The sequence below is a fragment of the Brassica rapa genome, chromosome A09 (assembly GCF_000309985.2).
Source record: "Brassica rapa cultivar Chiifu-401-42 chromosome A09, CAAS_Brap_v3.01, whole genome shotgun sequence".
Taxonomy (NCBI): Eukaryota; Viridiplantae; Streptophyta; class Magnoliopsida; order Brassicales; family Brassicaceae; genus Brassica; species Brassica rapa.
The window spans coordinates 8,645,589-8,788,209 of record NC_024803.2 but is presented as its reverse complement, the minus strand read 5'-3'; the positions used below and the strand labels follow the sequence as shown (position 1 = coordinate 8,788,209).

At 34.9% G+C, this 142,621-nt stretch overlaps 14 protein-coding genes, 1 long non-coding RNA gene, 2 other non-coding genes and 7 pseudogenes across 19 annotated transcripts in view; 8 read left to right on the top strand and 16 right to left on the bottom strand.

Moving 5' to 3' along the window:
* Positions 1-964, top strand: part of LOC103838101 (protein BRANCHLESS TRICHOME) — a 1,271-nt gene extending 307 nt beyond the window's left edge. The window contains exon 2 of the mRNA XM_009114526.3: positions 6-964. Coding sequence (XP_009112774.1) covers positions 19-819 — 801 coding nt within the window. The 5' untranslated portion in view covers positions 6-18 and the 3' untranslated portion in view covers positions 820-964. The remainder of the gene's footprint in view (positions 1-5) is intronic.
* Positions 965-5,438: 4,474 nt separating this feature from the next.
* Positions 5,439-6,391, bottom strand: LOC103838103 (E3 ubiquitin-protein ligase RHA1B). The gene has a single exon (XM_009114529.3). It carries the CDS (start codon positions 6,150-6,152, stop codon positions 5,646-5,648), a length of 507 nt encoding a protein of 168 aa, XP_009112777.1. The 5' UTR covers positions 6,153-6,391; the 3' UTR covers positions 5,439-5,645.
* Positions 6,392-13,790: 7,399 nt separating this feature from the next.
* Positions 13,791-16,123, top strand: LOC103838104 (BTB/POZ domain-containing protein At1g63850). Its single transcript, XM_009114530.3, has 2 exons — positions 13,791-14,773; positions 14,842-16,123. Exons 1-2 carry the CDS (start codon positions 14,102-14,104, stop codon positions 15,772-15,774), a joined length of 1,605 nt encoding a protein of 534 aa, XP_009112778.1. The 5' UTR covers positions 13,791-14,101; the 3' UTR covers positions 15,775-16,123.
* A 926-nt stretch (positions 16,124-17,049) lies between these two features.
* Positions 17,050-23,424, top strand: LOC103838105 (annotated as a pseudogene).
* Positions 18,436-18,539, top strand: LOC117128738. The gene has a single exon (XR_004452131.1). It is a non-coding gene; the product is annotated as a small nucleolar RNA Z279/snoR105/snoR108 (small nucleolar RNA).
* A 325-nt stretch (positions 23,425-23,749) lies between the features above and the next one.
* On the bottom strand, positions 23,750-28,865 carry LOC103838106 (disease resistance protein RML1B-like). The gene is made up of 4 exons (XM_033279427.1): positions 27,228-28,865; positions 26,049-27,144; positions 25,662-25,958; positions 23,750-25,466 (listed from the first exon to the last, which is right to left on the bottom strand). The coding sequence occupies exons 1-4, from the start codon at positions 27,698-27,700 to the stop codon at positions 24,156-24,158; spliced, it is 3,177 nt and encodes a 1,058-aa protein (XP_033135318.1). The 5' UTR covers positions 27,701-28,865; the 3' UTR covers positions 23,750-24,155.
* Positions 28,151-38,343, bottom strand: LOC103838107 (disease resistance protein RML1B-like). Its single transcript, XM_009114534.3, has 4 exons — positions 34,995-38,343; positions 33,688-34,810; positions 33,279-33,575; positions 28,151-31,405 (listed from the first exon to the last, which is right to left on the bottom strand). Exons 1-4 carry the CDS (start codon positions 35,468-35,470, stop codon positions 30,107-30,109), a joined length of 3,195 nt encoding a protein of 1,064 aa, XP_009112782.1. The 5' UTR covers positions 35,471-38,343; the 3' UTR covers positions 28,151-30,106.
* On the bottom strand, positions 36,590-38,051 carry LOC117128513 (annotated as a pseudogene).
* A 7,669-nt stretch (positions 38,344-46,012) lies between the features above and the next one.
* LOC117128815 lies at positions 46,013-46,119 on the bottom strand. Its single transcript, XR_004452206.1, has one exon. It is a non-coding gene; the product is annotated as a small nucleolar RNA R71 (small nucleolar RNA).
* Positions 46,120-51,984: 5,865 nt separating this feature from the next.
* LOC103838108 (disease resistance protein RML1B-like) lies at positions 51,985-63,409 on the bottom strand. The gene is made up of 5 exons (XM_033279449.1): positions 61,921-63,409; positions 60,414-61,512; positions 59,989-60,285; positions 58,721-59,887; positions 51,985-53,752 (listed from the first exon to the last, which is right to left on the bottom strand). The coding sequence occupies exons 1-5, from the start codon at positions 62,391-62,393 to the stop codon at positions 53,678-53,680; spliced, it is 3,111 nt and encodes a 1,036-aa protein (XP_033135340.1). The 5' UTR covers positions 62,394-63,409; the 3' UTR covers positions 51,985-53,677.
* A 5,445-nt stretch (positions 63,410-68,854) lies between these two features.
* LOC117128036 lies at positions 68,855-69,737 on the bottom strand (annotated as a pseudogene).
* On the bottom strand, positions 68,869-72,056 carry LOC117128033 (annotated as a pseudogene).
* Positions 72,057-79,451: 7,395 nt separating this feature from the next.
* Positions 79,452-82,439, bottom strand: LOC103838111 (disease resistance protein RML1A). Its single transcript, XM_033279430.1, has 4 exons — positions 81,909-82,439; positions 80,372-81,467; positions 79,979-80,275; positions 79,452-79,892 (listed from the first exon to the last, which is right to left on the bottom strand). Exons 1-4 carry the CDS (start codon positions 82,376-82,378, stop codon positions 79,482-79,484), a joined length of 2,274 nt encoding a protein of 757 aa, XP_033135321.1. The 5' UTR covers positions 82,379-82,439; the 3' UTR covers positions 79,452-79,481.
* Positions 82,440-84,107: 1,668 nt separating this feature from the next.
* On the top strand, positions 84,108-93,721 carry LOC117128512 (annotated as a pseudogene).
* Positions 93,722-94,149: 428 nt separating this feature from the next.
* On the bottom strand, positions 94,150-95,063 carry LOC117128035 (annotated as a pseudogene).
* LOC117128749 lies at positions 94,605-94,682 on the top strand (annotated as a pseudogene).
* A 1,126-nt stretch (positions 95,064-96,189) lies between the features above and the next one.
* LOC103838114 (transcription factor MYB86-like) lies at positions 96,190-98,165 on the bottom strand. The gene is made up of 3 exons (XM_009114539.3): positions 97,945-98,165; positions 97,693-97,822; positions 96,190-97,074 (listed from the first exon to the last, which is right to left on the bottom strand). The coding sequence occupies exons 1-3, from the start codon at positions 98,075-98,077 to the stop codon at positions 96,237-96,239; spliced, it is 1,101 nt and encodes a 366-aa protein (XP_009112787.1). The 5' UTR covers positions 98,078-98,165; the 3' UTR covers positions 96,190-96,236.
* Positions 98,166-104,797: 6,632 nt separating this feature from the next.
* Positions 104,798-141,731, bottom strand: LOC117128056. Its single transcript, XR_004451196.1, has 2 exons — positions 140,334-141,731; positions 104,798-110,618 (listed from the first exon to the last, which is right to left on the bottom strand). It is a non-coding gene; the product is annotated as an uncharacterized LOC117128056 (long non-coding RNA).
* On the bottom strand, positions 113,727-115,148 carry LOC103838115 (2-C-methyl-D-erythritol 2,4-cyclodiphosphate synthase, chloroplastic). Its single transcript, XM_009114540.3, has 3 exons — positions 114,768-115,148; positions 114,566-114,696; positions 113,727-114,092 (listed from the first exon to the last, which is right to left on the bottom strand). The coding sequence occupies exons 1-3, from the start codon at positions 115,102-115,104 to the stop codon at positions 113,859-113,861; spliced, it is 702 nt and encodes a 233-aa protein (XP_009112788.2). The 5' UTR covers positions 115,105-115,148; the 3' UTR covers positions 113,727-113,858.
* LOC103838116 (nucleolin) lies at positions 115,231-117,909 on the top strand. Of its 2 annotated transcripts, XM_009114543.3 has the most exons (12): positions 115,231-115,463; positions 115,530-115,614; positions 115,707-115,783; positions 115,862-115,889; positions 115,981-116,071; positions 116,163-116,229; positions 116,404-116,503; positions 116,598-116,761; positions 116,839-117,006; positions 117,079-117,180; positions 117,256-117,378; positions 117,594-117,909. In XM_009114543.3, exons 1-12 carry the CDS (start codon positions 115,386-115,388, stop codon positions 117,657-117,659), a joined length of 1,149 nt encoding a protein of 382 aa, XP_009112791.1. In that variant the 5' UTR covers positions 115,231-115,385; the 3' UTR covers positions 117,660-117,909. The 2 variants fall into 2 exon arrangements, with proteins under 2 accessions (XP_009112791.1, XP_009112789.1); XM_009114541.3 differs by having other exon boundaries at positions 116,839-117,180.
* Positions 118,150-122,711, top strand: LOC103838117 (probable WRKY transcription factor 56). The gene is made up of 2 exons (XM_009114544.2): positions 118,150-121,817; positions 122,300-122,711. Exons 1-2 carry the CDS (start codon positions 121,441-121,443, stop codon positions 122,484-122,486), a joined length of 564 nt encoding a protein of 187 aa, XP_009112792.1. The 5' UTR covers positions 118,150-121,440; the 3' UTR covers positions 122,487-122,711.
* Positions 123,700-126,078, bottom strand: LOC103838118 (serpin-Z2-like). Of its 2 annotated transcripts, none has more exons than XM_033279466.1 (2): positions 124,740-126,078; positions 123,700-124,596 (listed from the first exon to the last, which is right to left on the bottom strand). In XM_033279466.1, exons 1-2 carry the CDS (start codon positions 125,265-125,267, stop codon positions 123,802-123,804), a joined length of 1,323 nt encoding a protein of 440 aa, XP_033135357.1. In that variant the 5' UTR covers positions 125,268-126,078; the 3' UTR covers positions 123,700-123,801. The 2 variants fall into 2 exon arrangements, with proteins under 2 accessions (XP_033135357.1, XP_009112793.1); XM_009114545.3 differs by having other exon boundaries at positions 123,700-124,515; positions 124,740-125,694.
* LOC117128037 (serpin-Z2) lies at positions 128,457-132,484 on the bottom strand. The gene is given in 2 exon segments (XM_033279503.1): positions 128,457-130,787; positions 132,185-132,484. Coding segments are annotated over 2 exon segments (339 nt in total). The 5' UTR covers positions 132,435-132,484; the 3' UTR covers positions 128,457-130,698.
* LOC103838119 (probable non-inhibitory serpin-Z5) lies at positions 135,962-138,110 on the bottom strand. The gene is made up of 2 exons (XM_009114546.3): positions 137,593-138,110; positions 135,962-137,477 (listed from the first exon to the last, which is right to left on the bottom strand). Exons 1-2 carry the CDS (start codon positions 138,076-138,078, stop codon positions 136,794-136,796), a joined length of 1,170 nt encoding a protein of 389 aa, XP_009112794.2. The 5' UTR covers positions 138,079-138,110; the 3' UTR covers positions 135,962-136,793.
* Positions 141,732-142,621: the final 890 nt, after the last annotated feature.

Genomic DNA, 142,621 nt, shown 5'->3' with positions numbered 1-142,621 from the left:
TACAGCTAAAGCTTAGATATGAAGATGGAGAGGAGTCATGAAACGATGATGACCAGAATCCCCACTTCAGATCCTCACAATACCACTTCAGATATAATGGACTCAGTCTGGAAACTTTATGACAACCCTTACTACTGTTGTTCACAGTCTCAAGAGCATCAACACCAACGCAAGTCTTTTATTTGGGATCTAAATTTCATAAGAGTCTTCATGGAATCTGAACTAGAGAAAGCTAGAGCCGAGATCAAGGGGTTGAAGGCAGAGCTGAACTACGAGAGAAAAGCTCGAAGACGGGCAGAGCTGATGAACATGAGGCTGGCCAAAGATGTGGAGGATGAGAGAAAGGGTAGAGAAGCTGAGGAGATGCAATACAAGCGGCTCTTAAAGGAGAGATCATCTGAGAAAGCAGAGATGGTTAGGATGAGACAAGAAGTTGAGGAAGAGAGACAGATGCATAGGTTGGCAGATGTTCTGAGGGAAGAGAGAGTTCAGATGAAACTGTCGGATGCAAGGCTTTTCTTGGAGGAGAAGCTATCTGAGTTAGAGGAGTCTAATAAAGAAAGAGACAAGGAGAGGAACATGATCATGAAAACAAAGATACTGGATAGAGCGAGTAGTACACCTGCGAGTGGGAGGTGTGAGAATCCGCACATAAAGAGAGGGATCAAAGGGTTTGTGGAGTTCCCTAGAGTTATGAGAGCAATAAGATCAAAAAGTGAGAAATGGGGTTCGAAGATCGAGTGCCAGAAGGTTCAGCTCAAGACTCTTCTCAGACAAAAGACCACTCCAAGATGTGCTTCTATTCACTCATCTGCTTGATACTGTAAAAGCTTATATTCCCTCTCATTTGTATCTGAATAATCAACATCTAAGCTGGAAGCTGTACTGTTAAGGACACTCTTTGTTTGTACTAATATTCAGTGGATTTTGCAACATGAAGCTAACTAGACTTTGATTTTTTTTCTTTCATTTCCTCCATCATTCATTTAACTTCAAATATTGATACTTACCATTTGAAATGTAAAGCATATATTTATAGACTAATTAGCTTCATGTTGGGAATCAATTTAACAAATACTGAATAAATTTGAACTTGCTTCAGTGGTTTTGGTATTGAATGATGCAGTGAATTAGAGACACAATTGTTCTCCTTCAAAAGTAAACCAATGAGATTTCTAATCTGATCTTGTAGAGAACCAACGAATGAATAAACAAATGCATTTCTTGATCCTTCTTATATGAATGATTCTTGTTGTTTCTCTGTATGTTTTGTTGATACATACATCTGAAATGTTATTTGCCTATTCAGGGCGGGTCATGAGATTTTAAGTCATAAACAATTTAGTGCTGGATATATGGAGAAAGCAAATGCCCTCAACTTCTGCAGGTACACATATCACTGGATTAGATCTCTTGTTTTGGTGAACAAATGAAATGGGAGTGAGAAGACGAAACTGTTTATCAAGTGAATGAATGATAATACTTAGGTTTCTTCACACTTTGTGAACCAATGAAGCGATCCTTCTACATATTCATATACAGAGAGAGCTCATCAAGTAATCTCACAAGGGGATGCAGGAGTGACGACATACCTCCAAGCGTTGGTGCTATAATCGAAAACTTCACACGTAGTTGTAACATCGTCAAACTCTTGAGAGTTATATAGCCAAACTGGTTTGTAGGTGCCGTTGAATCGATCTTTACAGAATCCATGCAAAGATAATGGGTATATACCCAATCTAGTCAAAGAAAATTGGTAGGACGAGGGAGACATACCTTGTTAAAATTTGGATAGGGGGAGAGTTCAATGCCATCTAGTAGTTGGATTGATCACAATACACCAGAAGGACATATCCGAGATTTTGGGGGCATAACTATTTAGTAGGAACTTTAATATTTTTTACAGACATTTAGAGATTTATATATCTATATAAACTAGATAAGGAACCCATGCAATATCGCACGGAACCTATTTTATAAAAATAAAGATGTCATAATTTATAAGGTAACATTTAACAAAATCAGTATATATTTAAAATAATAATAATAATAATAAGAAACCATTGCAAACTTATGTTTATGACAATATATTATTTCATAAATTCGTCATTCAAGATGCAAATATTTTTTTTAAACATGTTATAGTTTTCACAAATTCATGCGAAAACTCATTTTATATAAATAAATATTATACACTATACTTATATTTATATATATATATATATGTATATATATATACTTCTTAATTTTACTTTTATTTTGAAGATTAACTTCTTTACTTTATTTCGAAAAACAATTCATGTCAAAATGTAGAAAATTTAAAGATCTATATCAATATAAAATTACCTCTTAAAACATTGGGGGCCAGGATCGGCACATCCCAGTGATGGAAGACAGGAAGAGGCATACTAGATCATCACAACTACTGGATCAATCTTCAGCCTCCTCATTAGCAGATTTCTACGACAGTTCAACTGTCTTTCTTGGAAATTCTTGGATTGTATTGTGGATCTCCATTGATTGAATACTTGCTTGAATCTAATGAGACATTTCACTGGAGCCCTCTCATGCTGAAGCCATATGAGGAATATGAGACGTGTGCTAATATACATATATACAAATAAATAATAATATGGATTAAAGCAGAGTTTCAAGGCTTAAATGCTTCCAAAGATTAGTCTGAATTTCTTGTTTGTCAAAATTTCTGGAGCAGCCTGAGTAAAATACATGTTAAATCAAATCATTCCTAGTAAACAGAATTACTATTGGTATAATATGTACATTTTTCTTAAAACAAAAAGATATATAAATATGATAGTTAGATTTACTATGAATTAGAATCGTATTTATTTATTTATTTGAGCTCTTCTAATCAATATTATAGTATATAATAAAAACACTAGAAATAACGTAAACAAATTTTAACATGGCAGCCTGAGTAGTATGTTCTGTTTGTCCAGGACATGATTGTTCTTTACATATTTAACCAAACATCTTATGCTCAATGTAACTTATTTATCGATTCTTTATAATTCAACTGGCGCACGAGGGTGGACGTGGAACCATGACGATGGGCTAAATTGCTTGGAAAGATTTGTTAGGTCTTATAAAAAGTCGAAATACAAATATATTAAAAAAGCTAAACAATGATTCATTCATACTTTTTTTACTGCACTTACGCTTTCTAGTCAAAGTGGGTCAACCCCAGCAAGTATTCAAAGACATCTACATTAATTAAACAACTTCTCCCACTTTACTTAGAAAATTCAGTGTATTCGTTAAAAAGTGTAAGAAAAGCTATCTCATACATATACAGGTAATATGTACAAATTATCATATTAAATTTTATCAAGTTGTAAAACTATCATCAATTGTAACATATATTTTTAAACAACATATTTAGAATAAATAATCAAGGGCTATGCTAGAAAGCTTCATATCACCACGCAAAGTTTAGTTGAAAAAAAAAAGTTTAGTTGAAATATCTTCATAATGGGAATGGTGGAGAAGAATACATGATCTAAAATTTAATTAGTAGTATATCTTTTCAAATAGCATGTTAAGTGTGCCTTTTCCAATTTAGTGACAGAAAGTTGGTATTGTTGTAACTTAAAATTATAGTTAAACTTTACTACTCATTCCGTTTCAATTCATTCCGTTTCAATGTAGATGATGTTTTAGGTGATTGTTTTTGTTTCACAATAGATGATGTTTCACATATTTATATAATTTTAATTTTATCAAAAATTGTATAGCTTTATGTTTTTATTATTTTTGTTTATAATTAAGTAGATTAGTTTTTTGAATATTTTTTTGTTTAAAAAAACTAATTTTTTAATATGTGTGTAAAGAACCAAAACTTCATCTATACGAAAAGAAAGAGTATTTATTTGTTATTATTTCATATTTTTTTCAAGAGATTGTTTTTATTTTTGTGGTAAACCGAAAGCAAGAAATGATTAGAAGCGTGTGGGCTCGTATAAGTAAGAAATAAATAAGCACACGCATAGACAATGCCACGTGGCGACAGCATAAGAGATTCCAAAGTTTCCAACACATGGGAAGCTTCTCCTCGTTACGCTCTCTGCTCTATTATTAAAAACTCTTTGGAGGAAATTCTTCAAAGTCTATTTAAAAAACACAAAATTTTAAAACGTCTATAAGAGCTCCGTGAATTTTTGAGTGAAGAGCATATAGCCTCCATTGTTTGATTATTTACAAATCTCTGATCTAATCACCTGATCTCATGGCTTATGGCTTTCGGAAGGAGATAGCTTCATGGGTCTTTTAATTGTGAATGGTTATGCAAACTTAAGGATTAGCTTCTTGATACATTTAAAATTCTTTTTTTTAAACAAAATGTTACATTTGATTCAGAAAAAATATATACAGTTTTACATTGAATCTAACATGAGATCTTAACTATTTTTGTTTTGGCATCAGAGGCCTAAAGAAACTCAATGTGACAGAGGAGAAGGTTGTATTGCTCCCAGCCACTTCTGGGAACAGTATGACATCTTTGATTTCTCTGTTGGTAGATTGACAGGAGACGATTGCGAACAAGTCTGTTAATAATCCGGTAAAGAGTCATAGGTGAACGTGGTCTTTCCCCATGCTTGAACGCATTTCTTTCTTTCCAAATCCTGTAAACAAATGCCTAAAAACATATCGGATCGGAAAGAAACGGATCGTGGGCAGTTTAGTATCAGATACGCAGTCTACAAATTTCCCCCACTCTGGAGTATACTCTCCTTCCATTAGAATAGCCATCAACTTGTGCCACACTTCTGAGGAGCAGAGGCATGAGAAGAAGAGGTGTCGCATATAAAATTTTAGTGTCTCATTTAAATCTTGTAGTGGGAAATGGCTTAGCATCTCTCTTTTTCTTTATTAATAAAGACCTAACAAATAAACCATACACTCTCAAAAAAATTATTCTCTTGTAAAAAACTAGGAAATTCTTACAAATCATAAAAAAAGGTTTCTAAAAGAAAAACAATTGTCCGGTAACACGGCATCGTAACTACGGTTTTGTACCTTGGAAGTTTTTTGAATTTGTGTGACAAGTTTGAATAAAATAGGAAATATTTTTAAATAACACATTTATTAATCTGTTAACAAAATCCGGTTTTGTTTTGATCAAGACTATCAATAAAAGTTACTTCTCTGTTTCCGAAAATAATATTTTCTAAAGTGTTAACGCTTATTAAAAATTCAATAAATGTTTATAATTTAATTTTTCTTTTATTTTATTATAAACTTTTCAATAACTTTTCACCAATAAAATTTAATCAATTTAAATATTTTCATTTAATGTTTCTTAAAATTATTAAAAAGTATCTTAAACATATAAAAAATCTATCTTTGCGAAATAAGTAAAAAATCTAAAAAATCTTACTTTCGGGAAGGAGTAGATGACAAAAAATTATTAATGAGTAAATATATTTTCACTCAATAACAGGAAAAAATTCTACACATTGATATTAATTCAAAATTTTAATTTCCTTTTTTCCGGATAGATGATACAAATTTCGTCTTCTTCTTTCACTAGCCTGTAAATAGTAATCACTATCTTTTTATATACATCCATCAAACAAATACTAAAAAATTATATTACAATTTAAAGATATAGAAAAGGAACTGTCCTAAAATGATTCAACAAGAAGTTCAGAAACTTCACTAGATTCAGCCCAAAGCTTATGATTAAACGCCACTTGAAGATCATCAGGTATAAACTGTGTACGACACAGTGGACATGTTATCTGATTATAATCCATCATCCAACGGTCCAAACATCCTTTATGGAATATATGCCTGCAATTCGTCAGCCGTCGGATCTCATCGTGGTTCTCGAAGTCGTAGAGACACACTGCACAACATTCGGACTCGGGTAGGTTTAGATCCGAGAATCTTACAACGGGCAAGATATCTCCAGCTAGAAGCGCTGCTGAAAACAAGTGAGAGTCTTGGTGGCTTGAGGTTGGTGGGGGCTCGGGCCATGAAGATGAAACCGGTTCGGGTTCTAGGAAATCGGGTAAACCAATGAGCCAGAAAATAGTGGAGATTAGTTTTCGGATCAGACCTAAGAAAGAGAGTAAATGAAGGAAGATTCTTGGGAGAAGGAGCTCGGAGTAGCCCACCGGAAAACCCATCGACTCGTCGTTAGAGAGAAAAATGGTAACAAGTAAGATAATATACAGGAGAGAGAGAGAGAGAGAGTTTTGGATTGTGAGTAAAAGATCAAGAGAGTGGGGTTTATATATAGTTGAGTGTGTATATATGTATATATTAATATTAGAAGTGCTTAGTTAATTAATTATTACTTTGTTAATTTAGTAGTCAATAATGTGCTTTTATTTTGCGTGTTGTTCTTTTTTATTTAATTATATATTTTGCTTGATGAAGGATATAACGAGGAATGTGGTGATGATGTTTCTTTAGGTTATAAACTAATAATAGATGACTAATTATTGACTTGTGTTTTGCTCATATTTATAGTAACAGTTCTTTTCTTCTACATGCCATATATTATACTCCCTCCGTTTTTTAATATAAGTCGTTTTACAGCTATGCACGTAGATTAAAAAAACCATTAATTTCTTATATTTTCTAAACAAAAACATCATTAATTATTTACCTAACCACAATTCAACCAATAGAAAAATAGAAGATATATTACTATTGGTCATACAACATTAATTATTAATAAATTTTACATAGAAAACCGAAAACGACATATAATTTGGAACAAAAAAGTTTCTCTAAAACGACTTATAATAAAAAACGGAGGGAGTATAAGTTTTTTGATGGGCATTCTTTTATCACCGATTCACCGGTTTCATATTGAACCGGTTTCATCTTCATGGCCCGAGCCACCACCAACCTCACGCGGCATGCTCCTCCATTACTTTTAGATTTCAATATATCAGGTTTATAAGGCTTAAAAAAATTTCATAACCATTTAATTCTATTCCATAAATTTGTTAAATGGGTTTGTTATGTTAATCACGTAACAAATTTATGGAATAGAATTAAATGGTTATGAAATTTTTTTTAAGCCTTATAAACCTGATATATTGAAATCTAAAAATAATGGAGGAGCATGCCGCGTGACTACTGAAATTTGGCTATTTTCAATGTTCTTCTCAGAGAACTATTAAAGTATTTAATGTAAATCCGGAAACATGCCAGATAATTGAGGTAAAGGCAGATTAAGAATATGTTTTTGGTTACCATCAAATTAAGTTTTTTTTATTGTAGGAATATAGCTTCATTCGAAAAAGTATCAATGAAAATAGGGTCTTCTCACACCATTGAAATTGCAAAACATAATGAATCAACATTACAATGTATTCTATATATAAAGTTGTACCAGAAAATCTGATTTATTGGATAGCACAATGATAATATACAATTCTTTATGACCTTTGAATTAAAAACCAAATCAGTATATTTATTTATTTTCACATGACTAGTTGAGATATCATCAATCCACATATTTGTCATTTCCTGTTTGAATCTTCACTTATTGACTTCTAATAGGTATTATTATGACATAAAATTAACTACGTAGAAAGACTTTTGTAGCTCCTCAAGTTTGATTTTGATTCCGTTTGATATACGTCTAGAATACAATATTGATTACCAACCAAGAATATTTGGGGATCTATTTTAGAGAGGGGGTCATATGGGTATCTGACTAATATGTACGAAAGAGCCAAAGCAGCACTGACCCACCTCACACCCTCTCCATCTTCTCCTCCAACATTTCACATTCCCCTATTTAACACTTTTTGTTGCAACTATATATACATTAACATGTATATAACTTTACCAATATTTAACTGGATAAATTTTCCCAATTAATTAAGCTTGTATGTTTAGTCAACATTTTAAAAATGTACTTTGGAAAATTTGAGTTCACCACATGTTTAAAGGTATGAGAGTACAAAAATCATCAGACTCTTTGTCTCCCACATACATTTAAGCAGATCAAGATTACAACACATTCATGTGAATATTATATAGAAAGATGAGTTTATAGAATAATTAAAAAGTGTCTACTATATTAATTTCACTAACTGTCAGTTCTTGGCGTTATTAGATATATATTAACAGAAAGGCCAGCTGAACCCAGCAAAGATTAATTCCCTCTGTCTGGACAATTAATTTAACAACCAAATTCGTTTAAGAATGTTAAGGGGAAAATAACCTCTCTTAAGTTATTAAAGAGAGAAACATTCTAATTTGAATTATTTATGTAATTTGGTTAATGTTACAAAAGAGTTTTGTTCAAAAAGTTAAGATAATTACATATTTACATCCAAGGTTCTGTTTGGATTTAGTTTGTCAAACCGTTCAGATGTCTATAAAGATTTAACGATCTTTGATAAATCTTTGATGCGTGGGCGTGTGAAAGTTTGACCCATTTTAAGCATACTAATACGTTTCTTTTGTTTACCTCTTCTTTTTTCAATTTACATGGAAATATCAAAACTTTAAATTTGGGAAAGTAGATAAATTACAACGTAGTTTTACGTTCAAACTTGTTGGAATTAAGCTTCGGGCCCTTTATAGATCGGACTATGATCAAAACCCTAAGTGCAAATTTCAAACTTTGAGCCAGAGAGTTTTTTTTTTGAAACCCTTAACGAGCGTGCTACTGGCTAGTGATATATACTCTTTATATATATTGGATTATGATCAAAACCCTAAGTTTCTCTCGTATGTATGTTACGTAAGTTCATAATAATCAATTAAAATATGATTTTAAAACATCAGTTACAGTATAATATTTGCAATAATCAGCCTTGGCTTGAACAAATGGAGTGGTTCGTAAAATGTTAAAGATATGATATGCACTGTCGTAGTATCTATATGTAAAACATAAAAGTTTACTATACATATAGAGACTTGCTGTATTGGTAATGTACGGAGATTACTGTAGAGGCAACATGCTTTGCAGAACTTAAACTATTATAAGAAAGGGGGGACAGTAAACAAATATTAAAAGAATTTTGCTTTTAAGTTTTAAAAGTAGAGTTAAACATCTTTAACTCGAAACTTGTCTGCTAATTCAATGGATAGCTACAAAGTTCATTCCAGTTTTGCATGTCAGACACTGTCGTTTTGTCAGTAAGCGACCAACTAATCACACTATGTTAATGATTCCATATTTAACCGGTTAAAACTCATTTGATTTTAGTTCAATTTTATACTTGCGCAGGTATATTGTTGGTTTAGTAATAGTAAACACACCTGATTTTTGCTTGCTTTTTAAGATTTTTGAGTTCTTCCTAGAATGAAAATAAAAAATAAAATGGAGCTCTTTGTTGTTATTTTTGGGGAAAACGTGCTATTTCTCCACGAGAAGTATTGTATCCTCCCATATGTCTCCTAAACTATGACTTCATCCTATATGTCTCCGAAATAAAAGTTCGAAAGCTATTTATCCATGAAAGTATATCATAACTCTTATATATCTCCGAAATAAAAGTTCGAAAGCCATAATCCCATAAAATTAAATTACTCGGTTTAAACCAATAAACTAAAACCGTTTTAGTTAATTAAAACAGTTTTAGATCAATAAAAACCCGGTTAAGATCAGATTAAATCAATCAAACCACAAATTATAAACCATGATCAGATCAATTAACCAAAACAGTTTCAGTTTATAGGTGTAGTCTGATCTTAACGAGGTCTTTATTGATCTAAAACTGGTTTAATTAACCAAAATGGTTTTAGTTTATTGGTTTAAACCGAGTAATTTAATTTTATGGGGTTATGGCTTTCGAACTTTTATTTCAGGGATATATAAGAGTTATGATATACTTTCATGGATAAATAGATTTCGAACTTTTATTTCAGAGACATCTGGAATGAGGTCATAATTTGAGAGACATATGGGAGGATACGATACTTCTCGTGGAGAAATAGCATGTTTTCCCTTATTTTTGTTACTTCTGTATTTAGTTCTCAAATGTGAACAAGTCACACTATGTTAATGATTGGTCATGTAGACTGACTGACTTGGACCACGCTTTTTCTTTTTGAAAGCCTACTCTTTTCCTTTTCGCTAGGAAGAAAATGAAAAAAATTAATTTCCTTTTTTTATTGGCAGTCACATTTATACATAATAATTTATCATCCGTATTTGTCAGACCATACCTTTGCCTCTGTGAATACGCAAATCATGTATGGCGAGGGACACTTAATACATCTACTATTAGTAACTGCATAACGAATATGTAGGTAAAATTTGTTTCTGTTAATTGAGATATAACATACTGGGTTGTATCAAAATCATAGGGGATTAATTATACAAAGAAACAATGCAACAAACTGTACTGAAAATGGTCCTTTCTCAAAGAAACAAACATAACTGTAAACTGTAACATGTAATAACTTAAGTTTTTAAAAACATGTAATAACTATTAAATGCTAACTAATTTTATGCAGTTATATAATACTTCGTGTTGATAAAATAACTAATACACTACCATTTTTCGAACTTATAATAGCAAAAGGTGTGAATTCAAAGGTAAACGGAAAGCTAATTTTCTATATAATAGCAAGTTAGGGAGATCAATACAAAACCACTAAAAATTATGATATATATTTGCTGTAGTCTGTAGATGCATTTATCCAACCACGACAAGCACAGCCACCAATTAAATTTGAAATTCACAATGGATTATATTTATATTTATCTTATTTTTTATCAAACCATTATATATATATATATATATATATATATATATATTATCGAGTAAACTGGTATATATAGTAACACTTTTAATAACAAATAGTTGAAAATATAAAAGAGTTATTACCGAAATAGTACAAAGACAGCTAGCTAATACAAGACCTGAAGCAGCGAATCTATTGTCTCTCCTTGTACCAGGCAAACTAACGTGCTCTCCATTCACGTTACTCTTTGTAGTTTGTACCTTTTCCCCAAACTAATGTCTTCTTGTTTTCTTTGTTTGTTTTAATATGGATTTTTAGTAATAAAATTTTCCAATTAAAAATAAATCGTAAAAACAAAACTCTCCGTCAAAGAACCTTTAACTAACTTTAATTTTTCTAATATCTGTCATCTTCCGTCATGATATTTTAGACGGAGGCTATCGAAAAACACTAACAGAATTAAAATTGAAGATTTTTTTCATCAAATTTTTAGTTGAAAGGTTATTTTCGATCCATTTTTAGTTGAGGGGTTTTACTACTAAATCTCCTTATAATATTAGGTAAAATACTATAGATATATGCATGCATATATTTAGCTGTATAGTAGATCTGCTATACTAGTATAAATGTTTAAAAATTAAATTCAAAATGAATTTGTGTCGTTTAATAGAAGTTTTCTAGTGTAATACTTTTTTCCTGTCAAGTGTCAACTACATCACTATAAGATTTAGCACAAAAAAACTACATAACTATAAGATAGTATATACTATACAGTATATAATATTTTAGTTTGTTTTGAAACTACATATGGTTAATATAGCCTCCAGTGGGATCGATTATCTTAACCGGCTATGTCTACGCAAAGTGACAAATTACTTTTTCATTAAACCATATTTTTATCCCACCAAACATGTAAATTTTAAAATATGACCTGATGATATAGTTTTAAATCTGTAATGTTGGTTGTTAATTTCACCTGTGTCCTTAAGAAAAAGAAAAAAAAGCTCCATTTCTTGTCTTTTTGATTTTCATCACATGATCTTTGTCTATTATTATTTTTTTTTTTAATATTCTTCAAAATCAAATTCTTACATTGTTTATATATAAAACTGATTAATTACTTCATTTTGGTTCGATGATTAGTCTTCTTTGAATTAATTAATTGAACTCACGGACCTTCGTGGATGCATCGACCTTGGAATATATATTGATGCCACGGTGGAAATGCAGTGTAGACTTATCGTTGTCGCAGCCATTGCATGGAGAAGCTGGTATTAGTGAAAAGGAAATTATGCATCTGAGAATGCACACGCATTCTAAGGATATTAAAATTTGGAGAGGAGAGGGTGATAATTTCAAACCAAGTTTTAAAACAGGTCAGACATGGCAGATGACGAGACTCATATCGCCTGAAGTTTACTAGCACAAATGCATATGGTTTCCTAGTGATACTCCAAAGTTCTATGTCCTGTCTTGGATAGTGATGCATAACAGGCTGGCTGTACTGGTGATCGTGTTCTGAAATAGAATGCGCAGGCAGACACAATATGCATACTTTGTTCCCATCCACTTAAAACGCTAGAACATTTGTTTTTTGCTGCCCTTTCTCGGAAGAAAAATGGAGTAATCTCTCCAGGAGTATTCTTCGAACAAGCTATTCATGTTCTTGGTACATAATTATGAAAGCTCTGGTTAATGGAGTAAGAGATAAGACACATATGTTTCTGTTACGATATGTGTTTCAAGCAGCTGTACATTTGATACGGAGGGAGAGAATTAGACGCAGCATGGCAAAAATCATCAGTCTGCGACAGTGCGACTATGATCTTTGGTTTCATCTACAAACTGGTTCGAAAAGGATCCGTCACTCATCAGAGGAAGACGAACCCGCTTTGATAAGGTTATGATAGCTTGGTTTGCTTCCCGACAGTCCTAGCAAACTACTTTAGGCTCAACCTTTTCTCATTTCTATTCATACTAGAACAATGACAACCATACCACACATGATGTAATTTTTTTTTTATTTGAATAAATTTTACATTCGTAAAAAAAAAACTAATTAATTCAGCTAAATATACACCTATGACATAATTAAATTGGGTCACATGTTAGAAGAGCCCACTAGTCATAGTAGGAATACAATACAACCATAATATATGGGATTTAATGCTTGATTACACTCGCCTTACGAGGGTATGAATATCCAAATTTCTGAACCCATAACAAGTCTAAAATCAATCTTCGTAAGCCTCAATTCAAGAAACAATTCATATAAATACATTCACAAGTCACAACCATATTCTAAAGTTATGAAATTTTCTGCCAAGTTATTTAACTATATTGATTACAAGATGATCAAATGTAGCAGAATCATACATCAGAGTATACTATAACAGAACAACATATTTACAAACGTTTTTCAGAAAAACCATAAGGAAAGTTAAATACGTAAGTGAGTTAAAAACTGTAATGTTATCACTATCCCTATATTGTAGATGTTAGTGTTACATCCCTTTCTTTGATTTATACATTGATTAGTTAATGATCCAGAAACTTTTTAAATCAAACTATCTAATGATTAGTAAACATAAAATATGATTAAATCTTAGAAAAGGGCTACTGAAATGGAATGAAACAAAAAAAGATTGATGATAGTGTAGTGAATGATGGTCTCCACACATTGTACCTTGCAACCTCCAAAATAAAAGTCGCCATCACAGTGTCGTGGCTCATGAGTCCTTTGGGCTTTGGCCCACACTACAAACAAAATGTCGTTGAAAAAATTTAATCGCTTCTCGACAAGCAAAACAATTTACTTTTCGAGTTTTATCAATAAATTACATCGTTTTCTTCTTTTAAGAAAGTAACAAATTAAGAAAACAATAATAAAACATTTCAGATTTTAACGGGATAATGATAAATTCGAGAAAAAACGAGCATCTTTGTTAATACCAAAGGCCAATAATATCGACAGTGATGACGATAAACCCATCGATAAAAACCACAGAGAAGTAAATATAATAATTGTAAAATAAAAAAATCAGCACTAAAATCTAAGCGATGCGCATTTATTAACTTCTGGCACTGTCGACACCTCATGGCATCAATTACATTCACGAGACTCGAGCAACTACCTCCAAAATCTCCGGTCAGGGTCCGTTAAAACCCGGTTTAACCCGAAAACCCGAAAACCCGACCCGGTTTCCGTCTTTATCCTCCTTCTGCAGTGATAGCATCGCCACTCTCTCGTTTGAGCCCGAGATTTTGACCCGACCCGATAACCCGACCCGATAACCCGACCCGGGTTCAGTCTTTTATGCTCCTTCCGCAGTGATACCATCGCCAGTGTCTCTCTAGTTTGAACCTGAGATTTTGACCCGACCCGACCCGACCCGGTTTTAAATCCTAACCTATGGACTTCTCTACAACGACGACGACTACTTCCACGGCGGCGAACGGTTACAGCTCGCCGCGAGACTCATCAATCCCCTCGAGCTTCACGAAGTTCAACTCCGCTTTAACGGCGGGCCTTCTCAATCCGATGTCTCCTCCTCCTCCTCCTCCGGCGATGCTCGACAAGTCATCACGAGCGAGCCCGACGCTATTCGAGATGATGTCCAGCGAAGCCGGATCTCCGGTTCAGATCCAGAACCTCGCGCTTCCGTCTTCCTCGAGGACGAGGACGACGAACGGGAGCCACCTCGTCATCTCGGCTCAGGACAAGCAGGCGCTCGCAATGCAGCGGATATCGAATCTTTTAATGACTCGGAGCCCCGGGAACCAGTTCAACGACCCGGCTTCGAGCGACGTGAAGCTCACTCTGTCCTCTAAAGACGGGATTAGCATCACGATGTGCGTGCATAGGCAGATTCTCGTTGCTCACAGTAGGTTCTTCGCTGTGAAGTTATCTGATCGATGGTCCAAGCAGCAGCAGATGGCGCCGTCGTCGTCTCCCTACATTGTCGAGATCTCGGATTGTGATGACGTGGAGGTTTATATAGAGACGTTGATGTTAATGTACTGTAGGGACCTAAGGAAGAAGATGATGAGGCAGGACGTGTCTAGAGTTCTTGGTATCTTGAAGGTATTTGTTAAAAACTATTTAATGAAAAGATTGGAATCTTGAAATCTCAGAGTGTTGTTTCTGTTCAGGTTTCGGCTGCTATTGGGTTTGATGCTGGAGTGCTGTCGTGTCTGGAGTATTTGGAAGCAGCACCGTGGTCGGAAGATGAAGAGTGCAGGATTGCTTCTTTGTTGTCTGAGCTTCACCTTGAGAACGTAGGAGCAACAGAAGTTTTGAGAAGGGTTTCTGTAGAAGCTAGTCACAACAATGGCAGCAACGATGAGGTGCTTCTGAATCTTTTGCATATAGTTCTCGAGGGGAAAGACGAGAAGGCGAGGCGTGATATGAAGACCCTTGTTTCGAAAATGCTTAGAGAGAACTCGTCTGGTAATGATCTTAGGAAAGAGTCTTTGTATTTGGCTTGTGACGGGTGTTTGCATAAGCTCAAGCGTCAGTTTCTACAAGCGGCGGAGTCTGATTTGGAGAATGTGGATCAGATAGCGAGACAAGCGGATAACCTGCATTGGATTTTGGATATTTTGATCGATAGACAGATAGCAGAGGATTTTCTTGTGATGTGGGCTTCTCTCTCTGAGCTGTCTGACGTGCACGGTAAGGTTCCCGTTGTTCATAGGTTTGAGATTAGCAGAGTGACGGCGAGGATCTTTGTTGGGATTGGAAAGGGGCAGATTCTGACACCGAAGGAAGTGAGGTGTTTGTTGCTGAGGAACTGGTTGACACCTTTCTATGACGATTTCGCGTGGATGAAGAGGGCGTCGAAAGGGCTGGATCGGTATTTAGTGGAGGATGGTTTGAGCAATACCATTCTCACTCTTCCTCTTGCTTGGCAGCAAGAGTTTTTCTTGGCGTGGTTTGATCGGTTCTTGAACTCGAACGACTGTCCTAATATCCAGAGAGGCTTTGAAGTTTGGTGGAGACGGGCGTTCTGGAGAAGGAAAGAACAGAGTCAGGAGGAGCCTGCTCGGCTAAGAATCATAGCTTCAGCCACTGATAACTCTTGAGAGATATGTTAAACCATGTGTTTATTCCACGTCTACCTTTGCCTTGTTTCTTAAGGATCAGACAATGGGGAAGAAGATGAATCCAAATCCAAAAGAGAAGGTAATCTGAGGTCTTGAACTCGGGATTGGGGAATGATGAATGGAGGGAGGTGTGCAAGCTTTATCGGCTTAATACATCGATCACGATTAGAATTAGTTTTTGCATGAACATGATCGTTGGAATTAATTTTCATTTTGATTCAAGCAGAGCTCGTTTTTGTACATCTCTCTCTTAAGTTTTCTTAATCTCCAATGTATCTGAAAAGTAACTTCGAAGTCGAACCCTTCTCTATGCTTTCTCTGCTTTTGTTACGGTTTTAATTCTGATTATAATCTTGGTCAATTTATCACGCATCTAGATGAGGTTCTTTGTCTTCTTGTTTCGTACTACTAAAATGATGTTGAAAATCACCATTTGAGGACATTTTTAAGTTTGTAGTAAGTACATAAACAAAGACTCGAAGGTATCATGCCATAACAGAAAGAACATTAGCAAATGTTTTCAATCTCAAGTATGGTCTTGAAGCTAATATCTTCATTAACAACGTTATGCCTGATATGGACATCAAAAACAGTGACTACCTGAAGAAACAAAGGGTATACTACAGATGTGTATATACAAGAAAATGTACGCCCTGTTCGTTTGTACATCTGGAAGGAAGACAGATGGTCTATCTAGATATCTTATCGAGATGTTTCATCTGGGTGTTGTTCGTTTCTTCATTTCGTCCATGTATCCAGATGAATCATCTGAATGCAGTGTTCATTTTTTTTTTTTAACTTGTATCTCCATCCAGGTGAACTTGTTAATAAAATGACTAAAATATATTTTTTTATGTCCCGGCGAAAAAATAGCATTTTTACGGTTTTGGCGGAAAATACGTTTTTATGGGTTTGGTGGAAAATACGTTTTTCTGGTTTTGGCGGGAAAATACGTATTTCGATTTTGGTGGGAAAATACATTTTCCGGTTTTGGCGGGAAAATATTTTTTTCGGTTTTGGCGGGAAAATGCGTTTTTCCAGTTTTGGCGGGAAAATTGCGTTTTTTCGGTTTTGGCTGGAACATGTGGTTTTCCAGTTTTGACGGGTAAATGTATTTTTCCGGTTTTCATGGGAAAATGCGTTTTTCAGGTTTTGGGGAGAAAATGCATTTTTCCGATTTTCGCGGGAAAATTGTATTTTTTGGGTTTCGGCGAGAAAATGTTTTTTTGGGTTTTGGCCGGAAAATGCTTTTTGGGGGGTTTGGCGGGAACATGCGTTTCTGGGTTTTGGCGGGAAAATGCATTATTTCGGTTTTGGCGGGAAAAAGTGTTTTCCGGTTTTGGCCGAAAAGTGTGATTTTACTGCTTTGCCTGAAAAGTGGGTTTTTATGGAAAATGCGTTTTGCGGTTTTCGAGGAAAAAAATGCATTTTCCGGTTTTGGCAGGAAAGTGTGTTTTTCAGTTTTTGCGGAAAAATGTATTTTTTGGTTCTAGCGGAACATGTATTTGCAAAAAAAAATAGAATTTACGGTTTGAAAATAATATTTTGATTTAAAAAAGTTATTTTTGTCATTTATCATTTTGGACTGAACTAGATGCACCTGCATCCAGATACATCATCAAGACTCACCTTTATTTGGGTCAAAATTTGAGATGAGTTTTTAAAAATTCAGCTGGATAATTCATCTGGATGTAACATTATAATGTACAAAACGAACATTGATTTGCAGCTTCACGTAGATGGATCATCTGGGTGAGCAAATGAACAGCACCGTAAAATTCAAAAAGCTCTTGGTTGATCTTCGGGATAGACATGTTTGACTTTAAGCAAAGAGTTAACACAGTATATCTTATATTGTAGCAATGTTAATACCTCATGAAGATGGTAGTCCAAACCCCATAAAACAAATATCTTGGAGACAAACAAACGTATACGCATAATAACGTAGATAACAAATATTTATCTGGCAGTTGTTAAGTTGACGAAAGTGAAAAATGGTATAAGATTACACTACAGTTGAGCTTGTTAAGTTTACAAACGCTTTTCACATCTCCAAAACTTGCACATTAATAAACGCATGAACTCAATGGGAAAAGGTATTTATCAATACATTTTTCATACCTCTGCTTTACCAGATTCATTGGTAAGGGTGCCATTAGCTCCGATCTTAGCAGCTATTAAGCAGGGAAAGGAAGTGCCAGCTCTCCTAGCTGCAAATTCCATGACACAAGTGTAAGAGAAAGTAGATAGTCAAAACATGTACCCAAAAGACAGTTTTTTGTAATCAGAAAAACTAGAGTGGTTCAAAAGACAGTTTTATAGTCAAGGTGGTTTGCTTCAAGGATGAACACTTAGAGCATTTATTTCATTCTTTCTTAGATTCCTTTTACATTCTTTAAACTATAGAAATTTCTCAAAAAAGAAGCAATAGATGTAACAAAAGTCTTGTTTGAATAATTTCACATTCATTCGGAAAAAAAAAATTGAAAGTTGTCCCACATCAGGAAATTAGTTTGATAAAGAAGAAAGAAACTGAGAGTTGTTCCACATCAACTAGTTGGGGAAATGAGGGAATGATTAGTTGGGTATAAAAGGATTAGAGTTGAATTAGTTTTAAAGCATGATCCTTGCAAGTTAAAAGGGAAGTGATGAGTGGTTAATAACTCGCTAATAATGCGAGAAGAGTGTTTCGCTCAGCCTGTTACGACAATTGAGCGCTCTCCATGGTCGTACCATCTGATCCCTCTTCTGAAATAATAACCTTTTTTTTTATAACGGTGGTGTAATCCTAAAAGTTTTTTAGGTCTAAGGACTAATCACCAGAAACCCGCATGATCCACGTTTTCTTATCACTTAAGATGCCCCGAGTGGTCAAGGAAAATCGAATCTACGGCGATACTTACAGCTGTGAGCCCTTAACATTAGGCCAAAACCACTTAGTCCTGAATTAATAACTTTTGTCTTTTAAATTTTTGTATTTTAAATCTGTTTTCTTTGAGTTTAACATTTTTAATGCTGATGCCTATTTCCCCTTGAAAATAGTTTTTGTAAGTGATTATTAGTCAATAAATTTCACAATATTTATAATAATTTTATGATTTCTATTTAAATAGAAAAAATTGTTAAATTAAAAAACAAAATACAAGGATCTATATTATATTTTTTTTTTGGCTCTCTAGAATATAAGAAAATGATCCATTTTTCTATTCACTTTGTTTAAACGTCAAGGTTGACTAAGAAACATGATGGTTGTCGTAGTTTCTTGAAATTTGATAATACAGTTTCGTGATGTTAAAAAAGAAAAAGAGAATATAATCTCTTTTGAAATTTCTCCTTTCATCATGCGTTCTGCGTCATTGCACACATTATCATAGGGACCGAAAGTCTTCAAAAACCAATAATCTCTTTTGAAATTCCTACCCTCATTGTATTGTATTGTGTACTCATTTTCTTCAACCTTTCTTTACTCTCATATCTCTAGTCTCTCATGGCTCTTTCATCTTCGCGTAGCTGGAGATATAACGTATTCTTAAGCTTCCACGGGCCTGACGTCCGCAGTTCATATCTCAGTCACTTACGCAAACAGTTCGAACGCAATGGAATCATAACGTTCAATGATCAAGAGATCGAGAGAAGCCAGACCATCAAACCCGAGCTCACTCGGGCAATACAAGAATCAAGAATCTCGATTGTGGTGCTCTCCCAGAACTATGCTTCTTCGAGTTGGTGCTTGAACGAGCTGGTGGAGATTTTGGATTGCAAGGCAACCGGACAGATAGTGATGACGGTTTTCTACAAAGTGAACCCATCTGATGTGAGGAAGCAAATCGGAGGATTTGGGAAGGCTTTCAAGGAAACTTGCCAAGGGAAAACGGAGACGGAGATACAGAGTTGGAGTAAAGCTTTGACATATGTAGCCAACATAGAAGGAGAACACTCCTTGAACTGGTCGGCTGTTATGCTACAAAACTCGGCTTAAAGTTTACACTTAGCCATATAGACATGATGGATATAATGATTTTTTTTTTCTCATTTTTAGGGTAAATGAAGCGGATATGATTGAGAAAATTGCCACCGATGTTTCGAACAAACTAAATGCGTCATTGTCAAGGGATTTTGATGGCATGGTGGGACTTGAAGATCATTTGGGGAAAATGAAGTCTTTGTTACATTTAGAAAACAATGAAGCGATGATTGTTGGAATCTCTGGTCCGGCAGGCATTGGTAAGACTACCATTGCGAGAGCTTTATTCAATCAACTCTCTTTTTCTTTTCCGCTTAGATATTTTATGGGAAATGTCAAGGGGAGTTATAGGAGAACTGATTGTGATGAGCATGGCTTGAAGCTGCGTTTACAAGAACAACTACTTAGGAAAATTTTGAACCAAAAAAGAATCAAGATAAGTCACTTAAATGTAATATACGAAAGGCTAGGCAACCAAAAGGTTCTTATCATTCTCGATGATGTGGATCATCTTGCGCAGTTGGATGCACTGGCTAGAGATATTTCTTGGTTCGGTGATGGAAGTAGGATTATTGTGACAACTGAAGATAAAGAGCTTTTGCAGCAACATGGTATCAACAATGTATACAATGTGGCTTTTCCATCTAGTGAAGAAGCTCTTGGGATCTTTTGTCTATCTGCTTTCAAACAAATTTCTCCACCTGATGGTTTTGGGACGCTTGCGGAACGAGCAGCAGAGCTTTGCAGTAATCTTCCCTTGGGTCTCTGCGTTGTGGGTTCATCTTTGCGCAAGACGAAGGAGGACGAGTGGGAAGTTGTCCTGCATAGACTAGAAACTAGTCTTGATCGAGATATCGAGAGAATACTTAAGGTCGGGTATGATGGCTTAAATGAGAAAGATCGAGCTCTGTTTCTATACATTGCAGTCTTCTTCAACTATACAAAGTGTGACCATTTGAGTGCCATGCTTGCTGACTTAGATGAAAGACACGGGTTGAAAACCCTAGTTGATAAATCTCTCATATGTATATCTACCAACGGGGATATATAGATGCACAAGTTACTACAACAAGTGGGTACACAAGAAATTAAAAGACAAGAGCCTTGGAAACGACACATCTTAATCGACCCTTATGAGATTTGTGATGTCCTTCAATCTAACACAGTAAGATCTTCATTAATTTACTTTTTAAACATAAACTTATACTCCATCCATTTCGATTTAATTGTCGTTGTAGGAAAAACTTTCGTTTCAAAATAAATGTCATTTTATAGTTTCAAACTTTCAATGCAAAATTTATTAATAGGATTCTCCACTTTATTTTTCTATTGGTTGAAATATGGTTAGATGTATAGGTAATTGTGTTTTTATTTTGGAAATTTACAAATCATATGTTTTCTTAATTTGTGTGCATAAACCTAGAACAACAATTAAAATAAAACGGAGGGAAATATTATTCTGCATACTATATTTTCTTGTTAAGCTTACTTAGTTTAAACAAAGTCATTTTGTAAGGATAACAAAATCTCACATGTTGTGCTAACAATACTGGGGAAAATTTCTAGGGTACTGGTACTGTGATGGGTATATCTTTTGATATAACTGAAATCAGCAAAGTGTCTATAAGCAAGAAAACCTTTAGAAGAATGTGTAATCTCCGATTCCTCAGAGTCTACAAAAGAAGAATTGATAAAAATGTTGAAGTGCACATACCAGAAGAAATGGAGTTTCCACATGGACTGAGGTTACTACATTGGAAGGCATACCCAAGCAAGTGTCTCCCTCCTACGTTTCACCCTGAATATCTTGTGGAACTCAATATGCAGCATAGCCAGCTAGAAAAGCTTTGGGAAGGAACCCAGGTTAGTCTTTTATATATTTGTCCAAAATTACACTCTTTGTCTTTGTCAAGTTCCTTCACTTATCTGGTGTGTAAATTCTTCAACTTTCAGCCGCTTACAAATCTCACGAAGATGAATTTGTCAGGGTCAGGGAATTTGAAAGAGGTTCCAGATCTTTCAAATGCCAAGAACCTCGAGTTATTGGATCTGAGCGGCTGCATGAGTTTGGTAGAGATTCCATCCTCTATTTCAAATCTTCATAAACTACAGGAACTGATGATGATGTTCTGCATAAACCTAGAAGTAATTCCAGAGGGGTTGAACTTGATGTCTATTGAAACAGTCAATATGGTGGGATGCTTACGATTAAGAACCTTTACCCCAAGTTTCATGTCTTTCAACCTAAGACATATTTTTCTTACCAGATGCGAGAAACTCCAATCACTGCCAGACATCGTTTCTACTGAACTCATAACACTAAATGCGAACGGTTGCCAGTCACTCCAAAGAGTACCCAACTGTTTTCACTCTACAAAAGTGGCACTCAATTTCACCAAGTGCTTCAATCTGAGCCAAGAAGCAAGAAAATCGATAATCCAAAGATCATTTCTAGACGGCCGAAAATATGTGGGGACTCGGTCTAGTAATGGGTGGGCGAGGTTACCTGAGTGGGCATGCTTACCTGGAAACGAAGTACCTGCAGAGTTCAATCACAGAGCCAAAGGAAATTCTCTGACCATTCTTCCTGAGAGTAGTGACAAGCCTCTTTACGCTTCAGCAATTTTCAAGATTTGCGTCGTGATTTCTCCGAAGAACAAGGTAGGATCTAACCTTCCAAAAATAATATGTCTTCGCATGAACAAATTCGTCTGCTCCTGCCCATGTTACGACTTCCAAGTCTACAACAAAATCTCAATATCTTCAGTTTTCGCTCACCTTTCAATGAGCATCTGTTCGTATTTCTCTATGTTTTGGACCAAAAAGACCATTCACTTGGCGTCCTCAGCGAGATACTGTTCAAAATGGATAGCGGACCGAACTTCGAGATTACTGAATGTGGCGCGCAGATGTGGACGGAAGAAACCCCTGCCTTAGAGACTATTGAATGTGGTGCAGAAGAAACTGAAAACGTTAACGAGGGAAAATCGCGTAGAAGTTTCTGGAGTTGTCTCCTACTCTGCTGCTTCATCATCTGCTGCATTGTGATCTTGGCTTGGAGGAAGAAGACAATAGATTTTTAATTTTTAGTGTAGAGAGGATTTCGTGGTCGCATATAAGACTGTATACGTAAGCCGAATTAGCCAGCATGAGAGGATTTCATAGTCCTAACTAACTGCAAGCGGTTGCGATTCATTCCAAAGAGTACCTAGCTAGCTGTTTCGGGTCTACACAAGTGGAGCTCAATTTTTCTAACTGCTTCAAACTGAGCCAATGAGCAAGAAGATATGGAGATGGAGCAGATATGAGCTCAATTTTTTCTTTTAGTTTAACATTTTTAAATCTGATGCCTTTTTCTCCCTTGAAAAGTGTTTTTGTAAGTGATTTTTAGTCAATAACTTTCACAATAAGGGTTTTTAGTATTTAAACCCTTCAACTAAAGATGAATCGTTAAAAAATCTCAACTAAAAATCCTATGAAATTAACCCTCAACTTTAATTCCGTTAACATATGTTACCATTTCTTCTAAAAAACCGTGACGGAGAGTGACATACATTAACGATTTATAAGTTGAGGGTTTATAATGTTGAAAACTTAATTGATGGGTTTTTTTACGATTCAAAAATAGTTGAGAGGCTTTATCACTAAAAGTTATTAAATATTTTAAAATATTTATTATCATTTATACACTGTTTTAGATTGAATTATAACATTTAAAACTAATTTATAAATTTTAATATATTAATTTATAAATTAGAAACAAAAAGGGCAAGAAATTTATAAATTAGTTTTAAATATTTATAAATCAATCTTAAACAATATATAAATGACAATAAAGATTTTAAAAAATTTAATTATTTTTAGTGAAAAAAAACCTCAACTATTTTGAATCATTTTCAACATTATAAACCCTCAACTTATAAACTGTTAGCATATGTCACCCTCCGTCACGGTTTATTAAACGAGGATAACATATGTTAACTGAATTAAAGTTGAAGGTTAATTTCACAGAATTTTTAGTTGAGGTTTTTTTTTACGATTCATCTTTAGTTGAGTGATTTAATTACTAAAAACTCTATTTTTAATAATCTTATTTTTGAAACATTATTAAGTGAAACGTATTTGAGTTTGGCTTGCTGTGATTAGTATTTAAGTCCATAACAATTTTTTAACGATTAGTCTTACAAGACGCTGTTTAAAGAGATTCAAAACAGACCAAGTTCAAAGAGATATTTATTTTGAATATTTTGAACATGACAGGACATGGCCAATACATGCAAGAAAAGCATGACAAAAATATATCTATATATAACAGAAATTTACAGTTCATAGGTTTTTTTGGAATGTAAATGTTATCATCAATTTTCACAGCTATTTTCGTCTATCATCCCTATTATTAGTATCGAGAATATACAGAACTGACTAGGGAGGAGATATTGCGGCAACAACTAGTTGTGTGTTGGTTATCCACATTCACTATGAATAGTTGGACCGTAGCTCTTTCATCGCTCTGTTCGGCCATCATGGACTCATATCTCATCAATGATGCTATTATTGGCGTTGGATCCACATTCATAGCTCCCATGAACGAGGCTATTGTCGTCGCTGCTTGGTCTGATTCAGATTCATAGCTGTTTTCGTCTGTCAAGAACTTGGCACCACATTCAACAACGTCGAAGTCGTTGTATTTGCTGCTGAACTCGAACACTATCTCTCTGTGAACTTGAGGAAGGCCTTCTTCTTCTTCAAACAAGCCAGAGGGAAATATAAAAAGATGTTCCGCTCGACAACTGGATATGTTGAAGTAGAACGACTTGTCATCAGAGTTCGCCACGTCGCCGTTGACTACGCGACGACATAACAGTTGTGAAGATCTATCTTCCTTGATTTTATTGTTTGGTAAGAGCACGAGGCAAACCTTAAATCTGGTGAAAGCAGACTGAGGAAGTGTTAAGGAACATCCTCTAGCTCGGTGATCGAACTCTGGAGGTACTTGTCTTCCTGGCAAGAAAGCAGACCCGAGACAGAACCATTGTTGGATAATTGCTTGTTGTCGCAATCTGAAGCAGTTGGTGAAAGACATATTCGCATTCGGGTTGTGAAATGGGGAAGCAACTTCCTCGAGTGACTCACAGTCGTTTGCAAATAGGAGCATGAGCTGAGAAGGGAGCTCTGGCAATGACGTTAGTTTTCTGCATCCAGAGATCTTTAGCTTAAGTAGTAGACGAAGATCTTTGATGCAATCTGGAATCTTTTCAACAGAAGATTTTCTTAGGTCTAGTTCAGTTACATATAGAGGGAGATGTGTTATTTCCTTAAGCCTTTGGCAGCCGATCATGGAGTAAATCATAGGACGAGCGCAAATGCTGGTTGACGCAGGCACATCTTCAACCGCCGTCTCTGATATATCCATCTGCCTAATGTTGGTTGACATAAATGGAATATGTCTCAGTCTTGAGCATCCTTTCATACTGACGCGTTTAAGAGATGCCAATTTCATGTGAGCTGGAATGACTTGTAGGTTTGTGCAGTGATCCATCCACAAATCCTTTAGTTTATCAAGACTTGAACAAGAGGGTGGAAACTCTACCAAGCTCTGGCAATAACTTAGATACATTCCTTTAAGATTTGTAGCATTTGAGAGATCAGGGAGCTCTTTCAAATGAAAAGACCTCTGCAAATCTATCTCCTTGAGATTTGTAAGCGGCTGAACATCATATAACATGAACAGAAAAACTAATGTTAAATAAATCGTTAGGTGGTGTTTAGGCGGGCGTCTAGTTAAGCCAAAACCAACTTTCTAAAAAAATCATTCCGTTCACATCCGATTTGCTGACTAGTGCCGCAATTTTTAAAACACAGGAAAGAACATATATCTTCAGGATGAAAATGCAACACTAACCTGGGTTCCTTGCCAGAGGTACTCTAGCTGGCTACCTTGCATATCAAGTTTCACAAGATATTCAGGATGAAAGGTAGGAGGAAGATACTTGTTTGGGTATGCCTTCCACTCTAGTAATCTTAGACGACACGGAAACTCCATCTCCTCAGGTACATGAATTACATCATTCCCACCTTCTTTGCTTTCGTAAACTCTGAGGAATCGAAGTTTTGGCATTCTTTTAAAAGCTATTGGGCTTATAGATACTTCATCGACATCAGATATATCAAATGATATACCGGAGACAAATCTAGTTCCCTACACCATTATCATTCCAAAATGATAACATATCGTTAGCAATAAAGTTCCAATGGACAAAGAATATAACACACAAGAGAAATGACTTACTTTGGCGAGTTCAAGAACATCACATATCTCCGGAGCATCTATCAGGATCCGACGTTTCCAAGGCTCTTGTTTATGGATGGCTTTTATACCCACTTGTTGTAGTAATCTGTGCATATTTATTGTTTCTTTCTTGTTATATAACTCTATTAGAGATCTGTTTTCAAGGACTTTTAACCCGTATTTGACATCCAAGTCACTGTCAGCGAACATGGTTTTCACATGATTACCGTTTTCATAGTTGAAGAATACTGCAATGTGGAGAAATAGCGTTTGCTCATTATCATCTAAACTTTCATAGCCCACTCTTAGTACCTCCTCAATATCTCGATCAAGAACAGATTCCAACCTCTTCATTACATCTTCCCATTCGTCTTCTTTCTTCCAACGTAAAGATGAACCCACCACACATAGACCCAGCGGAAGGTTACCACAAAGGTCAGTTACTTTTAATGCAAGCTCTTGAAAACCATCATGTGGATAGCTATTCCTAAAAGCATATCTACACAGGATCTCAAGAGCTTCTCCTGTAGATGGAAACCGCACATGGTAGGTATTGTTGATACCATGTTGATGCAGAAGATCTTTGTTTTCTGTGGTAACCACAACCCTACTTCCAGGACCAAACCAAGAAATATCTCCAGCCAACGCCTCCAATTGTTTTATATTGTTCACATCATCAAGAATGACGAGAACTCTCTGGTCGTGTAGCCTTTCTTCTATCACACCTAAATGGCATATCCTAATACCATCTTGTTTCAAAATATTTGAAAGAAACTCTTCTTGTAAATGCAACTTCAAACCATACTCATCAAAACTGATGGGATGGCTTACCCTAAGGTTGTCAACAAAACAAGTAAGTTGGAACCTATAAGAGTGCAAGCTATGTACTGCTCTAGCAATGGTAGTTTTACCAATGCCTGCAGGACCAGAGATTGCGACCACCTTAACTCCATCATCATCAAAATCTAACAAAGACTCCATTTCTCTCAGATGAGGTTCAAGTCCAACCATGCCATCAAAATCCCTAGACGGTGTAGCATTCAGTTTATCTGAAACATCTCTGGCAATTTTCTTGATCACTTTTGCTTCATTTGACCTGAGAAAATAGAATGAAAAGAAAAGTTAAAATTAACACTTCAAAGACTAAGAAGTAATAAAGTAAAATTAAGAAAGACCTACCATCTTAAGAAGTCTTCTCCAGCAATGTTACCCACTTCGTTCAAAGCTTGTCTCCATCTTTGCTTCTCCTCCTTTGTTTTACTTGCACAAGTTTCATTGAAAGCTATCCCGAATTCCCCGGTTTGTTTCCGTACATCGGAAGGATCCACTCCGTAGAAGATTGTCATGACTATATGCCCCATAGCTTTCTTGCACTCCAATATCTCCACCATTTCATTTAAACACCAGCTTGACGAAGCATAGTTCTTGGAGAGAATCACAATCGAGATCCTCGATTCTCTTATAGCTTCTGTGAGAGAAGGGGCGATGGTTGCGCTTCTGACAATCTCCTGATCATCAAACATAGTGATCCCGCTGCGGGTAAACTGTTCACGTATGTGACTGAGAAGTGTTTTACGGACGTCAGGACCGTGGAAGCTCGCAAAGACATTGTAGCTGTAGTTGCGAGACGTAGATGAGGAAGAAGAAGCCATGAGAGACGAGCTAAGAGATAGGGAAATGTGTAATGAGTAGTCTTGAGATAAATAAAATCAGCTATGTTGAAATTAAATGTGTAATGGAAAGCTATATAAAAACAAAAATTAAACGGGATGCTTCTGTGTTACAAGAAAAAAAAGAAGGATGCTTCTTTGTATTTACGGAGTTGTTAATCTTAGTTGTTACGTGGTGGTCGTTTAAAGTTTAAAATGTCAGAAAATGATTGTGGCATGACTAATAATCTTCGCTATCGTTCATTTTTAAGCATCTGTGCATAATTCACAAAAGACCTTTGAAAAGTAAGATATGGTTCCCTAAAAAGACTTCGAGTAAGAATCTTACTGGAAACTACCAATTAATTGCTACCTGGAAATTTCACAATTGGAAATTTTCATTATTCGTACAAAGGAAAAACAATCTAGGATATTTTGGACCCTAATTATTTGTATTCTTTTATTATCGATATAAGAAAGAGATTTTCAGAGAAAAATAAAATAAATAATGAGTCATGATCAGATATGAATTTTAAATTGTTTATACTATCTTGTATTCATCTGGCTTTTATGGCCGAAGTCCAGACTAATTTCTAGGAAGTTGGTCCACCGGCGACAGGCAAACCTTGTTGTTCTACGTGGTGGAAGTTAAAAATCCATGCCGCTTAGTCACAAAGATGAGTATCTAGGGGTTTCAAACTTAGGAGGCTTTCAGCCTTTCCAATCGACCATAGTTATATATGAAAAAGTTGACAGAAAAATAATGAAAGAATGGTATCTCCTACTTCCTACACTGAGGCAACTCCAGCAAACATGTTAGTTATTACTTATGACATGTCTTTCTTCAAGTCGCATAAGAACCATGAGTACCTTATCTTACTTCAAACTGCTTGCGCAAGTGACTTAGAAATGTTTTTTCAATGACAAGAAAATACTGGATCTTTAAGTCTATACATCGATCCCTTATGGCAAAGCTTATACTTTCCATCTTTTAATTTTCTTTTGGAGAGCAGACTTTCTCACCGCATGATTGAACCTATAATTCTTAGATCCTTACTAAGTAATTTAAAAGTTTTACCAGATCAATTTTTGGTTGGTGACTAGAAATGCTTTCATACGTACTCCCCTCAGAACCTTGGAAAGACGTTGATTTTGTAGTTGCGAGACGTAAAAGAAGTAGAAGCCATTAGAGACAAGCTGAGAGAGATGAAATAAAAGAGTTAAAAGGTTAAGTTATATCAACTGTTTCAAAGTAATGTATTTTTGGAAAGCTGTATAAAAGTAAAATAAAAAGGGAACCTTCTGTGTATTGAGGCAACATCTTGACTTATGAGAGAGGAGTCTTGAACTTAAAAGAGAGGAAGATTGATTTGTTCTCTACCTCAAGACTTTAAGCTATGTACACAAACTACAACCACATATGTGTACTTCTTAAGTTGGGGTCCTCAACATAAGCTTGGAAAAAAAATATGTACACAAGACTTTAATATATGCATTTGTTCCACATAAATATGTTTCAAAAAGAGAAGACCACTCACTATTTATTAAAGTAGTAAAGACTTTGAAAAACAAAGTTCGGTTCCAAGTCTACGAGTAACTAGAAACAACGAATCTTGTGTTATGGGCCTATGGCCCTTTCACATTAATATTATTCAAGCTTTGCTTAAATGTGTTTGGAACGGTCTCCAGTTCATCTACGTGGAACTTTGAAGTGTTTAGTTCGTCAAATTACAAAAAAAAAAGGAAATTTAACAGTTTACATAAGCGATTTCTCAGCGCCATCAAAGCCATTTACACTAGTAGGAAAATAGAGATCTCCTAAGTTACCCATAATATGTAGAAGTATCAATATAAGTACGATAGATGTGAATTGGATGGTTGGTATGGACCTAGCGAATTAGTAAAAAGCAGGAACTAATCGGGGATTAATTATAAGCAGTTTTTTTCTATTTTCGGATAAAAAAACACACACAAACAAAGCAAGAAGAGATTTGTTGTGCACAAACACGAATCAAACAAGAACAACTTGCAAAAAAAACACGATTGAGGCATATAATCCGTTTTAGGATTTATATAAATTACGTGAATAAGTAATTTACAACTCCTTAAACCAATATTTATACAGCATCAAAACGCGATATTCAATTTCTCTTTAAAAACCTTCCTTATTTATTAAAAGTGGCTTCTCAATCTTGATAAATGATAACTAATCAATCTTTGTCTGGTAAAGAATATGAACTTTTACGGTGGAATGAAATTTAAACCACTTCCCGAATTAACAAAATCTATAATATCTTCAGTCTAACTACAATAACCTCCAACGACAATAACCTCAGCATCGCATAGCTTTAGACATGGTCTTTAGGAAATCGCACAGCTTTAGACATCTGCCCTAGTTATGTCCAGATTTTATCGTCTTCTTCCCGAAACAAATCTAGTCAAATGGGAGAGACCGAAGCAGAGAAAGAGCCAACTCCAACAATCAGTACGTTTTCCACCGTCCACTTCTTCCGAGTAACAGACTACTTCATTTGTATGTTCGATGCTATCTTCAAAGGCTTCCCTGGATTCAAGCTCAGTTTCTTCTTCTAACACTTGGTCGTTTAAGCCACATTCATTGCTCCCATTCTCGTCGGTCAAGATCCTGGCACCACAGTCAATAATATCGAAATCGTTGGAGTTGCTGCTCAGTTCGAGTACTATCTCTCTGCTCATATCAGATGGGTAGAACTCTAGAAACCGAGAGTCGAATACAAATAGATGCTCCCTTCGGAACTTGTGGACTTCGCCCACGTAGACCAACATTTCAACTGGATAGAAGTCATCTTGAGCTACGCCTATGCGACGACACTTTAGCTGGGAAAAACTAAACTCTTGCTGCTTAGGGGAAATCACGACGCAAACCACAAAGCCGCTGTAAGGGTTACCGTCAGGACGAATAGTCAATGAGGTTCCTCTGCCTCGGTGATCGAACTCTGCTGGTACTTCTCTTCCTGGTAAGAGTGCCACTCCTATAAAGAAAGCTTGTTTAAAAATTGCTCTTCTTGCTTGTTGACTCAGTTTGAAGCAGTTGATGAAATTGAGCCGCGCGTTTGGAGTGTTCAAAGAGCTAGATACGGTCTCCAGTGACTCACAGTCTTCCGCTATTATGGTTTTGACCGAGCCAGGGAGCTTTGGTAGTGACGCGAGTCTTGTGCAGCCAGCTAGATTAAGGTTCCGTAGCTGATGAAGGGCTTTGATACTATCTGAAATCTTTTGAATATCGGAATAGCTTAGGTCTAGATCTGTGACATTCTTGGGGAGATATGTTAATCTCTTGAGCTTTCCACCTTTGTTTATACTGAGAGACGTAAGACGTGTCAACAGCTTAGTTGATGCAGGCACATCTTCAACAGCTGTCTCCGATATACACAGTTTTCTGATGTTCGTTGACATGACTGGAATGTTTTTCAACCTTGAGCATCCTCTCATGAATACTTCATCAAGGGATGCCAAGTTCATGCGAGCTGGAATTACTTGTAGGTTTATGCATCCACTCACCCACAACTTCTGTAGTTTGTGAAGATTTGAACAAGAGGATGGAATCTCTACCAAGCTCTCGCAGCCTATTAGATCCAACTTCTCAAGATTTGTTGCATTTGAAAGATCGGGAAGTTCCTTCAAATGAACAGATCCTGAAAAATCCACCTTCTGGAGATTTGCAAGCGGCTGAACGTAGACACAAAAAGAAAGAAAATCATATAACATGAAGATAAAATATACATATCTATCTTATTAAAATATATACTATACAGAACTAGCATTTGTCTGAAGTGTTATTTTACTAAATATGCTATTATAAATTTGAAGTAACTAACAACATAAATTAATGTATTTTTTAGCATATTTGAAGTTCTTAAAATGAATATTATAAAATGAAATATTCAAATTAATATTAATATATTTAAATTCATTTTTAATCTAAATGTTAGAATTTATATTTACTAGGCAAAGAGCCCGTGCGATATCGCACGGGAACTCATTTTATAAAGAATATATTATAATCTATAATTTATAATTTTATATGTCTGATAAAAAAATTAAATCATATAAATAATTAAATTTAATTTTGATGATTAAAATATGATTTACAAAGTATTCAAATATATATATATATATATATATTATAAACCTTAATGTTCCCTTTAATTTTTTATCAAAACACATATTGCATACAATTGTGTCTTCATCCTTTTTAAGTTTTTTCATATATTTTTCACATGATAGTTATATTCAACCACTTTTTGAACAAAATGCAATTTTTTTTTTGCATGATATATAATTTTTTTTCCTATTTAAGACATAATATTAAAATTATTAGTTTATAATTTTAAACAATTATAGTTTATATGTTGGTAATTATTATTTTGTATATTTATCTACCTGCTTTATTTATTGAAAATGAATATTCAGAAAATTGAATATTGTAATAAATATATGTTGATTTACGTTAATATGATCCGTCTCATTTATAATATTTTTTTTTTAATTTTTGGGAGAGTTCTTATAAAATACCAACACTTATTATATAAACTAACACATTACTTAAATAAAACTAATATTTTTTAAAGCAATCCCACTTTGAGATGAAAAGACACCTTGTTTAGATGAAAAGTTGCAACTTTGACATTATTTTTTTCACCATTTTATTATTAGTAGATTAGTGAAAACTTGATTTGAAAAATGCATGGGAGAGACTATTTATAGATTTCTTAAAGCCTATTTGAATAGTCACAACCCTTCAATATGAATAGTCGCATTCTTCTAATACTCACAACTTCTCACTTTTCAAAAGATACTAGTGAATAGTCATAACTTTTAGACTATTTTTAGAAGGACACAACCTTACAACATATAACTTTTAGAAAAGACACAACCCTCTACACATATTTTTCAAAAGACACAACCTTTCAACATAATTGAAGTTCACAACCTTAGGAATTAATTGGAAAAGACACAACCTTACAACATATAACTTTTAGAAAAGACACAACCTTTTACACTACTTTTTCAAAAGACACAACCTTTCAACATAAGTGGATTTACAACCTTAGAAATTAATTAGAAAAGACACACAACCTTCCAACATAGAACTTTTAGAAAAGACACAACTCTTTACACTTCTTTTTCAAAAGACACAACCTTTCAACATAAGTGGACTCACAACTTTTGGAATTAATTGGGATTGCTATTATTAGTAGATTAACATGACCAAAATAAAATATCTAAAGCGGGTTAGAAATGTGAAATCAAATTAAGTATATTGTATATATAAATTCATTTCTATCATAATAAAAATTATATAGTATTATCATTTACAACAAAGTATAACGATCAAAATAATTTATATTATAAAAACCTTGTAAATAAGACCACGCAAAACTACTTTTATGTACTACTAAAAATATTAACAAAATCGGTTAACGAATATTAACAAAATAAACACAAATATATCTTTTATAAATTAATACTTTATCAAAAAAATAAGAGAAATTACTTAGAAAATGCGGATAAAAACCTATTTTATATTATGAAACAATACCTTGATCCCTTCCCATAGCTTCTCGAGCTTGCTATTCTTCATACTGAGTTCAACAAGATATTGAGGATTGAACGTAGGAGGAAGACACTTGCTCGGATAAGCTTCCCAATCTAGTAACCTTAGTCCGCACGGAAACTGAATCTCCTCCGGTATATGCATTCTATCATTCCCGTCATATTGTCTTTTGTAAATTTTGAGGAATCGGAGATCAGTCATTCTTTTAAAAGCTTTCTTGCTGATGGATAGTTCGTTGATTCTTGATATATCAAACGATATACCAAGAACATTCCATGTACCCTAGTCAAGATCCAAATAAATAGAAACTGTAAGCACCCTGGCAAAATGTTTAGTTTAAAGAATGACACTTACTGAACAAAAAAAAATAGTAAATGCAGGAGAAAGAACTTACTTTGGCATGTTGAAGAACATCACAAATCTCCCGAGCATTCATCAAGATCCGGCGTTTCCAAGGGTCTTGTTTTTGAATGGCTTTTTTACCCATTTGTTCTAGTAATCTGTGCATCACTATTCTATGCTCATATCCAATGGTCTCTTGGATGAGAGATCTGTTTACAAGGATCTTCAACCCATGTTTGACATCCAAGTCACTATCATCGAACATGGTGTTCACGAGATTCCAACTTTTATAGTTGAAGAAGACTGCAATGTGGAGAAATAGCGTTTGCTCATTCTCATCTAAACTCTCGTAGCCAACTCTTAGTACGTCATCAATATCTCGATCAAGAATAGTTCCGCTATCTCGATCAAGATTAGTTTCCAGCCTGCTCAGTACCTCTTCCCATTCATCCGCCTCCTTCCCACGCAAAGATGAGCCCACAACACTTAGACCCAACGGAAGGTTATCACAAAGCTTTGTCACTCTTGGTACAAGCTTTTCAAACCCCTGGTTGTGAGAGTTGTTTCCAAAAGCATATCTGCATAAGATCTTGAGCGCTTGTTCATCAGATGGAAGCCCCACACGGTACATATTTTTGATACCATGTTGCTGCAAAATCTCTTTGTTTTCTGTGGTAATTATAATCCTGCTTCCAGAACCAAACCATGTAGTTTTATTTGCTAGCGCTTCTAATTGCTTTATATGGTACACATCATCAAGAATGATGAGCACCCTATGCTTGGATAGCCTTTCTTCAATCACACCAGAATGGCCTATCCTAATTCTACCAAGATTCAAAAGATTTGAAAGAAATTGCTCCTGTAAACGCAGCTTCCAACCATGTTCATCAAAACCACTATGATTGTTTTCCCTAAGGTTGTCCACAAAACAAGTAAGCTGAAACCTATTAGAGATTTGACTTTGTAAAGCCCTAGCAATGGTGGTCTTACCAATTCCCGCAGGACCAGTGATTGCAACCATCATAACTCCATTATCATCTAATTTTAGTAAAGACTTCAATTCTCTTATGTGAGGTTCAAGTCCCACCATGCCATCAAAGTCTCTAGACGGTGTAGCATTGAGTTTATCTGAAACGTCTCTGGCAATTTGCTTGATCATGTCTGCTTCATTTGCCCTAACAAAAGAGAAAGAACAGGAAAGCACCCAACAGTTTCCATCAAATAGTCACATGATAACCTTCCTCTGTGACCAATAGTTTATAACATGGAGTTCTAGTATCCATTCAACAAAACCATTCCCTTATAACACCATTAACTATTTATTTTCTTTGTATAACCTATAAGAAAATAAAAACTAACCATCTTAGGAAGTCTTCTCCAGCAATGTTGCTCACATCAGTCAAAGCTTTGATCCATTTCTGCTTTGCTTCCTTTGTCTTATGTTCACAAGTATCCTCGAAAGCGATCCCGAATTCCCCGGTCTGTTTCCGTACATCAGATGGCTCCACTCCATAGAAGATGGTCATCACTATCTGTCCCATAGTTTTCTTGCACTCCAATATCTCCACCAATTCATCCAAACACCAGCTTGACGAGGCATATTTCTTGGAGAGAATCACAATCGCGATCCTAGATTCTCTTATACCATTTGTGAGTGAAGGAGCTATCTCTTCGCTTCTCACCATCTTTTGATCATTATACATAGTGATCCCATTGACATTAAACTGTTCACGCATGTGGCTGAGAAGTGTTTTACGGACATCAGGCCCGTGAAAGCTCGCAAAGACATTGTAACTCCAGTTGCGAGTCGACAATGAAGAAGTAAGAGAAGCCATGAGAAACAAGAGAGAAGAAAAAGGGTGAAGAGAAGTTGAAGTCAATGTTTCACTTCAAATGATTTTTCCGGAAAGATATAGATACATAAATTATTTATAAAAACAGGGATCCTTGTGTGTATTGCGAACCGCGTTGACTTATATAAGGAGAAACTTTCATATGAAATAAAATAATAGGTTTCTTGTTCTTTACCTCAAGAGTCAAGACTTTGAGCGATTTACGCAAAATGACAACCATAGATATGTAGTTCTTTAGTGGTGGTCTTTTAAATTAGGAAGCAAACTAACACTTGTTGTTGTTAAATCATATACGAAGGAGAACATGGGCCTCCCTTAACTGTTGACGAGAGAGGGAGAGAGATCATAAGTCTATTCGTATTTTTACTTCTTCAAGTTCAGACTCCTAAAAGTAAACGACTTTTTTTATAAAGAAAGGAGAACTGTTAATCAAACACTTGTTGTTGTTAAACCGGAAGATGCAGATACTTTGAACAAGATAAAATTCAGTTTAGTAACACTAGTTATAAAATATATTTGTTTAGAGATCAGATTGTATACATTAATATGTTCACGGTCAGCTAACACAGTTGACCAAAAAAATAATCCATGGTGTAAGATCTCACTTGAAAATATGAAATGCATTAATACCATGTTGACAATTACTTAATCAAGGAACCTTCCTACTTGTTTTGTATCGTGTCAACTTGCTCATGGTAAGAGGTGGCAACGCCATTTACGCTCATAGATCGTGAGTGGTTGGTTTAGAGCAACAACACATGGTTATCCGAATAACATAAAAATCGAACCGAATTGAAAAAAAAAAAAATCTCGGAGGAACTATTTACATTGCTTGGATTCCCGGCAAAGAGGTGAAAACACCTTTTTATTTTACCAAAAAAAAGACATGGAAAAATTGAATTTATTTTGGGTAATTCTCATAAATAGATCATTTTAAAGTTTTAGTCACAAAAATAGATCACAAGGACGAAAATGGTCAAAATGTTTCATTTAATAGGTAAAAAGATACTAATACCCTAGATATATAAAAAAATAAAAAATAAAAAAATAAATTTTTTTTATATTGTTTTAGATTATATGTTTTCAAATTCGAACTTTTATAATTTTTTTTATTTATTTTTTTTCAAATTTTCTTTTGTAATTTAAAAATACTTTTTGAAACTATTTTTAAAATTTTTATTTTTAAAATTTTAATATTTATTTTCTATTTTATATAATTTTAAACCTCAAACTCAAATCTCCACCACTTAACTCTAAACACTAAAGTTTGGATTAGTTAACCCTAGAGGTATAAGTGTATATTTTCATCTTTAATGAAACATTTTGGTCATTTTAATTCTTGGACTCTATATTTGTGATAGAAAATTTTTGAGGGCTATCATAGGGTATTTCCCATTTATTTTCCTTATATTTTTTCAAAGAAAAAAAAAAGATTTGTGAATCCAATATCAAGGCTTTTAGTGTGACGAGCCGTGGTGTTTAAGCTCACGTAAGCGGCCACGTCATTAAACCTTGCTTCAATCGTCGTAACTCATAAGTTTGGAGAGATCCAAACAGATTTGTCCATCTGTTACGGTCACTGTTCTCAGAGTCGTTTTCAAACGCTCAGCTCCTTTCCATTTCGTCGGTTGAGATCTGAACACCACACTCGACAATCTCAAAATCGTGGAGTTTGCTGCTAAATTCAAACACTGTCTCGCTAATGCTTTGGTCTTCTTCAATACAATCAGAGTGAAAGATAAACAGATGCTCTGTTGGAAATCTTGGGATACGATAAAATCTGATAGCCTCGTTAATGGAGGAGAGGTGTAACTCGCATTTACCAATGCGACTACACAACAGCTGCGAGACTCTATAATCTCTGACTTGATGGTTTGGTCCAATCACGAGGCAAATCTTGAATCTAGAGGAAGCAGGATAAGGAAGAGTTAAAGAACTTCCTCTGGCTCGGTGATCAAACTCTGCGGGTACTTCTCTTCCTGGTAACAAAGCCCACCCGTTAAGAAACGATTGTCGGATAATCGCTCGTCGTGCTTGTTGTTTCAATTCGAAGCAGTTGGTGAAGTTAAGCTGCGCATTTGGAGCGTAAAAGTGACAAGAAACACTCTTCAGCGATTCACAGTCGTTTGCAGATAGGAACATAAGCTGAAGAGGGAGCTCAGGCAACGACGGGAGTTTTCTGCAGCCAGAAAGATTAAGATGTTGAAGACCGTGAAGCGCTTTGATGCAATCCGAAACATTCTCGATCCCGCTCTAGCTTAGGTTTAGATGAGATACGCCTTCGGGGACATTCTTTAAGGTTTTGAGCTTCCCATTGTAGCTTAGGTCAAGAAACCGAAGACGAGTCCAATGCTGAATGGATGCAGGCACTTGTTCAACCAAGGTGTTTGATAGTTTGAGTGATGAGATGTTTGTTGTTAGATTTGGATTTAATATGGACTTCCAACTTAAAACCAATTGGCAGTGAGTGGATTGGCTCTAACCCTTTATATAGTAGTAGATTAATTCTTATATTTCCGATGTGGGATGTTTCTCATCAATACCCTCCCTCACGCTCAGACATTTAGGTCTGAAGCGTGGACAATGTGGGAATGACATCCACAGAGGGCCCAACATCGGTATAGTAGTAGTAGTTGTAGTAAATTAGGTCAAATGTAGTGTTCCCATTTTTGTTGCACGAGAACCCTCTCCGTTTGAAAAGGTTACAGACGAGGGAAGTATATCTCGAACATCCCGTAGTAAGGATAAATCACCAGTCATATGGTGAGATGCCCCTGTGTCAATAATAACATCACTAAGAGTAGTTTTACCAGTCATGCGATCCATAGAAAGTTGAGTTTGTTGGTTTTGTAGAAGAGTGATGAGAGCTGAGATTTGATCAGCTGGTAAGGTGTTTGTAGAGTTGGCAGTTGATGTGGAACGAGAAGCATTAGCGCGCCCTCGTCCTCGACCGCGAGTGCCACCTCCACGGCCTCGTTGAGTAGAAGTAGAAGATTGTCGTTGTTGTAGTTCGTTGAACCAGTCAGGATAACCATGTAGAAGAAAGCACTCGGAAGCTTCATGACCTTTTATATTACAGTGGGTACATCATCGATTGGGATCACGGCTTCGGAGATTAGCAGCAGCAACAGTTGGATTAGATTGAGCTGAAAATCCAACAATATCTTGCTTCAGCTCAGTAGTGCGCATGGTTTGAAGATGCTGTTCTGCTCTAATGACTTGAGAGTAAACAATGTTCAGGTCCGGGAGGGGTTCTTCATCGATGATTTGTGATCTGATGGACGAGAACCTAGAATCATCAAGACCGAACAAGAATTTATGAACCTTTGCATCCTCTTTTTCTTTTTCAAAGATCGAAGAAGCATCGCAGGAACAGGACTGAAGTGGTTGGAAGGTTTGCAGCTCCTCCCATAGTTTGGATAAGCGACCGTAGTAGTCCAAACGGTATGTCCGTTCTGCTTGCAGTTGGTGATCTCTTCCCGAATGAGATGCTTGCGTACACTATTTTTGATAGACAACCTTCGTTTGAGTGACTCCCAAAGTTGGTATGCGTCTGGTGCGTGAGTCACGGTAGAACGTACGAGAGGATCGATTGACGTGCGTATCCAGCCAACGATCATAGAATTAGAAGCAGTCCAGCGAGATAAGTCAGGATTTTCTAATGGCTTTTGAATTGTACCATCATTAAACCCTGTCTTTCGTTTCGCTTAAAGAGAATTCCAGAATTCAGTAGCCCATTCAGAGTAATTATCTCCTTTACGAATTACCGGTGTTATTAGAGCACCTGGATTGTCAGAAAGGTGTAGAAAATAGGGTATTTCTGGATTGATAGAAGTCGCAGGAGATGTAGTAGAAGAGGTAGAAGTTGTAGTAGAAGCCATGATCGAAAAGAATCAATCACGTGTAGAAATTTTTGTTTTTGGGATGTTTCTCATATCAAGTTGTAGTGAGTGGATTGGCTCTAACCCTTTATATAGTAGTAGATTAATTCTTATATTTCCGATGTGGGATGTTTCTCATCAGTATTTGTAGAAAAATCTGGAAACGTCCTCAGCCGTGAGCAATATCCACCCATGTTGATAAGACTTGGTAAGACTTGGTGCTTGGTAAGACTTGCAGCTTAGAGCAAGCAAACATGGCCAGCACCTTTAGTTTGTGAAGATTCGAGAAAGAAAATTGAATCTCTACCAAACTCTGGCACCAAGCCAGATCCAATCTCTCGAGTTTTGTAGCGTTTGAAAGATCTGGGAGTTCCTTCAAATGCCATGATTCCATCAGCTCCATCTTCTTCAGATTTGGTAATCGCTGAATGCGAAAAAGAAAAACATCTCTATTATTAAAAGAGAAGTACCCATTAAAAAATACCCCTTAGTTTTTAAAGTTAATTACACTTCCATGCCACTAAGAATTAAATTGAATTTTCTATTTTAATGCTTGTCTTTTTTTTCAGTTAGATTAATGTGTTTTCCTTATTCAAATATAAACTTAATGTCATTAAATGAACCTACTTATTTTAATATTTGTCTTTTCGTGTTAAATTAATAAGTTTTTCTTAGTCAAATTTAAATTTAATGTCATTAAATGAAGCTAAAAATACATTTAACGTAGCTTATTACGGACGAGTACAGCCCAATAATAAACTTGAATTTTATTTTTACGAAAACGTGAATCACTTGACATATGTAATATTTAAAATATATTAACTACAATATAACAAATGTATATAACATAACTATACTTTAGTTTGAAATGATCATGCTCAAGTTTTATATAGTCAACTTACATCATGCATCTATCGATGTACAATATTCAAACCATCTATAGTTTTCGTTTTCTTTATAGGATGTATCAACCAACCAATCATTCTATTGATTTTCTAAGCTTTATAAAAAAACAAATTAATAAATACAAACTCAAAATCCAATATCGTTTATTAATCAAAACATAATATTTTCAATGTCGTATCTTTAATGTACCTATTAAATATAGAAATTGTAACCATAATTACACTAATTATAAGAATATATTTGATTCCAACCAATTGATCTATTACTTTGGTAATTGATTTGCTTGCAGAAGAGGAAACAATAAATTTAAAATTTGTAAGAATATAAAGATATAGAGATTCCAACCAATTTCCTATATTTGCGTATGATTTTCGCATAATAAGCTTCAAATTGAACATTGAAAAAGATAGAAAGATTTTTTTTAATCTTTTACCGACACAGAACTTAAACAAAACGAAGAGTTAAAGGTAATTTTTTTTTGTTACACTTCCCGGAAAAAAACGGTTACAACATGGGCTTTCATAATACAGCCTTTTAATATATTAATGTTATGGACATTTAATAATTATCTTAACGAAAAACAAAGACTATAAATAATTTATTATTAATAAAATTATGAAATTATTTACAATTTGATGACTAATTCATCGCTCTTTTTATATGTTCAATTTTTCATAGAAGTTTAAAAATTATTGTATTTCCTTTAAACATGTATAACTGATTTATAATCTTTTATGACATAGTAATTCATAATATAATATTTTTTGATATTTTACATTAATAACCATTGTTTTTATAATATAACGTCTACAATTCTCTAATTACGTCTATTTGTTCAATTTCTTATATGATATTAAATATTCGTCGTAAATAGATGGTTTAAGATGCCAAAAAAAATTTAGTTGGTGAATATAATACATCAAATATTACAAATATATCATTTAGTTAAATAAATAACCAAAAATCAAAAATTCATACCCGTGCTGACGCGCGGATCAGGATCTAGTAACAATTAAGAAAAAAATATCATTTTGTGCATTACAAATAAATCTAATATTAGTTCAATAAAAATATATTATATGTTTAGATGGATTAACTTAATTTTTAGTGATTCTAAGAATCGTTCTAGTAATGACATGTGTCATAGATAAGAGATTGTAATGCTTCTCTATTAATATCAGCGCCGGTCCAGTAACTGGACACGTAAAGCGTATTAAGAAAATGCTGCCCCACAACATTTTGAACCCTTCACCTAAAAGATAAATTAATGGTAATTCAATCAACTATGCCACAGAAATTTGTTTAAAATTGATGTCTTTTATTTATTTATAAGGTTTGGCGCCCTTGTTTTATGAGCTTTAACCCAATACCGGTCCTGATTAATATATAGGAGATATTAGTACTGTTGATCTGTTTACTTCACTAAGGATATATTTTCCAAATAGATAGAATTTTTTTTTTGGTCCAAATAGATAGAAAATTAAATAACCCTTTTCATTGTAATATAAATCAATGGCTCCTAAAAGTTAATTAAAGTTAAAAGTATTTGAGAGAGATACAAGAAACAAATTTGCTGCATATCAACTAACCAGTTCAAGGAGTGTTCTCCTTTTATGTTGGCGACATCAGTCAAAGCTCTGGACCAACTCTGTATTTCTGCCTGGGTTCTTCTTCCTTCGCAAGTTTTCTTGAAAGCCTCCCCAAATTTGCCGATCTGTTTCCTCACATCAGATGGATCAACTTTGTAGAAAATTGTCATGACAATCTGTCCGGCAGTTTCCTTACATTTCAAAATCTCCACCAGCTCATTCAAGCACCAAATTGACGAAGCATAGCTCTGTGAGTTCAGGTTTGATGATTTGGCTTCTCTGGATCTCTTGATCATTGAACATTATGATTCCATTGCGTTCAAACTGCTTGCGTAAGTGACTAAGAAATGATACACGGACATCTGCCCCGTGGAAGCTCGGGAAGACTTGGAATCTCCAGCTGCGAGATGATGAAGAAGAAAGATCCATGAGAGAAAATAGAGAAATGAAGTTTAGTTAAGAGAAGTTGAAGAAACAAATATCAGATATTCACCTCAATGTGGTCTGGAAAGATATATAGAGATACACTTCTTAAAAGTATACAAGAATTTAATACATGATTTTGAAAAGAGAAGAAAATTAAGGTTTCTTTGTTTTCATTTTCACATAGATTTAAGGTTTCTTTGTTTTCATTTTCAATGCCTTAAACCAGCTTACAAAAGACTACGGCCTCATTAGTCATTAACTTCCTAAATGGTTTTGAAAAGTTGTATTCTAAGTTCGGTAAATTTTTAACTTCTCTAGAGTTGGAGGAAAAAACAAATAAGAAAGATTGATGATGCATGCAAAATCAAAACCTCTTTTCTTTCCGTATTTAATGCATGTAAATCATATTTTTGGCCTCATCCTATTTTCAACATTTATTTATTGAATATTGGATAATATAAATCGTTACTTATTCAAAATCAAAACATTATATCTTGTCAATTGTCAGGTCATTTTATTTTTGTCACAAATATCTTGTTCGTTCATATCACTGCTTTTATTATTATATATATATAAGACAATATACATGGATTTGTACATTGGAGTTGTATCACATAATATCTAGGGTATAAACGGTGACCAAGGAACAACGAAGAATAATGCATTCTCTAACATTACTAAAAGAAAAATCACCATTCATAAGAAATCATTTTTCCTTCTCATTTTCTACCATTCCTTTTTTGTAGAGAAATAAAGAACATTTCTTGTTAAATATGGGATGGAACAACCATTCCTTTTCATTCTTGCAATTTTATTCTTCTACGTTCTTTTTTTATTTGTTTCTCTTATTTCCAAAATGGTTAAAATTCCAAGCATGCGTCCATAATATTATTCCTTTTTAGCAGCCACAAAATATGATCTACAGAAGAAATAAGAATTATTTTACAAATTATGATATGACTAAGCTATTAGAACTTATTTTAATATAATAGATTCTGCCAAATTTCCAGTTAATTTTTCATTGAAAAATTTCATGCAGTAAAGTTCAAAAAAAAAAAAAAAAAATTCATTGCAGTGACCAGATTATGGATGAGTAGGAAGCACAGTAAACTAGGTAGCATGGAAGTTTTGTTGAAATCGCTTGCGGTTCCGATGCAAGCACATGTTTCTGATTCCATGCATCATAGAAAATAAATAGAATAACATCATATATTAACATTTTTAAATCAGATTACATTTTGTGTGATTGAAAGTTTGGAAAATCAAAAATTGACCAAACGATATCTTGTGTAATTTGTGCTATACTAAAAGTTTGAAGAACTAGCCGCTTTCAAGCACGAGGCCCTGAACAAAGATGACCATATATTTAACCAGGTAAGATTTACATTGTCACAAAATAACGGGATCGCAACATTGTCATTCCGCGCCATTAGAAGTCGATCAAAACAGGGAGAGAATTATTTGATACATATTTGTTTGGTTCAAAAACGTAGTCTTTTGGCTCCCCGTTTCAGATCTATAGAAGAACCTGTCATCGTCGTGTTCCTTGATATCTTGTGATTTTACATTGTTTTAACCGTCCATTTTTGCACATAATGATCATATAGATTAGGAATTTAGCATCTCTAGAATCCATATTGCATTCATATGTCCTAATCAGGTAGTAGAGTGTCCTATGAGCTGATCAAAGGTGTTTAAAGGCATTACGATCCAATATGGGGTGAAGAATGGGATCGTTCAATCACAAGACAAAGCCACGCGGGTGAATCGGCGCGGGATCTCCTACCCGCGTCACGGGATCACCACATCGACGGAGCAGCGCGGGAAGAAGCACGCGGAGTCGACTACCCGTGCGTACGAGATGGAAGGATCGTCGACGTCTTGACGCGGGTGACTGTGACGCGGGTGACATCCATTTTCCTCTACCCGCGTTATCGAAGAACTTTGGTCGAGGAGTTACGCGGTGAAGCAAGCAGCGCGGGAAGCACTACCCGCGCGTACGAAGAAGAAGCGTCGTCGAAGGTCCAACGCGGGAGAGGTGAAGCGGGTTGGTGCCGAGCGTTTTAACCCGCGCCGAGATTTATCCCTAGTCGAATTTTAATGTGTTTTAAAGGCTTTATAGACTTTTTAATGGGAACCATTAGGTTTACCAAAGACATATAAATACTCTTGTAATCCTAAAGTTAGGATCTATCTTGTTTTCTATCTAATCACAAAAGAACTTTTAGGTGAAAGATCTTATCTTAATTATTTTCTCTTGTGATTATTGGATAATCTTGATCACTAATCATGATTAGCACCAAATCATCTTTGATTCTTGGGCTCATCATGAAGAGTAGTGAGTAGTCATCTTTGGATTCATGGGCTAGGGTGATAAAGGGTGATTAGAGAAGATCTAGGGTGTTTAGTGTTAGATCTACTTATTTCCTTGCTTGATGAGGGTTCTCAATGCTATTTTAGTCATGATCACACTAAAATAGATCTTTAGGCATTTCCTGCCCACAAGGTGTATGTTGAAATGCCTGAACCAACTCTTCAATGCTTTTAGCTTGCTTTACCTAAGAGATTAGTTGTTAAAGGAGTTAAGATTGCTATTAGACTTGATCTCCATGTTTGATTTAGTAACATTCAACCTAAGAGATTAGATGCTTGAGTTGCTTTACCAAAAGAACATTCATCTAGAGATAGAGTTTGTTTAGCTTAGTGTCTAGGCATAAGGAAAGTGTTTGATTGATAGCTTACCACCTCTAGATTTGATCTACATCACCCAAGATCAAATGCCTAGCCCAATGAGTCCTCTTGTTTCATCATAAGAAAGAAAGCTTTGTCCTTTGTTCGCATTTAGATAGTAATCTAGTCAAAAATCATCTCACAACTTGGTAGCACTTAGATTAAGCATGGTCTTGCATTCCCTTTGCTTTAGAATCACTTAGAATTGGTTTGACATCCTTTATATTACAACATTTGATTAGGAGCCTTGAAATTCCTATCATCAAATTGGCGCCGTTGCCAAATTCTAAGTTGATTGTGACATTGGGATTTAGTCATTTGCTTGAGACTAAGTCAATTTTTATTTAATTGTGTTATTGCTTCTCTTTGTCCTTCTCCCTTTGCATTTCAGGTGTATGAACACAAGGAGCAGAGGTCCAACAAACCTAGTTCCAAGAGTTGAAGACATTAGAGCACTTGAGAGGGAGATAGCAAGACAAAGAAGAGAAGTAGAGCAACAGGCTCACTTGCAAAGGTTGGGGCTTGATATGGAGAATCTGCCTCAAGATGGTGAAGTCTAAGGAGGCAATGGTCCAAGAGTTGATCCTTTTAGACCACAGCGCCAGCCACAACATCCACAGCGCCAAGCTCGTGCCATTGGAGCCTATGATCAACCTCACATTCATGGTCATAGGTTGGGAATCAGAGCACCAGCTGTGGAGAACAACAACTTCGAGATCAAGTCAGGGCTGCTCAACACTATAGAGAACAACAAGTATCATGGTCTAGCTGCTGAGGACCCTTTTGATCACTTGTACAAGTTTGATCAGTACTGTGGCTTGTCCAAGACTAATGGTGTTTCAGAAGATGCTTTCAAGCTGAAGCTATTCCCTTTCTCTTTGGGAGACAAGGCACACCAATGGGAGAAGACTCTTCCAGGTGACACAGTCACTACTTGGGAAGATTGCAAGAGAGCTTTCCTAGAAAAGTTCTTCTCTACTTCAAGGACAGCTAAGATCAGAAACGAAATCTCCGGATTTCAACAAAAAGGTCTAGAGAGCTTCAGTGAAGCATGGGAGAGGTTCAAGGGCTATTGGTCTCAATGTCCCCATCATGGTTTTAGCAAGGAGAGTTTGCTAAGCACTTTCTATAGAGGAGCTTTACCACAGTGCAGAAACAGGCTTGATACTGCAAGCAATGGTTTCTTCTTGGGGAGGACTGAAGAAGAAGCAGAGGAACTGGTAGAGAACATGGCTAAGAGTGACTCAGTCTACAGCGAGGAGCATGATAGGGTCAACAGGAATGATGATCATCAGACAAAGAAAGAGATCAAGTCCTTGCAGGAGAAGATGAACTTGCTTCTTTCTAACCAAGCTAAACAAGAGCAGGTCAACTTTGTGGGTGGTCCTATTAAAGAGATTCCTCCCAAGATTAATGAGGTTGATGGTTTGGAAGGACAAGAGGAGCTGTGCTTCATCAATAATAATGGTTCTTGGTACAGGAAGGAGCCTAACTTTCAGTACAACAACTACCAGCAAAAGTGTTACTCAAACAACCAGCAAGGAGGATACCAGCAGAGGCAAAACACTTAGCAAGGGAACTATCAGCCTAGGCAAAACACCCCTCCTGGTTTCAATAATACCAACAATCAGTCTACTCAAGCTCAAGGAAGTTCTTCACAAGCTCCAGCTTCAGATACAAGTGTGGATGCAATGTTCAAGAAACTTTTGGATTTTCAGGCCAAGAATGAAAAGACAATGGGTTATGAGTTCACGAAAATTCACTCCAAGATCGATGGAAGCTACAATGAGCTCAACAACAAGATCCGACATTTGGAGAATCAGTTTGCTTCCATGAACTCTCAGCCAAGTCGCCAACAAGGGGCATTACCTGGAAAGCCAGAGCAAAATCCCAAGGAAACAATGAAAGCCATCACCCTTAGGAGTGGAAAACAGCTACCACCAAGAACTCTCATTAGGGATAATGAGAAGCAAGATGGGGAGGTGGTCATCAATGTGGATGATGATGTGGTTATTATGGATGAGAAAACCAATGAGGAGATCTTGGAGAAAATAGTTGAAGCAAAAGGAAAGGGTAAAATTGGAGAAGAAAAGAAGGGGGAGAACAAGAATGAAGCTGCAACTTCATCAAAAGGAGCTCTATTCAATCCTCCTCCCTATGAACCAAAACTTCCTTTTCCCGGTAGATTCAAGAGACAGCTTTTGGAGCAATACAAGGCCTTATTTGAGAAGCAAATGAGTGAAGTTCAGATTACTATGCCCATAATTGATGCCTTCATGCTAGTACCTCAATACAGCAAGTTCCTCAAAGATGCTGTAACTAAGAAGAAGAAGGAGATGGAAGGCATGGTGGTTCTTATTCATGAGTGTAGTGCTATTATCCAAAGGCTAACCATCCCTAAGAAGCTTGAAGATCCAGGAAGCTTCACTTTACCTTGTGCCATTGGGCAATTTGCTTTTGAGAGGTGTCTATGCGATTTGGGAGCAAGTGTGAGCCTTATGCCTCTCTCCATTGCTAAAAGGCTTGGCTTTACACAATACAAGAAGTGTAGACTCTCTCTTGTGTTAGCCGATCGCTCAGTGAAGATTCCCATTGGTATCCTAGAAGATCTCCCTGTTATGGTTGGAAATTGTGAGATTCCTACAGACTTTGTGGTGTTGGAGATGGATGAAGAACCAACGGATCCTTTGATATTGGGGAGACCTTTCTTGGCTACAGCAGGAGCAGTTGTGAATGTTAAGGAAGGGAAGATTGATCTTCACCTTGGAAAGGGAAACATTCTTCACTTTGACATCAAGGAAGTGATGAAGAAGCCTATTACTCAAAGCCAAGCATTCTACATTGAGGAGATGGAGGTTTTAGCTGATGAGCTTCTAGAGGAGTTGGCACTTGAAGACTCTCTACAACATGCCTTAACAATTGAGAGAGAGGTCCAAATGATTGAGAACAAGGAAAGTGATGCCTATGTGAAGATGCTGGACTCTCACAAAGAGATTAGTGATGAAGAACAGAATGAGGAGCTTTCATATGAGGATCACCATGCTTCCTCAGCTACTCAACAGGAGAATCTCCAAGAGGATGATTGGAGTGAACTCAAAGCACCAAAAGTGGAGCTTAAACCTCTTCCCCATGGTGTAAGGTATGCTTTCCTTGGCCCTAATGAAACTTACCCTGTCATAGTGAGTAGTGAGCTTAGTGAAGATGAATTGTCTAAACTTTTGAATGAACTTAGAAAGTATAGAAAGGCAATAGGCTACTCACTAGATGATATTAAAGGGTTATCACCTTCTTTATGCATGCATAGGATACATCTAGAGGATGAATCTATGACTTCTATAGAACATCAAAGACGGTTGAACCCCAACTTGAAGGATGTTGTTAAGAAAGAGATTTTAAAACTCTTAGATGCAGGAGTCATCTATCCTATTTCGGATAGCAAATGGGTGTCTCCTGTGCATGTTGTTCCAAAGAAAGGAGGAATGACTGTGGTTAAAAATGATAAGGATGAACTAATACCAACAAGAACAATAACAGGACATAGGATGTGCATAGACTATCGAAAACTTAACAAAGCATCTAGAAAGGATCATTTTCCATTGCCATTCATTGATCAAATGCTTGAGAGACTTGCAAATCATCCCTATTATTGTTTTCTTGATGGGTATTCAGGGTTCTTCCAAATCCCCATACATCCAAATGATCAAGAGAAAACGACTTTCGCATGCCCCTATGGTACCTTTGCTTATCGAAGGATGCCATTTGGGCTATGTAATGCTCCAGCCACTTTCCAAAGATGCATGATGTCTATTTTCTCTGATCTTATAGAGGATGTTGTGGAGGTGTTTATGGATGATTTCTCTGTCTACGGATCTTCGTTTTCTGCTTGTTTGTCAAATCTTAGCAGGGTCCTCAAGAGATGTGAAGAGACAAACCTTGTGCTGAACTGGGAGAAGTGTCACTTCATGGTTAAGGAAGGGATTGTGCTTGGACACAAGATTTCAGAGAGGGGGATTGAGGTAGACAAGGCCAAGATTGAAGTGATGGTTGGGTTAGCTGCACCAAAGACGGTTAAGGACATTAGAAGCTTCCTCGGTCATGCTGGATTCTATAGAAGGTTCATCCAAGACTTCTCGATGATAGCAAGGCCAATGACTAAGCTTCTATGCAAAGAGGCTGCATTCGTCTTTGATTGGGAATGTCTACAAGCCTTCAAGAAGTTGAAGGAGAAGCTGGTTAGCGCCCCCATTGTGCAGCCACCAGATTGGGATCTCCCCTTTGAGATCATGCGTGATGCTAGTGACTATGCTGTGGGAGCTGTCCTTGGTCAAAAGAAGGATAAGAAGACTCATGTGATCTACTATGCGAGTAAAACTCTTGATGAAGTCCAAATGAAGTATGCTACAACTGAGAAGGAGTTGCTAGCCATTGTCTATGCCTTTGAGAAGTTCAGAAGCTACTTAGTTGGGTCAAAGGTCATAGTCTACACTGATCATGCTGCATTGAGACACCTCATGGCCAAGAAGGATGCTAAGCCAAGGCTGTTGAGGTGGATCTTGCTGCTACAAGAGTTTGACCTTGAGATTAGAGACAAGCCAGGAGTTGAGAATGGTGTAGCTGATCACTTGTCTAGACTAAAGATTGAGAGTGGGATCCCTATTGATGAAGGGCTTCCAGAAGAGCAGATCATGGCGATTGAAGCAGTGGTAGCAGTTTGTGAAACTGGAAAGAAGCTTGAAGAGGTGAAGGCAACTGAAGAGAAAGGGCCTTGGTATGCTGATTTGGTGAACTAGTTAGCTTGTGGAAGAGAGCCACTTGATCTTGAGGGATATGCCAAGAAGAAGTTCTACAAAGATGTGAAGAGATACTATTGGGATGAACCTTACCTCTACATCCTTTGTAGAGATCAACTCTATAGAAGAGCAGTAGCTGATGAAGAAGTTGAAGGGATCCTCACACACTGTCATGGATCATCCTATGGAGGGCACTTTGCTACTTTCAAGACTGTCTCAAAGGTGTTACAAGCTGGGTTTTGGTGGCCTCATATGTTCAAAGACAGTCAAGACTTTGTCTCTAGGTGTGATTCATGCCAAAGGAGAGGAAACATCACCAAAAGAAATGAGATGCCTCAAAACCCAATTCTAGAAGTAGAAGTGTTTGATGTGTGGGGTATTGACTTCATGGGACCATTTCCATCATCTTTTGGCAACAAATACATCCTTGTAGCTGTTGACTATGTCTCCAAGTGGGTAGAAGCTGTGGCAAGTCCCACCAATGATTCTAGAGTGGTGATAAAGATGTTCAAAAGCACCATCTTCCCAAGGTTTGGAGTTCCAAGAGCTGTCATCAGTGATGGAGGTTCTCACTTCATCAATAAGCTGTTTGAAAGTCTTCTCAAGAAGAATGGTGTGAAGCATAAGGTTGCAACTCCCTACCATCCTCAGACAAGTGGTCAAGTTGAGATCTCCAACAGAGAAATCAAGTCTATTTTGGAGAAAACAGTGGGGACTACAAGGAAAGATTGGTCCATCAAACTAGATGATGCACTATGGGCTTATAGGACTGCTTACAAGACTCCTTTGCCTCGACAGATGAGGACGCTGACACCGAGGATGAGGCATCGGCCTCCTCTCACGCTTCATAGAGAGGTACTCCACCACCCTTCCATTGTATATACAAATTTTTCTTTGCAATTATTTCTCTTTTCGGTATCTCCTCCTACTTTCTAACACAGAGACTGTGTGAACAAAGTCTGGGGGAGGTATCAAGTATTTGATCATGTTTTCTTTGATGATTTGAGTCTCATGCGTTGCATTGTACATATATATATGCATAGAAAAAAAAAAAAAAAACCAAAAAAAAAATTGAAAAATTTGAAAACACAAAAAGAAACATGTAGTTGCATCACTTGCATTTTTAAGATTGAGTCTAGATCATATAGGTTGCATTCACTTGCATTGGGAACAATGATTTAAAATGCCTTGCAAAGAACCCTTGTCTAGAACTCAAAATGACACCCTAGTTAAACATATCAAGTAGCTTGGGCATCTCTTGAAAACCTTGTACGCTTCGAGCCTTGAAAACTCTTCTTGAAACTTGTTTGCTTGCTTGATGTTAGCATTGTTCTTAAGATCAGCTCCAATCTAAACTTGGCTTGAATGAACTTAATCTTTCTTGCATATGGGCATTTGCATACTTGATCATGGATCTCATACACATTTGGGTTATCTTATTCCTTCATACCTATGTTTGTTAACCCAAATGGCACTCCCTACCCCTAAACCTTAACCATTCTTTGAGACCAAACATTGAATTGCATGAGTGAGGCCTCTTTTGATAGTTTGTCATGTGCAAAATCTTGAGAGTATTGGAGGCGACATAGGTTTATTCTCATCTCTTGCTAGCACAATGAGTTAGCATTCTAGGATGTTGAAAGGGGTTTGTGTGTTTTAAATGTCAATATCTTGGGATGGGGAGTGAGAAAGATGAGAGAGATGAGCAAAAGAATATAAATAGAAAAGAAAACTCTAGGGATAAAAAGATAAATAAGAAGCTCTTGATTGTGTAACAAAGAACCTTCCCCCTAATAAAAAAAAAAAAGAAAGAGAAGAATCAAAGAGAAGTTGGGGAAGGAAATGAAAAAAAAAAAAAAAAAAAAAAGGGTTAGAGCTTGTAGAAAGTGAACTAAAAATCTCTAGTGGTTGTGTCAAAAGAAAAAGAGAGTTGTTCATTGGGTGAGTGATGTGAGGGGTTTAGATTGATTTTGAGATGATGATAAAAAGGGTAGAATGTGATCACTTATAACAAAAGGGGTAGAATGATGAGAATGAATCTATGTATGCATGACTTGCTTCTAATCTTAGATAAATTTTGCATAATGATCAAGCTCCTTGCTTTGAGTGATAACCACCCTTCATATTAGACCATTGCTTACCTAGCCAAATGATTGAGATCATGTGCCCATTTGTGAGAATTTACCTTGTGTGTGTGTGTGAATCAATGTGAGAGCTGATTGAAGGAACTTGTTGGTAAAGAGTATTGCAACTTTAGTAGAGGCAAAAGAGTATGGATAGGCCTAGAGAAGCTAGAGTATAATAAGGAAGATGCTCATGCCATTTGCTATGTTTCTTTAGGATGTTAAGTTGAGTGCTAGAGAGTGTTACTTTTGGCTATGAGTTCCCACTTTCAAACCTCTCACCCTAATGAGTTCTTACAAAGTCACTTGAGGACAAGTAAAGAACAAGTTTGGGGGAGTTGATATCTTGTGATTTTACATTGTTTTAACCGTCCATTTTTGCACATAATGATCATATAGATTAGGAATTTAGCATCTCTAGAATCCATATTGCATTCATATGTCCTAATCAGGTAGTAGAGTGTCCTATGAGCTGATCAAAGGTGTTTAAAGGCATTACGATCCAATATGGGGTGAAGAATGGGATCGTTCAATCACAAGACAAAGCCACGCGGGTGAATCGGCGCGGGATCTCCTACCCGCGTCACGGGATCACCACATCGACGGAGCAGCGCGGGAAGAAGCACGCGGAGTCGACTACCCGCGCGTACGAGATGGAAGGATCGTCGACGTCTTGACGCGGGTGACTGTGACGCGGGTGACATCCATTTTCCTCTACCCGCGTTATCGAAGAACTTTGGTCGAGGAGTTACGCGGGTGAAGCAGCGCGGGAAGCACTACCCGCGCGTACGAAGAAGAAGCGTCGTCGAAGGTCCAACGCGGGAGAGGTGAAGCGGGTTGGTGCCGAGCGTTTTAACCCGCGCCGAGATTTATCCCTAGTCGAATTTTAATGTGTTTTAAGGGCTTTATAGACTTTTTAATGGGAACCATTAGGTTTACCAAAGACATATAAATACTCTTGTAATCCTAAAGTTAGGATCTATCTTGTTTTCTATCTAATCACAAAAGAACTTTTAGGTGAAAGATCTTATCTTAATTATTTTCTCTTGTGATTATTGGATAATCTTGATCACTAATCATGATTAGCACCAAATCATCTTTGATTCTTGGGCTCATCATGAAGAGTAGTGAGTAGTCATCTTTGGATTCATGGGCTAGGGTGATAAAGGGTGATTAGAGAAGATCTAGGGTGTTTAGTGTTAGATCTACTTATTTCCTTGCTTGATGAGGGTTCTCAATGCTATTTTAGTCATGATCACACTAAAATAGATCTTTAGGCATTTCCTGCCCACAAGGTGTATGTTGAAATGCCTGAACCAACTCTTCAATGCTTTTAGCTTGCTTTACCTAAGAGATTAGTTGTTAAAGGAGTTAAGATTGCTATTAGACTTGATCTCCATGTTTGATTTAGTAACATTCAACCTAAGAGATTAGATGCTTGAGTTGCTTTACCAAAAGAACATTCATCTAGAGATAGAGTTTGTTTAGCTTAGTGTCTAGGCATAAGGAAAGTGTTTGATTGATAGCTTACCACCTCTAGATTTGATCTACATCACCCAAGATCAAATGCCTAGCCCAATGAGTCCTCTTGTTTCATCATAAGAAAGAAAGCTTTGTCCTTTGTTCGTATTTAGATAGTAATCTAGTCAAAAATCATCTCACAACTTGGTAGCACTTAGATTAAGCATGGTCTTGCATTCCCTTTGCTTTAGAATCACTTAGAATTGGTTTGACATCCTTTATATTACAACATTTGATTAGGAGCCTTGAAATTCCTATCATCATTCCTGGCACGTTTCCTGGATACAGATACGTAGTCCTCTTCTATAGAATCCGTATAGAACTCGTATAGCTCGATATCAAACCTCACAAACACAAGAATAATATATCTCAAAAGAAACTCTTCTTATTGAAACCTCAATGTCTTAGAAAATCACTCAAAACTAAGACTCATAAAACTCACACACTATGCAACACTCTTGCATAACCTTTATATAACCCTCTAATTATCCTAATCTCATTAGGATTAACACAACTAGATATTTCCTATTCTTTATAGATAAACATAACTCAAATAGAATAGGAAACTTGTATCTCAAGTTATTCAAGCTTATCAACATTCTCCCCCTTAAGCTTGATCTCTTCATTCTTCAAGTCTTCAACTCCAATAAGGCTTCTCATTTCCTTGAACCTGATTCTTCCAAGTGCTTTCGTTAGAATGTCAGCTCTTTGTTCATCTCCAGGAACATGCTCAACTTCAATAAGATCATTCTCAACGCATTCTCTTATGAAATGGTATCGCCTATGTATGTGTTTGCTTCGTCCATGGAACACAGGATTTCTTGTAAGAGCAATGGCCGATTTGTTGTCTATCCGAACCATTACTCTTTCACGCGATCTCCCAATGATCTCACCATAAAGGTCTTGAAGCCAAATTGCTTGCTTAGCTGCCTCTGTTGCCGCCATAAACTCGGCTTCACAAGATGATAGAGCCACAGTCTCCTGCTTTTGGGAGCACCAAGTTATCGGACTGTTTTCAATGTAGAAAACATGTCCTGCAGTGCTGCGACCATCATCTTCATCAACGGCATGCGAGCTATCGCTGTAACCTATAAGCTTAGTCACCTTTGTCTTCTCTGCTCTGGCAAAAGTGAGACCATATGTTAACGTTCCCTGTAAGTACCGGAGGACTTGCTTTAAAGCCGCTCCATGCGATTCCTTTGGAGAGTGCATGTATCGACTTAAAACCCCAACGCAATACGAAAGATCTGGTCGAGTGTGGAGAAGGTATCTTAGGCAACCAATGTTTCTTCTATACTCTGTTTCATCGATACCTTTCTCTTCTTCCCCTTTAGATAGCCTTAGACCTGGATCCATTGGTGCGTGAATGGCGTTGCAATCCTCCATCTTGGCTTCACTCAAAATCTTTCTTGCATATCTTTCTTGTTTCAAAGTGATTCCATTCTCAGTTTGACACACCTCGATCCCAAGGTAATAGGTCAATCTTCCCAAGTCACTCATCTCAAATTTTGTTGACATTCTTGCTTTGAACTCTCGTATTGATGCACAACTTGTTCCGGTAACGAGTAAATCATCAACATAGACGGCAATAAGAAGAACATGATCCTTTTCCCGGCTTCTATACACCGCAGGTTCTTTCGAGCATCTACTAAAACAGAGTTGTTCTAGTACCTTATTCAACTTCTCGTTCCATGCTCGTGGTGCCTGCTTCAAGCCGTAAAGTGCCTTTCTCAACTTGTATACTTTAGTCTCTTGGCCTTTGATCACATATCCTTCGGGTTGTGAAACATAAACCTCTTCCTTTAAGTCACCGTGTAGAAAGGCTGTCTTGACGTCTAAGTGATGAACTTCCCACCCACTTGATGCTGCCAAAGCAAGAATGAAACGGACAGTCTCGATGCGTGCTACTGGTGCAAACACTTCCTCATAGTCGACACCATGCCTCTGAATGTAGCCCTTTGCCACAAGCCTTGCCTTAAACTTGTTGATACTTCCATCTGAGTTCCTTTTTATTTTAAAAACCCATTTTAAACCAATCGCCTTTGCTCCACTTGGAAGATCTACTAACTCCCATGTCTTGTTCTTAATGATAGATGTGATTTCATCTTCGCAGGCATCTCTCCATACCTTCTCTTCCTTAGCCTCATTATAATCCCATGGCTCATCGTTGATAGCCAACAACAAACGCTCGCTGTCGAACTCTGCTAGTAATATATAGTCATCTAAGTATCCCGGCTTCTTGGTCTCTCTTGTTGACCTTCTCAGTATGATATGGTCGGGAGCTTCTTCTTCTTCAGCTATAACAGGAGTGTCTTCTTCTTCTTCGGTGCCATTATCACTTGCTTCTTTTGTATCTTCACTGTCATCATAATTACCAAAATCTCCGAATGAGAGTTTGAACATTCCTGGTTTGCTATTTTCTTCTAGTGTTTTCCAGTCCCAGCTGAGATTCTCGTTGAAAACAACATCTCTACTTACCACCACTCTTCGATTTATTGGATCGAGTAGCCTATAAGCTTTAGATCCTGGCTCGGTTCCAAGGTGGACTAGTTTTCGTGACCTATCGTCCAGTTTTTTCAGATGTTGAGCTTCTATCTTAGCGTAACCAATACATCCAAACACGCGTATGTGTTCCACATTTGGCTTTTTCTTCTTGTAGGCTTGGTATGGAGTTTGCGTGTTCAATACTCTTGTTGCAACCCTGTTGATCAGATATGTAGCATGCCTCACAGCCTCTCCCCACAGATAATTTGGCATGCTCATATGCTTAAGAATGCTCCTGGTCATTCCCAAAAGAGTTCTGTTCCTCCTCTCAACCACCCCATTCTGTTGAGGTGAGTATGGGGCGGTCAAGTGTCTTGATATGCCGTTGGTTTCACAGAACTCTTGGAATTCTTTTGATAAGAATTCGCCACCACGATCAGTTCTGAAGGTTTTGATTACACTTCCTGTCTCTTGTTCAACTATTGTTTTGAACTTTTTGAACTTTCCAAAAGCTTCACCTTTTTCCATAAGCAAGATCGACCACATATAACGCGAGTGGTCGTCAATAAGAACGAAGATGTAACGCTTGCTTGATGGTGTAGAAGGCGTAATCGGCCCACAGAGATCCCCATGTATAAGCTCCAGTACATTGTTTGCACGAAAAGAACTTGCCTTAGGAAATACTGCTCTTGTTTGCTTACCAAGTAAACATGAAGAGCATGTTTCTTTCTCGACTGATATTTTAGGTATGCCAGTAACAAGATCACGCTTGATCATTGTACTCATTGAATCTCTCCCTATGTGTCCTAGTCTTGCATGCCACTTCTCAGCTTCGGTTATGCTCACAGACTGAAGACACTTCATATCATCACGGTTTAAACATACCTTATATAACCTGTTCTGGGAACGTTTTGCTCTTGTTATTAACCTTCCCTCCTTGTCGTGTAACGTTAAATAATCGTCTCTCATCCTCACATCACAGCCCGACTCTGTTGCTTGTCCGAGGCTAATGATGTTGCTCCTCAAGTTTGGTATGTAATACACATCGGCTAGGATCCTTTTCTCTCCATTCTTGTTTAGAAACATAACTGATCCTTTGCCTTTAATATCGATACGCGAGTCGTCGCCAAACCTAACCTTTCCCGTAATGGTTTCGTCAATGGTTTTGAAATAGTCTTGATTCCCTGTCATGTGGTTGCTTGCGCCGTTGTCTAGATACCAGATATTTTCTCCTACTGAGTTGGTCTCGAAATCGCTTAGATGGATATTCTTCTCGTTAAGAAAGATTATCTCATGTACCATCAAGTCTTCTGCCTCTTGTGTTCCCTCATCTTTAGTTTCACATGCTTCCTGTAGTTTAAGCAGTCTGTCTGGACAATCCATGGCAAAGTGACCGGTTTTGTCGCATCGAAAACAAGTTATCTTGGTCATATCACGATCATAGTTGTAGTTGTAACGTCCTCGACCTCTCCCTCTGTTGTAGAATCGTCCACTTCGTCCTCTACCTCTGTAGTTATTGTTCGAATGACTTTGATGCTCAGAGTTTGCATACATCAGCTTGGTTTGATCCTCTTGGACTTCTTCTTCTTCCGCAACTCGCTCCTCATATGCTTTAAGACGCCCAATTATGTCTTCGAATGTTGTTGTTTTGAGATCAAGAACTTGTTCTAGAGAGGCTACAATATGAATGTATTTTTTCCGCGGAAGACTCTTAAGAAACTTCTTCACGAGCTTTGTTTCTTCAATATTTTCTCCTAATGAGGCAGCTTTGGACGAGATCTCGGATAACTTGCCAACGAAGTCATCGATTGTTTCTGTATCTTTCATCTTTAAACGGTCAAATTCCGCCATTAACGTCTGTAGACGAGCTTCACGAACTCTATCTGCACCCATGTGCCTTGCTTTTATCGCCTCCCAGACTTGTTTGGCTGAGCTTAGCTCTCCTACCTGCAAAATCAATACTTCGGGTATCGACTGGAAGAGTAAAGCTGTAGCCAAGTTATTCTTCTCAATATCTGACGATTCGTCGTCGATCACTTCCCATACTTTGTGCACCTTTAGTAAAACCTTAATCCTCATTGCCCAAACTGTGTAATTAGTTGATGTTAGCATTGGACAACTGATCGTGGAGGGGACTCCTCCCACTTTAGGTTTCACAACTGTTGTTATATCTCCCATATCGAACTCTCTTTAGGATCGTTTCCGTAAAGCTCTCACATTGGAGAATTAGACAAAGAGTGTCTAATATATAAAGAGATGTCCAACTCTATTAGTACGAGGCCTTTTGGAATGGAAACTAAAAGCAAATCCATGCGGGCCAGGCTCTAAGGTTCAAAGTGGACAATATCGTACTAATCAGATAATATAGAGTTGGACACGGGATTTCACAATCCCAACAATTGGTATCAGAGCGCAGTTGACGAGAAATCTGCAAGAAAGACCTAAATACCCTTTGAATGATGAATGGGTATCCTATGAGTTAGGAATGAGAGGTGTGTGGCAGAAATCAAGTTAGAAGATCTTGGAAGTCAGTTGTGAGACACGAGATGAATGTGATCCTTAGTTTGAGGGGGAGAATGTGAGATAACAAACTAAGTCCCACATTGGAGAATTAGACAAAGAGTGTCTAATATATAAAGAGATGTCCAACTCTATTAGTACGAGGCCTTTTGGAATGGAAACTAAAAGCAAATCCATGCGGGCCAGGCTCTAAGGTTCAAAGTGGACAATATCGTACTAATCAGATAATATAGAGTTGGACACGGGATTTCACAATCCCAACATCTTCATCATCGCTGGGTCCACATTCGGATCTCGTGTCCTGTGTATTCCAGTGGTTACTGTCACCATCTTCGTCGCCAGAACCTCCATTGTTGCTTCCGTCGAATTCCTCCTTGAAGATATGGACACCACATTCAATAACGTCGAAGTCGTTGATGTCGCTGCTGAATTCAAACGTTAGCTCTCCGCTCTCTTCAAAGCATCCGTACTTGAGAAGTAAGTAGGAGGGAAAAACTAAGAGATGCTTGTGTTGATATGATGAGATGAAGAATCCACATATCTCGATAGCCTGGAAGGAGTTTGAGTAGCCTTTGCGTATCCAGCGACAAGACAAGTAGTACTTATCATATATATCAGCTAGGTTGTTAGAGGAACAAACGAGGCAGACCTTAAAGATGGAGAGTGCGGAGATAGGGAAGCTCAAGGTATTTCCTATAGCTCGGTGCTCGAACCCTGCGGGGACTTGGGTTCCAGGTAACCATGACCACCCCAACTGAAGCAGATGAAAGCGTTGGTTGGCAATTTCATTTCGTGCTTGTTGGCCCAGTTTGAAGCAGTTGGTGAAACTGAGATTCGCAAATGGTGTCACCAAAGGGCAAGAAACGGTCTCCAGTGATTCACAATCATCTGCGCATAGATACTTGAGAAAACAAGGGAGCTCTGGCAGTGATTTGAGTTCTGTGCAGTCAAAGAGTGTAATTTCTCTTAACATGTCAAAACCTCTGAGGCAGCATATTGTTTCAATACCAGAGAAGCTTAGGTCTAGTGTAGTTATAGTAGCCGGCAGTTGTGTTAGTGTCTTCAGATTTGGATTTTCGCTTAGACAAAGAGAGAACTCACGAGAAATCGAAAGGGTAGTCACTGGAGGCACTTCTTTTGCCGCTGGGTCTGACATACCGAATGTTGTCATGTTCGTACGCGATATTTGTATGTCAATGGGATTAGGGGACGCAAAGGTGCAGTTACTTGGAACAACTTCTAGCTTTGTGCAGGAAATCATACACAAGTAATTTAGTTTACCAAGATTTGAAGTAGAGGGGGGAAGTTCTATCAAACTCTGGCAACCACCCAGTTTCAGTTTCTCAAGATTTGGAGCATTTGAAAGGTCTGGGAGTTCCTTCAAATGGTAGGAATTACACAAATCCATCCGCTTGAGATTTGTAAGCGGCTGAAAGTAAAAACCAGAAAAACAGAAGACCATCATTACATGAAGAGAAATGACAAATATCATTTATATATTCAGCTTGTAACCCAAATATTAAAACCAACCTGGATTCCTTCCCAAAGCTTTTCTAATTGGCTATCTCGGAGATCAAGTTCGACAAGACATTCCGTATGAAATGTAGCAGGAAGACACTTGCTTGGGTATGCCTTCCAATGTAGAAACCTTAGACGTTGCGGAAGCTCTATCTCTTCAGATATATCCATTCTATCACACCCATCATATTTACTTTTGATAACTTTGAGGAACCTGAGATTAGGCATTCTTTTGAAAGCTCCCTTGCTTATGAACACTTCGTTGATTGCTGATGTATTAAATGATATGCCAACTACTTTGCTAGTAACCTAAACCAAATCCCAAAAAAAATATTGCTATCACAATATGTAGGTTTTGTTTATCTTAGAGATATGACTTGCTCAAACAACATTTTTTTGAAAAAGTTACTAAGAAGCAAAGGATTAATAGAACTTACAGTATCATTTCGTAGGACGTCACATATGTCATTAGCATCAACTAAGATTTGGCGATTCCAAGGCTTTTTTAGTCTACGAATAGCTCTTTTACCCACTTGTTGTAGTAATCTGTGCATAACTATTTCACCACGTGCAGATATCTCTATGAGAGATTTTTTTACTAGGATTTTCAACCCGTTTTTAACATCCAAGTCAATTCCAGCCAGCATGGCTTTCACAAGATCACCATCTTTATACTTGAAGAAGATTGCAATATAGAGAAATAGTGTTTGCTCATTGTCTTCTAAACTTTCGTAGCCGACTTTTAACACTTTCTCGATATCTTGATCCAGAATATTTTCTAGCCTGACCATTACATCTGTCCATTCGTCCTTCCTCTTCCTACGTAGAGATGAACCCACAACACGAAGAGCCAACGGAAGCTTGCAACAAAGTTCTGTTATCCTTATAGCAAGCTTTTTAAAACCCTCTGTAGGATAGCATTGTTTGAAAGCATATCTACACAAGATTTCAAGAGCTTCATCGATAGATGGAAAACTCACATGGTATACATTATCGATACCATGTTGTTGCAAAAGCTCTTGATCTTCAGTGGTTACGATAATCCTACTTCCAAAACCAAACCATGAAGTATCTCCGGCCAAAGCCTCTAATTGCTTTAGACTGGTTACATCATCAAGAATGATGAGCACTCCCATGTTACTTAGCCTTTGTTGTAACACACCTAGATGGCATATCCTTGTACCATCTTGGTTCAAAACCTTTGACAGAAGTTGTTCTTGTAAAAGCAACTGCAGACCATAGTCATCAAGACCACTACTATGATAGCTTCCCCTAAGGTTTTCCGTAAAACAAGTAAGCTGAAACTTATGAGAGAAACGACTATGTAAGGCTCTGGCAATGGTTGTCTTACCAATCCCTGCAGGACCTGAGATTCCAACCATCTTTACTCCATCATAATCAAAATCTAGCAAATTTTCTATTTCCCTTAAATGAGTTTCAAGTCCCACCATGCCATCAAAATCCCTAGATGATGTTGCATTCAATTTATCTGAAACATCTCTTGTGATCTTCTTGATCATGTTTGCTTCATTATCCCTAACAAAAAAAAGGAAATAATAGAAACTTTGGGTTCCATCAAGTAGGCACAGAGATACCATCTTTTTTTTCTGAATGAATGTTAAAGTCGTATCATGAAAGTGGTAAACATAAAATTTTCCCAATTCATTGAAATAAAAAATAGTTTTACAAAGAATGAGACATATGGCTGAAGTTGTTTTGAAGTTTTTTTTTTTATCAATGAAGTTTGTATCTAACATCCTTTTTCCCACTATTCTTTGACATGTACTTCTAATATTCATTCAAGAAAACATTCTCTTAATCAATCAAATTCCAGTAGTTCCTCCCAATCACCACAAGACACCATTAACTGTTGTTTTTAACTAACTTGTGATTACCGCTTAATAGAACTTAATAAATAAAAACAGAGATTAGTTGAATACGAACCATTTTTGGAAGTCTTCTCCAGCAATGTTTCCTACGTCTTTCAAAGCTTTGCTCCACTTCTGCCGTTCCTCGTCCGGCTTATCTGCACAAGTTTCATTGAAAGCGATCCCAAAATCGCCGGTCTGGAAGCGTACATCGGATGGTTCCACTCCGTAAAAGATGGTCATCACTATCTGTCCCATAGTTTCCTTGCACTTCAGTATCTCCACCAATTCATCTAAACACCAGCTTGAAGAAGCGTATTTCTTGGAGAGAATCACGATCGAGATCTTTGATTCTCTTATACCATTTGTGAGCGAAGGAGATATCTCTTGGCTTCTCACAATCTCTTGATCATTAAACATTGTGATCCCGCTGCGTTTAAATTGCTCGCGCATGTGACTGAGAAGTGTTTTACGGACGTCAGGCCCGTGGAAGCTCGAGAAGACGTTGAACTTGTAGTTGCGAGACGCAAAGGAAGAAGCAGACGCCATGAGAGACGAGCTGAGAGAGATGGAAGGACAGTGAGATGTTTGCAGATGAATGAAATCAGATATTGTTTACTTTGAAGTCAATGTTGTTGGAAAGCTTTATATAAAAAGGGATGCTTCCCACTGACTACTGAGGCAGACGCGTAATAATTTGAATGGAGTTGTTAAGTGGTCGTCGTCATTAAGTTTGTAAACAAAAAGAGAGTCAAATAAACTAATGTTTTTCAGATATTTTAAGAAGACCAATCAAGTGGCCAAGACTTTGAAAAAGAGAGATTTGGTTCCTCTAAAGTCATAGGAAGCTACAAACTTGCTCCCCCTGGCCGTTTTCACATGTAAAAAGATTTGTTTATACTTTTAAGTTCTTGGAATTGCTCCAATTCATCTCCATTTAGATTTTAAAATGGGTATATACAGTAGAGAAGCAGCTCAAACGATCTGAATGTTATACTTTGAATGATATAAAAACATAAAGTCGTTGCTCTATTCACGGAACAATACACATTCGACTTTTTAGTTAATCTTGTCGCTGCCAATGACATTAGGTGTTTGCTTCTGCTCATTTTATTTGAATGTAACAAGAACATGCTGCAGATTCTGAATATTTGTATTTATTTGTAATAGAGTTATGCTTCGAAGAAAAGTACCAACCATGATTCCAAAGAGATTGCAATTGTTGGCTTCCAACTTGAATCTATGGTCTTCTTCCCCAAAATAAGCTTGCAATGCTTCTCATAGGATGGGAGAGGTCCAAGGAGAGGAGGATCCAGCTCCAACAACCTGTATGTGTCTCGGCTTTGCCATTCTCTTTTGAATCGCAGATTAGTCGATCCCTCATAAGCTCACTGTCTCTAGAGTCTTGAGAGGCTTTGCTAGTTTCATCAAACTCAATCATTCTTCTTCTCTTGTTTTCCTCCGTCATGATCTGGACACCACATGCAATAATCTCGAGCTCCTGGCATGCAATGAATTCAAACATTATAGAAACTGTAAGCACCCTGGCAAATGCTTAGTTTAAAGAATGACACTTACTGAACAAAAAAAAAGTAAATGCAGGAGAAAGAACTTACTTTGGCATGTTGAAGAACATCACAAATCTCTCGAGCATTCGTCAAGATCCGGCGTTTCCAAGGGTCTTGTTTTTGAATGGCTCTTTTACCCATTTGTTCTAGTAATCTGTGCATCACTATTCTATGCTCATATCCAATGGTCTCTTTGATGAGAGATCTGTTTACAAGGATCTTCAACCCATGTTTGACATCCAAGTCACTATCATCAAACATGGTGTTCACGAGATTCCAACTTTTATAGTTGAAGAAGACTGCAATGTGGAGAAATAGCGTTTGCTCATTCTCATCTAAACTCTCGTAGCCAACTCTTAGTACGTCATCAATATCTCGATCAAGAATAGTTCCGCTATCTCGATCAAGATTAGTTTCCAGCCTGCTCAGTACCTCTTCCCATTCATCCGCCTCCTTCCCACGCAAAGATGAGCCCACAACACTTAGACCCAACGGAAGCTTATCACAAAGCTTTGTCACTCTTGGTACAAGCTTTTCAAAACCCTGGTTGTGAGAGTTGTTTCCAAAAGCATATCTGCATAAGATCTTGAGCGCTTGTTCATCAGATGGAAGCCCCACACGGTACATATTTTTGATACCATGTTGCTGCAAAATCTCTTTGTTTTCTGTGGTAATTATAATCCTGCTTCCAGAACCAAACCATGTAGTTTTATTTGCTAGCGCTTCTAATTGCTTTATATGGTACACATCATCAAGAATGATGAGCACCCTATGCTTGGATAGCCTTTCTTCTATCACACCAGAATGGCCTATCCTAATTCTACCAAGATTCAAAAGATTTGAAAGAAATTGCTCCTGTAAACGCAGCTTCCAACCATGTTCATCAAAACCACTATGATTGTTTTCCCTAAGGTTGTCCACAAAACAAGTAAGCTGAAACCTATTAGAGATTTGTCTTTGCAAAGCCCTAGCAATGGTGGTCTTACCAATGCCCGCAGGACCAGTGATTGCAACCATCATAACTCCATTATCATCTAATTTCAGTAAAGACTTCAATTCTCTTATGTGAGGTTCAAGTCCCACCATGCCATTAAAGTCTCTAGACGGTGTAGCATTGAGTTTATCTGAAACGTCTCTGGCAATTTGCTTGATCATGTCTGCTTCATTTGCCCTAACAAAAGAGAAAGAACAGGAAAGCACCCAACAGTTTCCATCAAATAGTCACATGATAACCTTCCTCTGTGACCAATAGTTTATAACATGGAGTTCTAGTATTCATTCAACAAAACCATTCCCTTATAACACCATTAACTATTTATTTTCTTTGTATAACCTATAAGAAAATAAAAACTAACCATCTTAGGAAGTCTTCTCCAGCAATGTTGCTCACATCAGTCAAAGCTTTGATCCATTTCTGCTTTGCTTCCTTTGTCTTATGTTCACAAGTATCCTCGAAAGCGATCCCGAATTCCCCGGTCTGTTTCCGTACATCAGATGGCTCCACTCCATAGAAGATGGTCATCACTTTCTGTCCCATAGTTTTTTTGCACTCCAATATCTCCACCAATTCATCCAAACACCAGCTTGAAGAAGCATATTTCTTGGAGAGAATCACAATCGCGATCCTAGATTCTCTTATACCATTTGTGAGTGAAGGAGCTATCTCTTCGCTTCTCACCATCTTTTGATCATTATACATAGTGATCCCACTGACATTAAACTGTTCACGCATGTGGCTGAGAAGTGTTTTACGGACATCAGGCCCGTGAAAGCTCGCAAAGACATTGTAACTCCAGTTGCGAGTCGACAATGAAGAAGTAAGAGAAGCCATGAGAAACAAGAGAGAAGAAAAAGGGTGAAGAGAAGTTGAAGTCAATGTTTCACTTCAAATGATTTTTCCGGAAAGATATAGATACAGAAATTATTTATAAAAACAGGGATCCTTGTGTGTATTGCGAACCGCGTTGACTTATGTAAGGAGAAACTTTCATATGAAATAAAATAATAGGTTTCTTGTTCTTTACCTCAAGAGTCAAGACTTTGAGCGATTTACGCATAATGACAACCATAGATATGTAGTTCTTTAGTGGTGGTCTTTTAAATTAGGAAGCAAACTAACACTTGTTGTTGTTAAATCATATACGAAGAAGAACATGGGCCTCCCTTAACTGTTGACGAGAGAGGGAGAGAGATCATAAATCTATTCGTATTTTTACTTCTTCAAGTTCAAACTCCTAAAAGTAAACGACTTTTTTTTATAAAGAAAGGAGAACTGTTAATCAAACACTTGTTGTTGTTAAACCGGAAGATGCAGATACTTTGAACAAGATAAAATTCAGTTTAGTAACACTAGTTATAAAATATACTAGGTAGTAACCCGCACCTTGCGCGGGATGAGGCATATGTATCATTGTTTGAAGTTATATACTATGATTTTGTAAGACATAAGTATATATTTGAAGAGAAAGTGAAAAATACCGGAATTTCTGGTTTTTTAGTGGAACAATAACATTTGAAAATTAATACCATAACTGCCTTAAATAAATAAAATATAGTTATTTTTATTATATAAAAAAGTTTAAGAGAAAAGAAATTGAATGTGATTTGATATTACGTGTATACGCACACCAAATAACCTAATGTGCACACTACCACAATCGAATGGTATGTCGATGTAGCACTTTAGGATCGAATCCACAGAGACCAACTATTACACTTTATCTTTATGGGATCAATATCAAGCTAAAACAATATGGAGGTTTTAAAGTTGATTTCGTAACAAGCAAGTAAAAAAGATTAATTAAAGATTTCAGATGATTAAAATGCTAGCCTAGGGTGGTTTGGTCGGGTGTTAAGCAAGTATGAGCCAAACAATTATTCAAGTTTAATTAAGAGCAAGTCTAGAACTCGGATCACTCAAGTAGAACAGCCCACTGTCGTGGAACTGCCCCCTATGCTGATCGATCTTGATACCTAAACTCTCGTTTGGATCAAGATGCGACAGCAAGCAATAGAGATCAAGTCCGATAGGTTCACCAAACACCGTAATATCTACTTTCGCTGATTAGGGATGCTAGGCTCATTCATAACAGATCTAGCAACCTATTACATGGTTAATGAACAGGTTAAACCTAGGATCTAACATTAAGCGGCCAGATTAATGCAAGCATTAAGAACAATTATGAATGAAGACAATCAATGGTTTCACTTATCTATGTTTAACTCACGGATCTAACACCCGAACACCCTAGACTAAGCAAGTTGACTACTCAGCCATGAACAGAGAAAACACAGAGATCAATTCTGAATAAGACTTCATGTAAATAAAAGAGATAGAAAGAGGGTTCAGGATAATCTTCTCTATGGTGAGAGAGATGAAGCCTTCTCCCTTTACAATCCAAAAGCACAAAAGTCTCCAATGGTTTTCTTCTGTCTAGAATAGCGTAGAATGAATAAAAAGAAACCGAAAATATGATATATCAAAGCCACAGGCGGCTGGGAGAGAAAATAGGGATAATTAGGGCAAATCCCGTAATGATTGTAGTTTCCTAAAAAATCTCTGCCGCTGGAACACTCACTCGGAACAATCACTCGGGTTGCTCTGCTATCCGGAACAGTCATCAAGACTGTTCTGCGTGAAAACCACCAAATTGCATTGTTTTCTGCCTCTTTTGTTTCAGCTGATCCATCTCCCATCCAATGCAACTCCAGACCTGTAATGACTCCAAAAGGACTAGGAAGACTCGATAAAGACTTGAAAACCAATTTAAAAGCATATATACAAGATGTATAAAACACCATATATCATGATTCCACCCTTTAAACACACATAATTTGTTTTAATATAAAAACCAAAATAACATAATTAATTGATATGATAAGAAATTATAGTCTAAATTTTTTTTGAAGTTTAATCAAAATGCACGGAATTGAATCCTGAAAGTAAAAAAAAAATCATATCTGTTAACATATAGTAACTATATCAAATTTAAAATAATTTTATACTCACATTGACTAAAAAATAATTCTTTATTTGAGGAATCTGAGGATCAAATAAAATATCCGAAAAATCTTCAAAAGGTATTAAATTTCTGAAGCTATCTATAAGAAATTCAATTCTGATCCTAAACATAAATTTTTTTTTTGCCATAGTTACTAATAGAGATAACTAATATTCATTAAAAAAATCTTACCATTACCCCTCTCAATTGACCACCATAGTTTGAGTACACAAATTAAATATCCTACGATTTCTACACTACGGTCTATAAGAAGTCATTTTAGTATATTGTCCTTATCAGTGAGATTTATATGTAATGGTCAGTTTATTTTTCTTGCATGATAATAAGAAAACAATCGTCATATCTTGAATTATGGTTTCCATTCTCTAGCTTTTGAATCCCACGAATAAGTTTTCTTTGCGCCACAACCCAAAAATTTGAGCCTTACACTATCATGACTTAACTTATTATTCTCTATCCAGACAATAAACTTGGATTTTAATTCCTCGTGGATAATTTTTTCGAAAGGCTGCTCAATGACTGTAAATACTATATATGTCACAGTTATATTCACATTGTTCGGCCACTTTAGTCTTGCTGGAATTCGCAGTTTTTTTGGAGTCCTGATACATATTTTATGAGATACATCAGATTTAGATCTATAATGAAGAGTATAATAAGCGTACAGAAAGGAAGATCACTTACATCTTCGTACAGAAAAATCACAGTATTATGTGTAGAAGATGGCTCAATCTTCCATGTGTACCGTGTCTTCACAGAATAGAAAATATGATAATACTAAAAATATAAAAAGATAACGGAAAGAAGGATCCAAACCATACTTTTTTTTTATTTCCCAAACATACTTTGACGGCTGCATGGTTTGAGTGTTTTTAAATAAGCTTGGGATAATTTGCGAACAATTATGTAGTTCTTTAGAAATGATCACCAAATATTTTGAAGAAGACGGGTATATATATCCTCTACCATTGCTAAATATTCTCTTGACATATTGCGTAAATCTTGTATAATTGATACAATAATTTTAGACACTTCCCAAAGTTAAGAATATTTTAGTTTATAATAGGGGATAATATTATTAATAGTTTAAATGCACGTACAATAATATTATATTCGATTTTAAAAAGGACAAAATATATTTGATCTCTTCTTTTTATTGTACTTGTCAATTTGTATAGGATATTTTATAATAAGAGATATATTCATATTTACAAAGCTATAGACTATATCCATGGAAAATAAACTTTACATAAATAATGATTCTTTTTAAAGTATTTTATATTGCCCAAATATATTAGATAACTTCAACCAATTATGTCATATAAAAGTTTATAGAGGATCTGTAAATTAGTATAAAATCGACCCGATCAGACAAAATATGATAAGAGGGTTTATATTAGAAACGACCAACATATGCTTAGAGTACGTAAAAAGGTTAAAAAATAAAACACTTCAGACTTCCAAAATTGTTAAACAGAACCCAAAAACCAAGCATAATACGAAGATTAAAACAATTAAAATACTTATAACAATAAAAGAGAAAAGCATATCTTCATTGTAGACAGGTTTCTAATAATTCTTCAGCCACTATTTTCAGTCTTCACTTTCTTAATCGAATCCGAATGTCGATGTTCGTTAACAGTGCCCCTGTAGATAGCTGCCTCTAAACTTTCGATATGAGATCCTTCACGTTTAGCAGTTGTCTTCAGATTAGACTTAGAGCCATGCACATAACTACCAGCTATCAGAACAGAACCCTGAAACACACGAATTGTTTTGTAGATAATAAAAGGTCTACAACTTGAAACAAAATTTATAATAGACAATAAATATATTACCTCTGAGTCTTCAGAACAATTAGAAAATCTGGGTAGAACGTATTGACCGTCCCTAATAATATCAAATTAAAAATCAAGATCATAATATAAAATCACTCTATTAAGTCCTTGGGTAGTTACTCATAAGAAATATACCTTAGGATAAGAGGACACGTCAAGAAAGATTCGTATCTCTTTATGTAAATAGTATTTTCAAGAACACTCTTTACGTACGTTTCCTGATGTTCTTAGTGGGCAAGCGAGATGGTGAAGAAGGCGTCGTTTTAAGCAATCCAAGACGGTCGGTCCCAAATCGCCTGAGGACTGACGTTCGAAATATACCGGAGGAGTCGCCAGGAAGTCTCCTGTAGTAACCGGAAGTTGATGAGAATGATGATCGCTGAGAAAAACTGACGAAAAGCTTCCTTCTCTTTTATACATGACCATGGCTTTGTACAAAAATGGAATCAAGCCTTCCATTTCTTCTCTTTTTTTTCTTTTCGATGGGGATTCTTTGATGTTTTCTCTTTCTGAAATAGAAGATCGTCGATGCGCCTGCTTTACAAAATCTCTTTCTTTATAACCTTAGTAAAGAACGTCGATCACCCTCATATCGTCTTCTTCTCTGCTTCTGATACCCATTGATGCGCCTTGTATCAAGGACATGGAAAGTCGACTGCTCAAGGACTCTGTAGTCGGTCTGACAAAAATTAGAAAACGTCGACTGCTCAAGGACATGGAAAAAGAGTTTGCAAAAAAAATCATCAAAAAAGGAAACATTTAATGGTTTCACATTAAATGATTTTGTGAGAATTGATGTGAGCGCGACACATAAGCAAAAAAAAGAATGGAGTCTTCTCATGCATCCTTGAAAAAACAACTAAGAGATAATTAAGGAAAGCCTTCAAAAATGCTTCTCCTTTGATATATAGGGGATTTGTTTAGAGATCAGATTGTATACATTAATATGTTCACGGTCAGCTAACACAGTTGACCAAAAAAATAATCCATGGTGTAAGATCTCACTTGAAAATATGAAATGCATTAATACCATGTTGACAATTACTTAATCAAGGAACCTTCCTACTTGTTTTGTATCGTGTCAACTTGCTCATGGTAAGAGGTGGCAACGCCATTTACGCTCATAGATCGTGAGTGGTTGGTTTAGAGCAACAACACATGGTTATCCGAATAACATAAAATCGAACCGAATTGAAAGACATGGGAAAATTGAATTTATTTTGGGTAATTCTCATAAATAGATCATTTTCAAGTTTTAGTTACAAAAATAGATCACAAAGACGAAAATAACCAAAATGTTTCATTTAATAGGTAAAAAGATACTAATACACTAGATATATAAAAAAATAAAAATAGAATCGAATTGAAAGACATGGAAAAATTGAATTTATTTTCCTTATATCTTTTCAAAGTAAAAAAAAAAGATTTGTAATCCAATATCAAGGCTTTTAGTGTGAAGAGCCATGGTGTTTTAGCTCACGTAAGCGGCCACAGTCATTAATTACCTTGCTTCAATCGTCGTAACTCATAAGTTTGGAGAGATCCAAACAGTTTTGTCCATCTGTTACGTTCACTGTTCTCAGAGTCGTTTTCAAACGCTCAGCTCCTTTCCATTTCGTCGGTTAAGTTCTGAACACCACACTCGACAATCTCAAAGTCGTGGAGTTTGCTGCTAAATTCAAACACTGTCTCGCTAATGCTTTTGTCTTGTTCAATACAATCAGAGTGAAAGATAAACAGATGCTCTGTTCGAAATCTTGGGATACGATAAACTTTGATAGCCTCGTCAATGGAGGAGAGGTGTAACTCGCATTTACCAATGCGACTACACAATAGCTGCGAGACTCTATAATCTCTGAATTGATGGTTTGGTGCAATCACGAGGCAAATCTTGAATCTAGAGGAAGCAGGATAAGGAAGAGTTAAGGAACTTCCTCTGGCTCGGTGATCGAACTCTGCTGGTACTTCTCTCCCTGGTAACAGAGCCTACCCGTTAAGAAACGATTGTTGGATAATCGCTCTTCGTGCTTGTTGACCCAGTTCGAAGCAGTTGGTGAAGTTAAGCTGCGCATTTGGAGTGTGAAAGTGACTAGAAACACTCTCCAGCGACTCACAGTCGTTTGCGGATAGGAACATGAGCTGAGGAGGGAGCTCAGGCAACGTTGCGAGTTTTCTGCAGCCAGAAAGATTAAGATGTTGAAGACCGTGAAGCGCTTTGATGCAATCCGGAACATTCTTGATCCCGCTGTAGCTTAGGTTTAGATGAGATACGCCTTCGGGGACATTCTTTAAGGTCTTGAGCTTCCCATTGTAGCTTAGGTCAAGAAACCGAAGACGAGTCCAATGCTGAATGGATGCAGGCACTTGTTCAACCAAGGTGTTTGATAGTTTGAGTGATGAGATGTTTGTAGAAAAATCTGGAAACTTGAGCATCCAGCCATGTTGACAACTTTAAGAGATGCTAAATTCATGCTGCTTGGTAACACTTGCAGCTTAGAGCAAGCAAACATGGCCAGCACCTTTAGTTTGTGAAGATTCGAGAAAGAAAATGGAATCTCTACCAAACTCTGGCACCAAGCCAGATCCAATCTCTCGAGTTTTGTAGCGTTTGAAAGATCTGGGAGTTCCTTCAAATGCCACGATTCCATCAGCTCCATCTTCTTCAGATTTGTTAATCGCTGAATGCGGAAAAAGAAAAACATAACAGTTGAGAAACGTTTTGGTAGAAACATTCTCAAAGTAAATAGATAGAAACTAACCGGAGTTCCTTCCTAGAGCTTTTCGAGCTGGCTTTCTTGCATATTGAGTTCCACAAGATGTTCTGGATAGAATTTAGGAGGAAGACTCTTGCTTGGGTATGCATCCCAATGTAGTAACCTTAAACGAGGTGGAAATTCCATGTCCTCAGGTATACTACATATTACTACTCTTCTGTTGCCAAAAATTTTCCTCGTCCTTATATGTTTCTTGTAATTTCCTACACACTTCCGGAATGTCTTCATGGATTCTATTATTATCATTTTTGTACTTTTTCAGTGCTTTTTGAAGCTCACTAATCCTCACCTTTCCATATGGTGGATTATTCTTTCGCCATTTAGCGATCTCATGGTGACAGTTAATAATTTTTATACAAAATCCTCTGAGTTTTCCGCTAACGATTCACCCCAACCTCTCCCAATTGATTCCAACAAAACATCATGTCCTATCCATCTTTTGTCAAACCAAAATTCTCCGTCGTTTTGGTATTTTATTCTCAAGATAAGCCACTACTCGCCGATGATCTAATTCCACTATCCCTAAATATTCTGTGTAAGAACATGAAAAAAGTGTATGCCAATCTTCATTTGTGAATGCTCCTTCCAGCCAACATCTAACCATTACTTTATTTTTCTTCCTTGCCACGACATCTGATTTTTCGGACCGGAAATTCCAGTAGTGCAGTATTCCTGATCATATTATTAAAAAAAATTATATTTTTATCAAAGCTACAAAATTGCATTTCCACCATTACCACATATTATTATGGAAATAAATGGTTCTGGCTGTATATGCTCTAGAAAGCTAAAATTTAGTTTAGAGTCATACATGTCAACCAATCATGGTTTCTTTTCTTTTAAAAAGATACCGCTTACAAAACTACATCATAAATATTGACAGCAAATAAATCTACACCTATTATTTTAAAGCTAAAAAATAAAAACCTCAACACTTACCAATCACTCTTTATATCTTCTGCGAAAATCTAATCACATTTTCTCTTAAAATGTAAAACTACAATTTTCTCTTAAAATTGTAAAATAGCATTTTTCATAAAAACTACAAAGTCAAATTCTTCTTTTACAAAATGGTAAAGTTACATTTTCCATCAATACCTTAAAATTACAATTTACAAACCATGAGAGAGGTTCGGAGTATGAGAGAGACATCGAAGCAAAGGATGATCAACTTTCAACAATCTAAATATTTCATCTTCCCTTCGAACCCGTCCTCCTTATTCCCAGGTTACAACATCACTGTTTAATTCTTCAAACACGTCCTCAATATCAAACTCATAGCTCTCCTTAGCGGAAGATTGCTACGAAATTTTTGGATCTCCCTCTCTGGAGGAAGATGATTCATTAGGGTGGAGTTACTTGATGCCTTAGCGAAAATTGTCAAGGTCGTCTCTCACAAAATTATGCTAGCTAAGAGAGCTGAATCTTTTTTACTACATATTATTAGGTTGCACCATATAAAACTCTTCTCTCACCAGGTTTAAACCTGGCACAAAAGAGTGTTGTTCTTGATCTATGTATGATCTGCCTAGAGTCATGTTAATTTAGATGAACTTCCAACGTAAAAACCAATTGGTGATAAATTGTTTGGTTCATCTATCTTATATATTAGAATTCCTTCCAATTTTCAAGGTAAAAAATTGTCTATAATACGCCCATTCGAGATGATGGCTTTTAACACTTCAATCTCAAAATGTGCAGGATCGATGTGGATCAGGTTGGATGTATGAATCTAGCTCTAATAAGGAGTACAATGTTCTGAGTTTTGTCTGTAAATACCTCAAGGTCAAAACGTTACAATTTAGGTCGTTATCCTCTCTTGTTTGATTTCGAGAACAATACATATGAATTACATAAAAACATAAGATGTTGTTCTATTCACGGACCAGTACATTCGTTTTTATTCAATCTATTCTCTGTTTGAGTGTAACAAGAAGATGCTGCAGATCTTGAATATTAGTGTTTTTGCCTCACTAAATAGAGATTGTGTATATATGACAGTTAAAGATACACATATGAGACGATAAAAAATACATTTGAAAAGATTAATGTTATCTTCTTCCCCGAAACAAGCTTGCAGTGCTTCTCACAGGATCGGAGTTCCAACAATCTGTACGTTTCTCGGCTTAGCTATTGTTTTTCTGTTTCGGGTAGCAGATTAGTCGGTCCGTAAGTTCACTGTCTTGAGAAGCTTTGCTGGCGTCATCAAACTCAATCCTTCTTCTTCTCTCGCTTTCCTCTGTCATGATCTGGACACCACATTCAATAATGTCGAGGTCCTGGCATGTGATGAACTCAAACATTATCTCATTCTCCTGTTCGAGCCATCCATGTACCTCAACCAAATCAGCATAAGAAAAACATAGATGTTCCACTAGGATACTACGGAGATGCATATACATATTATGGTCAGTGGGGCACCCCTTGTTTACACGAATGCGACAGAACAACTCAGGATAACTTTCTATAATCTTCTGTTTAGGGAAAACCACAGCGCAAAACCTAAATTCTCTGAAATCTGACCGGATAGTCAAGGAGTTTCCTACAGCCTTGTGATTAAACTCTGCAGGTATAGAACTTCCAGGTAGGCATGCCCCTAATGATTTCTTTATTACTGTCCTTGAATCTCGGCCCAAGTTGAAGCAGTTGTTGATATTGCAGATGAATTCAGAGTCAAAAGGCAGAGATACTGTCTTCAATGATTCACAGTATTCAGCTATTAATCTTTTGATTGAGGCGGGGAGCTCTGGAATTGATGCAAGTTTTGAACATCCATATACCCAAAGCGATACTAGCCCATGCAATTCTTTGATGCAATCTGGAATTTTCTATTGAAATCGAACACTTAGAATGATATCAAAACTCTTCTTCTTATTGCTTTAGAAACTTACACAAAACTAAAGCTTTCTCACAACTCTTTTGTTATACCACATCATGGTATCTCCTTATATATAAATCTTATTTTCCTAAACTCATTAGGAATCACATATTTCCTTTTCTCTTAATCCTAACCTCATTAGGATAACTTATAACCTAAGTTAACTTTAAGCTTATGTCAACAATCTCCCCCTTAAGCTTAAAAACCTCTTTTGAAACATCTTGAACTCCAATGAAACTTCTCATCTCCTTGAACTTGATCTTCCCAAGTGCTTTAGTGAGAATGTCAGCCTTTTGCTCTTTGCCAGCTACATGCTCTACGTCAATCAAACCATCTTCAACACACTCTCTTATAAAATGAAACCTCTTGTGTATGTGCTTGCTTCTTCCATGAAACACCGGGTTTTTAGTCAAAGCAATAGCTGATTTGTTGTCTATACGAAGTACTGTCTTTGCGGTTTCATCACTTGTAATCTCACCTAGTAGCTCTTGTAACCATATAGCCTGCTTTGCCGCCTCTGTTGCAGCCATAAATTCAGCTTCACATGATGATAGAGCTACGATCTCTTGCTTTGTTGAACTCCATGATACTGGACACATGTTAAGATAGAATATATGCCCTGATGTGCTCCTCCCATCATCCGGATCAACGTTGTAGCTGCTATCACAAAAACCTACAAGCCCGCTTTTATCATCACGCCTAAAGAGCAATCCGTGTGAGCAGCTTCCTTTTAGATACCTTAGGACTTGTTTTAATGCTGCTCCATGTGATATCTTAGGCTCATGCATATACCGGCTAAGCACACCAACGCAATAGGCAAGATCAGGTCTTGTGTGAATCAAGTATCGAAGGCATCCAATATTTCTCCTAAATTCTGTTTCGCTTATCCCTTCCTCTTCTGATGCCTTCGAAAGCTTGAGGCCGGGATCCATCGGTAAGTGAACTGCGTTGCATTTGTCCATCCCCGCTTCCTCTAGTATCCTGGTCGCATACCTCTCCTGCTTTAGTACTATACCTTCTTTGGACTGAATTACTTCAATCCCAAGATAGTAAGTAAGTTTTCCAAGATCACTCATCTCAAATTTGGTTGCCATCTCTAGTTTAAACTCTTGTATCACCTCAAGATTCGATCCCGTGACCAAAAGGTCATCAACATAGACTGCGACCAACAGAAGGCTCTCTCTCGTTTCTTTCTTGAACAATGATGGTTCTTTAGAACATTTGGAGAAATTCAACTCCTTGAGAATCGACTTAAGCTTGATGTTCCAAGCCCTAGGTGCTTGTTTCAGACCATATAATGCCTTGTGTAGTCGGTATACTTTCTCTTCACTACCTTTCACCTTAAAACCATCAGGTTGTGTCACATAAACTTCTTCACTTAAATCTCCGTGAAGAAAAGCCGTCTTCACATCGAGATGATGAATCTCCCAGCCATTAGATGCAGCTAATGCAATGATAACTCTTACTGTTTCTATTCTTGCCACAGGAGCAAAAACTTCTTCAAAATCTATGCCATGACGTTGAACATATCCTTTTGCTACGAGCCTAGCTTTGAACTTCTTGATACTTCCATCTGCATTCTTTTTTATCTTAAAAACCCACTTCAGCCCTATTGCCTTGCATCCCAAAGGAAGATCAACGAGTGTCCACGTTTTGTTCTTCTTGATTGATGTGATCTCATCTTCACACGCCTCTCGCCAGACCTTTTCATGCTTTGCTTCGTTCCAGTCCCATGGCTCCTCGTTGAGCAACAGAAGAATCCTCTCGGTTTCATTTATCTCAGCCACTAGAACGTAATCATCAAGATAACTAGGCCTTATACTCTGTCGAGTGGATCTTCTTAATGGCTGTGACTCTGTTTCAGGTTCCTCTGTTTCGCTACTATCGTCTTCTTCTTCCACATCTTCTGAGTCGATATTATTGTCTTTGTTCTCGTTTGTGACTTCTCTTCCTACACCAAGATCAGGCCAAGAAATATCTTCATCTTCTCCGAGGGTCTCACTTCTTTTCACATTCCAAATCCACGTTTTATCTTCTGTAAAAATGACATCTCTACTCACAACCATCCTTCGAGTGTTTGGATCATATAGCCGATAGGCTTTTGTGCCTGGTTCTGTTCCGAGATGTACCAATTCTCTTGACCTGTCGTCTAGCTTCTTGAGGTGAGGCGCTTCACTCTTTGCATAACAAACACACCCAAATACACGTAGATGTCCTACGTACGGTTTCTTTTTCTTATAACACTCGTATGGCGTTTGTGTCTTGAGAGTACGAGTTCCAACTCTGTTGATCAAATACGTTGAGTGCCTTACCGCCTCTCCCCAAAGATAGTTTGGTAACTTTGCGTGCTTCATGATGCTTCTAGTCATCTCCATCAATGTTCTGTTTCGTCTTTCAACAACTCCATTCTGTTGTGGAGAATATGGAGCTGTGAGATGTCTATTTATTCCGTGATCTTCGCAAAAACTTCGAAACTCTTGAGAAGTAAATTCTCCGCCTCTGTCTGTTCGTAGTGTCTTGATCATAGCTCCTGATTCCTTTTCAACAATTTTCTTGAACCGTTTGAAGCTTTCAAAAGCTTCACTCTTCTCCTTTAACAATATTGACCACATGTAGCGTGTGTGATCATCGATTAGCACAAAGATATATCGGTTTCTTCCTGCGGTTGGTGGAGATATTGGTCCACAAAGATCAGCATGAATGAGCTCTAGAACTTGGCTAGCTCGGTATGTTGTTGCCTTTGGAAACGATGCTCTTGCTTGTTTACCCATAAGACAAGAAGTGCAAGTCTCTTTCTCAACTGATATGTTTGGTATGCCAGTGATCATCTCTTTGCTTATCATCATCTTCATAGTGTCTATACTGACATGTCCTAACCTTGCGTGCCAAGTAGCTGACTCACTGATTTCAGTTAGTTGTAGACACTTCATGCTTTCGACTTCCATGGTTACCTTATACAACCGGTTCTTCGATCTTATCGTCTTCACCAACAAGTTGCCGTCTTTATCGTACAGTGTCAAGTAATCATCTCGCATCCTGATGTCGCAACCGGACTCTGTGGCCTGTCCAAGACTGATAATATTACTCTGTAGATCCGGTATGAAGTATACATCTGCCAAGATTTTTCTTTTACCATCTTTTGTGATGAAAAGAATTGAGCCTTTACCCTTAATCTCTATTCGAGAATCATCGCCAAACCTTACTTGCCCTGTAATTTTTTCATCAATCCTGCAGAAATATTCTCGATTTCCCGTCATATGATTGCTTGCTCCGTTGTCTAGGTACCAAACATTAGCACAACTCGAATGAGTTTCAAACTTGCTTGGCACGATATTCTTCTCATTGAGGAACACAACTTCATGCATCATCAAATCCTCTGCTTCCCTTGTGCTTTCATTATCAGTTTCTTGTGTTTCTTGGAGCTTAAGCTTTAGATCAGGACAGTCGTATACATAGTGTCCAGTTTTGTCGCACCGAAAACATACTACTCGAGACATGTCTCTTCCTTGTCTCCAATCTCCTCCTTGTCTCCAATTTCCACGGCCATTGTAACGACCTCGTCCTCTTCCTCTGTTATTATACCTTCCTCCTTGTCCTCTGCCTCTGCCATAACTTTCTTGATGATTTTGAGACTCCATATTAGCGTACATAAGTTTTCCTTGATCTTCCTGTGTATCATCTTCTTGAATTCTCTCTTCATAAGCTTTCATCCTACCAACGATATCTTCGAAGGTTGTTGTATTGAGATTGAGTACTTGTTCGAGTGCAGCGATGATATGGATATATTTCTTTCTTGGAAGACTACTTAGAAACTTCTTCACGAGTTTAGGTTCTTCAATTTCTTCTCCTAATTGTGATGACTTTGATGATAGTTCGGAGAGCTTTCCTGAGAACTCATCAATCGTATCTGTATCTTTCATCTTCAATCTATTGAAGTCATCCATTAGAGTTTGTAGCCGTGCTTCTCTGACCCTGTCTGCTCCCACATGTCTGGTCTTTATTGCTTCCCATACTTCTTTCGAAGTTTCAAGATTACCTACTTGAATAATTAGGGTTTCTGGTATTGACTGGAACAGGAGTGCTCGTGCCATGTCGCTCTTATCTCCATCATCTGTTCCGGGTTCTATAGTCTCCCAGACTTTATGTACTTTCAGCAAAACTTTCATGCGCATGCTCCACACCGTATAGTTGGTGGTGTTGAGCATTGGACACTTGATCGAAGGACTGCCCTCCTTCGGTGATTTAGCAACTACAGCTAAATCTCCCATGTTTGTCGTCTTCTCTTATCACAGGTTCGTCTTGTTTCGATTCCAATAAAGAAAGCTCTGATACCAATTATTGAAATCGAACACTTAGAATGATATCAAAACTCTTCTTCTTATTGCTTTAGAAACTTACACAAAACTAAAGCTTTCTCACAACTCTTTTGTTATACCACATCATGGTATCTCCTTATATATAAATCTTATTTTCCTAAACTCATTAGGAATCACATATTTCCTTTTCTCTTAATCCTAACCTCATTAGGATAACTTATAACCTAAGTTAACTTTAAGCTTATGTCAACATTTTCTCAATATTTTCCCTATGGCCGTATATAGTGAGATACTCGAGGGTAGACCAATTCCTAACTGATTTAGGCAACTCTTTTATCATTGTATCTGCAATTACGACTGCTCTGATATTCGTGGAAGTATCTGGAATGTACCTCAACTGTGAGCATCCCTCCATGCTGACATAAGCATGAGGTGCCAAATTGAGTAGAGCCGGAACAACTTGTAGCTTTGTACAGTAACTCATTTGCAAGAAATCAATTTTGTGAAGATTTCCAATAGAGGAGTGAATCTCTACCAAACTCTTGCAACAAAACAGTTCCAGTCTCTCGAGACTGGCAGCATTTGAAAGATCCGGGAGTTCCTTTAAATTAAATGACCAAGACAAATCCATCTTCTTCAGATTTGTAAGTCTCTGAATGTAAAACAAATCAACAAAAGGAAGAACATCAAGACATGATGAGAAAATATTTGTCTTCAAAAGCAAGTACTGACACTAACCTGTGTTCCTTCCCAGAGCGTTTCGAGGTGGCTGTGTGGCATATGGAGTTCCACAAGATTTTCCAGGCAAAATCCAAGAGGAAGACTCTTGCTAGGGCATGCCTCCCAATGTAGTAACCTCAGACAACGCGGAAACGCCATCTCCTCAGGTATATGCAATATATCATTTCCATCATATTTACTTGTGTATATTTTGAGGAATCGTAGATTAGGCATCCTTTTAAAAGCTTTAGGGCTTATAAATACTTCATGGATGTCATATATATCAAATGATATGCCTGACACATCTCTAGTACCCTAAACCAATTATTCCAATTATATAGTGTTAGTCACTTAATTGTTTGAAGTATAAATTAATGAAAAAGGATAACAAATAGAACAGAAAAGACTTACTTTGGCACGTTCAAGAACATCACAAATCACTTGAGCGTCTGTTAAAATCCGACGTTTCCAAGGTTTTTCTTTATTAACGACCTTTGTACCCACAAGTTGTAGTAACTTGTGCATCACTATTTCCCCATCTTCAGATAAATATATAAGAGATTTGTTTGCTAGAATTTTCAACCCATGTTTGATATCCGGGTTGTTGTCAGCAAACATGGCTTTCACAAGATCAGCATCATTACGGTTGAAGAAGACTGCAATGTGGAGAAATAGAGATTGCTCTTTCTCATGTAAACTCTCATAACCGACTCTTAGTACTTGCTCGATATCTTGATGATCAAGAATAGTTTCTAGTCTGTCCATCACGTCTTCCCATTCGTCCACCTTCTTCCCGCGTAAAGATGAACCCACCACACGTAGACCCAATGGAAGATTACCACAAAGCTCAGTTACTTTTAGTGCAAGCTCTTCAAAATGATCATGTTGATAGCTTTGTCTAAAAGCATATTTACAGAGGATCTCAAGAGCTTCTCCTCTAGATGGAAACTCCACATGGTAGGTATTGTTAATACCATGTTGCTGTAGAAGATCTTTGTTTTCTGTGGTGACTACAACCCTACTTCCAGGACCAAACCAAGAAATATCTCCAGCCAACGCCTCCAGTTGATTTATATTGTTCACATCATCAAAAATGATGAGCACTCTCTGGTCGTGTAGCCTTTCTTTTATCACACCTAAATGGCATATTCTCAATCTATTTTGGTTCAAAGTCTTTGAAAGCAACTCTTCTTGTAAATGAAACTTCAAACCATACTCATCCAAACCAATAGGATAGGTTCCTCTAAGGTTGTCCACAAAACAAGAAAGCTGAAACCTATTAGACAATAAATTATGCAACGCTCGGGCAATGGTACTCTTACCAATCCCTGCAGGTCCCGTGATTGCTACCATCTTAACTCCATCATTATCTAAATCGAGCAAAGACTCCATTTGTCTTAGATGAGCTTCAAATCCCACCATGCCATCAAAATCCTTAGCTGGTGTTGCATTCAGTTTGTTTGAAACATCGGTAGCAATTTTCTCAATCATATCTGCTTCATTGACCCTAATAACGGAGGAAAATAAACTGTTTCCATCAATTATCATGCCAAAAAAAATCACAGAGTACCATTCGTATAATCATTTAAGCTATATATACTATGTTCACCTTATTTCTTCTTCATGTTCATCCGTATATCTATATATAGTATTATTGCAAAGTGATTTTTTGAGTTCTCATGTTAAAAGTTAGATCGATTACATTTGAATACATAATAAATAGTTAAATTTTTATTAGAAAATACTTATAAATTTATATATATATATTATATTGTTATATGACAAGATAATTTTTAATCACAGAAAATTAAATTAAGAAATAGACAAATGTATAAACACTAATTAAGTAAAAAAGAATTTGTAATGGATCAAATAACCCATTGGGTGTACATTCTGAGATGGGTAAAAAGACAAACTAAATTAAACAAAAATTTAATTAAAGACAAACCAGTTTAGGAAGTGTTCTCCCTCTATGTTGCCCACATACTCTAAAGCTTGACTCCATCGTTCCTCCTTCTCCTTTGTTTTACGAGCACATGTTTCTTTGAAAGCTTTCCCAAAATCTCCAGTCTGTTTCCGCACATGAGAAGGATCTACTCCGTAGAAGACCGTCATCACGATTTGTCCCATATCTTCTTTGCACTTCAAAATCTCCAACAGCTCATCCAAACACCAGCTGGAAGAAGCATAGTTCTTTGAAAGCACGATGATCGAGATCCTCGATTGTCTGATTGCTTGCGTGATTGCAGGAGCAATAACCTGACCTCTCTCGATCCCTTGATCATCAAACATCGTAATCCCATTGAAGGTGAACTGTTTGCGCAAATGACTGAGAAATGTCTTACGCACGTCTGGTCCGTGGAAGCTCGTGAAAACGCGGTATCTCCAGGTGAGAAGAGAAGAAAAAGAAGAAGCCATGAAAGAGGATTTGTGAGTGGCTCAGTATCATAGAGTCAAACTATTTATTGTAGAGAAAATTGAGGAAACGCGTACGCTGTTGAGTGGTACACTTTTAGCAAGAAGGATGAACTTTCCTTCGCCTTTTCCTACATTTTTAATACTAAAAGGACATTTCACGAAAAAATGTCACTTTCATTCCTTTTGAATATGACCAACCAATTAAGACCGAAAGAAAAGTTTTGTCGGTTGCAATTTATTCTGTAAGAGATTATAATAATCCTGGCTGAGCCAAAACAAATCTATTAAGACTTGTCTACTGATCTCAACAATGTTGATGATGCAGCGCAGCTCTATCGGTTGATAACGAAATATATAACATGGCAAGAAGCACAAGATAACTACAAGGAGATCAATTAAAAGTTATTATAAAGATAAGGAACAGAGACTTTGAATATCCATTGGTTATGATCTCAACCAGTTTCCGAATTTCAGATTCACCAAGAGTATTAAATTTTCAAACACTGAGAAACCCCCAACAATGCAAAATCAGCATCTTGCCTGCAGGCTGCACAAACAATACACAAAGGGCGTCTTGGAGTTGATGAAATTGCTGCATCAGCTGAACTTATTATGGAAACGCGAGTGCAGCTGTGTCAACTTTTAAAACGGTTGCTGATATGTTATCCGATGGTCCATTGGACGAGATTTTTTGGACATGCTGCCTTAATGTTTGTTCTGCTTTTTCTTGTGAAGAATTCCTTCTAAGGTATATCCTATAAAATTTAGTTAGACAAACCTCTGTTTAGAGTCTGGAGATGGAATCTGCTGCTGGTATTTGATAAATCAGTTCAAAATGGATTTATCGTCATGAGTTTGAATCTCATATCTGTTGCTGTCAAGGACGATATTGGATTTCAGGATTCATAAACCTCAAAGAAGGCCCTTTCTACGTCTCTCCTAAGTCACTCGACCAGATCATTTCTAACTTGAAGAAAATGGTCTAGGTCGTCTCTCACTCTCCTCTCTTGGTTCTTATTTCCTTTTCTCTTGCAATAAAAAATGGCGATGAGCCAGACTGATTGATAGGAGTCTAGTTTTACAAGTGTGTCTCCATGGGCTTAACTGTTTTGGTGTGTTTCTAATTACAAAGCATGTCATGGATCATCTTCTTGAGAGAAGACAGGCCGCAAGAGTTTCAGAAAAGGTGTATCACAGATTTGTGCTTTTAGAAAGTGAATATTGTTGTGTTTCAAAAAAAAAAAGAAAGTGAATATTGTTTGCTCGGTTCAGCTTGTTTGATTGTAACAATAAGATGCTAAATAATAATAGAGATTGCGTATATATAAGACTGATTTGGAAGAAATCTACAAACCACGATTTCGAGGAGATTTCACTTCCTTGCATCCAGCTTGATTTCTATCATCGTCGTCCTAATAACAGTGGGCTCCCAAAGAAATCTGACAGGCCCGCGGTAGAAGCCCATATGAGCTCAACTCAGTCGAAGGTTGTATCACCTACAACGCAAAACGACAAAGCACAACGGTTCTCCACAGCTCGCAGGAGTTGTGCTCCTCGTACGATCACGCCAGCTAACAAGATTCCTGTTTTGAACAGATTTGGCTGTTTGAGCTCATGCGCTGTCATGTGCTGACGTTTGACTGAGAGGATAAGATCCAAAAGTAGTATATATGCTCATTGAGCTTTTGTATCAAACGTTAAGGAAAATAATAAGAAGTTCTACAAAGTTCCTTCTCCTTCAAGCCTTTGGCTTTTGTCTTTATGGTATCAGAGCTCCAGTCGATTCATGGAGGACTCTGAAATCTTCTCTTCACCCACACTGAGTATTTCTCAGTGTGTCACACTCAAGCTTTCCTCTTCCAACTACCTTCTATGGAAAACTCAGTTCGAGTCTTTTCTCTCCAGTCAATCCCTTCTTGGTTTTGTCAATGGATCTGCAGTTCGTCCTTCTCCCACCACTACCGTGACGACTGGAGAAGAGGTGACAGAACAAGCAAATCCAGAGTTCGTGAAGTGGGTTCGCAAAGATCAACTCGTCATGGCTTGGCTATTTGGATCTCTTTCTGAAGAAGCGCTACGCTCAGTTTATGGCCTCAACTCTGCTCAGGAGGTCTGGTACAGTCTCGGGAAGAAGTACAACCGCGTGTCAGCTACAAGGAAGCTTGACCTTCAACGCAAGCTCCAAGGTATGAACAAGAATCAGAAATCAATGTCTGAGTACCTAGGCGAGATTAAAGGAATCTGTGATCAGCTTGATTCGATAGGATGTCCTTTATCAGAACAAGAAATGATTTATGGAGCTTTGAATGGGTTAGGAAAAGAATATGAATCCATTAGCACGGTTATAGAGCACTCTATGGATTCTGTTCCTGATATGCGTTTCGAAGATGCTGTGTTCAAACTTGTGAACTTTGATGACAAACTTCAAGTCTACAGTCAGTCTTCAGAAGTCAACCCACATGCTGCCTTTCATGCTGGTCGTGGATATTCCAACAACAGAGGACGTGGTAACTACAACAATAGAGGTGGTTTTCGTGGTCGTCACAACGGTTCTTACTCTACACGAGGACGTGGGTTTCAACAACAGTTCACCGGGGGGTCTGGTTCAACCTCAGCTACAACAAAACCCACCTGTCAGATCTGCAACAAATATGGTCATTCAGCAGAAAGGTGTTACAGCAGGTTTGATCAGGGGTTTGAGACACAGGACTCCATTCACAACGCACTTGCGACGATGAAGCTATCTGATCAGGTTCAGTTGAGTGGTCAAGAGTGGTTTCCTGACTCGGGCGCCTCGGCTCACATCACCAACAACACTTCTCAGTTGCAGTCAGCTCAGCCCTATCTTGGTAATGATCAAGTGATGGTTGGGAATGGAGATTTCCTGCCTATAACCCACATCGGCTCTATTCCACTTCAAGTACCACAAGGTATACTACCTCTCAATGATGTTTTGATATGTCCTCAAATCACAAAATATCTTTTGTCAGTCTCTAAGTTAACAAAAGACTATCCTTGTGAGGTCACATTTGATGATGAATCTGTGTTTGTTAAGGACAAGGTCACAAAACAACTGATCACTCAGGGCAAAAGACATAGAGATCTCTACATATTGAAGGATGCAAGGTGTCAGGCTTTCTATTCCACAAGACAGAGAGTCACAAGTGCTGAGGTGTGGCATCAAAGGCTGGGTCATCCTCACATGGACATCCTTCAACTTCTCGCCAAGAACAAGTCAATAGTAGTTAAAAAGACAGCCACAAGTCCTTGTGTGATGCTTGTCAAGTAGGAAAAAGTTGCAGACTTCCTTTTTTAGCTTCTGAATATGTGTCCACGAGACCACTTGAGAGGATTCATTGTGACCTATGGGGGCCTAGTCCTGTCCTTTCTTCGCAAGGGTTTCGTTATTATGTCATCTTTGTAGACAATTTTTCGAGATTCACCTGGTTTTATCCATTGAAACTGAAGTCAGATTTTGTCTCAGTTTTTCAAAGTTTTCAGAAGCTGGTTGAGAATCAATTTAAAGAAAAGATAACTCAGTTTCAGTGTGATGGGGGAGGAGAGTTTGTAAGCACACGGTTTTTGACTCACCTAGCTGATTGTGGAATCAAACAACTGCTTTCCTGCCCTCACACTCCTCAACAAAACGGTTTATCTGAAAGAAAGCATAGGCACATCACTGAGTTGGGACTTACAATGATGTTTAACGGAAAGGTGCCTCAACAGCTTTGGGTCGAAGCGTTCTTCACTGCAAACTTTCTTGGTAATCTTCTACCATCATCTGTTTTGCCAGATGATAAAAGTCCCTTTGAAGTTCTCTACAACAAAGCTCCAGTATACACTTCTTTAAGGGTCTTTGGTTGCAAGTGCTTCCCTTATCTACGACCTTATATGATCAACAAGATGGATCCCAAGTCACTAGCCTGCGTGTTCCTTGGGTACAATGAGAAATACAAAGGGTATAGATGTTACTTCCCACCTACTGGAAGAGTCTACATTAGTAGACATGTGATCTTTGATGAGGAACACTTTCCTTATGCTGATCTTTACAGCAACTTTCACAGTCCTACTGAGTCATCACTACTACAATCATGGCGTCATCTCAATCTGGCAGCACAACGTTCTGATGAGTCTCCAGTGGAAGTCAATGAGGATCTTCCTTCTGTTTCACATCAGCCGACTCAAGCTCCAGTCAATGTTGTCAATGCTGTTGTAAATGATCAGGCCACTGAGAATGATCAAGAAGAAGCTCCTGCTGCTCCTGCGGTCATTGTGGAACAAGGAACTCATTCAATGACTACACGAGCTAAGGATGGAATCAGAAAGCCTAATCCTAGATACGCCTTGTTCACTGTAAAATCAAACTACCCTCATCCGAAAAGCGTTAAAGCGGCTTTAAGAGACTCAGGATGGAATGGTGCCATGGGAGAGGAGATAACCAACATGAAACTCACAGAAACATTTTAACTGGTTCCTCCAAGTTCAGAACAGAAGCCTCTGAGTTCAGGTTGGATTTACAAAGAGAAACTAAACGCAGATGGTACTCATCTCAAGCTTAGAGCGCGTCTAGTTGCACGAGGGAATGAACAAGAAGAAGGTGTTGACTTCATAGAAACATTCAGCCCGGTGGTTCGCACAGCAACGATAAGGACTGTGTTGCACGTAGCCGTCACAAAGAAGTGGGACATTCGTCAACTAGATGTCCAAAACGCGTTTCTTCATGGTGATTTAAAAGAAACTGTGTACATGGTTCAACCTCAAGGGTTTGAAGATCCAGAAAGACCTGACTACGTGTGGAAGTTGAAAAAGGCGATTTACGGGCTCAAGCAAGCACCTCGAGCTTGGTTTGATAAGTTCAGTAACTTTCTGCTTGATTTTGGGTTCAAGTGTAGCTTCCCTGACCCGTCATTATTTGTCTATCATCATGGCTCAACCGTCATTTACCTTCTTCTGTATGTAGACGACATGATCTTGACTGGAAACGATGACAAACTGATTGAAAGGTTACTAAAGGAGCTCAATGTGGTGTTTCGCATGAAGGATATGGGAGATATTCATTACTTTTTTGGCATTCAGGTTCACAGAAATGAAGAAGGATTGTTCATGAATCAAAGCAAGTATGCTCAAGACCTTCTTGTTGCTGCGGGAATGGAAGATTGCTCACCAATGCCCACTCCTTTGCCTATCAAACTTGATAAGGTTCAAGGACAAGAAGAAATTTTCTCTGATCCTTCATATTTCAGAAGTCTAGCAGGCAAGCTTCAGTACCTTACCCTCACGCGACCAGACCTTCAGTTCTCAGTCAACTACATCTGTCAGAAAATGCACCAGCCAAGTGTTTCTGATTTCAACTTGCTCAAAAGGGTTTTGCGGTACGTTAAAGGCACAACGGAGCTTGGTATCAGCATTACTTCAAACTGGCACTCCACTCTGATGTGTTATAGTGATAGCGACTGGGCAGGATGTAAAGAGACTCGTCGATCTACTGGTGGATTCTGCACCTTTCTTGGTTCCAACCTGATATCTTGGTCAGCAAAACGACATGAAACTGTCTCCAAGTCATCAACCGAAGCAGAATATCGCACCATGTCCTTCGCTGCTTCCGAACTTGCGTGGTTGCAGAACCTACTTCAAGCGATGGGTCTGCAACAGAAGACAACACCGCTGCTTCTCTGTGACAACCTCTCAGCCGTTTGTCTTACAGCTAATCCCATGTTTCACAAGCGCACAAAACACTTTGAGATAGACTTTCATTATGTAAGGGAACGTGTGGCGCTGAAGAAGTTAGAGGTCAGGCACATTTCAGCTTCTCTGCAACTGGCAGATGTGTTCACCAAGTCTCTGCCACAGGAGTCCTATGTCAGATTACGAGACAAACTCAGTGTCGCATTGCCACCGCCACAGAGTTTGAGGGGGAGTAATAACAGTGGGCTCCCAAAGAAATCTGACAGGCCCGCGGTAGAAGCCCATATGAGCTCAACTCAGTCGAAGGTTGTATCACCTACAACGCAAAACGACAAAGCACAACGGTTCTCCACAGCTCGCAGGAGTTGTGCTCCTCGTACGATCACGCCAGCTAACAAGATTCCTGTTTTGAACAGATTTGGCTGTTTGAGCTCATGCGCTGTCATGTGCTGACGTTTGACTGAGAGGATAAGATCCAAAAGTAGTATATATGCTCATTGAGCTTTTGTATCAAACGTTAAGGAAAATAATAAGAAGTTCTACAAAGTTCCTTCTCCTTCAAGCCTTTGGCTTTTGTCTTTATGGTATCAGAGCTCCAGTCGATTCATGGAGGACTCTGAAATCTTCTCTTCACCCACACTGAGTATTTCTCAGTGTGTCACACTCAAGCTTTCCTCTTCCAACTACCTTCTATGGAAAACTCAGTTCGAGTCTTTTCTCTCCAGTCAATCCCTTCTTGGTTTTGTCAATGGATCTGCAGTTCGTCCTTCTCCCACCACTACCGTGACGACTGGAGAAGAGGTGACAGAACAAGCAAATCCAGAGTTCGTGAAGTGGGTTCGCAAAGATCAACTCGTCATGGCTTGGCTATTTGGATCTCTTTCTGAAGAAGCGCTACGCTCAGTTTATGGCCTCAACTCTGCTCAGGAGGTCTGGTACAGTCTCGGGAAGAAGTACAACCGCGTGTCAGCTACAAGGAAGCTTGACCTTCAACGCAAGCTCCAAGGTATGAACAAGAATCAGAAATCAATGTCTGAGTACCTAGGCGAGATTAAAGGAATCTGTGATCAGCTTGATTCGATAGGATGTCCTTTATCAGAACAAGAAATGATTTATGGAGCTTTGAATGGGTTAGGAAAAGAATATGAATCCATTAGCACGGTTATAGAGCACTCTATGGATTCTGTTCCTGATATGCGTTTCGAAGATGCTGTGTTCAAACTTGTGAACTTTGATGACAAACTTCAAGTCTACAGTCAGTCTTCAGAAGTCAACCCACATGCTGCCTTTCATGCTGGTCGTGGATATTCCAACAACAGAGGACGTGGTAACTACAACAATAGAGGTGGTTTTCGTGGTCGTCACAACGGTTCTTACTCTACACGAGGACGTGGGTTTCAACAACAGTTCACCGGGGGGTCTGGTTCAACCTCAGCTACAACAAAACCCACCTGTCAGATCTGCAACAAATATGGTCATTCAGCAGCAAGGTGTTACAGCAGGTTTGATCAGGGGTTTGAGACACAGGACTCCATTCACAACGCACTTGCGACGATGAAGCTATCTGATCAGGTTCAGTTGAGTGGTCAAGAGTGGTTTCCTGACTCGGGCGCCTCGGCTCACATCACCAACAACACTTCTCAGTTGCAGTCAGCTCAGCCCTATCTTGGTAATGATCAAGTGATGGTTGGGAATGGAGATTTCCTGCCTATAACCCACATCGGCTCTATTCCACTTCAAGTACCACATGGTATACTACCTCTCAATGATGTTTTGATATGTCCTCAAATCACAAAATATCTTTTGTCAGTCTCTAAGTTAACAAAAGACTATCCTTGTGAGGTCACATTTGATGATGAATCTGTGTTTGTTAAGGACAAGGTCACAAAACAACTGATCACTCAGGGCAAAAGACATAGAGATCTCTACATATTGAAGGATGCAAGGTGTCAGGCTTTCTATTCCACAAGACAGAGAGTCACAAGTGCTGAGGTGTGGCATCAAAGGCTGGGTCATCCTCACATGGACATCCTTCAACTTCTCGCCAAGAACAAGTCAATAGTAGTTAAAAAGACAGCCACAAGTCCTTGTGTGATGCTTGTCAAGTAGGAAAAAGTTGCAGACTTCCTTTTTTAGCTTCTGAATATGTGTCCACGAGACCACTTGAGAGGATTCATTGTGACCTATGGGGGCCTAGTCCTGTCCTTTCTTCGCAAGGGTTTCGTTATTATGTCATCTTTGTAGACAATTTTTCGAGATTCACCTGGTTTTATCCATTGAAACTGAAGTCAGATTTTGTCTCAGTTTTTCAAAGTTTTCAGAAGCTGGTTGAGAATCAATTTAAAAAAAAGATAACTCAGTTTCAGTGTGATGGGGGAGGAGAGTTTGTAAGCACACGGTTTTTGACTCACCTAGCTGATTGTGGAATCAAACAACTGCTTTCCTGCCCTCACACTCCTCAACAAAACGGTTTATCTGAAAGAAAGCATAGGCACATCACTGAGTTGGGACTTACAATGATGTTTAACGGAAAGGTGCCTCAACAGCTTTGGGTCGAAGCGTTCTTCACTGCAAACTTTCTTGGTAATCTTCTACCATCATCTGTTTTGCCAGATGATAAAAGTCCCTTTGAAGTTCTCTACAACAAAGCTCCAGTATACACTTCTTTAAGGGTCTTTGGTTGCAAGTGCTTCCCTTATCTACGACCTTATATGATCAACAAGATGGATCCCAAGTCACTAGCCTGCGTGTTCCTTGGGTACAATGAGAAATACAAAGGGTATAGATGTTACTTCCCACCTACTGGAAGAGTCTACATTAGTAGACATGTGATCTTTGATGAGGAACACTTTCCTTATGCTGATCTTTACAGCAACTTTCACAGTCCTACTGAGTCATCACTACTACAATCATGGCGTCATCTCAATCTGGCAGCACAACGTTCTGATGAGTCTCCAGTGGAAGTCAATGAGGATCTTCCTTCTGTTTCACATCAGCCGACTCAAGCTCCAGTCAATGTTGTCAATGCTGTTGTAAATGATCAGGCCACTGAGAATGATCAAGAAGAAGCTCCTGCTGCTCCTGCGGTCATTGTGGAACAAGGAACTCATTCAATGACTACACGAGCTAAGGATGGAATCAGAAAGCCTAATCCTAGATACGCCTTGTTCACTGTAAAATCAAACTACCCTCATCCGAAAAGCGTTAAAGCGGCTTTAAGAGACTCAGGATGGAATGGTGCCATGGGAGAGGAGATAACCAACATGAAACTCACAGAAACATTTTAACTGGTTCCTCCAAGTTCAGAACAGAAGCCTCTGAGTTCAGGTTGGATTTACAAAGAGAAACTAAACGCAGATGGTACTCATCTCAAGCTTAGAGCGCGTCTAGTTGCACGAGGGAATGAACAAGAAGAAGGTGTTGACTTCATAGAAACATTCAGCCCGGTGGTTCGCACAGCAACGATAAGGACTGTGTTGCACGTAGCCGTCACAAAGAAGTGGGACATTCGTCAACTAGATGTCCAAAACGCGTTTCTTCATGGTGATTTAAAAGAAACTGTGTACATGGTTCAACCTCAAGGGTTTGAAGATCCAGAAAGACCTGACTACGTGTGGAAGTTGAAAAAGGCGATTTACGGGCTCAAGCAAGCACCTCGAGCTTGGTTTGATAAGTTCAGTAACTTTCTGCTTGATTTTGGGTTCAAGTGTAGCTTCCCTGACCCGTCATTATTTGTCTATCATCATGGCTCAACCGTCATTTACCTTCTTCTGTATGTAGACGACATGATCTTGACTGGAAACGATGACAAACTGATTGAAAGGTTACTAAAGGAGCTCAATGTGGTGTTTCGCATGAAGGATATGGGAGATATTCATTACTTTTTTGGCATTCAGGTTCACAGAAATGAAGAAGGATTGTTCATGAATCAAAGCAAGTATGCTCAAGACCTTCTTGTTGCTGCGGGAATGGAAGATTGCTCACCAATGCCCACTCCTTTGCCTATCAAACTTGATAAGGTTCAAGGACAAGAAGAAATTTTCTCTGATCCTTCATATTTCAGAAGTCTAGCAGGCAAGCTTCAGTACCTTACCCTCACGCGACCAGACCTTCAGTTCTCAGTCAACTACATCTGTCAGAAAATGCACCAGCCAAGTGTTTCTGATTTCAACTTGCTCAAAAGGGTTTTGCGGTACGTTAAAGGCACAACGGAGCTTGGTATCAGCATTACTTCAAACTGGCACTCCACTCTGATGTGTTATAGTGATAGCGACTGGGCAGGATGTAAAGAGACTCGTCGATCTACTGGTGGATTCTGCACCTTTCTTGGTTCCAACCTGATATCTTGGTCAGCAAAACGACATGAAACTGTCTCCAAGTCATCAACCGAAGCAGAATATCGCACCATGTCCTTCGCTGCTTCCGAACTTGCGTGGTTGCAGAACCTACTTCAAGCGATGGGTCTGCAACAGAAGACAACACCGCTGCTTCTCTGTGACAACCTCTCAGCCGTTTGTCTTACAGCTAATCCCATGTTTCACAAGCGCACAAAACACTTTGAGATAGACTTTCATTATGTAAGGGAACGTGTGGCGCTGAAGAAGTTAGAGGTCAGGCACATTTCAGCTTCTCTGCAACTGGCAGATGTGTTCACCAAGTCTCTGCCACAGGAGTCCTATGTCAGATTACGAGACAAACTCAGTGTCGCATTGCCACCGCCACAGAGTTTGAGGGGGAGTAATAACAGTGGGCTCCCAAAGAAATCTGACAGGCCCGCGGTAGAAGCCCATATGAGCTCAACTCAGTCGAAGGTTGTATCACCTACAACGCAAAACGACAAAGCACAACGGTTCTCCACAGCTCGCAGGAGTTGTGCTCCTCGTACGATCACGCCAGCTAACAAGATTCCTGTTTTGAACAGATTTGGCTGTTTGAGCTCATGCGCTGTCATGTGCTGACGTTTGACTGAGAGGATAAGATCCAAAAGTAGTATATATGCTCATTGAGCTTTTGTATCAAACGTTAAGGAAAATAATAAGAAGTTCTACAAAGTTCCTTCTCCTTCAAGCCTTTGGCTTTTGTCTTTACGTCCAGAAAACAGGCTTCTTACAAAATCGGAGAAATCGAATAAGAGGGCTAAGCAAGCTCCAATAATCTGTACGATTCTCGGCTTCCCGTTGTATATCGTCGTTTGGGTCGCAGATTAGTGCATCCGTAAGTTCAGTGTTGAGAGAATAGTGTTGAGACGCTGGATCAAACTCAATCCTTCTTCTTCTTTCGTGCGTCAACACATGGACACCACAGTCGATCGATTTCCTAAATCGCATGTGAATTCGAACATAACCTCATTCTCCTGTCCGCCAACCAAATCAGCATAAAATATGCATAGATGTTCCTCTTGGATATCTAATAAGTCTTTTAACTTCTGAAGATGCAAAGGCCTGGTGAGATGGAATGACTTGTAGGTTTAAGCAAACTCCCATGCATCCACATGTCTTTTAACTTCTGAAGATGCTAAAAAGAGGATGGAATCTCTACCAAACTCTTGCAGTCATTCAAATTCAATTTCTCAAGCTTTGTAGCATTTGAAAGATCTGGGAGTTCTTTCAAATGTAAAACCACACAACAACAAAGAGAGAGGAACATCATGATATAACATGAAGAGAAAGTATTTGATCATATAAAGAACAACACTAACCTGGGCTCCTTTCCAGAGGTACTCTAGTTGGTTGTTCTGCATATCAAGTTTGACAAGATATTCAGGATTAAAAGTAGGATTAAGACACTTGTTAGGGTATATGCCTTCCAATGTAGTTACCTTAGACAAGGTGAAAATTTCTGCCTTTGTAATGCTGAAGAACCAAAGATTTGACATTCTTTTTAAAGCTCTGTTGCTAAAAATCACTTCACTGATTCCTGATATATCAAATGAAATACCGAACACAGTAGTACTACCCTAAACCAAATTGCAGTAAGCATGAATCCAATTAAAACAATCCAAAAATACCCATATCCGATAACAATCTGAATATCCAAGATTATGATTTCACGTGTTCCATTTTTGTGTATTTTAAAATCTATTTTAATTTTACAACATTAGTATTTAACTTTAAATGTCACAGTTTAAAACTGATAGTTTATTATGTATATTAATAATTTGTTGATAAAGGAGTAAAATATTGGACAACAACATGTGGGGATTTGCGGCAATAACAGAAGTTTAAGATACTAAGCTTGTTATTGCATAGGAGGTTTCCGACAGTAACAATGGTCTGAAGCACAAACATAAAACCCAACTTCTTCTCCTTTTGACTTGCATAAAGCAGCGCAAGCAGCAGGGTCACTCCTAGTTTGAAGGGGTAAATCCACGTTTCCATCTTTAACGCATTGTCATGTGTTCTGTTACACACTTGATTTTTGTTATACTTTCACATGTGGTCTTTGTACAATCAGAATCAGTGTTGCAAGACTTCGAAAGAGTTTGAGTGCCTGTGAGATTGTGTGTTGATCATGCTTATGAAGAGAAGGCTAGTAACGAATTAAGTAAACATAAGATGCAAGTGAAAGTAATCTTACATGTTGAGAAAAGTAGAAGACCGATGAATATCAAAGCTGCTTTCTCCATTTTTTTCTTAATATAAGTTTTGTTTGAGAGAACTGAATATAAGTTTGTATTTTCTTTTATCAGTTTGAGTTGTCAGTGGAACTATAGTGGAGAATTCGGAGACTATTTATAATTGTAAGATAGCAATTTGTTTAAGCATATTTTTTTACAGGTTAATGTTAGCATTTCTTTCCGTAAATACAAGAATAACATGATATCCGATAAATTAAATTAGGGCTGTTCAATATGGTAAAACCGAACCGTACCGAACCGAACCGAACCGAAATAGACAATATGGTTTGGTTTTGGTATATACCATATAAACCGAATGGATATAATTTTATAAAAACCGTAGGATTTGGATATGGTTTGGTATATAACCGATTAAACCGAATAAACCGAACAAAACCGATTAAAAGTAGAAACATGTAAATATGTATCTATTTTATAACAATACATGAAAATCTATTTGTTACATAAGTTAAATTTGTGTTAATAATTATTACCATAATTTTATAGTAATAAAAAACTTTAATTTGTAAAACGTTTGAACTATAACTAAATAACAATACATCGTAATTCATACATCTTATTTTCTAAGTCTTTTTTGATCTTTTTTATTTATTTTAGTCTTCACTAAATTAATATGAAGATTATAAATTTGATAGACAATAATTAATGGAAAATTTTCAATTGAAAAAGTATAACTTTAATGAACACTAAATATGGAAGAGTGGAAAAACTTTTCTTTCATGTTTCTATTTTGTTTCATATTTTTATTTTCAAAATTTCAAGCTTTGATTTTAGTTATAGATTTGATTATTTTATTTGATGGTAGAGGCATTTTTACTTTTTTGTTCATTTATACATGTAATATATTTTTAATAAATGACTGTATTGACAATATGACTCTAAAATTCATATAATATGATCTCAAACAAAATAATTATGTTTTTTGGTATAAAACCGAATAAACCGAAAACCGACAGTATATAAACCGAACCGAACCGAAGTAAATATGGATTTAGAATGGTAGTTATATTTTACTAACCGAAATACCGACAACCGAAAAAAACCGAACCGAAACCGAACCGATATCCAGATTGAACACCCCTAAATTAAATCCAAAGTAATTGTTTTAGTTAGACTTTTAAGTTTTATTAGTTAAACCCTCGTTTTAGAATTTTGATGCATTTTTACAACCTCCAGTTTAAACTCTTGGTTAATTTTATACAACATAGTTTTTATGTATTAAATTAAAGACATTGTTTACGTACTTTGTGAATACATAATACAACATGCCGTATGGCTTTGCAACATGGAGTAGTCCTTTCGTCCTTTACATAGATTTAGGGGGAAAACATGAATTAGAAAATAACACATACATACATACATACATACATACATACATACATACATACATTCACACCATCTCCTCATCAACAATTTATAACACTCACAGTAAAAGTAAAAAAAACATCCAAAACAACCTCTAAGAAAAACAATTGAGGAAATAAACATATAGACAAATTAGCGTGAGTTTCTGTCCTGAAATCTATACAATATAATTTAAAATGAAGAAGGAAAAGAAGAAGACAAGGCAGAGGATCCCAAGGTCACTGATGGATCTTGGTTTCCAACAAGAGATGAACCTTCCACGTTTATGTTAAGGTTGTCCCACAAGAAAAAGTTAGAGCACTGTTGTGAATCTATCCATTGGTCATAGCTTAATTCTTGCTTCTTTAAACATTCGAGTGTGGAAGCCATATCTCCATCTTGAACACTGTTGTCAAGTGGAGAGATGTTATCGACATTTCCCTCTACTAACGCCGGTAGATTGTAACTTATAACCGTCTCGGTATTTGAACTGGTAGAGTTGTTGAACGAATGTGACACCATTGTTGGAACTTGAAACGGTTCTTGTTGAGGAAGATTCATATCCCATTCTTCCGTGTTATTTGTCAGAAATGATTGCTCAAAAACGCCTCCTCTTCCCCCTCTTCGTGTGTCATTATCATTGTTCTTGTTGTTATTGTTTGTGATGATGTTTTGAGAGAACATTCCTTCAAGGACAGGAAGTGTTTGGTCTACTATGAAGAGAGGATTTTTATGGGAGAAAAGGGTTTCTTGAATCTTTGTATTAGTTTCTTGATCATGGGTGAAATTTAGTTGGTTAGGAGAATTCATAAAGCTGTCAAAATGTAAGTTATCGATAGTACTTGTGGTAGATGGGACAGCAGTACCAGTTGATGTAGCGTCCACATTCATTGTCACAGTAGTTATTGATGGTTGATGACGATTATAGTGGTGGTGCGGTTTTCGTATCTTTTTCTTGATCCATGAATTCCAATAATTTTTTATCTCGTTATCTGTTCTTCCAGGTAAATGACTCGCAATGTGAGCCCACCTGAAAAACGTATACAAGCTTTATAAGAGAAACAATAACCATTAAGTATGTACATGTGCATATATGTGTCTATGTGTACGCTTTTGTTTTTGGTAAATATGCATACATGAGTGTGAATGTTTGTATTATATTTTGAGGATGTTCGATTAAGTAACTTGAAATGTACACTACTTAACAGCTCGAGCAAGTTGACAAAATTATAAGGAGATGAACGCAGTTACACGTTAAAGATTCTTTAGTCATCGACCGTATGCTGATCGTAGCTTTAGCCGTGCCAAACTAAAACATATAACAATTTGACGTGTTTATATAAACAGATATATAACGATAAATCTATGTATATATAAAAGTTTAGTATGTATCCCAAGCCCCAATAAACTTATTTCTAAAAATGGTACTAATAATAAAAATATATGGAATTTATATAACGCTCTAATACACGATAATACAATGTATTAAATATGTATAACTGTGGTATTCATTCTTGCATTCTGTTATGCCTGATTGGATCAAATCCTTTGTTGAGGATGATAAATTATGTGTGTAGTTTTGATGAATGAAGTAATGAATGTTGAGCCAAAAAAAAAAACTGTGGTTAAAATTAGAAAAAGTGGAAACCTGTTTCCTACAACTCCATGAAGGCTTATGATCAATTTTTCTTCTTCAAGTGAGAATCTCCCTCTTCTTATATCAGGTCGAAGATAGTTTATCCATCGTAATCGACAACTTTTTCCGCATCTTTGAAGCCCTAATATATCAAATATATGTGCAATATTGTAAATAGTAGATAAAATCTATAAGTTAAATAGATAAAGACCAATGTAACTGATTAGAGACAAAATGTAAGAAACTAAAATGAATAATAAGCACCTGCTTTTTCAGGGACTTCACTCCAACATCCATAGCCGTGAGTCGTGATATATCTAATAAGCTTCTCATCTTCTTCTGGTGACCAAAGCCCTCTCTTCACCTTTTGCTGGTTGCAACAGGAGTGATGACCCATGATTTAGCTCCAAAAGTTAAATTAATTACAATGAAACACTTGACCACAATAATTATCTTAAATTAATATTTTTATGGATATGTATCACCCTTTCTTTCTTGTATTGTGTTTTTGAGGGTTTGTAGCTATAGAAGAGAGGAGAAGAAGAAGAAAAGATGGGGAGTTTTAAAAGGGGAGGAGACAAAGGTCGGGCCGGGTCTGGTCCCAGGGGTGGGGTCTGAGATGCTTCTTCATCGATCTAACCTTAAAACGACGTCTCATCAACTTACTATTTTCATGTGTTATTACTCGTTGTACGTTGAGAGTTTTTGTTGTAGTATTATTACGTTAAGCCCTTATCACTTTATATGTTTTCTTCTTCACGTACCCTTTTGTCTCCCGTCAAAGTTTTTGCCTGCTTTTCTCAATGACTTTACGACGAATATTAGATTAATCCGTAGATCGCCATTATAGATAATAGATTTAACGATAACATATAAGTTCCTAGTGGAATTAATTTGCCTCAAGTATCGTTACAAATAAAGTGTATATATAAAATCGAGATTCAACGAAAACAAAATGGCACAAAATAATTTCAAGTACTCGTATTTCTTGTATTATAAATTTTATACACAATTTCTTATAAATTTGTTTGATCCAAATTACATGACGATGTCATACACGACTCGACTCATATTGATTCCTAACACAACACCTTGCTTGACTCAACACATGTTGCTCAAAGCAACCAATTAACTTAACTATGAAATCTCAAAACCCTTTGTATTTTTTTCTCTGAGAATTATGACAATTAAAACGAGAATTCGGCCAAAAAAAACCTCAACTTTACACGAATTGCCAAAACAAACATGAACTTTGGGGCTGGCCAAAAAAACACCAAACTTTCATTGAATTTAGAATTAATTAACAATGTTTTCGCTGATTTGAAATTAAAAATATGTAAACCCCTGAATTCGAACCCAGATTGGTTGGTCAAATGGGAAGGTATTTTACCACTGGGCTACTAGCACTTTTAAAGTACTTACTAACATGTTTACTTTTATTTGGTACATATTAAATATAAAAAATTCTCTAAAAACTTGATAAGATCTTTAAAATTCCAAAAAAAATAAAAAAATAAAGAAGATTTTTATAAAATTAATTTTGAAATTAAAATTAAAAATAAATTTTATTTTTCTTTTTTTAAAAAAAAATTCTTCCAAAATTTTCTAAAAAATTAAAAAGAACTTTAAATTCCAAAAAATTGAAAAAAATAAAGAAATTTTTTATAACATAAATTTTGAAATTAAAATTGAAAATAAATTTTATTTTTCTTTAAAAAAAATAAAAAATTATTTTTCTTTAAAAAAAATAAAAAAATCTTCCAAAATTTCATAAAATTAATTTTGAGTTAAAATTAAATATTTGTTTTTCTTTAAAAAATCAAAAAAAAATCCAAAATTTTCATTTTTTTAAACAAAATCCAAATTTTTAAAAATTATAATAAAATGCAAAAAAATAAAGTTAGAATTATCAACTTTTTATGTGTGTATAATTAATTTCAACTTTTAGCAAATGTATTAAAAAATTGAAAATTTTGGAAGATTTTTTATTTTTTTGAAAAGAAAAAATTTTATTTTATTTTCTATTTTAATTTCAAAATTAATTTTATAAAAAATTTCTTTATTTTTTCAATTTTTTGGAATTTTAAAGATCTTTTTAAGTTTTTAGAAAATTTTGGAAGAGTTTTTATTTTTTAAAAAGAAAAATAAAATTTTATTTTTATTTTTAATTTTAATTTCTAAATTAATTTTATAAAAATCTTCTTTATTTTTTATTTTTTTGGAATTTTAAAGATCTTATTAAGTTTTTAAAGAATTTTTTATATTTAATATGTACCAAATAAAAGTAAATATGTTAGTACATACATTGAAAGTGCCAGTAGCTCAGTGGTAAAATACCTTCCCGTTTGACCAACCATCCTGGGTTCGAATCCAGGGGTTTACATATTTTTAATTTCAAATTGTGTAAAACGACGTCGTTTCATCTCATTTGAAAACAACGTCGTTTCACTTAACGTCAACAATAAACGACGTTAAATATTTCTGTTAAATTTGTTGACGGCGTGCTAAATTGGCAAGTCAGCAAAAACATTGTTAATTAATTCTAAAGTCAATGAAAGTTTGGTGTTTTTTTGGCCAGCCCCAAAGTTCATGTTTGTTTTGGCAATTCGTGTAAAGTTGAGATTTTTTTTGGCTGAATTCCCCAATTAAAACACACCATTTTATGTTTTTTATGTTTCTCTTCTTTTCTAGGCATTCTGTCGCTCGACATTTTATACAAAAGATCTGTGGTTTTCTCGAGTTTCTGAATCATTAGGTGAATAGATTTTTCAAGCATCTGGGCTCTATGGATGTCTTTGTCGACCGTAATTATAGAATCTTGAACATTTTGACAACTTAAATTCTAATTCCATCTCTGTAGCTTTTAACATCCCTACTGTCTCAGCGAACTTAAGTTTATCAGTGTTCATCCTCAAATTTATTACAGTTTATGTGCTGCAAACTTAGTAGGCAAATACCACAAAAATTTATTCACTAATTTTGCATCTTTGTATTTTTTTACCTAAAACTTGTGCTTCAATAGCTATGGAGCTGAGCATGCATAGTCCGCCCTTGAGCCAAGCAGATGAAGCCCATGCTTTCAGCCGCATCTACATAACTAAAATACCGGCCGTGAAATTCATAAGAGTATCCCTAGCCTAGTTTTTCATTTCCCTGAAAGAAGCCTCCACTTCCTCAGCCCAAGTTTGAATCCTTCAACTTACATGTTAGATTTTCAATTTTTTTTCCTTTAACAATAAAGTGTCCAATTTTGTTTTGCTTCTAGTCTCTATGATGTCATGACCGGCTCTGTGAGCGTAACACTAAAATCTCATATCTTCTCGTCATTTTTCATCCTTATGTCTCCAACTGTAATGTAAGCAAGTTCAGTCTTGTCCTCCTAACAGTTGCACTACTACCCTCAAAAGCGTTTTGTAGTATATTCCAAGCCTCCTTAGCTGATTCACATCCTTGTATTATCACATTTCTTTCCATATACAAAACTGAAGATTGTATCCAATGTTAACTACCCTCAAAAGCGTTTTGTTGTATATCCCAAGCCTCCTTAGCTGTATCACATCCTTGTATTATCACATTGCTTTCCATATACATAACTGAAGATTGTATCCAATGTTTTCGCATTAAATTTTGAAAGCTTTTACTTTGACGCAGTGCACTTTGTCTTCAGTTTTAGATGTCTTTAAACCATCTTCTAGAGTGACACGCGTTCTTCCTATCCACATTGAAAAACCGTCCAGACATTTTCAACAGTTCCACGTAAATTTGCTCTCATTCTCACTTTCCGATACCCATAATTCACATCATTCAGTAGCAACATATTATGTGTCAAAGTCATCATAATCTCTTTTCAGGATCTCAAATTTGTTCAAAGAACCCTCTTTCGTTTAGGTAGCCTGCTCTGATACCAATTGTAGAATCGATATTCAACGAAAACAAAAAGGCACAAAGTAATCATGAGTATGTTATCTCTTTTATTAGAAATTATTTACACAATATCTTAGAGAATTGCTTGACCCGAATTACACGGCGATGCCACACACGACCCAACACATATCGATTCCTAGCACACCCACCTTGCTTAACTCAACACATATTGGTCAAGTCTATCAATTCACTCAACTATGAAACTCCAATACCTTTTGTTATTTTTTTCTGAAAATTACGACGTTAAAAACTCTAACCTCATGTTCTAGGTAAAAGCCGAGATATATATCAGATAACATTTTCTTATTATCTAAATATATTATTTCCAATATTTTAGCATTACCAAATCTTTTAAATCTTCTCGTTCGTAATTTAATAATATTCTTTAATGTTTATTTTGTCAACCAAACATATATAAATATTCCACATCATCGTATCTTGACGTTTTATTTTTATTTTTCTGAAGCATGTGTCACACATCATCCTCCATGTCTTACACAGCTACAGGAACCAAAGTTTCAACAGCAGCCTATCAAGCTACAATTTCTTGAGGTTACATAAAGCACCACTTTCCTCTTAGAAACATAACAGTTCATGTCAAATAATATTTTATGCTGAATACATATCACATTGCTAGTTTTGAGAAAATCCCCATTTCATAATTGATATCCGTATCGAGATAACAGGACCCAGAATAAGAGGAAACCAGTCTAAAATAAGTTAATTGAATTCTGAGATATTTAGTTATTGTCAGACCAAAAACATAATTATTTGATTGTATTAACCTGTAAATTTTGTTGACCCGCTAACGTAACACATGTATCTGTGTGAAGATAGATATGATTGCATCTGATTTAGAGAAGTGACTAGAGTGTTGAAATTTTATGAACTTTGTGTTGCTAAACACAGTTTCAGGGAAGTTAGTTTTGTGCCGTTCGTTTGTTATAAGACAGTAAACAATGTAAAACTTGATGGTCACAACACACAAGCCGCCGATCCCACCAAAAAAAAAAAGAAGAAGTCAAAACTAATTTTCTTTCTTAATCACTTTTCGTAATATTTGGTTCGCACTCTAATTGAAACTGTACGCAACTAATAACCGTTTGCTTAGAACATTGTTTATTTTCCCTCATTTTTCAAACACGTGCTATACGAATATCTATAATATTTTAAAATTTGATGAGGACTAGAAAATGTATTTATCTGACATTAGAGTAAAATTTGTGATGAATAATAGACAAAATCATCGAAAATCAAATTAAGAACGACGAAAGTACTAGCTAAAAGAGAGATTAAATCACTAAAACTTATAGAGATAGATGCTTTAAGTTTTTTAAACTAAAAAGGATAATACATTAACAAATAAAAGTAATTTTATAAACTACTATTATTTTACAACTTTCTAAACTTAGCTGAATTCAATTTTAGTTTGTCTCTCATAAGTTTTAACTCAGTCTTGGTTGATTTCTTCCACTCTCAGTAAATTCATTTCTAGTAAAGTTGGAATTTAGAGTTATTAATCAACAAAAGTTTTATTTTTAGGTTTCTTTATTTTACTATATATTTTGTTTTGTAAAATAAGAAAATAGTTAATTTCACAGATTAAATTTTATAAATTCAACGTTTATATTATATTATAAATTTTACTATATCTTTATTATATGTCACATAATTTAAAGGTGCTCTTAGATATAATTTTATTAAATATCATTAAACTATTTTGAAGTGTTTAAAATAAAGATAAACTCACTGATAAAATAAAATAAATAGTACAATATTTTTTTTGTACTTATCTAAGCTGTATTTTTTTTTAATTTATAATTTTAATGAGATCATATATATGTTTACAGAATGTTTTTACAAAAAATATTGTCTTATTGATTTTTGTCATATTTTGGAACTAGTCCAGTTCAAAACAGACAAAATTTATTAGTTTATTGTGTTTTTAATTTATTAAGTTTTTTTGTCAGCAAGTATTAATTTATAGACTTCTTACTGTATATGGACACAAACGTTCAATCCTGGATATAATCCTTCAGTGTTAAAAATGTAGTTTAAAATTAGCGTACATCTAAATACCACAAGTGTTTTTCAACGATATTTGGAATGGTAATCATTGCAAATTACAATTACAAGGCTTCAATTAGTTAGGAGACATATCGGGAGACCCTGCCGAAAATGAAATCGCTTCGTTTGTAAATCTCCCCTTCAATTTTTTTAATCTCGTATTGATAACTTGTAAAGATAGTCATGCAATACTATAATAACAAATTTATTACATTCATATATGTCATATCAAGTTCGTTCCATCCAAGTAATAATCTATTAAATATTAATGAGCGTATACTTTTTTGAATTGCATTCAAAATCAAGTGTATCTAAAACGTATTGCATTATATTTTGCGTAGGTCACCTTTATAACTAAGCTTAATTCCGTTCCATTCATCGTACTTCTAAGTTCTAACATGCCCAAATATTTTATCATGAATGAAATCATCAGTTCGTCATTGATTAGGCATTCTATTGTCAAATAGGATCCTAACGAAAGAAGTGTAAACGAAGGTAATGTATATATTAAACCAGCGCAAGTTGGCCTAGTGGTCTTGAGGGAGCAAAAAGCCCCAATACAGACCCGGATTCGATACGCGCTGGTCACGGAATGATTTAGGCCCCTTGAGGGTACAGACGCAGGCTGGTTCCGGGTTCAGGGGGATTAATCGGTTGACCAAAGCCACCGGATCACTTCCTGATTAATCAAAAAAAAAAAGGGTAATGTATATAAAAAAGAGAAGTGTAGACGAAGGTTTACATATAAATTCGTATGGATATGATTTCATTACACAAATATTTGAGATTCATACTTAATACTAATTTATTATAGAATGTGTAAAACACTCGCCGGTCACCATACATCTTTAACATTGTTCATTTTATTTTTGTTATATATGCTTATTTTTGGTGTAAAAAAAGGTGGTTTCATCTTTTTGCCGGGAACTCAATCATTATAAATATTCTTTCCCAGCGCGAATCGAATCTAAGTGGCAGAAATTATAGCCGCAACCTATTTACCACTGGACCAACTCGACGTTGGTTATATATATGTTTATTTGATTCGTTGATTCCGTTTGAACATTAAAAACAGTTTAAAACACCCTCCATATATTATTAAACTCTTGTATGCAGTTTTTATTACCTCAGTGCAACCTTTTGGAGTGCAGCTCTCTACTGCTATTTGCAATTCTCAGTCAAAGCATATCCTTCATTTGAAACCTTGGTCACATGTTGTTGGATCCATCTTCCCTTGCTTCATGCTTTCGCAAGGTATGGTGTTTATATCCTACTGGAGTGAGTCATTCTTGTTTGATCATTGCCTCCGAGAAGAATTTAATTGTCTTAGTAGGAGATCTTTGTTTCCTTGCAAACAAGAGATTATGCTGTTTTTGAATGGTTCTTTACCTCGTATTGAGGATTTATAAGCTCTTTGATCTTCAGGTTTAAGCTCCCTTTACCTCAAAATGAGGATGTTATCTGGACTTCTGTCTTTCTGGCTATGGATGTTATTGTTTCAGGTTTGACTATTTGGCATGGCGGTTCACCTCACAGCAATCAATCTTTTGGAAGAGGTGTTTGCTTGCCTCTGAGTTTGCTGATGTGTCCTCTCCAGTCGGGTATGTTGAGAACTTCCCGACTTGGTGGCTAATGGAACGTGGATCGTGAGTTCTACTCAAAGCACCAAAGCTATAACGCTACAGAAAGCTCCTCATCAAAGTTTTCATCTGGATTCTCAAGTCTTTAGATTCTAGCGGACTCGATTTTTCTTTTCTTTTTCTTGCGCTCGGGGTTGGTTTTGATTGACATTACAGGCTCCTTTATCGTTTGCAACCTTGTCCCTCTCGTCACTCCGTTATCATGTTGTTATAATCTATGCATAACCTTCTGTTTAGTTGTTGTTGCTTTTGCAATGGGTGGTGTCCCTAAACTTTGTTCATCAAGTACTCTGATTTGAGATTATGAAATGAAACCGTGGACAAAAAAAAAAGTCATGCAATACTATAATAATAAATTTATTTCATTCATATATGTCATATCAGGTTCGTCCATCCAAGTAAAAATCTAATAAATATTAATGAGCGTATACTTTTTTGTATTGCATTCAAAAATCAAGTGTATCTAAAACGTATTGCATTATATTTTGCGTAGGTCACCTTTATAACTAAGCTAAATTCCATTCCATTCATCGTACTTCTAAGTTCTAACATGCCCAAATATTTTATCATGAAGGAAATCATCAGTTTGTCATTGATTAGGCATTCTATTGTCAAATAGGATCCTAACGAAAGAAGTGTAAACGAAGGTAATGTATATAAAAAAAAGAAGTGTAGACGAAGATTTACATATAAATTCGTATAGATATGATTTCATTATACAAATATTTGAGATTCATACTTAATACTAATTTATTATAGAATGTGTAAAACACTCGCCGATCACCATACATCTTTAGATCATTGTTCATTTTATTTTTGTTATATATGTTTTGTTTATATTTTGGTGCAAAAAAAGGGTAGTTTCATCTTTTTGTCGGGAACCCAAACATTGTAAATAGTTACTTCTAGCGCGAATCGAACCAAGTGGCGGAAGTTATACAGCCGCAATCCATTTACCACTGGACCAACTCGATGTCGGTTATATATATGTTTATTTGCTTTGATGATTCCGTCTGAACATTAACTTACATTCATAACGACAAATTAACAGTTTAAAACACCCTACATATATTATTAAACTCCTGTTCCATGATTATTGTTATTTCTTAATTTCATCCGTCCGTTCCCCTCATTTCATACAACTTATTCCGCTGTTTAAACGTTAAATTTTCTGATTGAATCAAAGATAATTCGATGTTCCAAATGATAGCCCTAAAGTTCCAAAAAAAATATTATGATAGCGCTACACACAAGTATGGCGAGACCCTATGTACGTAGATGAAATTGATGGAAAAGTGGGGCCGTTGGATTGGAGCAAATCAGGTACCAAACATCGATGTGAATATGATCACATAGAAATATCACTTTTGCTTCTATATATCGCAATCTTTTCCTCCGCAAATTTTTTTATTCTACTCAATTTAGTAGATTTAACTATATAAAAAAAGCGAAACAAACTTAAGATTAGCAACGTTTAAAACTCATACATGTATTTAATTTTAAACATTAATGCATTTAAGGAAACATCATTCCTCGATCGGAACGTAATAAATACTAACTAGGAACCTTCCTAGTTTTGTGAAGAAAAGGAGCATTTATTGGACCTTAACGATTCTGAACTTCACATACATAACTTTTTAAAGACATACTGTATAGGGTAATGTTTTGTCAACATAAATGACAGAACTTGATAATCCAACTTAAGCATAGGTTTACTTCTATCAATGAAATCATTAAGGGCTTACCTTTAAGGAGGAGCAATGAAATGACCCTTTTAGTTTGGGTCCACTATGTTTGATTTAACCATATATTTTTTTTGTTAAATAAGGTAATGTTTTGTCAACATAAATAATAGTTCTGGTGATTAATTATTGATGCTAATGAAGCAAATGTGTTAATTAATTAAAAAAATAGCTTTTCAAGGGGTAGTTGGTCAAGTTAATGATAATCATTAGACAAAGATGTCTCTACCATACATAGTTAAGTTTTCTTCTCCTTCATGATCTCATTTATTTTAAAAAGAAATATTCATTTCTATTTCTAATTTAAAATTATATCCTATCTATTTAACACATAAATTATGACTTATTTCATATGTGATTTTTTTTTTAATTTAAACCAGTTAAAAGTCATACCTTTAAATGCTTTTACCATGTTATCCAATTAATTTACATCTCCCTTCATATATGAAACATTTGATATTTATTCATACCGTATATATAAGAGTTTAATCTACTGTAATTAACGTCTTTGTATTCTCTTGAGTTAAAAACCAATTTGGTTTATTATTTAAACATATATACTAAATTGATTTAATTAATCATTATATACAAATTCTCTATTATGTAGGTTTAACTTAATTTAATTTCCACATACATTTCAAATTTATAAATAAAAAAAATTATGTAAATCAGTATTGTTACATAATAATATTTTCAAAATAAATTTTGTTACAAAAAAATAAATTTTGTTACCAAAGTACAAAATTTATAAATTTATAGTTTATTTTAAAAAATCCAAGCATTTTTCACACCACACACAATTTGTTTTTGAATTTGTTAAACTTATCATTTTTACTTTTATTTAAAAGTTTATATGATACATTTTATTAATTTAATTTAAAATTTAGAATAATCAATGTTATTTGACTGTTCAAAATGAACAGTTCCTTAATTTTTCTCCTCAATTAACTAGTTTAAATGAAAAAAAAATCAATTCTACCTTTTTAGTTAAATGAAAATATTTAAAAATAGATTTACGTTTAATGAAAAAATAAATAGCAAGATTAGCACTAGGTTTGGTATTCGGATCCCTGAATCGAGTTTGATTTGTTCTCATTGAATCCATGTTTTTCGGTATTCAAATATTTGGATTCATAAAAGAAGGTAAATATAATATTTTTTTCTGTTTCGGGTTCCATTAGAATGAGACGGTTTGAGTCTAAATTTTTCGAGCCATAAAATACCCAAATAAATTGTTTATGATTTGGTTTGAGTATCTAGTATTCGAAACATCCAAAAACCTGAAAAACCTAAGTACCCGATTAAAAAAGCTAAAAATATATATAAAGATATGAAATTTTAGCCAAAAACCCAAAACTTAAAAATATATGAAATGCCAAATACCCAGAATTCCCAGATTGGAATATATACATAACTTATAATTTTTATTCATTCAGGTACCAGGTGGGGCCTCAAGTAGAATATGGATCCTCAATTTTATTATGTTAGTTATGCATGGGCATTAATGTTGGTTCTGATTCGGATAAAATTCTCAGGTCTAATTAACACAATAAAATTGAGGAAGGTAGTAGTTTCAAGTTCTTTTTTTTCTTCTTTGTTGTAAGATCAGGCAGGAAGGTTATTCGATGGACTCTAGTATTGCATTTTGTTGTTCCCATAGGTCTGCTAACGTAAAGCGTTGATTTGAGTCTGAACTGGCGGAAATGCAGTCACTTTTGAAACCATGCTCCCACAAGGGCTGGACAAAACATCTGTTTCGGGTTCCATTAGAATGGGACGGTTTGAGTCTAAATTTTTCGAGCCATAAAATACCCAAATAAATTGTTTATGATTTGGTTTGAGTATCTAGTATTCGAAACATCCAAAAACCTGAAAAACCTAAGTACCCGATTAAAAAAGCTAAATATATATATAAAGATATGAAATTTTAGCCAAAAACCCAAAACTTAAAAATATATGAAATGCCAAATACCCAGAATTCCCAGATTGGAATATATACATAACTTATAATTTTTATTCATTCAGGTACCAGGTGGGGCCTCAAGTAGAACATGGATCCTCAATTTTATTATGTTAGTTATGCATGGGCATTAATGTTGGTTATGATTCGGATAAAATTCTCAGGTCTAATTAACACAATAAAATTGAGGAAGGTAGTAGTTTCAAGTTCTTTTTCTTCTTCTTTGTTGTAAGATAAGGCAGGAAGGTTATTCGATGGACTTTAGTATTGCATTTTGTTGTTCCCATAGGTCTGCTAACGTAAAGCGTGGATTTGAGTCTGAACTGGCGGAAATGAAGTCACTTTTGAAACCATGCTCCCACAAGGGCTGGACAAAACATCTGTAAATTTTGATTCAATTTGTTATTCGTTTTGATTCGATCCTTAAAATCCGGATATATGTAACTCTACGAAACAAAACAAATACTAATACTTTATATACATCTATTTTAAAAGAATATAATGTATAACTTATATAAATATTTTATTTTATATACCTTTTACAATATTTTTATCTGTTAAATTTTTTATATTAATTATAAGAATTAAAAAGGTAAATAATTTTTTATTTTGCAACAAAATATTATTATTTTATAATATATTAACTTTTATTTAATTTAGTTTTTTTATTTGTACGGATCGAATCAGATATCCGGTTAAAAATCTAAGATTTTGCGGATATCTGGAACACCAAATATCCGAGTACTTACAAATCAAATTGAATCGGATAATTAATTACCAAACGGATTGGATCACGAATACCTCCAAAAATCCGGATATTCGGTCCGTGATCACCCCTACTTTCCACGGCTAATATGTGCCTAGTCCTCCGGAAAATCGCAAATGAACGTGAGATGTTATACCGAATCCTTGGATCACTAATTCTGCTTATCTCTTAGATCATCTCTAAAAAGACTCTATTTTAAAGTTTGCAAAACTCTATATTTGAAGTTTCAGTGTTGCTCTTCTCCAAAAAAAAACTTCAAATTTAACTTTAAAATTATTTGTAATTTACACTACGGTTCTTATATTTGTCATAACTAATATAAATCCATAAAACTTTTATAACATATATGTAATATTATAGTAATATTAATTAATAAAATCTTACACTAAAATATAAAATTATAAACAGAAATACATAAAATTATTTCGTAATGATCCATCTTCGGTTACACAAAATTTGTTTGGACAAGATTTTAGAAGTTCCAGAGCAATTTTCTAGATTATTAGTGTTGTTGTAATATTTAAATGTATGTAATAATTATGTCTTTATATATATTTTTTAGAAAAAAATTTATGAAGTTTTTTTGTAGTATTCTTGTTGCTAATTCTAGTTTTAAAGTATTATAGATCTTATTTTAAAAAAATATTTAATTTTATATGTAAAATTTAAATTTATAAAAATAAATTTGAAATATTTAAGATATACAAAAGCTGTAAAGGTTAAAACGATAAATGAGAAAATACTTACGAGTCATAATTGTGATGTGTAATTATAATTATAAAGACCAAGATGTAAATAAAAAGATGAATCTTCAAATTTAGAGTTTTGAGTAGTGAAACCTCAAATATATTTTGGAGATGAAAACTCTATATATTTAAAGTTTAAAACTCTAAATTTGAAGTTTTTTATGGAGATGAAAAAACTATATATTTAAAGTTATAGAGTTTCTTTTGGAGATGCTCTTAGTTGGTGTGATGCAATCTTTATATATTTCCCCCCTTAATCTCCTTTTTGGAGCCTCCAATAATGTTTATGAAGTTTTTTTTTAACGCTGATTTATTATGATATTACAATTATGATATTAAGATCCTTTGTAAGTCTTTTTTTCGTAGTCTACATAAATCGCTCTTTCTGAGGCTTGAAACCTATATTTCATGTAATCTGCAATAAATTGTATAGTATAGGATTTGAACCTCAAACGTGGATGTAGAAGCCTTTAAACTTTAACCAGTAGGTTACGATGCTTCCACGAATACTGTTTATGAAGTTATTGAAGTAAAATAATGTTGATGAAGTTGAGGCGAGTTTAAATTTATTTGCTTTTGTTTTTGATTAGTCTGTAAAATATAGTGTATATGGTAAGTTAATATTGAATTTTTTTTTCATTGTGCGTGAATATTTTTAATTAAAATGCAATCTTTTTTTAATACATACATTCTCTATTTTTGGGGTTCTTTTATGGGTTATGAATTGAAACAATGAGACATGAAGCTGATCTTTAAGTCTCTTGTTCATGAGTTTTTATTGAGAAAACAAAGATTTTTTTTTTATGTTTTCGGGATCTATATGGTTTAAGAATTGACATGCTGAAAGGGAGCAACAGGGAAGCTTACCATGACTGCATAATCTTTTAAGCGGCATATGTAATCTTTTAAGACTAGGATAAGACCCGCGCCTTGCGCGGGATTAAGTTATTCTTTTTATTATATTTTGAAGAATGAAACAATAGTTTGGTTTCATTTGGATTAGGGGTGTTCAATCCGAATATCGAGTTGGTTTCGGTTCGGTTCGGTTTTTTTTCGGTATTTCGGTTAGTAAAATATAATTACTATTCTAAAACCATATTTACTTTGACTTTAGTCTTTCACATACTTTTGAAAGATTTCAACTGGACGACTAAATTGATCAGCCAATCTTGTTGCTTTAGATCATTAGTATTTATATATATATATATATATATTATTTAGTTTGAATATTTATTAAATAAAAATTCATATGCGTTATATTTTATGATCATTTGTAACTTATTATAACAAAAAAAAAATCTATTGATCAAAAAATTTTCAGAGTGGGAATATTCAAATTTCTAATAATATATAAACGTTTTGAAAAATTCAAAATATAACATATAAGAAAAAATATAAATTTTTTATTATATATTTAATGTGATTTTTTAATATCTTTCAATAATATAAAATTAAAAAAAAACTAAGATACCAAAATTGTTATCAAATATTTATTATTCATAATAATTAATTTTCATATATACGTTAATCATATTAGGTAATTTCGTAGTTTCTAATTAAGGAAAGTGCAAAAACAAATTTGATAGATTATTTATCAATTCGATAATTAGTTTAATAAAAAATATAATGTAAGTTAAGATAGTTCAACCTATTTTTCTAAGAATAGTATATTTTATATAGTCATTTATTAAATGAGAATTTATAATCATACAGTTCTATGATCATTCATATCATTTTATAACTGAATATTTAAATCATCGATAACAAAATTTTCAATGTGAAATCTTTAATAAGTTTATAATTTATAAATGTTTTTGAAAATTCATTGAAAGTTTTAATATTAAAATATTTATGTAATCTTATTGTATATAGTATAATCTATATATATATATGTGTTTTATTTTTAAATGATATTTTTTACTCATATGGTTTTAAAATCATGTGTATCTTCTTATAATATTAAATAAAAATTCATATTAATACAATTTTATGATCATTTGTAACTTATTATGACAAAAAAATAATCTATTGATCACAAAATTTTCAGAGTGGGGATCTTCAAATTTCTAATAATTTATAGACGTTTTGAAAAATTCAAAATATAACATATAAGAAAAAATATAAATGTTTTTATTATATATTTAATGTGATTTTTAAATATATTTTAATAATATAAAATTAAAAAAAGAACTAAGATACAAAAATTGTTATCAAATATTTATTATTCATAATAATTAATTTTCACATATACGTTAATCATATTAGGTAATTTCGTAGCTTTTATTTAAGGAAAGTGCAAAAAAAATTTTGGTACGTTATTTATCAATTCGATAGTTAGTTTTATAAAAAGTGTAATATAAGTTAAGATGGACCAACCTATTTTTCTAAGAATAGTATATTTTGTATAGTTATTTATTAAATAAGAATTTATAATCATACGGTTCTATGATCATTCATATCGTTTTATAACAAAATATTTAAATCATCGATAACAAAATTTTCAATCTGAAATCTTTAATAATTTTATAATTTATAAATGTTCTTGAAAATTCATTGAAAGTTTTAATATTAAAATATTTATGTAATCTTATGGTATATATGTTTAATCTATATATATATTTATTTATTATTAAATGATATTTTTTACTCATATGGTTTTAAAATCATGTGTATCTTCTTATAATAAAAATGTTAAACCATTGATCATTAATTTTTAACATAATAATTTTAATAGTTTTAGTCATTTATTGTCGTTTTTAAAAATTCAAAATATAACATATACGAAAAAATCTAAATTTTATTTTTATAGCTAATTTGATTGTTTAATTTATTTTAATAATATAAAATTAAACAAAAAATGATGGAGGAGATATAAATTGTTATCAAATCTTTATTATTAAAAGCATTAATTGTCATATATATATTAGTCATTTATGGTAATTCCGTAGGTTTTATTTAAGAAAAGAAAATAACATATCATATCATTATATCATATAGTTTGACCAACTTATGTATCTAATAACATATAAAAATCGAATGTGGACCTACTTATTTTTCAATTGAATGTAATTGACTACCTAATTGAGTGCCACCTATGCATTGGGGCCTCTTTTAATTAATACAAAATTGAGGTTACATCTTTTCAAATGTTCCTCAATTAATATATAGGGGATTCACAATCTTTTAACCTTAACGTTTCGATTGACGAGTAAGAGTATTAGATTTGATCATTTATGGTTTATCTAAAGTCAAAGGGTGATTACACCGAGTTTAAATTTACATATAAAAGTATTCTTATGAGACTGTTACATAAAGAATATGATAAAAAACGACTCACTTCTTCATGAGGAGAATAACAGTGTGAGCTGCAATGCTTCTGTTTTCTCCAAGGCTATCAACTTTCTCATGGGTTTTAGCTTTTACGTTCACAACAGAAGGATCTGCACCAAGAAGCTTGGAGAGATTGGATCGTATTGTCTCTTTGTGTGGACTTATCTTCGGTCTCTGTAGAATCAATGTGGCGTCTAGGTTTCCTATCTCGTACCCTGCCTCGTCCATGAGTCTCACCTGACACATAAAGACAAACAAAACCTCGTTTCAAGCTCAATGAACTCCATCCTTTTTCATGACACATTTTTTCCGCTAAAAAATACGCAAATCTCATTCCATCAACAAATTAAAAGTGAACAACACTCAAAGTTTATAGCTTGATTTACATTAGCAAGAATGCAATCAACATCATTCACAGTAACTAATAAAAAAATAAAAGTAAATACAAGAAAGAAACTGTAAAGTTTCAAACTAGAGCAGCGATACTTGGAATTAATCATATATGTAAGAGTACAAGAACCCTTCTATAATTCATCATTCTATACACTTAAGAACATAATTTAAGAACCTGAGTTATGCCAAGATAGGAACTCATGTAGCACGGTAAGATTCTATATAGCTTAAGTGATCACTAAACGTTTAAAGCCTATTCTTTCCTTCACAATCAACAACACCTCGTTTACTTTCTACGAGAAAGTACGAAAGCTTACAGCTTCTTTGATAAAGACAGAGGATGCAGCTCCTTTCCACTTAGGATCAGAGTCAGGGAAGATCTGACCTATATCAGGAAGCCCTAACGCTCCCAAGATCGCATCCACTACACAATGAAGCAACACATCCCCTGCACACAAAACCACCCCAACATCACCAACAAAGCTCAATTTATCTAATTCAAAAGGTCAAAACTTTTACCATCGGAGTGAGCTTCGCAGCCTCTATCGTGAGGGATATCAATCCCGCCTATTATCAGAGGGTACCCTGGCTCTAATCTATGCAGATCGAACCCGTGACCTACTCGAAACGGAAGCGTTCTCACTGGTTTCTTCACTGGCTCAGTGACGTCGACGGCGGAAGAGGCAGCCGAAGCTGAGACAGAAGAATGATGGGATAAAGAGAGAGACTTTAACCTCCGTGTAGAGAAACCATGAACGCTGTTCGGCGCCGCCGCCGGTGGGAGAAGGAAGGGCTTTTTGGTAATTTGAGAGTGAAACAAAGAAGAAGATAGCTGAGTCGAAGTAGCCATAGCCATCTCTCTCTCTCCTCAGTCAACCAGCCACAACATTTCACTTTATTTTTATTTTAAATAATAAATAAATACTTTAAGCTGGGCTTTTGAATTGGGCCTATATTCATAGCCCATTTAAATTTTGATTAGATCTCTACCGTCGATCGAGTCGTCTGTTTACAAAAGACCGCGTCGTAGAGTATAATTGCTAATCACTTCTTCTTCTTCCGCTTTAGGTTTTCTTCAAACTCGCTCTCTTTCTCCGAGCTCCAACGAAACGGCGACCGACTGTCTGCCAAGAGAAGATGGCGGCGCCGGAAGCTCCAGTCAAGTACGTCGGAATCCTAAAGGAATCCGCCGCTTTCCGCCTAATGAAATCAATGGTCAGTTAAATTTTGCAAAGCGTAGAGATTTCAACACAAAGATGTAACTGTTATTTGTGTGTAAAGGGATGGGAAGAAGGAGAAGGACTAGGTAAAGATAAGCAAGGGATCAAAGGCTATGTCCGAGTCAAGAACAAGCAAGACACAACTGGTTCGTTTAAATTTGTGGAATTTAGATTTAATGTAACTGAAAATAGAGCATATAAGTAATATGGCTAAATATTTTTTCACATGGGGGAGCAGGTGTTGGTGTTGATAAGCCGAATCCATGGGCATTTGATACTACTCAGTTCGATAACATTCTCAAGAAGTTGAAAGTGGTTAGTGTTTCTTTTTTTTTTCTTCTGGTGTCTTTGAAAAAATGGAAGTGATTTCAATTTCTTTTGTGTTATTTGCAGCAAGCAGCTCCTAGCAAGAAAGACGATGGTAAAAGTCTACTTCGTTTTAACTTTACTCATTTTTAAATCATTTCACTCTAGTTAGCCTGATGACTTGGTGTTTCTGTGGTATGTAACAGCTTCGGACAAGGAAACTGAAAGTGAAGACGAAGCTGCCGAATCTGAGCCTGCCGTGTCCAAGGTTGCGAAAGTTACTCGTCCACAAGGAAGGTTGTTTCATCTTTTTCTTTTCTTATATATATCTCTTTAGAAATTCTCTGTCGCATTGTGTTTGAGTGTTTCCTTTTTGTTATGTAATTAGGTATAAACGTAGAGAGAAGGGGAAGCTTGTCAATTCTTACTCTTCTAAAGATCTTGAAGGAATACTTGTAAGATTCTCTTTCCAATTCGTTCGCTCTCCTTGTTTGATCCGATTAGGGCCAAGATTCATGTCGATTAGCATTTCTATATGGGTTCTACATGTTATTGGAATTTTCTCTGCTGTTACCATTATTTAAACATTATGAAAGTAATAGTCGAACCTGAGCTAATGCGTTTTGTAGGTTAAGCGAACTGAGGAGCCTTCTCCTGTGATTTGCGACATAGCCGCCGATGCTATGGAGATTGAAATTATATCTGACGACCAACATGCTAGTGTTAAAGGTGATTAGACTGTTCTGAAAACTTGAAATACTGTGACTTAATTTTGGTTATATCCTTTGAGCTGAAACTGTGTGGATCTTTTGGACTGAAACAGAACCGAAAATTGAAGAACCTTCTTCTGATTGGTGGGGATTTGAATCCGGGTTTGTCTCGGGTGGTCTTCTTGGAGCTAAGCCTGGCAAAAAGAAATCATCCAAGTCTAACGAGAGAAAAATGTTTTGTGAGGACGATCAAGAGAATCTTTACAACATGGTTCAGGTACGTCTCTGTCTTGCTATCTTTGAAAACATGTTTTGTGTATATGATATCTTAATGCTGTGAAATTATGTCTGCAGGATAAAGCCACAGCTGGAAAACAAGGACTTGGTATCAAAGACCGTCCAAAGAAGATAGCTGGTGTTCGTTACCAAGGGAAGAAAACATCTTTTGATAACAGTGATGATGATGATGATGATAATGATGATGAAGAGGAAGAAGAAGAGAGTGAAGAGGATGATGACAAGGACTCTGTTATCGAAAATTCTCTCCCAGCAAAAAGGAAGCGAGAAGAGAGTGAAGAAGAAGAAGACAACAAGGACTCTGTTATTGAAAACTCTCTCCCAGCAAAAAGGAAGCGTGATGAAATCATTGAACCCAAAATCAAGTTGAAGAACCTATGCAAGCAGATTCTTAAAAAGGTTTGCTGTCAATTTACTTTGAACAGTCAATCGTCTTCTTCTATAACCTCTCTCTCACACATCTTACATTTTTAGGTCGCTGATAGTAGCGGATCAATGAAGCTGAAACAGCTTAAATCTATGATTGATGAACAAGCACCATCAATTCTCTCAGAGTTCTCTTCAAGGAAAGATGCTATTGCTTACTTGAAACTTAAGGTAATACTAATATTTGCTCATCTTATGTCAAATCTATCTTGTTACTTCTTGTGCCGACTCCTTCACTGAGCTGTGAAATTCATCTAATGTGAGATACAGTATACGTAATGGTAGCGTTAGTACACCTACTCATTTTTATTATAGTTTTTCTCAGTTTTACTATAGAATCTTCAGTTTTTTTTACTGATGTTGGACTTGACATCTCTTTGTTGCAGCTGGAGCGAAGTGAGAAGTTTATTGTGGAGGGAAAGAAAATCAGTCTCGTATCAAAAAGGAAGTGAGTGAGGACAAATATCATTACACCTGCCTGCGTAGGAAAGTGGAGATTAGGGCAAGTTTTGTTACTAATCAACATCAGATGTATAACAAGTATCATCCTTTAATTTTTTTTTTTTTGATGTGTTTTGATAATCTATTAATACTTATATGAGAGTTATGCATACAAACTCCACAATAATCTCTTTTATTAAAGAACATATAGAATACATGATGTATTTCAACATGTCTATACAGAGCTTCAATTTCGGTTCTCTTATAATGAGTCAGAGATGAATTGCGCGTGATGTTTTTAACTTGACTGACAGGGCTGGTCCTGAGAATTTGGAGGCTTGAAAAAAATGAAAAATGGGGGCCTATATATTACATCACAAAAGTATCCCAAAAACAAATTCATAAGCATAGTTTCATATATAAAGTACTAAATCAGTGACAAAACATTAGTTTCCATACACAAAAAAAAACAAATGAACCGATAGTTTACATCTTCTGAAGAATTGGCTTGATCATCATATTTATAATTATAGTAGCAGAATTTTGAATACCTTTCATGACTTATGGCGAGATTTTGCTTCTGATATAAGCAGACACAAGCAATTGACAAAATAATAATGAAATTGTGTTTTTGGTTTGCAGGTTAAGACAGGGAAAGGAAAAAAACCTAAGAAAATAAGAAGTGCAAGTGTCCAGGACAAAAAAAAAGAAAAGAGAAACACGTTAGTCAGAAAAATTTGTTAACTTTGTGAATTTTAATTCTTTTTGATTTATTGGGCTATTGCATTAATGTATTCTTTGGCTCATTCAAATGGATTTTGGTTGTTTAAACCAACGCGATATTGCCAAATATGTGTGTGATCTCATTTAAAAAATAATAATTATATAATGTATATTAGATTTTTTCTTCTAAATGGGGATCTTTGAAAAATAGAGGCCAAAGACAAATGTTTCAATGGGTTTGGTCCAGGGCCGGCCCTGTTGACTGATCTACGACAACATTACATATAAGAGTTTTTACTAACTAAAACCTTCAACTAAAGATAAATCGTAAAAAAAATCTTCAACTAAAAGTTCTGTGAAATTAACCCTCAACTTTAGTTCCGTTAACATATGTTACCCTCCGTCTAAAAAACTGTGACAGAGGATATCATACATTAATGGTTTAGAAGTTGAGGGTTTATAATGTTGAAAACTTAGTTGAGGGATTTTTTTACGATTCAAAAATAGTTAAGGGGTTTTATCATTAAAAGTGATTAAATATTTTAAAATATTTATTATCATTTATACATTGTTTTAGATTAATTTATAAGCCTTTAAAACTAATTTATAACTTTCAATACATTAATTTATTATAAAATTAATTTATGCATCCTAAATTAATAATTTTAAACATTACTTACAGTTTAATATAACTTCAAAATATTATATTATTTGATATTTGACAATAGTGATATAAGAAAAATTTTGTGTTTATATTATCATTGTCAAATATCAAATAATTTAAAGTTTCTAAGTTATATTAAGTCTTACAAATTGTGGAAGATAATTCATACATGAAATCAATATTTCTATTTAGAGTTAGGACACATTTTTTCCTATTTTCATGATTTTTGACATCTGGCTCATACTTTCCCCTATCCCAAAAAATAATGCATGATTATTTTTATTCTAATCCGTTATATTTTTGTTTTTTTTCTTGATCAATAAAATAATATATTTGATATATTACTTTTGAGTTATTGTATTACTTTATGTTTCAGTAGTATCATAATGTTAGATTATTTTATCCTAAAAATAGCAAAAATTGTAAGAACTTACAAAATAATTGTAAATCCATATTAATCATATGTAAAAGTATTAAATGTTTATGAAGATTTATAAATCGGTTATAAAGTAGTTTTAAAGGCTTATAAATCAAATCTAAAACAATATATAGATGATAATAAAGGCTTAAAATTTAAAGGCTTATAAATTAGTTTTAAAGGTTTATAAATCAATCTAAAAAATTTATAAATGATAATAAATATTTTAAAATAATTAATGACTTTTAGTGATAAAATCCCTCAACTATTTTTGAATCGTAAAAAAAACTTTCAACTAAGTTTTCAATATTATAAACCGTCAACTTATAAACCGTTAATGTATATAACCCTCCGTCACATTTTTTTTAGACGGAGTATAGCATAAATCAACAGAATTAAAGTTGAAGGTTTATTTCACGGAATTTTTAGAGGTTTTTTTTTATGATTCATCTTAGTTGAGGGTTTTAATTACTAAAACCCTACATATAATCACAAACTGTGCTTTTAGACTGTATGTCGTATCAATCAGAGGAAACCGACATGCATCCGGTATATAATCTAAAGTTTTTGCTGTGGTTAAATTTAATATGCATAATCCAAACTTGTAAAATTGATTGCGCTTGTATCTATTCTGCAATATAAAACGTGAAGCTACATATATATAAGTAAATATATGTAGCAGTGATTTTTTTTTTTGAGATCAAGTGAATTTCAGTTGATCTAAGATATACATATTGATGTATGTGTAGCAATAAGTTGAACCGAAATTTTGCGAAGACACAAGTTAAAACGCTAGATCTATTAACATTTGTTGACAAAAAAAGATCTATTAACATTTGATTTATTATATGAACCAGGGTCGTCTAACAGCACGCACAAGTAGAACGGTCGAATAGGGTCCTGAAATATAAAAATAAAAAATTAAAGGATTTTTCAAAATATATAGATAACTTATGGTAAGAAACTTTAAAATTTTAGATATAATGCTAAATTTAGAACTTATAATTAAAAAAATTCAGATAAAATTATTAAATTTTAAAATTACTTGATAAAATGTGCGATTAAAAAATTTTTTGAACAGGACCTAAAATTAATTTGAGACGGCTTTGATATGAACTATTATGAGAAGCTTCCACGTGCGTGCAGTAGTTTTCCTAGTGTTTTTTTCTTTTATTTATGCTAATTTATTTTTATTTTTATATATTCGATTCCTAACAACTACAACCACGATAATCTGCTTAAGTTCGTTTATCCATATTTAATGTCCCAACACTTTAAGCGAGTTCATCATGTCTAGTACTAGTTTGATAAACCTAAACTATATATTTCATATATGAAATAAACTTTAGTATATATGTATTTAACCAAAAAAACAAGCTTAGTATATATATATATATTATATATATGTCAGTTCCTATATATAAATTTCAGAACGCATAAACGATACCAAAAAGGGAATGTGAATCTATATACATGCTATATCCAAAAGGACAAAGAAGCCATTACAAAACATTCCCTTTGTCATGGGAAGACATCAACAAGAACGTTGACCACTAGCATATATAAGCGGATGTGTTTGATTGGTTTTTATGAGACACACGTTAAAACTTTGATATAGTAATCAATTTATACCACTATTTATCAAAGTTGCTTTATGTTCCTTTTTCTTAATACAGATATATACTATTTAACTTTCCGCTAATTAATTTGGTATATTACATACATTATAGGGTAATATATGAATCCAAATAATAATATTGATCAAAAGCTTTGCTAAGGCAGTTGAACAAAAAGTTAGGTGAATATAGTTGGCCTCGATGTTATATACCCTTTTACTCTCATTCTTCTTCTTTCTTCCCTACAAATATCCTTATCACCTTTCTTCTTCTCTTCTCCTTCTTCTTGATATCCCCAAACATATACATAAACAAACTTACATATAGCGTGAGAAAGAGATAAATCTAGATAGAGGAAGCTTCAAAAACAAATGGAAGGGATAGACAACACACACTCGATGTTAACACTAGAAGAAGGCGAAAACAACCCTTTTTCTTCTTTTGACGACAAACAGTTAATGATGATGATGGTTCCTTCCTTAATGTTTTCCGGCGATATGGGCACATCTTCTTGTTCTCCAGCGAGTTTTCATATGTCTTCTCAGCCAGAGAACTTTCAAGGCGGAGGAGGAGGAGAGGCGATGGAGATGGAAGGATTAAATGATCACAATAATAAAGGGAAAGGCAAGAGATCGTCGGCCTTGCAGAGAATTGCGTTTCATACGAGGAGCGATGATGATGTTCTTGATGATGGTTATCGGTGGAGAAAATACGGTCAAAAATCTGTCAAAAACAATGCTCATCCCAGGTTCTTCTTTTAATTACATCTAAATATATATACATTTATGACGTGTTTAAAAACATATTTGACATCTTAAAAGTAGATTTCGAAATAGACCAAAGATAATATATTCACACACACTTGGTCACGTGTCTATCTTGGTTGGAAACATTAGCTTAACAACCTATAACGATCGAATTCAAATTGTGTTAGTCCGGTTGATTTAGGCTAGGTTACTGCTCGTGTCTTTGAACTAGAGTGTTATGTATAGGCTTTATCCCCAGCAAAACAGATTGATTCAAACCTTTTGTATAGGTTTTATTTTTAAAAAGTATATGTAGGAATGAGTTTTAAAAATTCAAAAACTTAGCAGATAACATATATATTTCACTATACCTAAAAAACAGCATAACATATAGAATAACCTGGCATGGTAGCTTCGTAGCTAACAATATCATATAGGTAACAGATTTATTATTCATTTGTGTTTGCTACGTAATAAATTGCAGGAGCTATTACAGATGCACGTACCATACATGCAACGTGAAGAAACAAGTGCAAAGATTGGCAAAAGATCCAAAAGTTGTCGTAACAACCTACGAAGGTGTTCACAATCATCCTTGTGAGAAGCTAATGGAGACTCTTAGTCCTCTCCTTCGGCAACTTCAGTTCCTCACCAGAGTTTCTGATTTGTAAATATAATTTAGTTGTGTAATTATGTATATTAATCATGATTTCATCACTCCATTGACAAAACCAATCCCTTGACCCCAATCGATTTCCCAATAGAAATGTATAAAACAAATCTTAAATTATAGGATTTTCATGTTTATTGGGATGGTATTTGTTTGTTTTTTTCTTTGTTCTTTCCTTGCTGTGTAGTATTTATCGAAGACTGAATAAAGCGGCTTAACGAAACAATTTTAAGAATATAAATTTTAATCTATAAGACTCATCATAAGAAAAAGTCAGGAAATTCTAACGACCACTTTGTTCTCCTTGCCTGCAGAGAGAACAATGCATTTTCCTTCAACAATAACTCAAGCTCTTATTCTCATCATCAACGTTCACATTGTTCATATAAATCCGACCTTGCTTCAACATTCTCCTTGCTGCAGATTTTCTCTCAAACAAATCCACTGAATTATTTAATTGTACTCAGTTTATAATTTTTATTGTTAGTGGTTTTTCTTGCTTCATGTTGTTTGTATTGTCTAATTGAATCAATTGCTTAACTTTGTGGTGCACTAACGTCGAGTTGACCCAGTGGTAAAGGGATTGCGGCTGTAACTATCGCCACCTAGGTTCATTCGCGCTGAGAAGAACTATATACAACATTTGGATTCATGCAAAGAGGTGAAAATACCTTTTTATTTTACCAAAAAAAACTTTGTGGTGCTAATTGTTTAATTTATGTGTTATTCTTCTTTGTATTTTGTTTTAATACAATATATATCATATTACATTTGTTTTTTGTAAGTATATATACTAATGTATGATATTATTCTCTTTTTCTGACATATTTTATTCTGAAATTGTTATAATCGAAAGTTTCATACTTGTGTTATTTACTAATACTGCAATTCAACCCTTTTTTTACAAAAGTATAGGAACATTTAGTGCGTTTCAAATCATACAAATCCTGTAATTCATTTTGATAAATCGTTTAATATATACGGTAAGGTAACTTTGTGCAAATTTTACAAAAAATCATATGTTGGATTTCTAGTAGAGATCGTGACTCATCTGTTGCAAGAGATAATCAAAGGATGCTTGGAAATTAATCCTCAACTAATGTAAGGGTCTATGATCTTTTTGTAAAACCCTTGACCCAAGACCGCTAACACCGAATAAATCATGAAGATACTGCATGTGAAGAAATGATTCAGAATATTACTTAGTCGAGGAGAACCAAATCTAAGTGAATTAAAATCATGAACATTTCAAAAAACTCGGCTAAACAACAATAAATTAAAACCCAAACCTAGAAACAGCAAAATTAATACAAGACCTAATCAGATTTGGAAGGATCGAAGATTTGACCAACAAATAAAACAGTTCCGGTTCGGTCTTCTCTAATCAAGAAAAGAAATGGATGATCTGCCACGAAATCTATCAACTTCGGACGGCCACCACCTCCGCAGCAGGCAGTTGCAGCTGCAGCTTCAGTACCTACTTCATCGATCTCAATGAAAGCTTTTTGGTACAATGACACATTTAGCTCAAAATCATCAAAAGCATTTGAAGCTTCAAACCCAAATTCGATCTTAAATTTTGGAATTCTGAATTCACCAACGCGATCTTTGTATCTCGGTATGTGACGGTCCAAAAATCCATGAGTAGATGTCAATCTCTTCAAAAGATTATCCAGTCCATCTCTCTTGTCAGGTAGATAGAAGTACATTGAGAATTGGCGGTCGGCATCATCACGGCCTTGTTGATAACCGAGCCTCAGGACCTTGAAATCATCATAAGCCTTTACATATTGGTTCTTATGGCTTCTCATGAAAGGCACAGAGACTGATTCGCCATTGACAAGGTGAAATGGTTTGTGCTTAGTCAGACACTTATCAAACTTCTTTTCCCAAGCTCCTTTGAAGTACAATGCATTTCCATAAATCCATTCGGTTTGGCTTGTCACGGATCGTCGAGGAAGAAGATCTTGGATGAGATTATTTGTGTGACGTGAAGCCCACGCATTCACCTCCTTCCGCACTATTTCCGCCTTCAAAACAGCAAAATCGTCAATCATTAACAAAGAAGTGTATATCGCTATAAAATTATCAAAATCAAACAAAACAACTGCCTTGAAATTTCCCCAAAAATGCATAGAGAATCCCCAAAAAATTAACAAAAAATTTAAATTATCAACCGGACGGAGATTATATATGTTTCAGAAATAATCAAAACCCTATAGAAAATCCCAAAAATTATAAATACTAAAAGTACCTTGGTACTGAAGTCAACTTGAGCGAATTCAGCTTTGAAGAAGTTTACTAAGAGATCCTTCCACGAGGAATCAACCGAGAGTGATTGATCGATCCAGACTCCATTAACTGCTGCGATTTTAGGGCCACCGCTCGCACTGCCGTCTGCTAGAACCACAGAACAGATCTCACCGAACACAGCGTTGAGCTCGTCGGTTGAGGAAGACCTAAGAAAGGAGAGGATGAAGGATCTTAGTGTTTCTTCTTCTTCTGGCCTATTAGCCGCCATGATGAGCACGGCGTTTATTGATGCCGGTGAAAAGACCAAGTTAGAGGTTTTGGCTAGGGTTGAGATTACTTTCCCCGCGAGGAACATAGATACGTCGTTTTGCTTCTTCATCGCTTCTGCCAAATCAATCTTTGATAGGGAAGGACTTGAGGTTACTTGTGATGCACAAAGTTTTTGTTTCTTCTTTGGATTTGTCTCTTGGATAGCGAGATCTGCGATTTGTGATTTGCCAACTTTTTCTTTCATCTTTATGTTATCCATCACCGTCTTTAGGGGTTTTGTTTATTTTGTGTGAGCACACATTAATACATGCACATATATATACTACTTCTTTCTTGGTCTTGGAGGTCGCCCTATAGTCGGTTTAGCTCTTTTTCTTAAGGAAAAAAATCAAAGGGAATCAATACTATTAAAAGGGAAGGAGTTCTAAAAAATCTACCTATAAAATGTTGTTGCACCCTTTTATTTTTTAGCCCAACAAATTACATATTCTAAATATTATAACTAACCCTTATTATATCAACAAGAAAATATCTTCTAACAATTAAATAAAACCTATAATTAAATAAAACCTATTTTGTTCCAAGCCCCATTACATATTTTTCTTTGTTACGTAGCATCTCATAATTAACTAACCCCTATTACATTTTATAATCGAAACCATCGCATATTATATATGTATATACATTTAGTCTAAACCACTAAATATACTACTTTCACACCACCATTAGATACAAACACTATATACAAATATTATATATATGTGTATATGATTAGTCTAAACCACTAAATATACCACTTTCACATCTTCTTGTGAAGCAAAACAACTTCTCCATTTCTATATATATCATCACCTACATGAACATCTTCCCCAAGTATCGTCATGTTCACACCACCATGCAGGTAAGCTAGACATTGTTTAAACCACCACTCACCAATCTGAGAAATCAAAGATCATAACAAGATTTTGATGATCCATATAATCATAGACACCTATTATTTAAATGGGTCATCACATTCTTCACAACATTATAGCAAACTTACATATAGCATTTTCATCACAATATTTTAAAGAATTAATATACATGTATTAATTAACCCTAAACCCAAAACTTATAAATTTATCACAATATTTTAAAAACAACTATGTGTTTATGCAAATTATGTTTGATTTTTTTAATTATATATAGTTCACTTAAAATTTAAAATTTAAAAATATAAAATTTATACAAATTTAAACATATATTATAGCACATGTTAAAATAAATTTATTATGTATAAAATTTATAATTTTCATTACATAAAATATATAGGGCCTCATTTGAATATCCAGAAAATGGTCAATTTGTGGACTGAACCTCACATTGAGAATTAATTTGAACTATTCAATAGGTTTAAAATACTAGGCTAAGAAAGATTTTTTTTTAAGTAGCAATCCTGCCTTTTACAACTTGATTCAAAAGTTTGAATCTATATATTATTAAAAGAGAATTATCTAAAAAATCTACGTGAAAAGGCTGTTACACCCATTATTAACTAATTATTATTTTTTGTTCTACTTTATATTTCTCTAACTATATCATAATAAATGTTCTTATTTTGGCCTTTTAATGCAGCTAATCTTAATAAATCTGATATCTAATATCAAAGCAAATATGGTTAGTTATGATTTATGCTCGGGTTTGGTTTAATTAATTTCAAAATCAAAATATATCTTTACCAACACGTTCTTCTATCTTGCCACATTTACACACAATGTTACATTATAATATTGAATAAAATAAATCCATATATGTCATATACCATATAATAAAAACTCATGTGTATCATGTATCATTGATATCCTATGGATCCTTATCCCGTAAACCCTTATCCAAAGTCTAAAAGTTTAATAACTTTGTAAGGGAACCATGATCAGGATAATAAATTTTGTATTCTCATATCTAATTTATGGTATAACATATTTTTGTTCAAATGCGTAATAACATTGTTCTATTTTTTATATAAAAAAATCATAACTAATTTTAATTCCAAAATTCATAAATGTAACTTTAAAACAATAATTAGAAACATATAAATTAAAATGCATAACATAAATACAACGCACTTACCTTATAAGACAAATCAAATAGTTTATTCAGTTTTATGTACTATTATAAAATATATGAGACGTTAAATAATAAGAAAATATTATCAAATTTTTATGGGTTCTTAGCGGGTCAACCGATATTGGTTCACAGGTTAATAGCAGTTTTTTATCAGATTTTAATTAATGAATTTTCATTAAATCTGAATTTTGTGAAAATATATTAGTTGGTAGAACCTCTCATAGAATGCTACATGAAGAACATAAGCATCTCTGAATTATATATGACCACCGGTTTTACTGGCTCGTCAGCGGATCAGATATGGAAACACTACTTACATTTCGAATAAAAAATATTAGGATAATTTAGGTTTTGGGTAATTTGTTTTATAAATAGTATTTTTAGGATATTTGTTTATTTAGAAATTAAATATAATTAATATTTGTAGGTAAATTATTTTTATTTTAAAAATACATATACCCATTTGGTTCTCGGTTTGGTTTTAATCTTTTGATTTAAGAGATAAAACATCTGGTCGGGTATTCATGAAATTCGGTTCAATTTTGGTTTTGTTTTTTTTCTGTTGGTTCCTAGGTTCCGGATAAATGTTCTAAGACTTATATACTATTTCATATAGAAATTCATTAAGAAAAATTAAAACCAAAAATAAACCCGCGCTTTTCAGGCGCGGGTCAGAATCTAGTGTTTTTAATTAAGAAACAAAAATGTATATGTATAAGATAGAAACAATCGAAATTTGGAAACTTATCACTTTATTATGTATATATCTAGAAGATTATTATTCTATAATTTAATTTTCCTAGAAGTTTCCATTAAATTTACTTTTATTTTAATATCTAGTAAAAAATTTAATTAAGTTACCTTTTTCTACAAATGCCCATAAATAAGAAAAAAGAAATATTTACAGATATTTATAAATATACTGATTTTTATATTTAAACTAATTAAATTTTACTGTTTTTATATTTTCTCTAAACAAATAAAAAAGAAAATATTTAAAAAAATTTAAAATATATACTTGTATTTATATATATAACCTCACAAAACAAATTGAAAAGAAAATTAATTTAGACATTCTTTTCTGAAAATAATAATACATTTTCCCAAAAAAAATTATATAACATACAAAATTCTCCCGATCACTCATACATTTTATATTATCTCATTGTCTGATGAAGAAACTGAAAGATGATTTAAAAAAAACAATGCTTTTTCCTTCGAAAGTATTACTCCCTCCGTTTCATATTAAGTGTCGCTTTAGAAAATTTTTTTCGTTACAAAATAAGTGTCGTTTTTTATTTTCAATGCAAACTTTATTAATTTTATGTAAAATTTATTTTTCTATTGGTTAAAATATGGTTAGGTGTATAGGTAATAGTGTTTTTATATAAGAAATATATTAAATTAATTGTTTCCTTAATCCGTGTGAAGAAACCTAAAACGACACTTATAATGAAACATATGGAGTATTTTATTTAACTCTCTTACTCTCTTCATCAACTTTCAAACTGTTCATATAAATCCCACCTTTCTTCAACATTTTCTTTGCTGCCGAGTTTCTCTGAAACAAACGCACATAATTATTTAATTGAACTTTGTTTATAATTTGTACTGTTGTTACTTGTCACGGCATGTTTTTTCACGGTCAAAATGTATCATTTGGATGGAAATGAGATTATTGTTTGTTTAAGTTTAAAATTACAAATCATCTGAATGATGACCCATCAACATAAGTTTTACAATTTTATTGCTTCATCATGTTGTTTGTTTTTTTTTTTTTGACGTCAAACTCCATGCATTATCAATTCAAGAGAAATAGTTAGCCTTTGAATCCAATTTCACTGGAATTAAAGAGTTTACATGAGAGAAAATAGAGTTTTGTTGACAATAATAAAATATATTTAGTTATATTTAAATTTGAAATATTATTATTTTAAAAGTTTAAACCAAGTTTATTTTTTTTTTTATTTTTTTTTTAATAATATTAATTTACTTTTTGGATACAAAATAATTTTGTGATATTATTAAATAATAATAAATAAATTAGTATAAAATTTTAATAGATTTTTTTAATGCAAATTTTGTATGAAAAGTTTCATATGAAATCATAAGGCAAAAAACCTTTGAAGAGAATTTGTATCTTCTAATTGCTATTCTAAACGTTTTTCTAATAATTATTGACTGGATAATAAGGAACATAAGACCATATACAGTGGTTTCCACTACTATTTCATTTTCAACTCCTATTTTTCTCTTTTTAATATTTTACATCATCTTCTTTCTCTTCCACCTAATTTATTCCACATCCAATAATTTATTTTTGAAAAAATTACACCCTATCCCACCGTTTTCATATTTTTATCTTTTATAATATAATAATTACACATTATAATATTTCTGATTGTAATTAAATTAAAACTAAAATAACATAATTTTCTAAATTCTCTTTTATTTATATACTTACCTTACTTTTAAAAATATAATACTAAAATTAATATTATTAAAACAAATATGATCCATTTTTTTTAACGACACAAATATGATCCATTTAACAAAAAATTTTAAAACACTAAAATAATTGATTATAATGAAAAATGATGTTTTCTATATCCAAATGGTATGAGAATAGTATCTATTTATAGATCATAAAAATCATGAAATATGATATAATTTTTATTTTTTTTAATAAAATTCTATTATAAAATAAATGAGTTTGAATTAGTAGGTGGAAATAAAAATTAAAAAATTTGTCCAACCATTTCTCCCAATCCAATTGCGCCTTATGGCGAAACTGATAATAGAAAAAAGTTTCAGCTGTTGAATGTTTACAATGCCAGGTGGATTTGTTCCAAGACTTCAACACCATTATTGGAAGAGGTTTAACATTCAGTGTGGATGATCTAAGAGCTTCTCCGTCGGCAGATGGTAAAGGGGTAACTAATAATATTTTAAACAGAGTTTTATTCTGAATTGAAATTAAATGTTTAAAATCCAATACCACCATCTATATAGAGACATCTACCTTTTTACAAGTGTCTTTGTACTTTTCTCTTGATTTTTTATTTGTTCGTTTTTTTCATTCTTCTAATGGTCACCAACTAGAGCTATTAAAAATAGTTTACAAAATATCTTTATATAAATATTTTTGTTTAACTAATATTTAATTATAAATTGTTTTATATCTTAATTTTTAACTTTATAATAAAAATTATTGTTTTCAGATAGTAACACAATATATATAAGAATTCTCTTAATTTTTAAATATATTTTCACAATTTTATTATATTAGTTTATAATTAATTATTTAATATAACATATATATATAATTTAATATTATTAAAATAAAACTCGTGACTTATTATATATAGAATTCATTACGGGTTTTATGAAAATTAATAAATATTCAGTTAAAAACTAATAATAAATCAATGACCTATATAAAAGCTTAAAACCTAATAAGAAAATAAGAATTTTAATATAACATATATTTAAATATTATTAAATCAAAGTTTGTTTTTAATTATATAAAAATTCATTATGGATATTTTCTCAAATTAATTAATTAGTGATTCAGCTAAAACTTATTAATAAGATTTGGAAGGATCGAAGATTTGACCAACAAATAAAACAGTTCTGGTTCGGTCTTCTCTAATCAAGAAAAGAAATGGATGATCTGTGATGTTAGGAGTTTTCAAGGCTCCTAAGACAAATGTTGTAGTATAAAAGATTGTCGAACCAGTTCTGAGGGATATCAAAGCACTGAGAATGCAAGTACTCACTTAATCTAAGTGCAACCAATGATTTAGATGGGTTTTAAGCTATGACTAAAACTAGAAAGCAATAACAGAATGATACTTTCTTGACTAAGGGAAAAGAGAACTCATGGGCATAGGGATTAGACCTTGGGTGATCAAGTATCGAACTAAGGATGGCAAATGATCGATCAAACTATCGACCTTAAGCCTAGACACAATTCTAAGCGAGCTCTATGTCTAGATGAATGCTCATTTGCTAACATATCTCAAACATCAAATGTCTTTGGTTGAATAATATGAAAGCAATCATTACTAACAAGTCTATTAGCTATCTTAGCACCTTTAACAACAAATGTCTTTGGCAAAGTATACTAAAAGCCTAGGAGAGTTGTCTCGGGCATTTCATCGAACACCTTTCGGGTGAGAAATGCCTAAGGATCAACAACTGAGTGGCCAACTCAGAAGATGCATTATGATTACTCTACTAGCAAGGAAATACGAATGATCTATACTAAAACATCCTAGCTCTAACCTAATCACCCTTAATCTCTCTAACCCATGAATTCAAAAGGTGATTACTCACTAATCTCCATGATTCCTCTTAAACCCATATTAGATTTCAGATTAATCATGTAGAGAAATAGATAAGAAATCAACAAGAACACAAGAACATAACAATCAAAATCCAAGAGATGAACTTCTCCAGAGAGTTTTTGTGTATTTCTCAATAGATCAAAAGATATCCCCTGCCCTGGTGGCTACAAAAGATGTTTAAAACATAGGTTTTAGAAATGTAAAGCGTGCATAATAAAATGACCAAAAGGCCCTTAAGTAAAATAGAAATCAAAATAGAAATCGAGCAGATAATAGACGCGGAGCGACCTCGGCATGTCGCTCCGACAAGTCGCTCCGGCCTTCGGGAGCGACCTCAGTGGGTCGCTCTGAGAGGTCGCTCCAGGCTTCGCTTCGTGTCGTCTCGCCATAGAGACGCGAGCGACCTCGGGGTGTCGCTTTGGGAGGTCGCTCTGAGAGGGGTGTGAGATGCGAGCGACCTCGGGGCGTCGCTCTGGGCAAGTCGCTCTGGGGGGTGCTTTGGAGCGACCTCATGACGTCGCTGCGGAACCTCGCTCCCATGCTCTGCTCGTCCAATGATCACCTGTTTCACGTCCTTTAAGCTCCAAATGCATCCAAATGTCCCCAAGAACTCCATGTGGCACTCCAACACCTAATGAGGACAATGAATGCAAAATGCAACCTAGACATGGCTAAATCCTAATCTATATGATGAAAATGCTAATGGATGAATGGATAAAACAATGCAAATATGCAAGATATCAATCTGCCACGAAATCTATCGTCTTCGGACGGCCACCACCACCTCCGCAGCAGGCAGTTGCAGCTGCAGCTTCAGTACCTACTTCATCGATCTCAATGAAAGCTTTTTGGTACAATGACACATTTAGCTCAAAATCATCAAAAGCATTTGAAGCTTCAAACCCAAATTCGATCTTAAATTTTGGAATTCTGAATTCACCAACGCGATCTTTGTATCTTACTCTCTTCATCAACTTTCAAACTGTTCATATCAATCCCACCTTGCTTCAACATTTTCCTTGCTGCCGAGTTTCTCTGAAACAAAAGCACATAATTATTTAATTGAACTTTGTTTATAATTTGTACTGTTGTTACTTGTCAGGGCATGTTTTTCACGATCAAAATGTATCATTTGGATGGAAATGAGATTATTGTTTGTTTAAGTTTAAAATTACAAATCATCTGAATGAGGACCCATCAACATAAGTTTTAAAATTTTATTGCTTCATCATGTTGTTTGTTTTTTTTGACGTCAAACTCCATATGCATTATCAATTCAGGTGAAATAGTTAGCCTTTGAATCCAATTTCACCGGAATTAAAGAGTTTACGTGAGAGAAAATAGAGTTTTGTGAACGGACATTTTTTGCCAGAAGATCCGCTCTTACATTACACTCTCTTGCTATGAAAGAAATAGAAAAAGAACCTTAAACGAGGAGACGGAATAAATGAAGGAAAAATTATCAAAACAGAACAAAAATTTAGGATGGTTGTCCCCTTAGTATAATAATATCATGTTCCTATAGTATAATATTTTTTATAATGCCAAAACCAACATTTCATTAATCAAATTAAACATACATTAATACCATTTTTAAAAATTTAATAAAAAGGATAAAAATAAAATGTTTTAGAAAGGCAAAAGAAATGTAAAAACAATTAAAAAAATGAAACAAAAGACACTGAAGTATGGAATTTAAGCATGTTTTAAGAATTTTTTTTTAAATTATAATTGAGTTATGGTCATATTTAGTATTGACTATTTGTTTAAATTATATTTAGCACGACTAAAATTGTTGCGTTTGAAATTAACATTTTTTCCGTTGTTGTTCGCCACATATGTACGTCAAAAGTTAGGCAGGAGCCTTTAACTTCTTTGATCAGTTTGTCTTTTATTACTTCGATTGAACATGATCAAAGCATGTAGTGGGATTCCAATTTCCAACATATCACAACAGATCACCATCTTAAAGATGGCATCTTTAGAGTTTTTGTTTATGTCGTGTCAAACAAATATATCAAGATATTTGTTCTATCTAGGGGTTTGCATACGAATCCTATATTAGTTCTATCTAGGGTTTGATCTGTAGTTGATTTTTAAGAGAGAAAAATATTTTAAATATTTTAAAAGTAAAGCTTCAGAAATGTGGAAATTTTTAGTTTTCTATGACATTTATCTGGTACGATCTAAATTTTGTTTGCTTGTATAGAACAGCACACATAAACTAGGATAATTCTTATAATTCTCAGAAAAATAAGTCGGTTCATATAAATATATATTACCTTTTTTAATAAACTAATTATCAAATTGATTAGTAGTGTACAAAACAATATTCTCAATAATTTTCTTAAATAAAAGTTATAGAATTACCTAATATGAATAACATATATATGATAATTAATGATTATGAATAATACATATTTGATAACAATTTTTGTAACCTCTCTTTTTTGTTTAATTTATATTATTAAAAGAAATTAACCAATCACGTTAAATATATAATAAAAATTTATATTTTTCTTTATATGTTATATTTTGAATTTTTTAAAATGATCATAAATGAATAAAAATTGTAAAAGTTTCATATTGAAAATTTTGTGATAAATGGTTTTACTTTTTTTAATCAATCAAGATAAAAATGACCATAAATCGTATGAATATGAAGTCTCATTAGTAAATATTCATAATATATATATATATATATATATATATATCATTTAAATTAATTATATACTATAAAAATATAAATATGTAAATTTTAAATTTTGCATTGAAAAATTATTGAGCTCTTAATATTAGATGATAACTTATGGAGCGTCAATAGTAAACAAATCGAAAGCTGAAAATCTAATCCGCAAAATTTGATTTACTTTTGTGCATATAAAATCTTAAGATAATTGAAATGAGCTGTAATACGATATGCACAAAATCACCAATAATAAAATATACAATTTGGTTATTTCAAAATAATATAAATATATTTGTATTTATGATATATATATATATATATATATATATATATATCTATCATTTTTAAATTTTTATTGACAATAATAAAATATATTTAATTATATTTAAATGTGAAATATTATTATTTTAAAAGTTTAAACCAAGTTTATTTTAATTTTTTAAAATAATAATAATTTATTTTTTGGATACAAAATAATTTTGTGATATTATTAAATAAAAATAAATAAATTACTATAAAATTTTAATAGATTTTTAATGCAAATTTTCTATGAAAAGTTTCATATGAAATCATAAGGCAAAAAACATTGAAGAGAATTTGTATCTTCTAATTGCTATTCTAAACGTTTTTTTAATAATTATTGACTGGATAGTAAGGAGCATATGACCATATACAACGGTTTCCACTACTATTTCATTTTCAACCCCTATTTTCTCTTTTTAACATTGTACATCATCTTCTTTCTCTCTTCCACCTAATTTATTCCACATCCAATAGTTTATTTTAAAAAAATTAACATCCTACCCCACCGTTTTCATATTTTTATCTTTTATAATATAATAATTACACATTATAATATTTTTGATTGTAATTAAATTATAATAAAATAACAGAATTTTCAAAATTCTCTTTTATTTATATACTTACCTTACTTTTAAAAATATAATACTAAAATTAATATTATTAAAACAAATATGATCCATTTAACAAAAATGTTTAAAACACTAAAATAATTGATTATAATGAAAAATGATTCTTTCTATATCCAAATGATATGAGAATAGTATCTATTTTTAGATCATAAAATCATGAATTTTGATATAATTTTTTATTTTTTTTAATAAAAATTCTATTATAAAATAAATGAGTTTGAATTAGTAGGTGGAAATAAAAATTAAAAAATTTGTCCAACAATTTCTCTCAATCCAATTGCGCCTTATAGCGAAACTGATCATAGAAAAAAGTTTCAGCTGTTGAATGTTTACAACATCAGTTGATGTCACGTGGATTTGTTCCAAGACTTCAACACCATCATTGGAAGAGCTTTAACATTCACTGTGGATGATCTAAGAGTTGTAGAGGGGTAACTTACCCGGGTAACTAATAAAAAAAATAGTAATAAAAATATAGAAAACTAAGAAAGATAAATCATTGAAGAGCATCACTGGCTAATTTCTCAACTTCAGTCTCTAGATAATATCATAATAATGTTTTAAACAGAGTTTTATTCTGAATTGAAATTAAATGTTTAAAATCCAATACCACCATTTATATAGAGACATCTGCCTTTTTATAAGTTTTTTTGTACTCATCTCTTTAAATTTTTCTTTCTTGTATTTTTAATTTATTTAATATATTTTTTGTTGAGAAATATTGGAAGAATCCGCCACTAAAGATGCCCTCATGAGGTTTTCTGAACACATATTTTTGGGACCGGTTAATAAATTTCAATGCCACATGTTTCTCTTTCATTAGCCAATATTTATTCAAAGCAATTAAACTAAACTACACAAATATAACACATCAAAATATTTAACTTTTTTAATGTTAAGCACCTCAAATCACCATCCCCACCAATTGAGATGCTCTAATGCTTATAATAATGTTTTGATAATAAAATAATAAACATAAAGGGAAATTGCCACAAATACCACATTCATAATACCACTTTTCATGTTTACACTAACCACTTTTACCCTCACTTTTAATGAAGGATAAAATACAATTATACCCTTAGGGTTAACTAATCTAGACTTAGGGTTTAGAGTTGAGGGGTGGGGTAGAGTTTTTGGAATGTGAAATTTATGATTCTAATAAATATATAAATACTTAAAAAATTTAAAAAAATAGTTTCAAACATAATTTTTGTTTTTCAAAAAGAAATTTGAAAAAAAAAAATAAAAAAAAAATTCAAAAAAAAAATTCAAAAAAAAAAGTTTTATAGTAAAATTCGAAATTGAAAAAGTATATTTCGAAAAATAAATTATTTTTATTTTTTTATTTTTTTATTTTTTATTTTTTATTTTTTTCTTTTTATTTTTTTTTATTTATTTAAATAATAATTTATTATATATATAAATAACAAGAACATAATAGTCTTTTGTCACTTAATGAAGAATGTATTTTTGAAAATGTCTCATTAGTGGTAGTAAAAATGAAAAGTAGTATCATGAAAGTGGTAAACATGTAATTTCCCCAATCATAAATTCATAGAAAAAAATCAAATCACATATCAGTTCAATGAACCAAAGTTACCAATAAACTAAACCTAACTAGACTTAAAACTAGTTTTCGGAATGCGAACATAAAACTAGAACCATAACAGCCAAGACATAGACCATTAAACCTGATCTTAACCCGGTTAAGAAGATTTGGAAGGATCGAAGATTTGACCAGCAAACAAAACGGTACCCGTTGTGTCTTCTCTAATCAAGAAAAGAAAGGGATGATCAGCCACAAAACGGTTCCTATTAGGAGTATAGCTGTGTCTTTCACAAAAGGAAGCTGCAGCAGCTTCAGCGCCTTCTTCATCGATCTCCACACAAGCTTTATGGTACAAAGCCTTTGAAGCCTCAAACCCAAAAGAGATCTTAAACTTTGGAATTGCGAAATCATCAAGTTTAACTCGACATGTCGGAGTGTGATTATCCACAAAACCAGGGGTTGATGTCATTTTCTTAACAAGATTATCCAAACCATCGTTCTCGTCGGGAAGATAGAAGTACATTGAGAAACTGCGCTTGATATCAAGGCCTCGTTGAAATGGGAGCTTAAGGACCTTGAAACCATCAAAACGCTGAACGTATTGGCGTTTAGAGCTCCTCATGAACGGCACAGACACTGAGGCGTCATTGAGAAGGTGAAAGTCTCTGTCTTTCGTCTCAGACTTGCTGAATTTATCTTCCCAAGTTCCCTTGAAGTACAATGCGTTTCCATAAACCCGATCTGTATTGCTTCTAACGGATCCAAGAGGAAGAAGATCCTTGATGAGACCATTTGTCTGGTCTGAAGTCCATTTATTCAGCTCTCTACGCACTTGTTCAGCCTTCAGAACAATAAAGACATGTTAAAATAAATTCAATATAATTGAATATAAAACTAAGGCATGTGAACTGTGGTCTAAATTAGAAGTCTAGCATTGGGGTTGGGGGGAAACCTACCTTGGACCTGAAGTCAACTTGAGTGAAAGTAGCCTTGAAGACATTCACCAAAAGATTTTTATGCGAATGATCAACCGGAAGTGATTGATCGACCCAAACACCGTTAATCGCCGTGATCTTGGGGCCACCGTTCGCCTTTCCATCAGCAAAGGCGACGGTAGCAGTCTCGTTAAAGACGGCCTTACGTTCTTCAGTAGCAGAGCTGGCAGCCGCAATGGTTAGGACGCTGTTGAGTGATGCCGGAGAGAAGACGAAATTAGAGTCTCTTGCTTCTGAAGCAATCACTTTACCGGTAAGGACCAAGTCAGCATCGTTTTGCTTCTTCATTGCTTTTTGCAGCTCCTTCTTTGACAGAGAGGGACTTGCGATTATCTTTGTGACAGACATATCTGCTGTTTCTGAGGATGTGCTAAGTTTTTGTGTCTTCATCTTCGAACTCATCCTTGAAAGAAAAGAGTATCCGGTTGCTAATCGTCGACCAATCATCTTTCTAGTTTTTTATGTTTTTTTTTGTTCTGAGCGCTCATATGTATATATATCGAGAAGGTTGAACTAGGGTTTTGGGAATCATCCACTTCGACCTATTGTAACTTCTCGTATTGTATCTAAATTTAATTTCCCAAAAAACATGAATTACACCAAAACTATATATCGACTTTTTTACCACGCTAACCATACCGAAACGCGGTCAAGCCTGATCTGAGCCCGGTTAAGAAGATTCAGAAGGATCATTGTCATGCTTTCGGCCTGGTTGCTAACTGTACTATTCAACCCAAGCAAAAGGAAAAACACCCAACCCATTAAACACAATAAGGGCCAAGACATATTATAATTCCACATTATCAACTGCACTAATCAATCCAAACAAAAGAAAAACACCCAATTCACAGAACGCAATAAGGACCAAAACATATTACATTCCCTTATTATCAACAGTTCCAGTCAACCCAAGCAAAAAAAAATGAGAATGAGTGAAGAAGGACAAGGAGCAGAAGAAAGAGGGGAATGAAGAAAAAGAGGAGGATGAAAACTAAACATATTATACTATGTTTATAAAATAAAATAGTATAGCATAATATCTACAATATCCTATAAGGGATTACATATTGATTGCTGGAGAACAACAATAAAGTAAGCTAAGATAAATTGTGTGTTGTATTGGATCTTGAGTTTTGTCCTTTGAAAAATCTATACGAGTCAATTCATAGCAATGATATTATATTGTTTATATTAATATGAAGTATGGTTTCTAATCTATTTGTTACAAACCAAAAGTATAGAATAGGCTATATCGTGAGTATTATTCATCTTCTCCATGTTTATAACTCTTATCTTTGTATCTTTGTGATTTCCAATCCTTTTTTCTTCTTTTTTTCATATTTTTAGTAGTGATTTGTTTTAGATTTTGCACCAAAACACATTTTCTACAATATTATCATTGACATTAAACTCTGACGAAATATCCATTAGTTTTGAAAATTTACATCACCGCCTAAAACATCTATAAATCAAGCATCTGGGCGAGAAAAATAACATAAAAATATTTTCGTCTAAAATACCATTAAAATATAGAACAAAACTTGGGTTCACCTCCTATTGTAAACTCTCTGATTCACATCACTTCTCGACATCAATCAAAACGCCACGTAAGACAGAGTAAAAAAAATTTAAAACTCTATCAAAAATGGAAAATAGATAGTAAGAAAAAAGGAAGATGCTTAGAGCATCTCCAAAAAGGAACTCTATTTTGAAGTTTCCAAAACTCTATATTTGAAGTTTCAATGTTTTCTTCTCCAAAAGTAAAACTTCAAACCTAACTTCAAAATTATTTATATTTTACACTATAGTCCTTATATATTGTCATAGTTGATGTAAATTCATAAAACTTCTATAAATAACTAGTACATATATATAAATATTACAGAAATATTAATTAAAAAAATCTTACACTAAAATATAAAATTATAAATAAAAGTACATAATTAAATATTAAACTGGAAGCAAATACTACATTATTCCATAAAATTATTTTCGTAATGCTCTCATATACGATCAACTAGTGCATTTCTTATACCCGCTGATAGTTTGATATCATCAAACGAAAAAATCCTTGATCTTTTAAACGAAAGTACAACAAGCAGGGAAAAAGGTCATGAGATTATTGAATTACGGCTGCAAAATGAAGCAAAAAAATTAGCTTTTAAAGAAGTAAAAGAGGAAAATAAAGTATTTCTAAAAAAACTTAGCTTCTATCGATGTGTTAATATTCGTGAATACATTCGATCTGAACAAGAAAGAATCGTACGAAAAAGGCGTGAAGAGCAATAACAACAATCATCTTCGGTTACACAAAATTTGTTTGGGCAATATTTTAGAGATTTGGGAGGTTTTGGAGACAATTTATCAGACTATTAGTGTTGTTATAATATTTAAATTTGAGTAATAATTATGTTTTCATGTATCTTTTTAATAAGTTTTTATTATGTTTTTTTGTAATATTCTTGTTCTTTAATTCTAGTTTTAAAATATTATAAATCTTGTTTTAAAAATTTTATTTAATTTCATGTGTAAAACTTAAATTTATAAAATAAATTTTAAATATTTATGAGATATAAAAGTTTTAAGGATTAAAACAATAAACAAAAAAATATTTAAGAATTATAAATATGATCTATAATTGTCAGGACCAAAATGCAAATAAAAATATGAAATTTCAAATTTGAAGTTTTGAAAAGTGAAACTCTATATTTGAAGTTTCACTCTTCAAAACTTCAAATTTAAAGTTTTGAAGTTTCTTTTTGGAGAGCAAAAAACTCTATATTTGGAGTTATAGAGTTTATTTTAGAGATGCTCCTAGAGCATCAGCATCAGTGAAAGTTCACACAGTTTTCGAAAAAAAAAGTATTAAAATAAACAAAAGCAATGAACCTCTCTCTTGGGAGTTCACTGCACTGAACCCGGATCATCACTGTAGCGCGGTCTCCACGACACGTGGCGATCCGCGATTGGTCCGATTAATAATTTTTTTTTTTTTTAAAACAAAAATCAAACAGAAAAAAATAATAATAAAAAAATACTTTGTGAATCCCTTCCATGGGGTTCAATGCCGATGCTCTTACCTACGTTAACGGTTAAAGCCGTAGGTTTCTTCTTCATCACATACATAGAATAGAAGAACATAAATTATTAGAATCTCCGTTAAAATAAGGTACGCTGAGTTATTCCTTTATATCCTCTTTCAAGTTAAGAACATAAATTATTAATTATGTTTTGTTTTCGTTCTTAGTTTTGGTGTTTCTAGCATACTTTAGTTTTCTTTAACTTATTGTTATCTGATACAAATTAAAACTGTCCAAAAATTTCTTATTGCAGAGCATTAGCCTTAGAGATTTCGTATTTTGTCATCATATCCCAAAGTTTCATAGAAAGTAAGAAACATTAATCCACATGAAAGAATCAAAACAATAAGATCACATTGCAGTTATATTAAAACATATCAACAGATTCAAAAGCTGACATCTGTAGTTGTATGCATTGCATTGATCTCACTTCTCTAAAGCCTCGTAAGAATACAACACATTCATAACATCAACAGCTCGGCATTCGCAGAACCACGAAGGCGATTCTTGACGATCTATGCGACCTGGAACAGAAAAAAAAGAGAAGCAGATCAGTCTTGCTACATATGTAAGGTAGTAGTAGTAGTAGTAGAGCATTGCATAGGAATGGTTCTATCTACACATACCCTTGTAGGCTCTAGACCACTCGTCACCACCGATTCACAGCTTGTGTCTTTAGCTGGAAGTAAAGCCTTGAACCAAAAGATAAAACAAAATCAATATGGAACTCTTTTTAAAGTAAAACAAACTACTAATCTTCAAGATAAGGATTTTTACATTGGGAATGTGTTGACAGAAGTAGCTGTTTTCATGAACCAGGTGTGACACTTGCTTCTGCAAGAGTGCAACCTATCATTCTCCTCCATCAAGAGCTTGTTCATTGCCGTCAACTTCCTGTTCACAGCTTGAAGCCGTGAAGCCTCCTTCCTTTGTTTATCCCTGCATCTGAAATTTTGAAAAGATTTGATCAAAGAGTCTAAAAGATCCCTAAAACTGCATTACGGAGTATTGTTATTATATGATAAGCGTGTTTGAGAAGAACATACATAAACAATGTCCATAACATTATTTGAGAAGCTTGTATAGAGACAGAGCTCTGACAGAACACAAAAAGACGAACCATTGATAGGAAAAAGAGAGGATGTAGTACTATTCCTCCCTCGGGCCTGCAAGTATGAATCACATACCATCATCTTCTTCATCTCCAGCGACTCTGCTTTTACAGACACAAGCTGCTCTTTCTATCTCATAAGGCAACATGGCTTGATATGGTTTGGAGAAGGTGAAATAGAAATCGTATTTGAAAGCATAGAATTAGACACTCAAATTTGACAAACAAAGCTTCTTATATCTGTGGGCAATGAAGAAGAATAGAATGTGATCTTCTTTTTTTTTCTTAATAGCTATTTTTTTAATCCGTCCTACGTGGCGTTTTGATTGGGGATGAACCCAAATTTTGTTCATATAACATATTATACACAACATGAATTATACTTCTTTTTTTTATGAAAAAAAAAAGAATTATACTTTTTTATGGTTATCTATGTTAATTTCCCTTTAGTTAATAAAAAATCATAAAAACAAAAACATTTAACGGACACTAGAGAATCTAACGGCGTTGGTATTCAGATAAGGGTAATTCCGTCGAATAAATATGGGGAAATTGGGAGCTATAGCCATGAAAAAAAGAGTAATTCATACACTAACGCTTTTACCTAACGGATGCATAGACGGCGTCATATATACATAATAATACTATGATACCCTTTCCAATTAACCGGGTAACCTGCTACAAGATAAATATAAAAAATAAAAATTTATTGCCCAAAGTGAATCGTGTCTTCTCCCATTCCACACAACTTCTTCTTTTCTCTTTCTTCGTTGGTTGTTTCTGGAATTCCAAAGGACCC

What these genes read in the sequence shown, in the direction of transcription:
- LOC103838103 (XM_009114529.3), bottom strand. Translation starts at nt 6,152, where the DNA reads ATGGGTTTTCCGGTGGGCTACTCCGAGCTCCTTCTCCCAAGAATCTTC.
- LOC103838104 (XM_009114530.3), top strand. Translation starts at nt 14,102, where the DNA reads ATGGACTTCTCTACAACGACGACGACTACTTCCACGGCGGCGAACGGT. An exon ending in GAGTTCTTGGTATCTTGAAG is followed by an intron (nt 14,774 to 14,841) that starts GTATTTGTTAAA and finishes GTTTCTGTTCAG; the next exon opens with GTTTCGGCTGCTATTGGGTT.
- LOC103838107 (XM_009114534.3), bottom strand. Translation starts at nt 35,470, where the DNA reads ATGGCTTCTCTTACTTCTTCATTGTCGACTCGCAACTGGAGTTACAAT. An exon ending in GGAGAAGACTTCCTAAGATG is followed by an intron (nt 34,811 to 34,994) that starts GTTAGTTTTTAT and finishes CTCTTTTGTTAG; the next exon opens with GGCAAATGAAGCAGACATGA. An exon ending in ATGTTCTTCAACATGCCAAA is followed by an intron (nt 33,576 to 33,687) that starts GTAAGTTCTTTC and finishes GATCTTGACTAG; the next exon opens with GGTACATGGAATGTTCTTGG.
- LOC103838115 (XM_009114540.3), bottom strand. Translation starts at nt 115,104, where the DNA reads ATGGCTATGGCTACTTCGACTCAGCTATCTTCTTCTTTGTTTCACTCT. An exon ending in CTGCGAAGCTCACTCCGATG is followed by an intron (nt 114,697 to 114,767) that starts GTAAAAGTTTTG and finishes TTTTGTGTGCAG; the next exon opens with GGGATGTGTTGCTTCATTGT. An exon ending in CTGTCTTTATCAAAGAAGCT is followed by an intron (nt 114,093 to 114,565) that starts GTAAGCTTTCGT and finishes TTTATGTGTCAG; the next exon opens with GTGAGACTCATGGACGAGGC.
- LOC103838111 (XM_033279430.1), bottom strand. Translation starts at nt 82,378, where the DNA reads ATGGCTTCTTCTTTTTCTTCTCTTCTCACCTGGAGATACCGCGTTTTC. An exon ending in GGAGAACACTTCCTAAACTG is followed by an intron (nt 81,468 to 81,908) that starts GTTTGTCTTTAA and finishes CTCCGTTATTAG; the next exon opens with GGTCAATGAAGCAGATATGA. An exon ending in ATGTTCTTGAACGTGCCAAA is followed by an intron (nt 80,276 to 80,371) that starts GTAAGTCTTTTC and finishes TAATTGGTTTAG; the next exon opens with GGTACTAGAGATGTGTCAGG.
- LOC103838106 (XM_033279427.1), bottom strand. Translation starts at nt 27,700, where the DNA reads ATGGCTTCTTCTTCCTCATCTACGTCTCGCAACTACAGCTACAATGTC. An exon ending in GGAGAAGACTTCTTAAGATG is followed by an intron (nt 27,145 to 27,227) that starts GTAGGTCTTTCT and finishes CTATTTTCTCAG; the next exon opens with GTCAAATGAAGCAAAAGTGA. An exon ending in ACCTCTGGCAAGGAACCCAG is followed by an intron (nt 25,467 to 25,661) that starts GTTAGTGTTGCA and finishes TATGATGTTCAG; the next exon opens with CCGCTTACAAATCTCAAGGA.
- LOC103838119 (XM_009114546.3), bottom strand. Translation starts at nt 138,078, where the DNA reads ATGATTGGTCGACGATTAGCAACCGGATACTCTTTTCTTTCAAGGATG. An exon ending in AAGTTGACTTCAGGTCCAAG is followed by an intron (nt 137,478 to 137,592) that starts GTAGGTTTCCCC and finishes ATTGTTCTGAAG; the next exon opens with GCTGAACAAGTGCGTAGAGA.
- LOC103838114 (XM_009114539.3), bottom strand. Translation starts at nt 98,077, where the DNA reads ATGGGTCATCACTCCTGTTGCAACCAGCAAAAGGTGAAGAGAGGGCTT. An exon ending in TGAAGTCCCTGAAAAAGCAG is followed by an intron (nt 97,823 to 97,944) that starts GTGCTTATTATT and finishes TTGATATATTAG; the next exon opens with GGCTTCAAAGATGCGGAAAA. An exon ending in CATGGAGTTGTAGGAAACAG is followed by an intron (nt 97,075 to 97,692) that starts GTTTCCACTTTT and finishes TACGTTTTTCAG; the next exon opens with GTGGGCTCACATTGCGAGTC.
- LOC103838118 (XM_033279466.1), bottom strand. Translation starts at nt 125,267, where the DNA reads ATGGATAACATAAAGATGAAAGAAAAAGTTGGCAAATCACAAATCGCA. An exon ending in AAGTTGACTTCAGTACCAAG is followed by an intron (nt 124,597 to 124,739) that starts GTACTTTTAGTA and finishes GGAAATTTCAAG; the next exon opens with GCAGTTGTTTTGTTTGATTT.
- LOC103838108 (XM_033279449.1), bottom strand. Translation starts at nt 62,393, where the DNA reads ATGGCGTCTGCTTCTTCCTTTGCGTCTCGCAACTACAAGTTCAACGTC. An exon ending in GGAGAAGACTTCCAAAAATG is followed by an intron (nt 61,513 to 61,920) that starts GTTCGTATTCAA and finishes TTTTTTTGTTAG; the next exon opens with GGATAATGAAGCAAACATGA. An exon ending in GACCCAGCGATGATGAAGAT is followed by an intron (nt 53,753 to 58,720) that starts GTTGGGATTGTG and finishes TCTATAGAAGAG; the next exon opens with GACTACGTATCTGTATCCAG.
- LOC103838117 (XM_009114544.2), top strand. Translation starts at nt 121,441, where the DNA reads ATGGAAGGGATAGACAACACACACTCGATGTTAACACTAGAAGAAGGC. An exon ending in AAAAACAATGCTCATCCCAG is followed by an intron (nt 121,818 to 122,299) that starts GTTCTTCTTTTA and finishes AATAAATTGCAG; the next exon opens with GAGCTATTACAGATGCACGT.
- LOC103838116 (XM_009114541.3), top strand. Translation starts at nt 115,386, where the DNA reads ATGGCGGCGCCGGAAGCTCCAGTCAAGTACGTCGGAATCCTAAAGGAA. An exon ending in GAACAAGCAAGACACAACTG is followed by an intron (nt 115,615 to 115,706) that starts GTTCGTTTAAAT and finishes ATGGGGGAGCAG; the next exon opens with GTGTTGGTGTTGATAAGCCG. An exon ending in GTTACTCGTCCACAAGGAAG is followed by an intron (nt 116,072 to 116,162) that starts GTTGTTTCATCT and finishes TTATGTAATTAG; the next exon opens with GTATAAACGTAGAGAGAAGG.